The 102414-nt window shown below is 37.8% G+C and overlaps 11 protein-coding genes and 2 long non-coding RNA genes across 24 annotated transcripts; 7 read left to right on the forward strand and 6 right to left on the reverse strand.

The window, feature by feature from the left end:
* The first annotated feature begins 13686 nt into the window (after window positions 1-13686).
* Window positions 13687-20479, forward strand: LOC130991361 (pentatricopeptide repeat-containing protein At1g25360-like). Of its 3 annotated transcripts, XM_057915531.1 has the most exons (5): window positions 13687-16299; window positions 17193-17534; window positions 17623-19115; window positions 19193-19344; window positions 19424-20214. In XM_057915531.1, the coding sequence occupies exon 1, from the start codon at window positions 13862-13864 to the stop codon at window positions 16280-16282; it is 2421 nt and encodes an 806-aa protein (XP_057771514.1). In that variant the 5' UTR covers window positions 13687-13861; the 3' UTR covers window positions 16283-16299; window positions 17193-17534; window positions 17623-19115; window positions 19193-19344; window positions 19424-20214. The 3 variants fall into 3 exon arrangements, with proteins under 3 accessions (XP_057771514.1, XP_057771513.1, XP_057771512.1); XM_057915530.1 differs by having other exon boundaries at window positions 17623-19344; XM_057915529.1 differs by having other exon boundaries at window positions 17623-20479.
* LOC130991360 (putative calcium-transporting ATPase 13, plasma membrane-type) lies at window positions 17051-20161 on the reverse strand. 2 transcript variants are annotated; one of them, XM_057915528.1, is made up of 2 exons: window positions 17737-20161; window positions 17051-17347 (listed from the first exon to the last, which is right to left on the reverse strand). In XM_057915528.1, the coding sequence occupies exons 1-2, from the start codon at window positions 20159-20161 to the stop codon at window positions 17214-17216; spliced, it is 2559 nt and encodes an 852-aa protein (XP_057771511.1). In that variant the 3' UTR covers window positions 17051-17213. The 2 variants fall into 2 exon arrangements, with proteins under 2 accessions (XP_057771511.1, XP_057771510.1); XM_057915527.1 differs by having other exon boundaries at window positions 17429-20161.
* Window positions 20480-25475: 4996 nt separating the features above from the next.
* LOC130991363 (putative calcium-transporting ATPase 13, plasma membrane-type) lies at window positions 25476-28970 on the forward strand. The gene has a single exon (XM_057915532.1). The coding sequence runs from the start codon at window positions 25576-25578 to the stop codon at window positions 28621-28623; it is 3048 nt and encodes a 1015-aa protein (XP_057771515.1). The 5' UTR covers window positions 25476-25575; the 3' UTR covers window positions 28624-28970.
* Window positions 28971-31045: 2075 nt separating this feature from the next.
* Window positions 31046-33996, reverse strand: LOC130991364 (uncharacterized). 2 transcript variants are annotated; one of them, XM_057915533.1, is made up of 2 exons: window positions 33863-33996; window positions 31046-32608 (listed from the first exon to the last, which is right to left on the reverse strand). In XM_057915533.1, the coding sequence occupies exon 2, from the start codon at window positions 32604-32606 to the stop codon at window positions 31167-31169; it is 1440 nt and encodes a 479-aa protein (XP_057771516.1). In that variant the 5' UTR covers window positions 32607-32608; window positions 33863-33996; the 3' UTR covers window positions 31046-31166. The 2 variants fall into 2 exon arrangements, with proteins under 2 accessions (XP_057771516.1, XP_057771518.1); XM_057915535.1 differs by having other exon boundaries at window positions 31046-32611; window positions 33863-33968.
* A 2321-nt stretch (window positions 33997-36317) lies between these two features.
* LOC130991365 (ATP sulfurylase 1, chloroplastic-like) lies at window positions 36318-40752 on the reverse strand. Its single transcript, XM_057915536.1, has 5 exons — window positions 40158-40752; window positions 37618-38023; window positions 37231-37491; window positions 36849-36935; window positions 36318-36658 (listed from the first exon to the last, which is right to left on the reverse strand). The coding sequence occupies exons 1-5, from the start codon at window positions 40634-40636 to the stop codon at window positions 36518-36520; spliced, it is 1374 nt and encodes a 457-aa protein (XP_057771519.1). The 5' UTR covers window positions 40637-40752; the 3' UTR covers window positions 36318-36517.
* A 1932-nt stretch (window positions 40753-42684) lies between these two features.
* Window positions 42685-45548, reverse strand: LOC130991366 (pentatricopeptide repeat-containing protein At5g43790). The gene is made up of 2 exons (XM_057915537.1): window positions 45187-45548; window positions 42685-44645 (listed from the first exon to the last, which is right to left on the reverse strand). The coding sequence occupies exon 2, from the start codon at window positions 44551-44553 to the stop codon at window positions 42754-42756; it is 1800 nt and encodes a 599-aa protein (XP_057771520.1). The 5' UTR covers window positions 44554-44645; window positions 45187-45548; the 3' UTR covers window positions 42685-42753.
* Window positions 45549-57638: 12090 nt separating this feature from the next.
* On the forward strand, window positions 57639-62078 carry LOC130993014 (uncharacterized). Its single transcript, XM_057917735.1, has 6 exons — window positions 57639-57997; window positions 58698-59534; window positions 59615-61144; window positions 61216-61311; window positions 61394-61558; window positions 61642-62078. Exons 1-6 carry the CDS (start codon window positions 57911-57913, stop codon window positions 62065-62067), a joined length of 3141 nt encoding a protein of 1046 aa, XP_057773718.1. The 5' UTR covers window positions 57639-57910; the 3' UTR covers window positions 62068-62078.
* Window positions 62079-63433: 1355 nt separating this feature from the next.
* On the reverse strand, window positions 63434-64368 carry LOC130991367 (uncharacterized). The gene is made up of 2 exons (XM_057915538.1): window positions 63630-64368; window positions 63434-63552 (listed from the first exon to the last, which is right to left on the reverse strand). Exons 1-2 carry the CDS (start codon window positions 63993-63995, stop codon window positions 63463-63465), a joined length of 456 nt encoding a protein of 151 aa, XP_057771521.1. The 5' UTR covers window positions 63996-64368; the 3' UTR covers window positions 63434-63462.
* A 1347-nt stretch (window positions 64369-65715) lies between these two features.
* LOC130991368 (uncharacterized) lies at window positions 65716-66736 on the reverse strand. Its single transcript, XM_057915539.1, has 2 exons — window positions 66311-66736; window positions 65716-66238 (listed from the first exon to the last, which is right to left on the reverse strand). The coding sequence occupies exons 1-2, from the start codon at window positions 66655-66657 to the stop codon at window positions 65731-65733; spliced, it is 855 nt and encodes a 284-aa protein (XP_057771522.1). The 5' UTR covers window positions 66658-66736; the 3' UTR covers window positions 65716-65730.
* Window positions 66737-73307: 6571 nt separating this feature from the next.
* Window positions 73308-81302, forward strand: LOC130991369 (protein argonaute 10-like). Of its 8 annotated transcripts, none has more exons than XM_057915540.1 (22): window positions 73308-74350; window positions 75613-76245; window positions 76552-76760; window positions 76936-77085; window positions 77238-77371; window positions 77471-77580; window positions 77650-77756; window positions 77840-77978; window positions 78058-78174; window positions 78440-78547; window positions 78633-78704; window positions 78797-78919; window positions 79006-79165; window positions 79232-79353; window positions 79432-79569; window positions 79658-79800; window positions 79927-79989; window positions 80111-80174; window positions 80259-80394; window positions 80464-80537; window positions 80634-80760; window positions 80976-81302. In XM_057915540.1, the coding sequence occupies exons 2-22, from the start codon at window positions 75772-75774 to the stop codon at window positions 81128-81130; spliced, it is 2925 nt and encodes a 974-aa protein (XP_057771523.1). In that variant the 5' UTR covers window positions 73308-74350; window positions 75613-75771; the 3' UTR covers window positions 81131-81302. The 8 variants fall into 8 exon arrangements, with proteins under 8 accessions (XP_057771523.1, XP_057771530.1, XP_057771527.1 ...); XM_057915547.1 differs by having other exon boundaries at window positions 73308-73723; XM_057915544.1 differs by having other exon boundaries at window positions 73746-74335.
* A 5455-nt stretch (window positions 81303-86757) lies between these two features.
* LOC130991370 (uncharacterized) lies at window positions 86758-90852 on the forward strand. Its single transcript, XR_009091136.1, has 3 exons — window positions 86758-87572; window positions 90051-90110; window positions 90616-90852. It is a non-coding gene; the product is annotated as an uncharacterized LOC130991370 (long non-coding RNA).
* Window positions 90853-92636: 1784 nt separating this feature from the next.
* Window positions 92637-95457, forward strand: LOC130991371 (uncharacterized; the record flags this gene model as incomplete). The annotated part of the gene is made up of 1 exon (XM_057915549.1): window positions 92637-95457. A coding segment is annotated over exon 1 (2400 nt), but the record flags the coding sequence as incomplete, so codon positions are not given.
* A 2268-nt stretch (window positions 95458-97725) lies between these two features.
* LOC130991372 (uncharacterized) lies at window positions 97726-101828 on the forward strand. Its single transcript, XR_009091137.1, has 3 exons — window positions 97726-98548; window positions 101027-101086; window positions 101592-101828. It is a non-coding gene; the product is annotated as an uncharacterized LOC130991372 (long non-coding RNA).
* Window positions 101829-102414: the final 586 nt, after the last annotated feature.

Here is a 102414-nt window from a genome sequence, read left to right on the forward strand (position 1 = left end):
TTAATTATGCTGTGATTTTTTTTTAATATATAGATTATATATATATCTATATATAATAGTTTAATATATTATATATGATATATATATATATATATATAGTGGAAATTACAAGAATATTTCATTTTTTTTTTTTCAAATTGTGTGTAGGTGATGAATTTATTGTTTTCTTAATTTATTCATGTCGTTATTCAGATCCAAGGGGCTGGCTTTGTACATTCAAATGCCACTTGCATATTTTATACATTTATTGCTTCGATAATAACTACGATGTTTGTTAGAACCGGGTACACGATCGAGATATTACAAAATAAATATTTTGAGATATTACAACTCAAAATAATTGAAAATATTACAAAGAAAATAATTTCGAGAAATTACAACTCAAATAAATGTATACAACTGAAATATACTGTATAAATAAATTATACGTATAAACTAAGTCGAGTCGAGATGAATTCTCTTCCCGCAAGAAGATTATCGCCCCGGTAGTGCTCTTCGGTTTAGGCGTATCTTCCCCAAAGGTAAAACGACTTCGTCTCGTCGGATGTAGCACCACAATCCGGCGAGCTCCGGCGAACTGAATAAGGATCGAGAACTAAGCTAGACTTATGTTGTGAGTTGTGAATTATGATTCGTAAGTTGTAATGTTATGAAGCTCACAACACACCCATATTTATAGGTGTTAAACCAAGTGTGAACGGCCGGTGTGAACGGACGACAGTCAACTCCGGCGGCTGCGGTAGGTGGCCGCAATCGTTGAACGCAGAAGTTGAAACTGATTTTCCCTCTTCAACATCCAAACTTTGACATACAATATCTCACTCACCGGAAATCGGTTTTGAGACTTCAAGTATATCACGTTGATCTACTCGAGATGTAGATTAACATCCAATTATTATTTTAATTAAATAATAAATATTTAATTAAATAATAATTTTCAGATATGGCATAAAACCATATTTCCAACAATCCCCCACATGAGTGAGAAATCAGTATGCGAATGTATGCAGACACTTAGCTCAGTTCTCTTAAGTAACAACATTGCATTTGGAAAGGTAGCTTGTGGCTTTGAACCTGCCATAGTCAATATTATCGAGTATACTGGCGGCCTAGTGGATATGGTTCCTTGAACTAGTCCTCCTCGGTGTATACTGAGTCAACAATATTGACACAATATTGTTTCAATCCTTATTCGTTCTCACGTTTGTGTCCATTACAGGCCGTGGAACACCTCTTGGATTCATAAGTGTTTCAATCGAAGCGGCCCCACTTCACACTTACATAGGTGACTCTTAACTCAAGTATCCTGCTATACTTGTCCCCTTCGAGGAGTTCTAGAGTCATTAAAAGTCAAAGACTTAACCTCACCACGTGCAGGTTTCTGAACACTCACTGTTCTACAAGGAATAGGCAATTCGAGTGTTCAACACACGGATTTTCATAGCTTAGTTGTCCCATTGAACCAAGTTCTTGGGATCCTCCAGTCATCATGGTTGGGTTGCCACTATGATTATCCTTAATTTGTGGACTTCAAACCCATTCCCCCTAACAGTTTATACATCTGATCTCGATGGATACTTTTTGTCAAAGGATCCGCTATGTTATCAATTGATCTTGTATAATCAATTGTGATAACTCCACTAGTGATCAGATGTCTCACGGTATTATGACGTCGACGAATATGTCTCGACTTACCGTTATACAAATGGTTTTGTGCTCGTCCGATAGCAGCTTGACTATCACAATGAATTATTACGGACGACACAGGTTTCGACCAACATGGAATATCCTCGAGGAAATTTTTAAGCCACTCGGCTTCTTCACCAGCTTTATCCAAAGCTATGAATTCTGATTCCATGGTCGATCTAGCAATACATGTTTGCTTCTTGGATTTCCAAGACACAGCACCACCCCCACAGTGAATACATAACCGCTCGTTGAAAACGAGTCTTTGGCATCAGATATCCAATTTGCATCACAGTACCCTTCAAGTACAGAGGGCTCCCTAGTATAATGAATCGCATAGTTTTGAGTATATTTCAAATATCTCAAAACCCTTTCAAGAGCTTTCCAATGTTCATTACTAGGGTTAGCTGTAAAGCTGCTCAACTTGTTGACCGAGCATGCTATATCGGGACGAGTGCAATTTGTTAGATACATCAGGCTCCCAATAATCTTCGCATATTCTAACGCGTCAACAGGTTCTCCCTTGTGTACACTCAAATGCACATTAGGTTCCCATGGTGTCTTAGCTATTGGTTTGTCAAAAGCGTTGAATTTCTTTAACACTTTCTCAACGTAGTGAGATTGTGTTATAACAATACCATCAGGTCTTCTTAGAATTTTAATTCCAAGGATAACATCAGCTAAGCCCATATCTTTCATGCTAAAATTTTTACTTAGCATGCCTTTGGTTTCTTGAATCACTCGGGAATTACTTCCATGATGAGCATGTCATCTACATAAAGACAAACAATAACATATCCGTTATTAGAATTCTTAATGTAGACACATTTATCGCACTCATTGATTCTGAATCCATTTGACAACATTACACTGTCAAATTTTAAATGCCATTGAAGCGGTGCTTGCTTCAACCCATATAAAGACCTTTGAAGTTTGCATACTTTGTGCTCTTGCCCAGGTACTACAAACCCTTCAGGTTGCTTCATATATATTTCATCTTCCAACTCGCCATACAAGAACGCAGTTTTCACATCCATTTGGTGAATCTCGAGATTGTGCAAGGCAGCAATAGTGAGAAGCATCCGAATAGATGTTAGTCTGGTCACAGGTGAATAGGTATCGAAGAAATCGTACCCTTCTTTCTGCCTGAAACCTTGAACGACAAGTCGGGCTTTGTACTTATCTATAGTACCATCAGATTTGTACTTCTTCTTTAGGATCCATTTGCATCCTAAAGCTTTACTTCCAGGTGGTAGATCCACTAACACCCAAGTATGATTCTGCATAATGGAATCAATCTCAATATCGATGGCTTCTTTCCAGAGAGCTGCATCTGAGCCAGACATAGCTTCTTTAATCGTCACCGGTTCGCCATCTAGCATCAAGATAACATAATCCGGTCCATAGACATTAGCTTTTCTAACTCGTTCCCCACGTCTCGGTTCTACATCCATAGGTTTAGACCTTGGTCTTTTCCTATTAGGTGGTACATGATTAGAACCCGTGGCATCATCTACTTGAGTAGAATTACTAGCTACTTCCATAGGTTTAGAACCTGTAGCATCACCATCAACTCCATCATTAGAGTTCGATGTACCTTTATTCTTGTTAGGATAGATATTTTCAAAGAATATAGCATTCCTTGATTCTATCATTGTCCCAACATGTATATCAGGTATCTCCGATCTGTGCACTATAAAACGATAGGCACTGCTATTAAGTGCATGACCAATGAAGATACAATCCACCGTTTTAGGTCCTATTGTAACTTGCTTTGGTAAAGGCACTTCTACCTTGGCTAAACACCCCCACACTTTGAGGTATTTATACGAAGGTTTCCTTCCTTTCCATAGCTCATAGGGAGTTACATCTTTCCCTTTGAGTGGAATCTTGTTCAAGATATAGTTGGCCGTTAAGACAGCTTCCCCCCACATGTTCTGGGGTAATCCTGAACTAATCAACAAGGCATTCATCATCTCCTTAAGAGTTCGATTCTTGCGTTCAGCAACGCCGTTAGATTGTGGTGAATAAGGAGCCGTCGTTTGATGTATTATACCACTTTCGTTGCATAATTCAGCAAACGGAGCTACGTATTCTCCACCTCTATCACTTCGAACCATCTTAATTCGACATCCAAGTTGATTCTTGGCTTCATTTTTGAAGTTTCTAAAAGCTTCAATAGCCTCATCTTTACTTTTCAATAAGTAAAGGTAACAATACTTTGTGCAATCGTCTATAAAGGTGATAAAGTACTTCTTGCCACCTCTAGTTTGCACGAACTTTAAATCACAAACATCGGTGTGAATAAGTTCCAAAGGTTGAGTGCTCCTTTTTACCGATTTAAACGGTAACTTAGCCATCTTGGCTTCAACACAAACTTCACATTTTTCTTGTGAGTTGTATTCATCAACTTTTAGTAAATTCATTTTTACTAATCTCTTTATAGCATTTAGATTAACATGTCCAAGTCTACAATGCCATAAATCAGAATACTCAATCAAGTAAGCAGAAGAGGTTGATGCATCTTTATTGATCTTAGCCTTGGCAGGCTTACAAGCTCTTACTCCAAGTTTGAAAAGTCCTTCGGAGGCATAGCCTTTCCCTAGGAACTTTCCCCACTTGCGTATTACCACATAATCAGATTTGAAAAATAATTCAAAATCCTTATTCGTAAGCCTAAAGCCCGAAATTAAATTCTTTCGGACAGTTGGAACGTGTAATACGTCTTTTAATGTGATCTCCACGCCCGACGTGAGTTGAAGAATCACATCTCCCATGCCAAGGACTTGGGATGTCCGCTCGCTAGCCTCCATTATCGTTTTGTTTTCCACTTCTTTGTAGTTGTGGAACAACTCACGATTTATGCATATATGGACGGTAGCGCCGGTATCCACGAACCAAGCGTTCGGGTTGTCCACATGATTCACCTCGGAGATCATGGCAGCAAAGTCATCGTGGTTCCAATCGTCGAAGTCCTTCTCGACGTTGTTCACGTTGCCATTTGCTTTCTTCCGCTTTGGCTTGCGGCAATCCTTAGCCATGTGACCTTTTTGTCACAATTATAACATACACCATCAAACTTTGATGGTTGACTACCGCTTTGCTTCCCTTTACCCTTATTATTAGGGTTAGGGCGACCACGTTTATTGGAGGGACCGCCTTTCTCGGTGAGATTGGCCTTTGCCTCCATCGGAGCTTTTCCCTTTTGATCACGACTTCTCACGTGATCCTCCATTTGAAGCTTGGATATTAATATCGGCACGGACATCTCCGAGCGCTCATGCTTCAAAAGGTTTTGAAATTTCCTCCAACTAGGAGGTAATTTCTCTATGATGATTGCAACGAGCAATGCATCCGCCAAGGGCATCCCTTCGGCTTGAACCTCATGTGAAAGATTTTGAAATTCTTCCACTTGGTCCATCAATGGCCGGGAGTCGACCATTTTGTATTCCAACCATTTGGCGACAATATACTTGGTAGTATTTGCCTTGTCCACTTGATATTTCAAATCAAGGGCCTCCCACAATTGTTTCGCGGTTTCATGAACCTTGAAAACACGGTAGAGCCGTTCGTCCAGAGACATGAGAACGGTGTTACGGCACAAGTAGTCGCCGCGGCACCAGTTCAAATATCCGGCACGAATTTCTTGGCTCGTCTCCCCTTCACTCGGGGTTGGAGGTTTATCCTCCATCAAGAATCCGGCAAACCCCACGGTTGTGAGGTAGAATAGCATCTTTTCTTGCCAATATTTAAAATTCTTGCCCGAGAACGTTGATGGTTTCTCGGCAAGACCAATAGTTCTGGATGTTTGCAATGGGGCTATGGTTGACGTTGAAGCGCCCATTGATGCAAACGAGGAAAACATTGACGACGTGGTTGAACCGATGGTTGCAGAGGTGGTGGCGCCGTCCATATTGACGTCGGTGTGAGCCATTTCTCGAACGTGTATCAACGGCAGAGAAATAATCTTCTTGCGATTGTTAGAACCGGGTACACGATCGAGATATTACAAAATAAATATTTTGAGATATTACAACTCAAAATAATTGAAAATTATTACAAAGAAAATAATTTGAGAAATTACAACTCAAATAAATGTATACAACTGAAATATACTGTATAAATAAATTATACGTATAAACTAAGTCGAGTCGAGATGAATCTCTTCCCGCAAGAAGATTATCGCCCCGGTAGTGCTCTTCGGTTTAGGCGTATCTTCCCCAAAGGTAAAACGACTTCGTCTCGTCGGATGTAGCACCACAATCCGGCGAGCTCCGGCGAACTGAATAAGGATCGAGAACTAAGCTAGACTTATGTTGTGAGTTGTGAATTATGATTCGTAAGTTGTATGTTATGAAGCTCACAACACACCCATATTTATAGGTGTTAAACCAAGTGTGAACGGCCGGTGTGAACGGACGACAGTCAACTCCGGCGGCTGCGGTAGGTGGCCGCAATCGTTGAACGCAGAAGTTGAAACTGATTTTCCCTCTTCAACATCCAAACTTTGACATACAATATCTCACTCACCGGAAATCGGTTTTGAGACTTCAAGTATATCACGTTGATCTACTCGAGATGTAGATTAACATCCAATTATTATTTTAATTAAATAATAAATATTTAATTAAATAATAATTTTCAGATATGGCATAAAACCATATTTCCAACATTGTTCATTATCCGTAACAACATTGTACTTGATAAGTACAAGAATTAATTACAGTTTATGTTTATTTTCATCAGCTTCATTTATTGTATCTTGCAAAATTACAAGGGGCAAAAGAGGCCTTTACAAAATCTATACAAGTCAAGATTTCAATTTGAAATTAATTTCAAATTTGTAATTATAATATAGTGATGATTTATTTGTATTTTTTTTCTTTTTCCTTATCTTCTTATTTTTTATTTTATTTTTTTTATAAATTTATGAAATTCGACTAATCAAAAAATATTTAATGTGCGTATCAAATTAAAGATCATGATAAGAACTTTAATTTGATATGTTTTATGCAAATATTTGATTTAAAATGCAAAAGTTATACTTATTTAAAGATTAAAATTTTGAGAAAATATCTCTCATCTCTCACCTTTTTTTGAATAAATTTATTTTTCAACTCATTTTTAATTTATTTTTTCGTTTTTTCATAATATCAATTTTTATTTTTCTTTATTTTTATATTATAGACGTTTTCCGTGTATTGCATGGGGTGCAAATGCTAGTTTTAATTTATTTAAATCCTTTGAAAAAGAAAAAACAAAAATACACTTTTAATATATTCTCTGATTTTTTTATACATTCCAAAGGAATATTCAAGAGACTTAATTTAATTGATGTGACACAGACACACAGTTGTTCACATGAATTTGTCAACTCGGTTTTTCTATAGGGTTTTAATTTGTGCACAAATTAATCCCCAATACAATGAACTTTACCAAGTTTAAATTAAGCAAATGCACTTAGCTCTATTTTTGAACTTCACTTTCACTTTTTTAATTAACATTTCCTTAATCTCTGGAACTCCAGCTAGCTTTAATTAATTTTAAATTTTAAATTAATTAATCCGATTTCACGCAGCTTCGACACGTGATGATCAACTTAGGGGAAAAATTAACAGATGAAGAGGTGGAGCAGATGATTAGGGAGGCTGATTTGGATGGAGATGGACAAGTTAATTACGATGAATTTGTGAAGATGATGATGGCTATTGGATAAAAGATTAGTTGATAAATTATTTGTTAATCTCATGTTTAATTAGTCTTTAATCTGCTCCAATTGTCTAATTAAGGTTAAGTAGTTAAGCTTTTGTGTGTAGAGAGGAAAAAAAATGTATGTCAGTTGCAAGTAAGGGTGCGATTGCTATCTGAATTAGATTAGTTTGTAATTGTATTCTTTAATTTTTAGATCAAATGGTAAAGTTAATTTGAATTGGTCTTCTTTTTTTTTTCCTCGCACGAGAACTACATTTTTTTTAATTTATTGATTCATTTAAAGATTATATGAATTTATGGTTTAAACAAATAAAAAAATGGAATACCAAAATGTATCAATAATCAAACTAATCTTTATTATAAGAACAAATCCTTACACGCAACATTAATTTGACATTTACCTATAATCATTACAAAAGAAATTGCCGAATTACGATGGAATTAACGACATAATTAATTCCCTCATAAAATGACAAAATTTGCATTAGATTTTCCGTCAAAAGTTGAAAATAAAGAATATTCATATTCCTTGAAACAATTCAAATTTATTAAAATGAATATAAAGAAGATTAAGTAAAACAACAAACAATAACATATTTTTTTTTTCAAATTTGTTACAACCAAAGAAAGGAAAAAACTCACTCACACTCTAGCTCATAAGGTGACTCGAACCCCCGACCTATTGGTTGGAGGGGAAGCGTCTTACCAACAGACTGCGCTTTATCGTTACAAACAATAACATATACTAGTAATTAGTAGAATTTTTCAAAAAAATAAAAAAAATAAAAAAATTGGGCTTGGTTTTATGGTCTGGCCTTATTTCTATATCACTTTATTTAAAAGCCCAAAAACCTTATTGGGCTAAAGTATTTTGAGCCCACAAGATTTGCCACTTGGCCCAAAACTAAAATCAATACAAAAAAGTTGTTTCAAAGAAAACAGAGACAGAGAGACTCCATATGAATAAGAATTCAAGCGCCAGATTCTAGAGAAGATGAAGATTGCTGTTTAATCTTTGCAGAAAAGAGTGATTGTGATAAGATAAATCAATATAGACTGCTTCGAGTGAGCCAAAACTCCAAGAAAAGAGAGAGAGAAGGAATTAAGCAGCAGACTTGTTCATTCATTAATTGCAACGTACATCTGCATTCAGCTATTTAATGACTACTTGCCCAAAATGGCACTACACAAACATGCAGAAAACACAACGGAAAGATGCTCCTAACAGAAAGGTGGTCCCCAAGGCCAGGTGCTCCTTTGTCTGCTACATAACAAAGTCTTGAAAGCGCCCAGGGATCTTCTTGTTGCGATCGGGCCGTCGATCAGTAATTGGGCCTTCTCCCGATTGGGCTGCTCCTTCGTTTGAGATGTTGGGCTCCCCCGGTACAGATCCAGTAGTTGTATCATTCTCCCCACCTTCAAAAATAACCTTGTCCTCAAGGTTAAAGTTTGGGAATGAACGTTGCACCCTCTCCTTTGATTCCCAAGTTGAGCATTCTGGTGGTTCTCCAGCCCATTGAACCAACACCTGTTGTTGTGGTCCGGCGGAAGTAATAACTTCTCTTTCGCCGCAGATGGCGAGTGGAATCGGCATTGGTGCTGAGTCGAGTGTTATCTCGGGCAGAGTACACAGCGGGGTAGAGCTACTTTCCTTGAACTGCTTCAACTTCGAGACGTGGAAGACGGGATGAATGCGGCTCTCCGGTGGAAGGGCCAAGCGATACGCAACACGACCAAGTCGCTCAGTAACACGAAAGGGCCCATAGTAGCGTTGAGCAATCTTTGGGGGTTGGCGGCCTCGAACTGAAGTTTGGCGATAAGGTTGCAACCGAACCAATACCATATCGCCTATCTGAAACTCAACATCGCGTCGGTGACGGTCCGCTTGCTGCTTCATGCGGAACTGAGACTGTCGGAGGATTTCCTTCAACTGATTGAGTAAGATATCCCTCTGCTGCAAAAGATCATCCAAAGCTTGAATGGAGGTCGCGCCCGGGGAGTAAGGAGGAATCATCTGCGGTTTACGACCATAAAGAGCTTCGAAGGGTGACATGCGGATACTGCTGCAATAGGAGGTATTATGCGAGTATTCTGCCCATCCTAAGTAAGATGCCCATGACGTCGGTCGTGCGAGGGTGAAAGCTCGCAGATACTGTTCAAGGGTCCGATTGACCACCTCGGTCTGACCGTCTGTTTGGGGATGGTAGGCGGTACTATGCCGGAGCGTGGTGCCACTAAGCTTAAAGAGATGCTGCCAGAAGTTGCTGATGAAGACCGGATCGCGATCGGAGATAATGATAGTCGGAAATCCATGCAAACGCACCACCATGTCTGCAAATAAGGATGCTGTATTCGTTGCTGTGAAATTCGACGGAAGGCACCCAAAATGAGCACTTTTGGTTAAACGGTCCACCACAACTAAAATTACAGTATACCCGCGACTCAAGGGTAATCCGGTAATGAAGTCCATTGTGATGGTGTCCCAAACACGACCCGGCACTGGTAAGGGCTGTAGAAGACCAGCGGGCGGCTGCGTTGAATATTTGATCTGTTGGCACACTAAGCAAGTAGCCACAAACTCCTTAACTGACTTATGCATATTCGGCCAATAAAATGTGGTCGCGAGGCGAATGAGAGTACGCTTAACTCCACCGTGACCTGCCATAGGGGTGGCGTGAGCTTCATGCAATAATCGGGGCTTGAGGGAGGAGGATTCACTGATGTAATAGCGCTGCCGGAAGGTGAGGATTCCATCAACCACATCATAATCTGAACTCAACTGATGCTCAGCAAATTTCTGGTGGAGTTCTTTGAGGTCAGGGCACCTAGTGTTCTCTTGTCGGAGCTGACTCAAGAGCTCTGTCGTTGGGATGCTTACAGCAATATAAACTTGCGCTAGAACACTCTCAAGCTCTGCTCCGTCAATCTGCTTGTCATGGCGCCGCGAGAGGGCATCTGCGGCCAAGTTCGAGGACCCCGAACGATAGTCAATGCGGAAATGGAAGCCAAGTAACTTTCGGACATATTTCTGTTGCTCTGGTGTCTGAATTGTCTGTTGAAGGAGTTCACGAATACTCTTTTGGTCTGTTCGTATGATGAAAAACCTTCCCAACAAATATTGCCGCCATTTGTGTACCGATTCCACAATGGCATGTAGTTCTTTAGTGTAGGTAGACGCCGCTTGCATTCGCGCGCTAAGCTTGCGACTAAAATAGGCGATAGGCTGCTCTTGCTGCATCAAGACAGCGCCAATTCCCACATCGGAGGCATCCGACTCCACCACAAACTCAATGTTGAAGTCCGGCAACCGCAATACCGGAGTGGTTGTCAAGGCCAATTTAAGTTTTTCAAAAGCAACCTCTGCTTCAGAATTCCAGCAAAACGAATCAATTTTTAGCAATTCAGTAAGTGGTGCGGCGATACCTGCATAGTGCCGGACAAACCTCCGGTAGTAGCCTGTAAGTCCCAAGAACCCACGGAGTTGCTTCACCGTGCGCGGAGTAGGCCATGACTTCATGGCATCGATCTTCTCTGGGTCAGCAAGGACACTACCTTCCGACACGATGTGGCCCAAATATGCCACTGATGGCTGCCCGAAAACGCATTTCGACGCTTTGAGCACGAACTCCTGGTGGCTCAGACAAGTAAAGACACGGTGGAGATGGTCGAAGTGTTCCTCCATGGTGGGACTGTAGACGAGGATATCGTCGAAGAAAACCACCACAAAATTGTGAAGGAACGGCGCGAACAACTGATTCATGGTGGCTTGAAATGTAGACGGGGCATTGCAAAGCCCGAAGGGCATCACCAAGAACTCAAAATGGCCGTCAGATGTTCGAAATGCCGTCTTTGCGATGTCCTTATGATGGACACGGATTTGATGGTATCCAGCATGTAGATCGAGTTTAGTAAACACTCTCGCCTTGCCGAGGTCATCGAGGAGCTCATCAATGGTGGGGATAGGGAAATTATCCCTTACCGTGACAGCATTGAGTGCTCTGTAATCCACGCAGAAGCGGAACGTCCCGTCTTTCTTCCGAACCAGCAACACCGGAGATGAAAACGGGGATTGGCTGGGACGAATGATGCCTTGAGCTAACATCTCAGAAACTAGCTTCTCCATTTCTTGTTTCTGAAATTGGGGATACCGATACGGACGAACATTGACTGGGTCCGTGTTTTGCTTAAGGTGAATCCGGTGATCTATGGTCCGGTGGGGAGGAAGACCAGTGGGCGGCGAGAATAGATGGTGGAATTGGTGTAGGAGCTGGTGTAGGGCAGAAGGTGCCGAATCTGGAATAGTGAATTGATTGAAAGAGGCCGGCCCACTTAGAGGGGAATCCAGCCCAATAAAGACAGCCCACATTGAGTCAACTGCTCGTTTGTGGACTAGGGCCTGCAAACGTGAAAAGGTAATCGGCTGCACATCAATCGTTGAGTCACCAACCAACGTCGTCGTGATGCCGGCAACGGTGAACATCATGGATTGCGTCGCATAGTTGTGGGTGACGGGGCCTAGTGTTTGTAACCACTGGATTCCGAGCACTACCGAAGGTCCGGCGATTTGAAGGAGGTGGAGATCCACCGTGGCCACATACCCCTGCATTTCAATAGGCACCGTCGGGCAAATCCGATTACAGACAATGTAATCTCCATTACCCACATACACACGAAATGGTGGAACCGGTTGTGTGTCTAATTTCAGCTGTTGTGCAATAATGGGGTGCAAGAAATTATGGGTGCTTCCACTATCGACGAGCACGCGGACTGCCTGCCGGTGTATTGCCCCTGATAGATGCAAAGAGCGGGGACGGCCTAACCCCGATAGAGTGTTAAGCGTCGAGATATCCCCACAAACGGCGGGATCTGGGGTCTCCTCCGGTGATGGATTTTCTCCAGAAGATGGATCGTCAGGATCTGCGTCGTCATCGGTGCCTAGCAGGCCATAGAAACGGCTCCGACAACGATGATTGGGCGTCCATTTCTGGTCGCAGTTATAGCAGAGACCCTTCTCGCGTTTCTCCCGAAGTTCTTGAGGAGAAAAACGGCGGACGGGCAGGGGTGGGGCTGGCAGCAATGGTGTTGATGTGGATTTGACCGGTGGCATCGATGGCGGTACAGAGGGGCCGCTCGGGTAGACGGGCGAAGGAGAAGGAGGGGGAATGAAGGAAACCGGAGTGGCCTTCACCGGAGAGCGCGATGGCCAGCGGTGTTCCACACGAGACTCATCCAAGCGCGCCTCATAAGCACGAGCTAAAGCAAAAGCTTCCATGAGTGTAGCTGGCTTCGAAATGGACAACTCCCTCCTGATATCAGCCTTCAAACCAGTGACAAAGAAACTAATAAGCAAGGGCTCGGAGATGCCAACAACCTGATTCATAAGGACTTCGAACTCTGCTTGAAATTCAGCGACGGTGGATTTTTGGGTGAGTTTAGAAAGGCGGCCCTGTGGATCATCATAGATAGAAGCGCCAAATCGGTGACGGACACTGTGAATAAAAACCGGCCAAGTGGACAGAAGGCGATTGGATTTCATCCACTGGAACCACGCAGCGGCGGGGCCTTCCATATGGAAGGAAACAATGCGCAGTCGCTGCTCTTCCGGGGTTTGGTGAAAATCGAAGAACTCCTCCACACGGAAAATCCAGCCGGAGGGATCAGAGCCATCGAAGCTAGGGACGTCCATCTTCATAGATCTAAAAGGGATGGGATCTTTAGGAGGCAGAGGAGGTGGCGGTACAGGAGGGGATATGGTGAGATCGGCAAAGCGGGACTCAACAGCCGACATGAATTTAGTAAGGGTGTTGTTGGTGGCAGCGATTTGATTTTCCAGGTGAGCTTGAAGGGTTTGGATGGCAGAGAGGATGTCGGAGCCTGCCATGGGAGGAGGTGAGAACAATGAAAGCACCAATGATAAGATAAATCAATATAGACTGCTTCGAGTGAGCCAAAACTCCAAGAAAAGAGAGAGAGAAGGAATTAAGCAGCAGACTTGTTCATTCATTAATTGCAACGTACTTTGCATTCAGCTATTTAATGACTACTTGCCCAAAATGGCACTACACAAACATGCAGAAAACACAACGGAAAGATGCTCCTAACAGAAAGGTGGTCCCCAAGGCCAGGTGCTCCTTTGTCTGCTACATAACAAAGTCTTGAAAGCGCCCAGGGATCTTCTTGTTGCGACCGGGCCGTCGATCAGTAATTGGGCCTTCTCCCGATTGGGCTGCTCCTTCGTTTGAGATGTTGGGCTCCCCCGGTACAGATCCAGTAGTTGTATCAGATTGATTGTGATTCTTTGAGAAACCATATAATAGGACTTGCTGAAAGCTAGCAAAGATGCAATTGATACACACAACACTCAGTATGCATAACTCTCTTCTTGCTCATAAATTCATAATCCAAATGCTCCAACAAATGCTTTCTTGAGCGTTTGAATCTCCCAGAAAAATCGGATATTCCGATGAGCGGTGGTCGCCAATATGAAATACTCCGGCAAACGGTGGATGTCGGCGCCTTGGCCAATCACTACGCCGCCAAGCTTCAGCTCTGCCACCAACGCGGCCCTTCCGGCCACCGTATCGCCGCCGGGGTCCATGCCCAGATGATTGCTTCTGGATTCATCCCAGCCAGCCACATTCGTAACCGTTTGATTGATATTTACAGCAAATCCTCCAATTTGAACTACGCGGAGAAGCTGTTCGACGAAATTCCCAAACCAGATATCGTTGCAAGAACCACCATGATCGCCGCGTATTCTGCTTCCCGGAGCCCCAAATTGGCCAGAGATATATTTGAAAAGACGCCTCTGAGAATCCGTGACACGGTCTGCTACAATGCCATGATCACTTGCTATTCCCATAGCAACGATGGCCATGCCGCCATTCAGCTCTTCAATGAAATGAGGCGGCAGAGTTTTGGACCTGATAACTTCACTTACTGTAGCACGCTCGCAGCGTTGGCGCTTATCGCCACTCGCGAGGAGCAATGCCAGCAGCTGCACTGTGTTGTGCTCAAGTCGGGCTGCGCTTTGGTTACTTCTGTTCAGAATGCTCTGTTATCGGTTTATGTGAAGTGTGCAGCTTCGCCACTGGTGTCTTCTTCGTCGCTGTTTGCTTCCGCCAGGAAACTGTTTGATGAGATGCCGGTGAAGGATGAATTGTCGTGGACAACGATGATCACAGGGTATGTGAAAAATAAAGACCTTGATGCTGCAAGAGAAGTTTTTGATGGGATGGATCAAGATTTGGTGGTGGCTTGGAATGCTATGATTTCTGGATATGTGCAGGAGGGCATGGTTATGAAAGTGTTTGAAATGTTCAGAAATATGCACTCTTTGGGGATTAAATACGATGATTTTACCTACACCAATATCTTGAGTGCTTGTGCCGATGCCAGCTTGTTTCTTCATGGCAAGCAGATTCATGCATACATTCTGCGGACAGAGGTGAAGCCCCCGAGGGATCTCATGGTTTCGGTGACTAACGCGTTGATCACATTATATTGGAAGTGTGGTCAAATTTACCAAGCAAGAACCATATTTGATGCAGCTTGTACCAAGGATCTTGTTTCTTGGAATGCTATGTTATCAGCTTATGTGAGTGTGGGGAAAATTTATGAGGCTAAGGCCATTTTCAATGAGATGCACGAGAAAAATATTTTATCCTGGACAGTTATGATTTCAGGGTTGGCTCAGCATGGTTTAGGTGAAGAAGCTCTGAAACTTTTCAATGGGATGAAGTCTTACGGGATTGAACCGTGCGACTATGCCTTTTCAGGCGCCATCACCTCTTGTGCTGTACTTGCAGCATTGGAACAAGGGCGCCAGCTTCACGGTCAGCTCATTCGTGTTGGCTTTGACTCGAGCCTTTCAGCAGGAAATGCTCTTATAACAATGTATGGAAGATGTGGTGCTCTTGATGCAGCATATGTTGTGTTTCTTACCATGCCTTGTCTGGATCAGGTGTCGTGGAATGCAATGATAGCAGCCCTTGGACAACATGGGCACGGGGAGAAAGCAACAGAGTTATATGAAGAGATGTTGGAGGAACACATTTTGCCTGATAGGATCACATTTCTCACAGTCCTCTCTGCGTGTAGTCATGCAGGTTTAGTTGATCAAGGCAAGAAATACTTTGAGTCCATGACTAAAGTATATGGAATCACTCCCGGTGAGGATCATTATGCACGACTGATTGATTTATTGGGACGATCTGGAAAATTAAATGAAGCTCAGAATGTGATCCGGGCCATGCCTTTTGAGCCCGGAGCACAAATTTGGGAGTCGTTACTTTCTGGCTGCCGGCTTCATGGAAACATGGATTTAGGGGTCCATGCTGCGGAAAAACTCTTTGACATGATTCCGCAGCATGATGGCACCTATATCCTTTTGGCAAATATGTTTGCTGCTGCAGGGCAATGGCATAATGTTGCTGCAGTCCGTAAGTTTATGAGGGATAGAGGAGTGAAGAAAGAGCCCGGGTGTAGTTGGCTTGAGGTCGAAAAGAAGGTTCATGTGTTCTTAGTTGACGACGCTGTACACCCTGAGGTTCATGAGGTTTACAATTATCTGAAGGGGTTGGTGGTAAGGTTAAGGGAATTGGGATATGTTCCAGATACCAAATATGTATTGCATGATATGGAGTCGGAACAAAAAGAACATTCGTTGTCAACACATAGTGAGAAGTTGGCAGTTGTTTATGGGTTCCTAAAACTTCCTCGTCATGCCACCATTAGAATCTTCAAGAACCTCCGTATTTGTGGGGACTGCCACAGTGCAATCAAGTTCATGTCGAAAGCTGAGGATAGAGAGATTATTGTAAGAGATGGGAAGAGGTTTCATCATTTTAGGGATGGTGAATGCTCTTGTGGTGATTACTGGTGAAGACTTGGTTGCTGAAGGTAGTTAAGTTTTGTTGTGTTTGTGTTCTCATATCCTCTGAAATGAAGAAACCGGAAACAACAATAGTAGCTGTTGTGGTTTATGTTACTTGGTGAAGAAAGTTGCTTCCCAACTCCCAATTAACAGTCCTATCAGTTCACCTTAGAATTGAATTGCTCTTCAAATTAGTTCTGTTATACCTTTTCCCAGTATTCCATGGAACTAGGTATAGCTCCTAATAACTCCGTGATAGGAGAATATTATGATTCTTTGATATAGTGAGCAGAATTTGGACTTGCAAATAGTGACTTTAGTTTCTTAGGCCTTGTATAACTCCACATTTGCAAGACAATGGTGTTTGAGTACATGTTGGCTTGCTTAGCCTTATTGACCAATTAATTGATCATGGCAGGTAAACCTTGCTAATATCCCATCATCAACCTTGTGTCTTTGTTAATATTTCTGTTTATTGTGATGCTGTTGATGAATCATAAAACAATAGCTGTTTATTGTTGAAGATCTTGATGTGTGTTTAGGGTTTAGTGGGTTCCATTAGTTGTCGTGTTAAAGTTGCAAGATTTGATTCTATTTAGACCGGAATGAAACTTATAAGTAGACTTGATTTATGTGGAGCAAACATAATAGATCTGTTCATCTCTTATCTAAGGAATTAGTGATATGCATCATATTAAGTAATGCATTAGAATATATAATTCACGATTGAACTACGTCAATGGATCATGTTAGTGAAAGACTTTCATAGGAGCAAGGTACTAACAATACACTTCTCTATATTTCAAATTAATTGAACTATCAATGACTGGAAAAATGCTAAAGGTCTTCAACAAAAAGATTAAATGATCTCATCTAAACATAACTAATGAAGCATCATTGGTGTTATTTTTGGCTACAGAGAAAGCTGAAGTAAGGCTTCTCAGGAACAGGTATCCTTCTCAATAACCAACCTACCAGCCAAGATATCATGGCAATTTCGATGCATGCGCGCCATTGCTTCCAGTTGAGCCTCTCTGTATCTGCAAACCTTTTCAACAACTCCACAATAACAACCTGCAGAAGAACTATCATGCTTAGTAACATCCAGAATAGCCTTTTCTTTTTCAGTCTCTCAAAGATGTTCCTCCCCTTTACCGTGTTGAATATGGTGAAGATTTGGCAGAGGACAAAGATGTTGAAAATCAAAGTATCCTTTTCTGTGCCACTTAGTTTGAAAGTTGCTTCACCCTCGAACTGTATGGTAAGTATGATAATGATTTGGCATAGAGCTTGTCCTATGATGTCCCTCCATAATATGTTGGTTATAAATGGTTCCCTTTTTTCTACAGGCATCTCTTGCATAAGGCTTTCAGCAGGATTATCGACTGAAAGAGCTAAAACAACTAATGTGCCTACTACCAACTTTACCCACAGTAGTTGGAGAGCTGCAAATGGAATCTTACCAGATGAAATGGATGTAACTATGTTGATTGCTGGGGGTTCTCCTGAAAAAATTGTAGTCACAGAGTCCGTCACCAGAGAGGCCGTTGTAGCTGTGAGCTGGAATTGTGCATATATCTGGATGTTGTTGTATACGCCTCTTCCCCACTTCATAGCTTTTTCTATGGGATCAAAACTATCACCCAAGATGATAATATCTGACTTTTCCTTCACGGAATAAGATTCTTGGATTCCAAGATAGAAACCCACACCAGCTTCCTCGAAAAGTTCTTCATCGCCTCCAATAACTCCTACTATATGGCCGAAATCTTTCAGGCATTGTAACAGCAGAAGCTTGTCTGAAGTAGAGGCTCCAGCAATCACACTATACTTTTCTGCCTTCTCCAATCTCTCTTGATCAGTAAAGCTTCTAAATTCTTCGCCTTCAATGATGGCATCTGTGACTGCTGTTTGATTAGGACTGAGTATGCCACATTCTAGAGCCGATATCTTTGCCTTCTGGACATCTTCTGTTGTGATCAGTTTGACGTGCACTCTGGCTTCTTGGCATTCTCTCACAACTTTGCTTATGTTGTGCCGAAACACATCCTTTAGACCTAAAAACCCTATCAATGTGAAATTTTCTTGGTTGAGCCCTGAAACAGTTGCGTGTGCATACGCTATGCAGTTGAGGCCATTATTCTTCATCTCCTGGACAATTCTCTTGAATGTTGCCCTCGCATTTTCACTGATATCTTTGATTACCCCATCTTCTTCATAATATTGAGTGCAAAGAGCCAGAATCTCATCCACTGATCCTTTCATGTGAATGTGTACTCTGTTATCACCGTTTCTCTGTATCCAAATGCAGCCATCTTTCTTCTGTTGGTCGAGGCTTTCAATATCGAGCATGCTACAGTTTTCCTTGAGTTGTTCTAGATTCATCCCCAGTTCTTGACTTGCCCAAGTGCAAATCGCCTTTTGAGTTTGGTGCTCGCCAAGAACAGATGAAGCTTCAGAGGTTGTATTCAGACCGATTCCCTCATGCATTAGTTGAAGAACTATCAGTGGGGGTTTCTGCTTAAACTTCACCTGCCCCAGCCAAAACTCTTCCACCTTGGGTGATTTGTCTGAAATGGCACCGCTCCTGTCGATGCAGATCACTGTAATGGATCCAATTGCCTCACAAGCTGCAAGATTTCTGACTAGTGCCTTCTCATCTGCCATTCTCTTGGTTGAATAAGCAAGAGTTATTGTGGCCGCGAGTAGTAAACCTTCTGGAATGGCAGTTGTTGCAATAACTATCGGCATGACCAGAATCCCAACGATGTCCTGCCCGACTTGATTGATGCTCTTGCTTGCACTATAATAAGCTGCTCCATTGCCATCCTTCATCTTCCCGGTAAAGTATTTAATCAGCTGTATCACGAGGACAATTGACGCAACACCTAATCCAATCTTGGCTATATTCTGTGTCAGTTCATGAAGCTTCACTTGTAATGGTGTCTTATCTTCAGCAGGGCTCATCATCTCCGCCCATTTCGTGTCCGTGCCCACTGCAGTGACAAGCATCCGAGCATCACCGTTTGTGACTCTGCTTCCAGCCAGCAAGAAGGGGTTATCATAATCAGGTCTAATTTCTGCATTTACTTGAAATGAATTCCCTTTTATGTACAATCCATCTGCTGGAACTTGATCCCCAATCTGCAGGTGAATGAGATCTCCCACCACAGCTTCGTTTGCTGGAATCTGTTGCTCTGTTTCGTCTCTTATGACAAGAGTGGTGGTATCAGTAAGGATGTTGGATTTGGAGAGTGTGTGGAGTTGTCTTGTTGGCCAGATATTGCTGAAAGAAATGGCAGCCACTACAAGGAGTATAGAGACATATATGGATAGCCCATCAATGACTCCATTGAGCCCTTTTCTGATTCCAAAACCCATGGATAGTGAAGCAGCCAGGAATAACACAACAAGGATTGGGTCTTTGAAGCTTTCCAGCACAATCCTTAACATCTTCGGAGATGGCATCTGAATTGTGTTGGGACCAAAAGTTCGGCGGCGGAGGGAAACAGCTTCAGCTTCAGACTCAATCCCCTTGTCGACATCAGTTTTGAGCTCAGAGGCCAACCCTCGAACCCCTCCAAACCGAGCCAGTTGCTCATGGTTTCTCTCTCTCACGAGCTTAGAGAGCCTCGCTACGTCGATCCTCGAGAAGCTTTCTTGCTCTTCTTCCACATCAATTGTTGTGTAAGAAGGGGAGCGTGAAAACGTCGTGAAGAATGCATCTTGGTACTTTCTTGCTTGATAGAAGGCCCTGCTGCTGCGTAGAACTATAGAAAGCTTTTGCCACCGCACGTGGCGCTTCCTCAGCATCGGCGCGAGCTCCACGCCGCCGCTGCTGTCTTCCTCCGGCGCGGATTCGGGTAAGGAAACGGGCCTTTGGTGCATGATGGCTTGATAACTGAATGCTAGATTCTTGAGGAATTTGTAAATGGGATTCTGTAGAAAAGTGAGTAGCTCACTATCCTACTAAAAGGAAGTATCCCATATATGGGGGGCTGAACTTGTACGGGATTTGGGGGCGGTAGTCCCCGAGCCAATTTTTATTTGGGCATTCCGTATAATTGCTTTATATACATTATTTTATTTTTTAAAATACGAAGGAGCTTTAGCCCCCCTAGACCCCTGGCTCCGCCACTGTATATAATTGGAAAATGACATCAATTCTTTACAGCTGCTAATATAATGGTATATCCGTATTGTGTCACATTGCTGATACCTTTTGGAGACTAGTCTTTGTTTTGTTGTTGCTCTCTTTATCATATACTTGTATGATTAATTTGCTTTTCTGGCTTCCCATTGATTTCAATATTTGAATTGACGTCGAGAATTCCCATTGGTTTGGCTTCCCATTGATTTCAATATTTGAATTGACGTCGAGAATTCCCATTGGTTTTGTGATTATGTTTCATATTCAAATCTAAATCCATAGTTGTTAGATTTGTTAGATACTATTTGGTAGACTTTTTGGTAGTAATTGGATGAGGTAAATTTCATGGAATTTTCATACGCAAGAGATGCCTGTGGTAATTGTTGAAACAGGCACTGGTAAATTTCATGGAATTTTCTTTATTTGGAGTCAAGTCTTGGTCTCTTTATCAGATAATTTTGATCTGCTGGCTTCCACTCGTTTCGATATTTGGATTATGTGTATAATAATTGAAGAGCTTTTTGAGATGGAGACAAGGTCAATGATCATCCACCTAAACCAGTCTAAAATACATGTATTTACGTCTCAATTCCAAATACAATTAAAAAATAATTTACTCATTTTTATCTCAAACACGTATAAAAATTGAACTCGTTTGAATTTTTAAGTATTGTTTGTTACAAAAATTGGATATTCGTTGCAATAATGACCTAAAGTAAAATATTAATGATACATAGAATAAATAACAAAAAACAAAAAATTAAAGAAAAATTCGCATAAACATATCAATTAACATTATGCTCATTTTGAAATTTGATTTTACTGCTTATTTCCGTCTTAGCCCCGTATAATAATATTATTAATTACTCAAATCTTTTTAAATTTGGGCCTAGTGGCCCAATGAAAAAACCGTGTTGTAAAGGTCTACAATATATTTTCTATGGTGGGCCGGACCAGCCCATTAGGTTGTTTCATGAAATCATTTGGGTTTGATTTAAATGAGACGTTTATTTTGCATGATTGGGTATTTTTATTTTCAGGAGTATGATTTCTTCAATTGTATCCTTTTAATGAGATAGACTTAAAATATCTCAAAATTTCAATTCATCTAAATAAATAAGCGATAAAACTTCTAAATTGTTTTGGGCCAAGAAATTCGGCACAGTCTGGTCCATGTAGCATAGTAGGTAGGCTTTATTTCTTGCAGGCTTTGGGCCTAAGGTCGGCTGAGTTTTATAGTAAGCCCAATATATGGCCCATATTTAGGCCCATTATTCATTGACCGCCTATACTAAGCCCAATATATGGCCTAACGATTATTTTAACTAAAAATAATAATTATATTAAAGAAATGTGATCATCTTAGATCCCTCTGCATTATGCAAAGTTCATCACAGAAATTCATCTCTTTTTTCCTTTTGTATCAATTGTGGAATTTATGTTACTCTTCAATCATCCTTCGAAGTAACGCAAATTATTTGCGCGTGCATATGATTGAAGCTTTGCTTCCACGGCAAGTAGTAACAATAATTAATGAAAAAAAAAATTGAAAATATAATTATACAAAAACGTAATTGAAAATTTAAAGAAGTTACCTTGCTCTAAACTTGAGAAATTATTGAAGAAAACTTAGAAAATAAAATATGAGAGTGGGAATTTTTAGAAAAGAGGTGATTAGAATTTTGAAGAGCTTTACCACTGAGTTACTAATCACTTTAACAACTAGTACTTATAAGGGTTTCAATGTACGTGTATTGGCCTAGTGGTAGGAGGTTAATGCTCAAGACCAGATGTATTGTAACATCCATCGTGCGGTTTTTAAAATTTTTTATTTACTTATGTAATTAAAAAAAAAAAACTAAAGGGTTTCAGTGGTATATACTTTAATACTTGCATAGATCCAAATGTCTTGGGATTAATATTTTTTCAGGGCACTGTACAGTCGATCACCCCTCGAGTGCTTTAACAATATGGAAGCTCTTAATTTCCAAAATACCAAGAAAATTGTCCCCAACATGAATATAGATTATACTCCCTCCGTCCCAACTTTTTGTATCCACTTTTAGTTGTATTCAGGGACGGAGCCAGGAATTAATTTCGGGGGGGCCTGAAACTGTACGGGGGTTCGGGGGCGGCAGGCCCCGAGAAATTTTTTTTGGGCATTCTGTATATTTAAGGTATTTTTTTTATTAAAATACGAGCATAATACTAATAATAATTAATAAATAACAATATTTTCATAGATTATATAGTTTCAATATATCACAAAACTTTTTTTGGACATTCCGTATATTTAAGACATTTTTTATTAAAAGACAAGCATAATAATAATAATAACAAACAGCATGCTCATAGATTATATATTTTCTATATATTACAAATTAGTTTCAATACATTATAATTTTTTTTAGCATTTCATACATATTATAAAACAAAATTATTTTATAATAGGTATAAACATATATCTATATATATTTAAAAAAAAAAAAAACTCAAAATTTGGGAGGGGGCTCTAGCCCCCCCGGCTCCGTCCCTGGTTGTATTTACAACTAAAAGTGGATACAAAAAGCTGGGACGGAAGGAGTAATAAGTATTGGAAAAAAAAATTAGAAGAGACATCACAAGCATATTCGTCCACAACTAAGAAACACTATATTCAATATAATCTATTGGAGTGATGAGAATGGAATCAACGAGCAGAAGAAAATGAATGATAGAATAAATAGAAAATTGCGAGAACACGGCAGAATATATATGCAGTTTTTCAAAAGTGGCATCATATCTTCCATAGTGTTGATCATAATTAATATTTATCTAAACTGTGTATTCTTTATTTTTAATTTTGATTATATATCTTTAATATCCTTATTTGTTTTAATTTTCAATGATAATTTGGTAATTTAATATAAATAAATTTGATACATAAGATTTATCTACTGTTTACATATATATTTAGTATTTAAATTTAGGGTTCATTGCATATCAATTACTAAACTTCTAACGAATTCTCATTCTACATGCAAATTTTATATAACTCAACTATTAATTTTTTCTCATTTCGCATATCCGTCCAATTACGGATACACATCGTCACATAGAGATATTTAGGGCACTCCACACCCGCCTCATAAGTTGTTAAAAGTGACGATCATTTTATTTTTTTTAATTGGTTTGAGTTGACAGACTTTACCAGCACGTAGTCACTATTTCTATTGAGAGAACATTTTCTACAATAAAGATTGTTTAGTCGTGTACATATAGAGAATGATAATTTTTCAATAATTGGTAACGAGAAGATTTTGTAACGTTTTCAATCGATCGATAAATACACGTCAAAATCAATTGCCATTATTTTCTCAAATATAAACAATTAATTCGTTAAATATCTATTTATAAATTATTTGTAATGTATTAAAATTTCTAGCTCCGCCGCTTCCTAGCTACCTGCATGCAATTTGCATGTCGATTCCCGTGGAACACACACGCACGCAAAATGAGTCGGTAAGAATGGGAAACAAATCAACAATGCTGGATGTTGTTGTGGGCCAATCAAAACATCCTTTTACAAAGTAATAAATTAATTCACATTTACACTACTTCAGTTCAAATTGAAGAATGGCCTACAGTTGGTTTCATAACGGCGCAGATTCACAAAATTTGACAAATAATTAATAAAAATAAATGAATTAATCTTGACATATATGATCATTTCTTAGTTCACAAGAAATTATTGATATACATGAAAGATGCAAAAGCTAATTAAATGTGTTGTATCAATATTTTATGAACACCTATAACACACTACGAATAAAAAATAAAACTGCAGAAAAAGAAATTGAAACTTAATCAAGTCATCAACAGTGTAAATACATTTATTTTATTTTAATCAGTAGGAAATTTATCTAAAGATAAGTAAATGACCACTGAATTCAGCGCGTTGACTCTGTGATCTCGGTCAACCGGCAATGACCTGGAACAGGAAATGGACACGCATACGTTAATAATACTCTACATTCCTAATATAGTTTTAATTAGTAATAAATGTTATGTTTTGATTTAATTATGTTACAAATAATACACATGATGACTTACATAATTACTATTACAAATACTGTTAAAGTAGAGATTGAGACCGACTTAAAAAATGCTACAATGAAACAAAACTTACTCTTTGGTCAAATTTTAGAAAGTTATCATTTTTATTTAAATATTTTAAAATAAACTTTTATTTTATCCAATCTCTCAAGATATATACTCCTATACATTTGACTAAGAAAACATATATAAAAAACTGAATTGTTTGAAGGTAATTTACCCAGCTCCTTCACGCAAAACCACTTTATATTAAACTATTAACGTTTCATACCCATTTAATTTGAGTTAATGATTATATATTTAATATTTCAAATCTATTTCACATTTTCTTGCTCCAAATCATAATGGGGACACAGTTTTAAGGGCCATTGGTGTTCAAATGCACCAACCCTAAAGATAGTTTGATTTTGCATACAATTTAATTTGAAATGAAATAAATATATATATATATATATATATATATATATATATATAAATTTAAATGCGGTAGCAATTTTTTTTTAATCATAAATTAAACTTTTAAATATTCAAATTCTACAGAAATCCTACAATTTTCAAATTTAGTGTTTTAAATTCTCTCAAAATGATATCGTTTAAAAATGTCTTATACGACGTTATTTTTTAAAATGATCGTTCCAACTTGCCACATCAGCTTTCATTTGAACAAAAATTAAATTTATGGTAAAATTGCTATAATAATAAAATTCATGTATTTTTTAAATAATTTCAAAGTCTATGTGCAAAATCAAATTACCTACAAAATTGGTATATTTAGACAATAATAATTTAACTTTTAATTTTCCCTAAGTTTATCAAAATTTCCATTAATTGCTATTTTTGGCATCTTCACCGCCACCACCACCACCTTCGCAGAAGTGAGAATTTAACCATTCTTATCTCTTTTGCTTAACTATGTCATACATATATGACTATATAATAGTATGTCGAAATCCTCAACCATACTTCACTTCCAATTCACAGCTTGAATCTCTTCAAGTCTTAATACATATATCTCTCTCTCTCATCAACAAGCATTAATTTTTCGGAAAAACTAAGAATGTCTGCAATCATTCACACAACCCCACCATGCATGGAGCTGCTGCTGCTGTCCGATCATCTCCATGCATCCGTCAATCTCAACAGAAAGCGGTGGCGCAAGGCCTTCGCCGCCGTCTACTGCTCCCGAGCCTTCCTCAAACACTTCCCATTATCAACAATCGCCATTGATGTCGTCGATCACGCTCACAATCATGATCATCATTTCCCCGGCCTCAATCGCTCAGCCCTCAACCACCTCGTCAAGAACAAAAACCGCCGCCATCTCTCAGAGCTCGGCGGCTCTCGAGGCGTCGCCGCCTCGCTCGAAACAGACCCCCACCTCGGAATAACCGGCGATCAGCGCGACCTCGCCGCGAGACACGAAGCCTTCGGTAAAAACACATATCCCTCGCCGCCGGCGAAAACCCTCCTCCATTTCACACTCGAAGCTCTCAAGGATCCAACCATCTTAATCCTCCTCGCCTGCGCCGCCCTCTCCCTCGGCTTCGGCATCAAGGAGAACGGCCCCAAGGAAGGCTGGTACGACGGCGGGAGCATATTCGTCGCCGTGTTCCTCGTCGTCGCCGTCTCCGCCGCCAGCAACTTCAAGCAGAGCCGGCAGTTCGACAAGCTCTCCGAAGTCAGCAGCAACATTTTAGTACAAGTGGTGAGGAATGGGAGACGACAAGAAGTCTCAATCCACGACGTCGTCGTGGGCGACGTCGTGGTCTTGAACATCGGGGATCAAGTCCCCGCCGACGGCCTCTTCCTAGAAGGGCATTCTTTACAGGTAGACGAGTCGCAGATGACTGGGGAGAGCGACGGCGTGGAGGTCGACAGCGAGGTTAACCCCTTCATCTTCTCCGGCACTAAGGTGGCCGACGGCTACGGCAAGATGGTGGTGACGGCCGTCGGGATGGACACGCTGTGGGGGGAGATGATGAGCACGATAAGCCGGGATGCAGACGAGCAGACGCCGTTGCAGAGCCGCCTCAACGGGCTCACCTCCTCGATAGGGAAGCTCGGGTTGGCCGTGGCGTTTCTAGTTCTTTCTGTGTTGCTGATTCGATACTTCACCGGAAATACAGAGGATGAGAATGGGGAGAGAGAGTTCAGAAAAGGAGAGACTAAAGCAGACGATGTGATCAACTCTGTTTTAGGGATTATTGCAGCTGCGGTCACCATTGTAGTTGTTGCTATACCGGAAGGTTTGCCTTTGGCTGTGACACTAACTCTTGCATTTTCCATGAAGAGGATGATGGCTGATCAGGCTATGGTGAGGAAGCTCTCTGCTTGCGAGACGATGGGCTCTGCTACGACGATTTGCACGGACAAAACGGGGACTCTCACGCTCAATAAGATGAAGGTGACAAAGTTCTGGTTAGGGAAGGAGTTGTTTGAAGGTGGTGGTTTGATGGGTAGGTATGTCGTTGAGCTGCTCCATCACGGCGTCGGCCTCAACACGACGGGTGGGGTTTACGGGGCAGGGGAGGGCCTCGAGTTCTCTGGCAGCCCGACTGAGAAGGCGATCCTGTCGTGGGCCGTGGTGGAGCTGAGCATGGACATGGAGGAGGTGAGGAGAGGGTGTGAAGTTCTTCATGTTGAAGCATTCAATTCGGAGAAGAAGAGAAGTGGTGTTTTGTTGAAGAAGTTTGGAGATGGTGAGATTGAGATTCATGTGCATTGGAAAGGAGCTGCAGAGATGATCCTTGCAATGTGCTCACACTACTATGATTTCGAAGGTAACATCAAAGATTTGAACGATGAAGAAAGGAATGAATTGAATCACATCATTCAAGGCATGGCTGCTTCTAGCCTTAGGTGTATTGCATTTGCACATAAACAGATCTCCGAGTGTGATCAGGCCAATCTAGAAAAGAAGAAAATCCAAGAAAATGGATTGATTCTACTAGGCTTAGTAGGGTTGAAAGATCCGTGCCGGCCGGGGGTGAGGAAGGCGGTGCAGGACTGCCGTGGCGCGGGCGTGGCCGTGAAGATGATCACGGGCGACAACGTGTTCACGGCCACGGCCATCGCCACGGAGTGCGGGATCCTCGAGGCGGATCAAGAAAATATTAATGAATGTGTGGTGGACGGAGCCGAGTTCCGGGGCTACACAGACGAGGAGCGAATGGAGAGGGTCGAGGCCATCCGCGTGATGGCCAGGGCCTCTCCGTTCGACAAGCTCCTCGTCGTGCAGTGCCTGAGGAGGAAGGGCCACGTGGTGGCCGTGACGGGCGACGGCACGAACGACGCGCCGGCGCTGAAGGAGGCGGACATAGGGCTGTCCATGGGGATTCAAGGAACAGAGGTGGCGAAACAGAGCTCTGATATAGTGATCATGGATGACAACTTTGCTTCTGTTGTGACAGTTTTGAGATGGGGGAGATGTGTGTATAATAACATACAGAAGTTTATTCAGTTCCAGCTCACGGTGAATGTGGCGGCGCTGACGATCAACTTCGTGGCGGCGGTCTCGGCAGGGGAGGTGCCGCTGACGGCGGTGCAGCTGCTGTGGGTGAACCTGATCATGGACACGCTCGGGGCGCTGGCCCTCGCCACGGAGAAGCCGACGAGGGAGCTCATGGAGAGGCGGCCGGTGGGGCGGTCGGAGGCGTTGATCACCAACGTGATGTGGAGGAATCTGACGGCTCAGGCGGCGTACCAGATAGCCGTGCTGCTGGTGCTGCAGTTCCGGGGGGTGGCGCTGCTCCGGGTGAGCCGGGGGGCGAACGAGACGATGATCTTCAACGCGTTCGTGCTGTGCCAGGTGTTCAACGAGTTCAATGCGAGGAAGATGGAGAGGAGGAATGTGTTTGAAGGGTTGCATAGGAATAAGGTGTTTGTGGGGATTGTGGGAGTCACATTGGTTTTGCAAGTGGTGATGGTGGAGTTCTTGAACAAGTTTGCTGATACAGAGAGGTTGGATTTGGGGCAGTGGGGGATCTGTGTGGGGATTGCAGCTGCTGCTTGGCCTATTGCTTGGGTTGTGAAGCTCGTGCCGGTGCCGGAGAGGCCGTTTTTCAATTATTTCGGTTTCAAGAAGTGGACGAAACGCGCCTTCTAGGTCGATCCCGTTTTACGGTTACTTCGGATTTGAGAAGCGGACGAAACGACTTCTGAGTCGACCCAGGAGGTTTTTTCGGTTTCGAGAAGCGGACGAGAACGACTTCTAAGTTGACCTAGAAGGCGTTTTTCGGTTATTTCGATTTCATTGACCTAGAACGCGTTTTTTAGTTATTTCGATTTCAAGAAGTGGATGAAACGACTTCTAGGTCGACCTAGAAGGTGTTTTCCAATTATTTCGATTTCAAGAAGTGGACAACATGCCTCTAAGTCGATCTAGACCTAGAAGATGTTTTGTCCACTTCTTGTGTAATTACTAGCTTAAGCTTGATATTATTCATTTATTTAATTATTTTCATAGATAATTTAATTGGCAGTATTTCTTTTCTTTGTCAAATTTTACATCGAAGCCCATAGTTGAACAAAAAACATAAGGAAGAATAAGAGGAAAATGAAAAAGGGAATGGAAATATGATTGATATAATAAAGAAGAGTATAAATTTTATCATGTTCAAAATTATACAATCATCCATTTTTTTTTCGTATTTTTATTGTCCTGATTCGCGTTGATATAGTATTCATCTAAAGTAAATAAACTTATTTTTCTTAATGAATAAAAATTATTCATTAAAAGTTCTAGATTTTTTTTTTTTTTTGCTAATATTCATAAAAACAAAGTTCTAGAAAAAATTTATTGCTTAATAGAAACCTAAAATAAAAAATATATGGATATTTTGGTAGACATTTTAACTAGTTAATAATAATCGTTGATAAAAATATTGCTAATTGAGATGTTGGTCATTGATTGACTCAAATATAACTATAAAAAGTCACATTTATTAGAACAATTATAATATTAGTGAGATCTTATCTTATATAAGTTTAAAAAATTATGAATGTTTTAAGTTATGAAAATATTACTAATTTTATTATAAGTGTACACATAAAATGATAAAAACATAGCAAATGTAACAAACACATGAAAACATATATAGCCATAATCAAACATAGCTTTCTTTTTACACAAATGAAAGAGCGGACAAGAAAGCAAAAAAAATAAAAATGAGTCACTTAATTTTCTCACTCAGTTTTTTAAAGCAATAGCAGACTTCTATGAAGTAGTTCCCAATTTTCTTGATTCAACAACGAAATGCGAGTTCTTCTATACCATTCCACGTCCCAAAAAACAGTTTGCCGTTAAGTACACCCAGCAAGTTAAACCCCGCACATTTAGGTGATGTGCAACATTTACAACATGTTCAGAAACCGGTGTTGCCAAATTGCTACCAAAACCGTCAGTGGTCGTATCAAAGCAACAGATCCATATATCAGCAATATCTGAAACAAAATATCTCGTGAATAAAATACAATTGACGTGAAAAATATAATATTAAAACATTACATTTGTTCATATCAATAGTTCATTTTTCATACGACAACAATCACCTAACCAAATTACTAAAAGTAAAAGTTATTGTGAATAAAATAACAATTGTGTGAAAAAAAAGGTAATAATTTGAAAATATTATATTTTTTTCATACCAATAATTAATTGATCAAATAACTTAAAATACTGATGGCTTGTTTCTTTTGGACACAACTATTTTGGAGACTAAAATTAAGAGAAAAAATGTGTGACCCGCGTATTTAATATTATTTTTAATTATTTTTTATAATTGTTAATAAAAAAACGATAAACCTTTTCTTCATCAAACATTTCGCCGCCGGCGATACAGGCTTCTTGCCAGTGGGCGGCACGAGCCACACACATCCCTTCTGCCACACACATCTCTTCTCTCTCCTTGCAGAGCGCGCACACACGCCTCAGCCACATCAACTAACTCAAAAGAAAATTCACCCCTAAATTGCTGAAAATAAATGCAGAGAAAAGATCAAATCAAATCTAAGACACTTAGTGCTCGTTTGGTTCAAGTAGAAGAATGGAAAAGGAATGTAATCAAATAAAGGAGTGGAATGGTAACAATAACCATTACTTTTATTGAATGTTTGGTTTAACAATAGAAAATGAATCATTAGTAAGAGATTCTCTTTCTTTTGTTTCCCCTCTATTTTGAGGGGTAACAAATTGGGTGATTGGATTACCCCTCAAGTAAGAGTAATGATTATCTCATTATCCAAACCAAACAACAAGTAATGGATTCAATTACTTAATTCCCTTTCCAACCTCTAAAAACACCCAACCAAACGTGGGCTTAATGGAAACATATGCAAGAATGTTGATCTGGCCTATTTTTCAGCTCAAGGCAAAACTATAAGCCTCATCAGTAGCGTATAAACAAAAACAATAAAAGTGAAAAAATCACAAAGTCTTCTACAAAGAAATTCTTCTCTTAATACTAGATATGGAAAAGAAATTTGTTAACAAGGGAAAAGAAATTTGTTAACAAGGTAAAAAAAACATGTACCAAAGCATGCATTAGGACAAATAGATTATCAAATATGGTAGAAGAGTTCAACAGGGCAGTTGCATGAAGGCAATAATAACAAGAAGAACTTCTTAATGTTGGGAGATGAGAACTAAAATTACTCTTCCATATCATCACGAGATTCGTGATGAGCTAGGTCGAGATCCGCTAGCATCTCCTCCAAAGCAACTTCCTCGCCATCGTCGTCGTAGAGCGAGAGATTGAATCTCAAATCAGGATTTTCCTCGATATCTCTCAAGAAGTGTTCATACTCCGAGTTCATCTTCTCCTCGGCACCATCGTCGACCTCCATGTCGAGAGACTTGAGCTTCCACGAACGCGACCTCTTTTCCCCATAGCTCTTCTTAATCAGTATCACATCTGGAATGTCAACACTTTTGTATGATCTCTCTAATTCAATATCATTAACATTGGCACCATAAAGGTCATAACCAAGAGCATAGTCCCCGGGGCTCAAGCGATTCCCCAGATGCGTTCTCACGATGAAACACCTATCGTTCTTCCCAAAATCCGATACACGAGCCACATGAGCATCAGCCAAGGCGTACCACCTTGAGCCGCCTTCAGAAGAAACCGGCTCAACGTCTAGAACTATGTACTCCGTTAGCTGCCTGCTCGACAGTAAGGGCTGCAACGATGATCTCCCATACTGCTTAGCATCTAGGAAGCATTGCTTAAGGGTGAATGGATCCAACAGAGCTATACTGCTGCTTACTTTATGGCAGATCATCAGCGGCCCGAGATTCCCCAAACGAGCAGAAACTTCAGGCGGGAGGCAGATCAGATCCTCGCGACAAACAGGGCTGATCACAACAGAGAAAGCATACTTGGAATTGCTGCGATTGCTCTTCGTATCGTGAGACACGAGCCGGTGGTTTTCCCTTTTCACTTCATCAATCGGAGCTACTTTACCGACGAAGTCTACAAACTTGACAGCATGATTCTCCTTACGAAAGAAGAAATCAATCCCCTGTTCCATCTGCTTGATTCTGACGGCATCTTTGGCAGCGTCGTGTTTGAGGATAAGCTGCTCCAAGTAGAAGAACGTGCGCCTGTGAGGAACGTGCTGGCGCAGCTGCACCACGGCCTCCCACTGATCCGGATTAGCCCGAGCCCTAACGCAGAGTTCACAGAGGTGATCCTGCACGGTGTATTCAACCGTGTAAGCTTGCTCGAGCACGGCTCCAACGAGAACCTCTTTCTGGACCCTCAACTTGATCCTGATCCTCTTGGAGTGAGGCTCGGTCCAAATGAATCCTACATCAACCACACGGACAGTGTTGAGTTTCTTGAGGCTCTTCAAGCAGAGCGCGAGAAGCTCATTCGACTCGAGCTCTGCTTTGATCCAAGTGCCGGGAGGCTGCTGGTAGCGTTCGCATTGGGGGCAATGGTGGATGTTTGTGTGCCTCTGAAGGCCCTCCGTTATGTCGACTTCGGAGCGGAGGCAGTTGGCACACATGTTTGCAGCGTTTGGTGGCATTTCGATGCCGCACTTGCAGCATAACGCACTGCCCATCGTCTGTGCCACACTAAACATACCTGCTACAATATCACAACTTTGTCAAATGACTCAAAATCCAAATCTCAAAGTTCCTAGCTAGATCACAGCACACGGGAAACTTAGGGCTGTAAACAAACCAAGCCGCTCGCGAAGTATTCAGAGCTCGGCTCGAAAAAAGCTCAATATATAAACGAACCAAACTAACAACTTTGTCAAATGACTCAAAATCCAAATCTCAAAGTTCCTAGCTAGATCATAGCATACGGGAAACTTAGGGCTGTAAACAAACCAAGCGCTCGCGAAGTATTCAGAGCTCGGCTCGGAAAAAGCTCGATAAATAAACGAACCAAACTAACAACTTTGTCAAATGACTCAAAATCCAAATCTCAAAGTTCCTAGCTAGATCATAGCATACGGGAAACTTAGGGCTGTAAACAAACCAAGCCGCTCGCGAAGTATTCAGAGCTCGGCTCGGAAAAAGCTCGATATATAAACGAACCAAACTAACAACTTTGTCAAATGACTCAAAATCCAAATCTCAAAGTTCCTAGCTAGATCATAGCATGCGGGAAACTTAGGGCTGTAAACAAACCAAGCCACTCGCGAAGTATATTCAGAACTCGGCTCGAAAAAAGCTCGATAAATAAACGAACCAAACTTGAGCTTAGTAGTACTCGGCTCGTTAGCTCGTGAACGAGTTCGTTAAGTGATTCAGCTTGAAAAAATTAATAAATTATCAGTAGATAAAACTTATGTTTATCCATTAAAATTAATAATGATTTCATTAAATCTTTAATTAACTTTGTTATAAGAAAAATATTAATATATTTATTATTTTGAATGAAATAATTTGTTTTCAAAAGAAAAGAATCAATATTTTGAATAAAAATATAAATATAAATTTAGATAATTCGTATAGCCTCGATTAAACTAGAGAGCCTCGGTAAACAAAATTAGGGATTCAATTCGATACTACACAAATCAAACTTGAGCACATCACTATTCGATTCGGTTTGGTTCAATTACACGCCTAGGGAAACTCAACAAAAAAAATATACAATCACTCTTCGCATTTTGTGTTTTTTTGTCAGGTTTTCAACAGCACATTCGCATTGAAACGCAAACACCTTTTTATGTATTTCAGAAAGAAAAAAAATATAGCCAGGAGAAGATAAATACCGATGAAGAAGAAGCCTCTGAAATATTGCATTCAAATCCCAATTTTTGTGTATTTCAGAAAAAAAAAAAAAAAAAAAAAAGAGAGAGAGAGAGAAGAGAGAGAAGAAAAATACCGATGAAGAGAAGCCGAAAAATCTGTGAGGAAGAAGATCGGCGTTTCTGATTTTCTGAGAAAGGGCGTGAAGAAGAAGAGCTGAGCGACGCCGATTCTAACTTAGATTAGGGATTCTTTGTTTATTGTTTGTATAAATTAATTATTGTGTTTTTATTTTTATTGTTGTATTTCTTAGCATGGAATATGGGCTATTATAATTTTATTTTATGCGGGCTTATGTATTTTTGGACTATTGATTTTATCTATTGTCTTGGTTATTTATTTTATTTCATTAGACTCTTTTTTTTTTGCGTATTAATATTAATACAAATAATAACAATGATTTTTGTAGAATAATAAATTGCATGCAGCATCGTTCCCATTCTTGCCGACTCTTATGAATCGACATGCAAACTGCATGGATAAGTATGATTAATAGTAGCCGCTAGATCTTGCAAATCGGACGACTATGATTAAGGTTGATTAAGGCGTTTAATTAAGAGTTAATTGCCTATAAATACATAAACTATACCCAAATTTTGGTTTTTAACCAAATATATCTTTTTAGTCAAAAAAATACATAAACTTTTAATTTTTTGGAATTTGACATGACTCCAAAAGTTCGTTGGCCAATAACTTGATTGTCTGAATTCTGATGGTCAATCTGAAGGTACAATTGGAAAGCTACTGACGTTGTCTTTCTAATGATACTTATATTGTTTGCTCTTAGTAACTAGAAGTGGTTGAAAAAAGAAAAAAATATAGAGTTTCGTGACCTCGACATTCGTGCCATTTTTTTTACTACTTCCGATTATCAAAACCCAACAATATAAGTATCATTAGAAAGATAACATTAAGAGCTTTCCAACGGTATCTTCGGATTGCCCATCAGAATTCAGACAATCAATTTATTAGCCGACGAACTTTCGGCTCCGGTCAAATTCCAAAAATATAAAAATTTATGTATTTTTTGACCAAAAAAAAAAAAGATTTGGTCAAAAACCAAAATTTGAGTATAGTTCGTGTATTTATAGGCAATTAACTCTTTAATTAATTGCTGGAAATTCATTAAGTTTAATTAAGTAATTTTTAAATTTTGATAACCGTTTTTAGTTTTTAAAGTGTTGACCGAATCTTTTCTAATTTTGGTAGAAGTTAATGTTTGTGTATTTTCTATATTTTAAGATTGTTATTTAATTGTAACGAATCAATCTCTTTATGAACAATAATTACCATATCTTCATTGTAATCATGTATTTTCAATTTATTTCAACTTTTTTATTTGCTCAATTTATTTCACTTATCTGCGTTAACTATGCAGATATTAAATTAATAATATTTGTTTTTGTGTTATTTATCATCACAATTGATTTATTCAACAAAAGAAAATGAATTATGAATTTTGGCATTTATATTTCAACAAACGTTAGAAAGTAAATATTGTAAATCAATATTTGTTTTCATTTATTCGCAATATATTTTTTCATTATTTAGTAAATTATTCAATTAATTTGTTATTTTTAGTGAATAGTTTACTATGTATAATATTATGTTCATAATTTTGTTACGCTTGTTCAAATAATTCTATATTAGATATTTTATGCTAAAAAAAATTCAAAAATTTTGTTTAGATGTTCATAATTATTTTACGTTTGTTCGAAATGTTTTATGTTAAATATTTTATATCAATAAAAAAAATTGAATATCTTATTTAGATGTTCGTAACTCTTTTTCACTTGTTCTAAATATCTTGTGTTAAATATTTTTATAATTCTCAGTTAGATATCAATAATATTATTCAAAATATATTAATTATAAATGTGAACAAAAATAATTGAATACCTATTTTAACATTACGAATATCCATTCAATTTAGGGTTATTGGCTCTTAAATACACCAACTTTGGGGGTAGTTTGGTTTTGCACATGAACTTTGAAAGGTGTAAAAAAATACATGAACTTTAATGTTGTTGCAATTTTATCACAAATTCAAATATTAGATATTCAAACTCTATAAAAATCTTACGATTTACGGATTTAGAGATGTCTTATACGATATCTTTTACAGATGTCCTATATGATGTATTTTTTAAAAAACATCCGTTGAATACACGTCGATATTTCGACTTGCCACGTCATCTTTAATTTGAGAAAAAAATGAATTTATGACATCGTAGAAGACATTTGTAAAAGATATCGTATAAGACATCTCTAAACTTGTAAATCGTAAGATTTTTATGGAGTTCAAATATCTAATATTTGAATTTGTGATAAAATTGTTACAACATTAAAGTTCATGTATTTTTTTACACCTTTTAAAGTTCATGTGCAAAACCAAACTAACCCCAAAGTTGGTGTATTTAGGCGCTAATAACCCTTCAATTTAAACAAACTTCCAAGCCAAATTTGCTACAATTATTTAATATGGTGCATATCACTAATTTCTTATTAAGCAGATAATAGATTCTAAGAAGTGCTCCACAATGATCACATAGCTATGATTTCCCAGTTTGCATAAAATCAAACCAACAATCCATACATCCCAAATTATGATACAAAGTGATGATGATTCGCTATCATCTGTCACATTATTTTACATTACACATTTACACATTTAGAGGAAGAAAATCACACACACACAACACACATAACATAATAATACAGAGTGATCTGATCAAGCAGCAACTGGCTGAGGCAGCTTGCCGTTGCTGGCCGCCGGAGCCAAACTGTCGTAGTATTCCACCAACACCTCCCAACCACCGGGGCACATAAATCCGTCGGGAGGGTTCTCCCGATTCTTCGCCAGGTTCCTCATCTGCCAAATCAACGAGACGAAGATTTTAGGGGGTGTTTTGCAGAGTCTATAAGCTCCTTAAAACAACTTATAAACTCTTTAAAATAAGTTTAACTGAACATCGTCTTAAACCTTTATAATGGTAAAAATCAACACTCGCGATGATCAACACGTGCTTAATTATTTTTGTAATGAATGAATGAATGAATACCTTGGTGCCGGATATGAAGACAAAGTCTTGAGCCCTTGATGGATCAAAGAATGCCATTTTACTTTGAGTCTTGTCATAGGCAGCTACCTACATATATGCACTCAACAACACTAGTTAGTTAGTGTTAATTTAAGAATATTATTTCACATTTCCTACTTCCTCTGTCCACGAAAAATGAGACACATTTTTTGGGCACAGATTTTATAAAATGAATGGTGATTTTGATGAAGTAGAGAAATAGTCTCACTAAAGTATTTTTTTTTTTTTTAAATAAGAGATATTTGTAAGGATAAAAGGTAAGAAAAAGATGTAGGTCCGTGTACTAAAAAGGAAAGTGTCTCATTTTTCATGGATAGAAAATGTATTGTTCATGTTAATTTACCTTGAAAGGCAATATGTTGAGGCGCTCCAATCCCGGGGCCATGCTGAGCACCTTCTTGCCGTGATCGGCGTCGTAGAGGTCTCGTTTCTCGAGGGGGTGCGCCATGCCGGCAGGGTCGCGCCCGACGATGTAGAAGTTCGCGCCCGCATTGATCCTAGCCTTGGCATGCCATTGCACCTCGGTGGGGCCGGCGTAGTGCATCGGAGATGGGAATATCGACACCACCGTCGTTTCCGGATCAAGGACTCCATCTTCAAGCACCTAAAACAACCCAAAAAACATGAACTATTCGAAGCTCGACTCGATAAATGCACCTTAACTAAAGGAGTGAAGCTCGAACTTGACACTCCAGATAACTTCGTGAGCCTCAAAATGTTCGATAAATACCTTCTCGTGTTGCTTCATACGCCAACGAAGTGGAACATCATCCTCTTTAGTGTAACCTCCCAAAGGGTGCAGCAAGAGCACCGGATTCTTGAATCCCATCTCAAGCAGGCGGCGACGGGTGTCGGTCATGAGCAGCGCGTGGCCGTTGTGCACCGGATTCCGCAGCTGGAAGGCAAACACCGCGTCTGCGTTACGCCTCTCAAACTCCTGCCGGAGCTGGGCGGGGGAGAGCCGGAACCGGTCCAATCCGTCGTCGTACTTGATCGGCTTTACGACCTCTAGATCACCGCCGATCAGCCAGTTTCCGGCACCACTGATAGCCTTCTCAACATAGGGCAGACCACGTGCTGTGGTGCCCCAACTCCTTGCTATTCTTTCTTCTTTGTTGTGTTTGTATATCTCAATGCTGCACTTACAAAAACAGCATCACATTTTACTGTTTAGCCCAAACTCAAACACCAAAACAAACACCAAAACCAATAGTGAAAAAGTGTTCATCTTAAAAAAAAAAAAAAAAAAACTTGCTAGAATTCAATATCAATACACACATAAATCAAATAAACAGATGAGAAAATTAGTAAGTTCATATCACCATTCTCACATTATTTTTAAGAGTGTAAATGCAAGAACATTATATGTTACTTCCTTCGTCCCAATTAAATAGGTCATATTTTTTTTTATCTGGACGTTATATTTTAATACTTGTTCACTATCTAGAAAATCAATATATTACAAACATTCTAACATAATTTATTATTTACACTAAATGTAATTGTGGTCCATAAATAATTATCTCATTTTTCATTTAAAAAACTATCTTCATTTCCTTCTCCTACTTTTTTCTTATAAATATACGACTAAAAAAAATACTCCATCCATCAACAAAAAAAATTGTCACATTGTGGATGCCATGGTCTCCCCCGTCCACCAATTCATGACCCAATTTTTTCATTATGACTTGTCTACAAAAACTTGACTCATTTCATTTCTGGTAAATCTATCCACACAATCTTCTAATTTTTGTCTTAATATTGTCCATTTATTTACCAGTATTCACATTCTGAACTCACCAATTAACTATAAATTAATCAATTTAAAAACTACAATAAAAGTGAGACTCTTAATTCACTCAAAATACATTCAATAAATTTTTAGAACTCGTGCCATTATGAAATGAATCAAAAATTAATGGAGGATGGAGTACTAATTATTCTTTAATATTCGTACCCAAAATATATGTCTTATTTTTTTTGACTTGGGGAAGTTGGGGAGGGGAAGCAGTGGGGTTTGAACCCGGGACCTCACTGTTTACACACAGGAGGTCACACGGTGTCCCCTTGGGGACCAACCCTATGTTTTATTAAATTACAATGAAGGGAGTAATATTTTAGCACAAGAATTAGCTCTTCATTATATGTAGCAATAGAAATATACATCCATAATAAAACACCTAAACCCAAACAATATCATTCTCATTGCTTATAAGAATTCACATAATCACTCCAATCCAATATTATTCAAATTATTAATCTCTGAGGATATTTAGTAAAGTTCATATCAGCATTCTCACATTATCTTTTAATAGTGTAAATCACATTATAGTAATATGTAAACAGTGGATTACTTTATAAAATGATTGCCACGTATATCCGCACCTGAACCAAGATAGTTGCAGAGAAATCTCCACTAAACCTCATTATTAATTTAAAAATAAGATAAAATCTATGTTATATTATATATGTGTCATATTCTAATTTTATAACGGCTTATCGGAACAAGTAAGGCCATGTAAACAGAAATCCTAAATCGTGTGGATTAAACTTCTCATATATATAGTCGACTAAAATTTTCTTATTCTATTCAAATTAATATATGAGAAACATCACGTGTTTATAAACATCTTCCACAACTTGATCGCTATAATGAGATTACTGTAGAAAAAATAGTAAAAAAAATGGTGGAAGAAGAGAGAGAAAAAATGAAGGGGAAAACTCCTCTTTTTATATTATATATAGATTATATAGATTATAAATGTTTCAATAATAATAATAATAGTTTGCAAATAAAAATAATATTTACTCAATTTGAAATATTTTAACAATATATAAATTGTGGACATTCACTTTTTGAATATTTTATATATACATCGTGAAAATTATATTCTTGAGTATATAGTGAATAGAAGTGATGTTTTGATTAATAATTGAGATCAATTAGATACTAAAATTGTAGAAGAAAATAGATGTAGAAACTAAAACATTTATAAGAGGAAAAAAGGAGATATATACACAATATTTGAAAAATAGGCAACACCCTAATGACTAATGTAGCCAAAAGCATATAATAATAGAAAATTATAGTTATATAAATAAAAAAATATATATGAAAATACTAAACATTTTGGACTATTATGTCTTTACAAACTTATACTACGTTTTATACGAATTTTGTGTGTAACAAAAATTATGTGTAATAGTATTATTACACGAATTTTGATCACATGAATTCGTGTAACAATGTAAATAACAAAAATTCCTTACTCGTTCAAAGTGGCGACGAGGTCGCCGGCGTGGTCGACGAGGGCGACGCGGGTGGAGGAGCCGACCCGGTTCCTCTGGGCGTCGTCGACGGGGAGCACGATGGGCACCGACATGTTGACCCGCGACCCGTTTTCGAGTCGGAGCGAGTTGTAATGAAGCGTTTGGAGGAACTCGGACTCTCTCATGAAGCCGCGCAGGGGGCTGGCCCACCCCTCGCTCAGCACGTGCACCCATTGGAGGTCGATCGCCGACAGCCTGATCGGCGGCAGCTGCGACGCCTCTTTCAGCTTCGACGCCTTCTCGGAGTCTTTCACCAGCAGCTCCACCAGCCTCCCGCCGTCGGGCTCGATGAGCGACGCGCGGATGCGGGCGGCGGGGCGGCGGAGGGGCGGGATGAATCGGATTTTGGGAAGCTTCGAGAAATTGGGTGGAGGGATTGGGGTTTTGAGGTGAAGAGATGCAGATGCCATGGCTGCCATTTTCGCGCGCTCTCTCTCTCTCTTCCTTCTCAGTGCTTTCTGCTGAATGGCAGTTATAATATTTGGAGGGAGAGAGAAAAGGGTGTTTTTGGTAAAGAAATGTTCATAAGTGGAAAGTTTTTTAATTTAAATTTGAGAATCAATTCGGATACGGGTTAATTGAATTCAAAAATTGGTTAGTCGTACTCGAAATTAGCTTATTTTATTACATTTTGGTTATTTTAATAAAAATAATATAAAAACAAATTTTAATAAGTGTAATGATCTGAAAGTCTGATTTTCCTTTGTCCATTCAGATTTTAATATATTATAAATTTAATTAATTCTTAACTAGTAATTTTGTAAACGTTAATTATGGGCAAGTGTTTGTGCACGAGTGGATGTTGCAAAATTTGAAGTTCTTGAGTCTTGACTATCTTTTGATTCAAAGTTCAAACTAGCTTAAAAATTTATCCAAAACATTTTTTACTATAGTTATGATAGTTGTGAAATATTTCATCAGATTTTTTTTTTTTTTTTGAGGTATATTTCATCAGATCTTTGTTGTAAACAGTTAATATTGATAATTACTACAACAAAGATTCTACTTTTTAAGAGGTCATTGGTTCATCTTCTATATGCCGCTCGGCACTCACCTTCTGTGTGCAACGCTCACGTTAATATTTCTTTTATATATATTTATTTTTATTTATAGTACTTTATTAATTTCTAGTGTATTAAAATAAAATAAATAGTATATTATACCAATATTCGACAAAAATCTTCTAAACCACTTTTGTCTGATTCTCATCCTGTTTTGGTTTCCACGAATGCTCCCCTTTTTTTTAATTAAAATTAAGGGAGTAGAGAAAGATAAAGATGTACTAAAACAATATTGAATCTAGCTTATGATACGGGTCCGATTCATGTTAGCATAAAAGTGGTGTTTAAAGACAAAATCTCCCACTATAATAATATTACTTTTGTAAAATTAATAAATTATGAGAGCAACAAACAAGACAAAGCGGTCCAAATGATAGATCATAACACGTACGACCTTTATTGTTAGGTTAAATTAATTTAATTATGACAAAAAAAATAATGGTGTTAGAACCCTATCAAGATATAGACAAAATATATCCCATGAGGTAAAGTGACTATAGACATCCAGTCATAGTTACAATTTTCAATTTTTATATATTTTCATTGATGCAAGTAATAATAATATAAATATACATACTTGTATTGTATTGATCTAGTGATAAAGTGATTAATATTTAAGGTTAAAAATTTTAGGTTTGAATTCACTGTGACATGATCTTTAAATTTATTTGTTCATTAACAAAAAAAAAAAGTAGATTTACACTCACAAATAAAAAAATACTCCATCCGTCCCACTTCAATTGACACTTTTGAGTTGAGCACGAAGATTAAGAATAAATGAGTAAGAGTGTAAAGTATGTAGGGTTCATTTATTTTATGTGAGTAGAGAAAGTAGAGACCACATACTATTTTAAGAAAGTGTCAATTGAAGTGGGACGGAGGGAGTAGCTAATAACATACCATCACACGATCTTTTAACATTAAGGGCTCGCTCGGTACGCGATACGGGATAAGGTGTGATATATTTTATTGAGATGTCTTAGACTATATGCTATATTAATATTGTCATGTTTCATATTTGGTAAAATATTTGTAAAATATAATATGGTGTTTGACAATCCCTCCGTCCACAAAAATTAGTCCCTTTCTATTTTTGAAAACTTTTTATCACATGGTGGACCATTTTCTCCACTCACAATACATTTAATTATTATTGTTAACACTACCTTTCATGTGAGACCCTTTTTCCACTCATAATAAACCTAACTACATTCATTGTAACTTGTGTCGTCCTCTTCTAGGACTATTTTTGGTGGACGGATGAAGTATTATATATTAAGATTATATAAACCGGTACGCGGTATGGAAAAACTGTGATATGTTTGATTGTGACGTCTTTTATTATATGTGTTTGTGTGTGTGTTTGAGAGAGAGATGGTTGCCAAACTAAATTCAAGATTATGTTCTTGGTCAAAATATTTTTAAGTATCTCCCATAAGATCAAGATTTATCCAAAATAAGCAAAAGATTAATGTCTACCAGTAGTCCAAACAAGAGCAGCTACCATTGTGGAAGTGATGGAACCTAGTTCTATCTCTAACTATAATCTCTCTCCCATATATGAGAGACAAAAGCTTAGTACTAGAATGGCAATCCACACATACCCGGAGGTTCTTTATAATCCTCACCGGCGTGCAAGAATCCGTTGCAACGAGCGCGAACGCAATGGCTAGCCTCTCGCTGTGGTACGAGAGAGCGCCCTCCTTCTCTTCCTCCTCGATGTCAAACAACACTTCTCTAGTTCTTGCACGATGGCCGTGCTCCTGCAGCTTCGCATTCATCTCCTCGAGTTTCAAATACACGTCCCTAGCACGAGGATGGCTCCTGTCGCCAGCGAGAAACTCGTGCATCGCACCATCAACTTCAACCAAACTGCTCCCGGGCGCTTTCTCCAAACCCTGCTCTTTCATCAACTGCCTTACCCTCTTGGCGTCGTCCCATTTCTCCACGAACGAATACATATTCGACAAGAGCACGTAACTCCCACTAGTCTCCGGTTCCAGCTCCACCAAGTTCTTTAGTGCAACTTCACCTGTCTCGAGATTTCCATGAACTCGAGCTGCCCCAAGTAAAGACCGCCACAGAACTGCATTAGGCTTCATTGGCATGGTCAGAATCCTTTCCTCGGCTTCCTTAACCAGCCCGGCTCGACCCAAAAGATCCACCAGGCAACCATAGTGCTCGATTTTAGGCTCAAGCCCGTAGAAACTGGTCATCAACTCAAAATATCTGCGCCCTTCATCCACCAATCCCACATGTGAGCAAGCACACATTACAGCCAGCATTGTCACATCATCCGGGGCGAGACCCTCTTGGTTCATTGTCTCAAATAAATCAAGAGCCTCGCGTCCACGGCCATGGACTGCAAGACCTCTAATCATGGCATTGAAACAGAATATGTCTGTATGAGGCAGCTGGTAGAACAATTGCCTAGCAAATCCAAGACAACCAGAATTTGTATAGAGGGTAATTAATGCTGTTCCGATATAGTGATTAAGGCTAAGCGTGTTCTTGATTATGTAAACATGCGCCCAGATGCCTAGGCTGAGGGCACCTAATTCAGCACAGGCAGTAATTAGAGTGACTAATGTCACTTCACTTGGCTCTACCAAAGACCTCTGCATCCGGCCGAACAGATTCAAAACCTCCAGAGACGAACTAGTGTTCTCATCTAAAAGGTGAGGGTCGGCTGAGAAGCTAACACCAGAGCTGCGAGCATAAGCAGATAATATAGAGTTCCATGTTGCTAAGTCCGGTTCCATTATCTGATCAAAAAAATACCTAGCAATATCCACTCTTCCACATCTTGAATAAAAGTTAAGCAATGAGGCTTGAACAAAATTGTCGTGCAGGGGGTAAATGAATTTTAGGACGTGGGCATGTAGGGCTTGGCCATGTTTGAACCATTGGTGAGCCGCGAATGCCTTGAAGAGAGACGGGTAAGTATGGTTATTGGGTCTGAGGTCGGGGTCAGCTAGAATCTCGTCATAAAGAGAAAGGGCGGCTTTCACTAGATTGCTTTGAGCGAGGCGTGAGATGAGGGTGTTGTGGAGAAATATGCTTGGGTTTGGGGCACGGCTGAGAATGGCTAACGTGTAGGATAATGGAGACAGTGAAGAGGATACGAGGAGAATACGGCTGATAGGGTAAGTGTGGAGAATGAGGCCAGTTGTGATCATTTGTGCATGGACTTGTTTCAACATAGTAAAACTCTTGCATTTTTGCAAGAGTTGGAGGATTGGATAGTCGAGTGTCGGGTTTACTGCTCTCATCATGTTGATCTTGAGACGTCCAGAAGCTCATCTTGTATCCCTTATCCCTTTAGCATTCAGTAGGTGGACAACGAGACGAATCTTTTACTTCGTTGCTGACATAAATGAAGTAGTTATAAACAAATAGCTCAAACAAGGTGTTGTCACAAGATAGAGTCCATGCCCCAAACCACAAATTCTTATGCAAATTTAGTATGAATATTAGCAATCAAGTCTCTCAACTACATGCTATGAATTCATTTATCATAACAAGCAACATATGCAACAGTAGAGTTATAATTGAATGAAATTTTATGCTTAAGTAATTCAAGTGTTGGCTTGATTAAAATTTCTTTAGAATTTGTTTACAAGAACGCCCTTTTAGGATATACAAACCTTATATCACATCAACACTTGAATTACTTGAGCATCAAATCCAATCGAGATTCTCAATTACACATCAAAAAAAGATGCAAGAAAGAAATGAAGCAACAGATTGACCAATACTACACAACAGCAAATTGGAATAAAATTTTTACAAGAACTAATTGTTGCAAAAACTCGTTGAGGAATATTATCAAACAGATAGAGTGCATTGCACACAAGCTTCAGCAATAAAAATTTCAACCAAAAGTAGAGAAAAAAGTTCCAAATTACCTGTATCTTTTACTGCTATAATCCACTTCTAAGCTGAAATTGCTAACTAACAACATAAACACTCATGAAACTGTACGATTATTAGACTTTTCTGGTTCAAAAATGGGATTACGAATTCACCAAGCTAATAAACCGATGCAAAATATATTGGGCCTAACTAATAAGGTGTAGTTGAAGTTTATGGGCTTCATTCAATTAGCTCTTTTGAGGTATTCTTACTAGGGATGTTAATCGGGCTAATTCATCGGATTTTTGGTAGTCTTATCAGATTTTCGGGTTATTCATGTGCGGTTAACTGAGTTGAAATTTTTTCGAGTTAGAAATTTCCAATCTTATAATTTTATAATTTTAATTCTATTTTTAAAACGTTACAAAAGAATATCCATTTTATCGCAAGTAAAATTCTCTCAAAAAATTTGGCAATCAAAATTTTCAACTACTTGAGCAAAAGAGCTCATATTTGAAGAGTGTTGATTGCTAAAAAAATTGAAAGATTGAGTAATCTAAACAGCCAGAATGTAGCTGCCCACAAACTAGTTAAATAAAACAAATGAGTTAATCTAATTTATGTTTTCAAATAATTTTTTTTAGTTATTTTATTGTATTGTTCACATTGCAGTTATTATTATTATTTTTAATTTTTTATTTAAAGTAAAAATAAAAAATTACCAAAAAATAAAAAATAGCTACAATATAGATAATACAATAAAATAATTAAATATTGTTTTGTTTTAAAAAATAAATTGATTTTTTTATTTATTTCACTAATTTGTGGGCAGCCACATTGTGGCTTGCTGCATAGATTTATTGAATTATTTGACTGATGTATATATTCTTACTATTTTGTCTAATCAATGTGGTCATGATAATATTAAATGGCAATTTTAGCATTTTAAGTGACAAGCAAAACTTAAAGAAGTACAAACATCATTAACAAAATCATGATGAGTACATGATTTGCTGATTAAAGGATCATACTAATATATAGTGATTTCGGATGTCCCACGAGCATGTGTGTGTCTCTTTTCTTTTCTTTCTTCTCCTAATTGTTATGTCTTTTTAATTAGGGGTTATTGCCAGAAAATACATATACTTTGTCAATTTTCTAGTTTATATCACGACTTTATAATTTGGCCAGAAAATACATCAATTTTCAATTTAATTGCAATTATAACATGACTTTATAGTCTGGCCAGAAAATACACCAAATTTCAATTTATTCTCAATTATAACATGACCTTATTTAGATTATTTTTCATCATAGATGTATTAATATTTATTGTATTTATATTAAATTTTTATGTATAAAATATTTTTAATTGATTGATTAATTTTTAAAAAAATTAAGTTAGATGATTAATTATTTCATAATAATTATTTCATAATATATATACATATATATATATGTATGTATTTTTAAGCCATCAATATAATATCTTGTCTTTATATATATATATATATATATATATATATATATATATATATATATATATATATATATATATATATATATATAGGGAGAGGTTCAAATAAGAACCACTAAAGAACGGAGAACCATTTTAAGCCATTCGATCATCAAGATCTACGGTGGATGCATCATCTTGGTGGATGGATGCAGGTGCTGGGTTCGAATCCTGAAGGGAGCAAAAAAATTAATTTTTTCGGATGCATTAAATTTAATAGCGGATGCATTAATTTGTATAGCAGATGCAGTAATTTTATTGGTTCTTATGTTCTCACGATAATTGTGGTTCTCACTATAACCGCACCCTATATATATATTTGATTTTAATATTCTATTAATATATTATATATATAATAAGTATTTATTTATTTAAATTGTGAAATTATAAAATATTAGGACCAATTAAAAAAATTACGTACATATATAATAGAAACTATGTTAAAAAGTAAATAATATTATATATTATTTACATATAGATGTATATTTATCAAATATATATGTATTTATATAGATGAAAAGAAAATTAAAAATATTTAATGTATTAAACTTGATATTATTATACTAAATTAATTACAAGGTCATGTTATAATTGAGAATAAATTGAAACTTGGTGTATTTTTTGGCCAAACTATAAAGTCATGTTATAATTGCAATTAAATTGAAAATTGATGTATTTTCTGGCCAAATTATAAGGTCATGATATAAACCAGAAAATTGACAAAGTATATGTATTTTCTGGCAATAACCCCTTTTAATTATTATTGACCATGTTTGAATATATATGAGAATTATAGGATGAATATATATATATATATATATATATATATATATATATATATATAGGGAGAGGTTCAAATAAGAACCACTAATAAAATAAGAAAAGAGAACCATTTTAAGCCATTCGATCATCAAGATCGACGGTGGATGCATCATCTTGGTGGATGGATGCAGGTGCTGGGTTCGAATCCTGAAGGGAGCAAAAAAATTATTTTTTTCGGATGCATTAAATTTAATAGCGGATGCATTAATTTGTATAGCAGATGCAGTAATTTTATTGGTTCTTATGTTCTCACGATAATTGTGGTTCTCACTATAACCGCACCCTATATATATATATATATATATATATATATGAAGCAAGCAAGGACCCATACACCTGCCTTTGAATTTATGATATGTCTCGTAGTAGGTATATATTCAAGTCGTAGCTGTTGAGTTTGAATCATTTAGTATTATTTTTTTAGAATAGCTATGATTAATCATTTCTAGCTGAGAAATATGGTCTGGCCAGAAACATAGGGAATTAGGATTGAGCTGGAAAAATATTAAAAGATTTATTGTTGTTGCATTTTCAGTTTACTAATTAATCCAAACTTCTTGGACTCTTGGGTTTGTAACCATTGAACTTTAATTTCAGATTAATTTGCATGTAAATACACAAATTATTAACGTTCATGATTTTCTCATATAATATTTTTTGGCATAACAATAGGTAATTAATGCTCAAGTACTAGGTTCTAGGTTCGAGTCTATCATCGTACGATCTTTGAATTTTTTTATTTATTTGTGTAATTTATCTAAAAAAAATCACTCATCACTAGCTTCAATAATTCAATTAGAGAAATTCCACATGGATTTTTACAATATCTTTTTTTTTTAAAGACTAGAATACCCAACCTATTATTTGAGGAAGAAGCCTCTAACCAATTAAATGGCTCTCGTTCTCATTATTACAAGAAATCAATAAAAACATTATTCTCATGTTAATTTTGGACTCATTCAAGAATTATTGGCCAACCAGTCCACAATATTTGGGGAAGAGGGATGAGCTTGAAAAAGAAAGGTTTTTTTTAGCAATTAGCAGTCAAAAAAAATAAAAAGAGAAAAGTATTGGTCATATCAAATCAAATCTCTACTCTCCCCCAAGGGACCCAAATATTAACAAGGTTTATTTTGGCTTTTAAAGGGCTTATCTATCACTTTATACTTTTATTTCTCCCCCTTCAAATAAAAGTATAAAGTGATGGATAAGCCCACTTCAAAATGAAAGTGATGTTACAATTTTTTTCACTTGCATGATTGCTCAATTTGTTGCAAAAGGAAAGCATTTTCACGACATTAAAGATACAACACAAGATGCATGCATCAATCATATGTCACATATATATTGTGCATGATAATAAATAAAAAGGATAAATTCATATATCCGGCTATAAACTCGATTTAAAATATAAATTACAAATCATAAAAATTGTGATGAATTTTATATAAGTATATGATTAAATCGATGTGAAAAGTGATAATTCAAAAAAAAAACACTTTCCTATGAAATTCGAACTCTGAACCATAAATTAATTCAACAAAGTGATGAATTCATCGTAAAATTTTCATCATATCAAGGCTGAAAATGATACTATATATAGGGAGTGGTTCAAATCAATCTAAGTGTGTATATCGTATAAAATATGAGTCATTTTCAACCCATAGACCGTGATAATCTACCATGAATTTATTATTTTGATAGATAAATTCATGATTCAGAGTTCAAATCCTGTTAGTGCAAAAATTAAATTTGTTTAAATTCATAATTTTTTTGCAACGAAATCAGAATTTCTTTTATAACAAATTCATAGTGTCGTTTGGTACGCAATATGTGATAAGGCGTGATATGTTTGACTGTAATATTTTTTTTATTACATGTCATATTAATATCATGTTTGATAGAATGTATTAAAATATTTGTAAAATATAATATGTTCTTTGGTATAATGTATTATGATTATATAAAGCTAGTTATAGTTATGATTTGTATCACGCTTACTACCTCCGTAGGTGATATACATAATCACTCAAATCAGTATAATACCCAAATCAGTATAATATTTTTAAACTTTTGATTAAAAGAGAATCGTATATTTTGTATTACTTCTTTCAAACGGAATATTATGGTGTTATAAATATATTGTTGTGCCCAAAAAAATCAGCTATGACATAAAATAACAAGAACATGAAAGAGATGCTAGAAAGTTGGACTTTGTATTGCTCTTTAGTGAAAGGCTTTGAAAGTAAGCGTACAATGGTTATCGATGATGCTTATTCTAGGGTTTTACATGTACTTATAAATGAACAGTTGCATATTCTAATAGAAAAAAGACTCTTGCTAGAATTACAATGGGACTCGGCTTCTTCATGTTTATCGCGTTCTTTCCATAGCAATCTTGATCTGGAGCCTGAGTTGATCTAAAAATGTTAGGTTTAAAATGGGTCTCTTGAATTTGGGCTTTATACATCAATGTTTTTGGATTGAGCAGTGTTGTTCTAGGCTGGGCAGCGCTGGTTCTCATGAGTCTCCCCTTCATTCCCTTTCATTCAGTTACTTTCCTCTGATACTTCAGGACTAGGAGTGCATATTTTTGTCCTCATTAATCATAATCAGTCGCATAGATTATAGTAGTAATAACACCTAAACAACAAGTTATATTTCGTTTGAAGAATTTAATCTTTTGGGACCAAAATACCCCCACTAGGTGAAGCCGGCGAGGCTGCCCATGAACAAAGGAAGAAGGGCATTTCAGTCATTTCAACCATGACAGTTTCCTGCAACTATTGAAGATCGGAAAAGGATGTGTCAAAAGACCAAAAAACCAGACATTAGGAATGATGATGGATGATGGCACCAAAATCAGGTTTCTGTGTGTAGAAATAATTGGGACAGGATCTTCTCAAGATACTCCAAAAGCAGCAGAAAATAATAATTAATCATTTTTAGATTCTTGTAGTATATCGTACTAATTCAACATTTAAATATTTTTTACTGCTTTCTATGACTTTTATTTTCTTACATTTTACTTTTTTTTAGCACCTTAAAAGGCTGTAACAAAGTTAAAAAAGCCATCATTTGGTTTTGCTCATACCATCACGAGCGCAGGAAGCTTGGATAGAGTGATGATGCAGGGTTTGTAGTAATTGAGCCTTTTTCTGAGACTTTTTGCAAAATTTAATGCATAGGTAATTAATACATTTAATTATAGAATGCTAGCTTTCAATAAAGAGTGATGCTAAAAAATTGTGGCAATCCACAGAAAATAATGTTAAATAAAAAAATATTTAATTTACTTTTAAAATAAAAATAAATTTTAGTAATTTTATTGAGTCTACGTACATTGTATTTATTTTTAAAAATTTTATTTTATTTTAATAAAAATACAAAAATTACAAAAACTTATGCTCCCTCTGTCCATTAAAGTTGGCAACATTTCTATTTTGGTGCCACTCTCTAAAAATGGCAAAAAAATTACCATTTATTCACCTTTTCAGCTATCACACTTACACACAAAATACTAATTTCTTAATCTATGTGCCAAAAAGAATGTAGCCAACAATATTGGGACGGAGGGAGTAAAAAATAACTACAATAAAGTACAGTAAAATAATTAAATTTTTTTTATTTAAAAAATAAATTAAATAAATCAAAAGTTTTCTATTGAACTAGTTTGTGGTGATCACAATGTGGTTGTATAGATTTAGTTGAGAATTTTTTAATTTATTAGTCTATACAGTAACATTGTGGTCACCCACAAACTAGTTCAATTGAGAAAATTTTGATTTATTTAATTTATTTTTTGAATAAGACATGATTTAATTATTTTACTGTATTACCTTTAGCCTTAGTAATTAACATCTTACCATCTTTTTGCAAAATTTAATGCATCGGTAATTAATACATTTAATTATAGAATGCTAGCTTTCAATAAGGAGCGATGCTAAAAAATTGTGGCAATCCACAGAAAATAATGTTAAATAAAAAAAATATTTAATTTACTTTTAAAATAAAAATAAATTTTAGTTATTTTATTGGAGTCTATGTACATTGTACTTATTTTTAAAATTTTTATTTTATGTTAATAAAAATATAAAAAAAATTATAAAAATAACTGCAATAAAGTATAGTAAAATAATTAATTTTTATTTTTATTTAAAAAATAAATTAAATAAATCAAAATTTTTTCCTATTGAACTAGTTTGTGGATGACCACAATGTGGTTGTATAGATTTAGTTGAGAAATTTTTAATTTGTTAGTCTATACAGTAATATTGTTGTCACCCACAAACTAGTTCAATTGAGAAAATTTTGATTTATTAATTTATTTTTAAAATAAAATAGGATTTAATTATTTTATTGTATTACCTTTGGCCTTAGTAATTAACATCTTACGTTTGGCCAACACACGCACACTAACTCATAGAATATTGCTTAGGAAAGAAGATGAAGAAAAAGGAGATTCTTTATATTAACGGACTCTAAAATAATAAGTAATTCTATTATATTCCTAATATAAAATATAGTTTTTGATGAACTCTTTTAATTGTGATAATTTAATTGATTAAATTTTCCATTACTACTCATCAATGATATATATAACGAAATTTTAGTGATAACAAATTCCATTTTTATTATGATATAACAAGTGTTTTGTTTACAAAACAAGCCATTCTTTTGGGCAAGTGAAATAAGTAAAATTAGTAAATATATATATCTATATTGACTACGAAATATTCCTAGTTTTCTGAAAGGAAAAAAATTCGTAAAATTTTTTCCTCAATTGTTTTTGTAAATAAAAAGTGTAATTTGATTAAGTGGTGAATCGAAAATTAATTAAATGACGTTTGCACGCGTGCATTGTCACACCTTCTTCACAAACATAACCTAAACAACCTTTGTAAATCTCGAAAACCACTCAATTAATTACTCAAAGTTGAGGGCATCATACATAATTAATTGTAAATTCATGATGGGGAGAATTCCACAATCTTTATTTAAATTATATTACCATGCAATTTACTGTCCTTTTTCGTTTGGACCCTTCTGTTTTCAACATTTGGGCTTATTTTCTTTGCAATCAATCTCAATTACTTTGATGGTATATCTTTTTTTAATCACTTGATAATCTTATTAATTAGTACTCACTAACAAATCATGGGCGCATATATCGTAAAGCATTTGATAATCTTATTAAAATTCATTTTCCAAAATCATGACTAAAGGTACATATATAAAGGGATGGATAAAATAAAATAATTCATTTTAAAATACAAATCAGAACCATTTTTAGCCTTTAGACGGTAAAAAATTACGGTGAATTTACCACTTTGTTTGATTAATAAATTCATGTTTTTTGATATGTTCACAAAAATAGTCTTATTCTATTTTATGACATTATCCCAAAACACCCTCAATCTATTAACTTTATTTACTTATTCTACCATATGGTTAACCATCTTTTTCACTCAAAATACAATAAATTATTATTATGAACATTAATTTTAAGGTGTGACTCTTTTTCTACTCACAATATACTTAACCAATTTTATTAAAATCCCTCCTATGACTATTTTTCTAGGGTTGAGGCAGTATATATAACTTGCTAATTCATTGTTTTTCACGCTTTGTAATTTATAGTTTAAAATGTGTGTGTAATGTAACTATATATATGTGAACTCTTTGCTTTTAAACCTTAATAAATATGTCAATGAGGCCTAGGTCAAGTTGCAAAATTAAGATACCCAAAGACTCTTCTTTGTAAGAGGTTTTAGGTTCAATCTCGTCTGTTGCGGGTATTTTTCTCACCTGTATAGTGGTTCTACTTGCATGCGATTATTTTCTCATCTTTGTGTAGTATAAAGGTCTCGCCATGATTGGTATATAGCTTGAGGAAATATATGATTGGGAGGGTGAGAAGAATCCAAGTAATATTGGTATGTATGTAGTGCTACTTTTACTTGTAAGAGATGAACATGGGGTGATGATGCAAAGTATTTGGTAGTGGACACAACATGCACTTAGTGTCATCCATTTTTCTCTGCAACTCTATATATATATAAACATATAGTTGTCAATATTATGACACCTACTACACCTCCACCACACATACTATTTTTCTCTCTAATTATTGCTACTTCTTCATTTCTTCTCTCTCTCTCAATAGCTAGGTACCATCAATACTCTTCCATACTAAATGTACAATGGTCATCATAGAGCTATAAGAATTTTGAGGGTTTCCTTTTAAATTTTGTTTATTAAATTTTATGCCTAGCTCGTGAAAGGGGTCGTTTGGTCTCGGAGTCAAAATAAATAAATACTACTCCCTCCGTCCCAATAAAAGTGATCACTTTTTTTTGGACACGGAAATTAATAAATTGAGTGTTATATGTTTTAATAGAGTGTGGCCTACAATTGTTGACCAAATTAGTGAGTAATTGTTGACTTAATGAAAGTAATTTTGGCATTTTTAGAAAGTGGCCTACAATTGTTGACCAAATTAGTGAGTAATTGTTGACTTAATTAAAGTAAACTTTTGCCATTTTTAGAAAGTAGCCACTTTTAATGGGACACCCAAAAAGGAAATGTGGCCACTTTTATTGGGACGGAGGGAGTAATAACATTTTGTACTCAAATACTTATGAATATTTGGACAAATTATTTAAAGTCGCGTATGTCGCATTCATTTCATTAAAGAAATCTAGCCACCAAAATTGGATGCTTACAAATGAGCGTAGCCACCAAAAAGTGTGACATGCTTTGACCAAGTTGAATGCAAATTATGGTTGATATCTAATTATCTATAGTTTTAGTTATTATAGTATTTTAGTTTGTTAGAAAGTTTTAACGGTTCAAAATCTACATCAGACAATCAATATATAAAATGGAATTCTACCTTTAATTAATAGAAAAAACTGTTTAATTAGGTGCGTTCTTTTTGATGAAAAATGATGGATGTTTTCACTATTTTTTTTTTTATCATTTTTATATATTCCGTAGAAAAGGGTAATTTTTTTCGGAAATGATGAAGAAAAATTCGAGCAGCCCTTTTTTCATCATTTCCACTCCAATTCATGATAATATTATCATGGGGGATTGAGGTGGTAATATTTCCCTGAGGGTATTAATTGAGGGTATTAATGTGATGAATTATGTTTTTGACCTTGAAAAGCATGAGATAAAAAAGATGGGAAGAATAAAAAATTTTCATCTTTTTTTTTTTTCTTACGATAAATTTACAATCAAGAACACAATCTTAAGCACAAACTAAATCCATAGGGAAAATTTTAATTTATTTTTTAAAATAAAATTAGAATTTGATTATTTTTTTTGTATTATCTATATTATACCTATTTTTTTTATTTTTTTTTATTTTTTATTTTTTAATAAAATATAAAAAATTATAAAAAAAATAACTACAATATAGAAAATATAATAAAATAATTAAAATTTATTTTTATTTTAAAAATAAATTAAACAAATTGAAATTTTATCTATTTAATTAATTTATGGGTGTCCATTGTTTAATTTTATCTATTTAATTAATTTAATTAACTTCTAGTATAGATATTTTTTTTTCATAATTTGGGCAAATGCGGGCATGCCCCCAGACCCAAACAAAACAAACCCATTTTTTGAGAAATGTTGGGTGCTGTATTTCATGTTGGGCCCCACCCCACGCACTACTTTGGGTTGCTAATTTTTTCATTAAATTAAATATATGTATATTTGGTCTTCATTTGGGGAAACGCAACTCCCAAAATGCCCCACTCACTACTATCAAATATCCTTTTCTTTTGTCCACTACCAATCTATATCCTCTCTTATCATTTTATTTTATTTTATTTTATGGGCATCTTAGCTAACCTAGAACAAAACAAATCGAACTCATAATAAAACAAATATTGTGACTACATCCACTTCCACTTCACCAAATGTCCACACTTGTATTTCTATAGTTTTTGCTTATTTTTTTTTTTTTTACATAAATGACTCGTTTGAACAATTCCAATGGTTTTGTGTTGTTGTGGTGTAATTTCTCCATTAAGTAGTGCAGGTTTTGCAAGTTTTTCTAATAATATAGGTATTTACAAAGAGTCGAAAAGTCTTAGTTTAAGCAGTAAAGTTGGAACATCAAAGTATCTCTTTTGTCGGAGGTCATTAATTTAAGTATCATCGATTTGAATTGTATTTTCAATTATTTGCTTATCTGGTTTGGTCTGGTTTGGTTTATTCCAGCTCGATTGTTGATTTTAGTAGCTTAATTATTTTATTGTAATTCATTTTTAAAAGATAACAAGTAAAAAGAATATATATATATATATATATATATATATATATACTATTTTATTGTTCTTTATAATTATGAGTGTACATATTTAATTCTCTCATCTCAATCATTGGATCAACTTAAATCGTGGGATCTGTATGCGTTACATTTAATGCAGCTGAATAGTTATGTACTATGCATAAACTTTAGTACACATAGTGACATAGGGGTAATTTTGGTGCATCTGAATAGTGTAACACTAAAATAATGCAGGATTTAGGCAATATTTGAAATTATTTAGTGTAAAATTAAAATTGCATGAAATTTAGTGAATAGTGTACACTTTATTGGGGCGTTTACTTTGATTGATAGGATAAATTTTAGAAAAAAATAAAATAATTTATCATTTATTAGTATAATGAATTGATTACTATTTTTTATCTGGTATGATCATATAATCCTTTAAATACTTCGTGCGTGACGCCCGCACAAGCTTATACATACATATCAAATATTTGCTTCATAAAAGGTCTTATTTTTTAAAACAAACGCAATATTAGAGCGTCATATATAGATATCTTATACATCTTTATCACACTGATTATCATTAGTAGTAAATTAGTTATGTGAAGTACAACCCTAGACTTAAAGAACTCCTAATCATATTAGGAAATACAAACTAAAATACTATAGTACTAAAACTTAATTTAATAGGACATATAGACAAACCATATTAGATTTATTGCAAGGATGGCAACAAAAATGTTTAAATGATTGTGGTCCATCTCTTCATACAAACTCTATGGAATGAACAATGGACCGATGGATTATTTTCATAAAATTCTTTTCTTCCCCATGTTGTAGTCACTATTCATGTAAATGCCAAAAAATTTGAATTGTCTAAACGAAAATGACTTGACCTTTATCTAGCTACATTCCATTTCCATTTTGTATAAAGGATAAAGGAGAGAGAAAGGATGAGAGAGTTGTTGTAATGCATGGGGCTGTTCGATTTGAAGGATTAGGTTAGATTAATTTTATGATATTTTGTTCGGTTGAGTGGATACGGTCTGATATTCAATTCCGAGACAATGCCGCGTAAGAATAATCTTGGATTAATTATGAATCTTAGACTATCCCCTATGACAAACCAACTCAATCTCGAGTAATTTTGGGTCAATTCAATATCGGCAACCGAACGCCCCTTATAGATTGTTTTTTAGTTGGCAATATTGTAATTTAGAGTAACTAGTCATGACATTCAAGATTTTAACAAAATATTGTTGCAATATTTAAAGTGATTATAACAATATTTCATTTCCTACATAGATTTGAATAAGAGATGGCGCCAAACGTGAAAAAGAACAAAAAGAAGCACGACAAAAGTTTTCAAAAGTTTAATGATAGCAAAACAATAAGCAATCACAACAAACCAAAATGTAATGAGTAGTGGTAAATGGTAATGAGCACAACTCTCATTGCCCTCTTTTATTGCTAAGTTTGCAATCCACCAAACATGAGCCCATCATTTAACTCCAACAAATCTATGTAGCCATTAAAAAAAAAAAAAAGAATTTGTTATTCAAAGAAAGGAAAAATGTCACACTGTAGCTCTCAAAATGACTCGAACCCCCGACCTATTAGTTGAAGAAGAATCGTCTTACCAATAAACTGCGCTTCATCGTCCTATGTAGCCACATTGTAACTGCGCACACATTAGCTATATATATATATATATATATATATATATATATATATATATATATATAAAATATTTAATATATTTTTAAATAAAAAAATAATTTCAATGTTTTGCTATATTGTTTATATTGAAACTATTTTTTTATATATATTTTTGTGATTTTTATATATTTTTTTGTAATTTTTATTTGGGGCCGGAGTTTTTAAATACCAAAAATTAAAAAAGATAACTCTTTTAGCCTCAACTTAAAAACAACTCTTTTGTATACCAAAATCAGTTAAAAGACTAAAATACCCTTACATTATATCATTAAAGAAAAGCAAAAAAAAAAAAAAAAAAAAGAGAAGTCATCGGCCCCTCCTCTCTCCTCCCTCCACCCCCAAATTCAAATTCTCTCTCTCTCTCCCAACTCACGACACGCTCACGACCGGCGCCACCTCACGATCGAATTCCAGTCACGACGTCGAGATGGGCGACCGCGACCGGAACGACGACGACTCGGTGTCGGCGACAAGCTCCGAAGAGGAGGAGCGTCTCGCACATCCTACTCCTCCGGTGAGTGAGCCCTAATTTTCGCCCAATTTTGCCTCCCTTGAAAAATTGGAGCCTAAATTCATTGTTAAATGCATGTATATGTGTTATAATGCTTTGAGAATCATGTTTAGTTGGTAAATAGCTAGAGTTTGTTGAGATTTGTTGAAAACAACTTGAGAATTTTGGTGTTTTTTGTGAATTTTTCGGCTGAAATTGGGGGAAAGATCGTGGATGGACACGACGGGGGTTGGGGCAGGGTGGGCACGACGACAGGGGCCTGAGGCGGGGTGGGCACGAAGGGGGCTTGTGGCGGGGTAGGCACGACATGGGTCTCGTCGTCGGATTCACGATGGCAGGCTCCCCATCGTGGGCACGATGGCGCCGTCGAGGTCACGACGATGGCCCACGATGGCGTCCATCGTGGTCACGACGGGGGCTTGGGGCGGGGTGGGCACGACGGGGGTTTGGGGCGGGGTAGGCACGACGGGGGTCTCGTCGTCGGATTCACGATGGCAGGCTCCCCATCGTGGGCACGATGGCGCCGTCGAGGTCACGACGATGGCCCACGATGGCGTCCATCGTGGTCACGACGGGAGCCTCCCATCGTGATCTCGACAGTCCGCCTACCCCGCTTCGTTTTTTTTTTTTTTTTATTGTTGTATTATTTGTTTCAAATACATGATTATCTTTCTAATTTGTTTTTAATACATTGATTTTGTAGATTAATTGTGATTGGAAAAGGCCTACATTGATCTACGTGACCCGTGGAGTTAATCTTTATATGAGGACCGATATATTGAAGGAGGTCAAGAATGTTTTACTTGATAAAGGCGGTCCGTTGGCTCTAGAGAGATTTAAAGAAGGCGTAGTAGGACGGTTGATTGATATCAAGAGAAACCATAGTGCAAGTAATGCTCTACATCACTTGCTAGCTCGTCAATTGAAAGGTAGCGATATACCATGTGACGAGTCTTGGTTTCAAGTTGGTGGACAGACCATTCGATTTAGGCCGACGGAGTATGCCCTTGTCACGGGACTTCACTTTGGCAACAGTGATTTTGATCCATATGCAAAACACAAGCCTCCACGGAATGGTATATTCAATCGATTCTTCAATGGTGTATCCACGAAGGTGCATGTGTTGCGCAAGAGATTCAATGAGAAGAGCCTTGGCAAGGATGTGGAAGACTATTTGAAGGCTGCCAATCTTTTGGTGTACTATCTATTCCTCCTATGTCGGGATAATCCAGTGATCGAGGATTGGGCATGGACATTAGTTGAGGATTTTGAGCGTTGGGATGCCTTTCCATGGGGCTCATACACGTATGGCGCATTGTCTTACTACATAGACACTGTTGGGATTGCCCCGGACCAAGCTGAAAAAGATTACCACTTTTATGGTCCGGTTTGGGCCTTACAAATTTGGTCGTACGAGGCCGTTCCAGATTTGGGAAGCCAATGTGGCTTTCGAGAGCGCGAGGAGATATTGCCTCGTTGTTTGAGATGGAGCACTCGACAGATGAGGAAGATTGATTTTGCAACTTTTTTAGAGAAGCGGGTACGTTTTATCTTTTTATTATATAATTTTTTATATTAAAATTCGAATTCTAATATTGTGCATGTTATATTGTTTTGTAGCGGCCGGTATATCCTGTGTTGGAAGCTACATCTAGTGAGTTAGATGAGTACTATATGATGAGCTTCGACAATGGGGATATGTTTGATGTTCGTTTCGAGGCTCCTGTACGCGTTGCCTCAAGATATGAGACAACATTGAAGGCGCCTGTACAGAAAGCACGACGCGGGACGAAGCGCCCCCGACAGAGCACTCCACTTCTCACTCCAACAGAGGGGGGAGAGAGAGCTAGAGTGTGTTGTGTGCACGGACGGCCTTGCCCAGACAACGAAGGGGGCACTGACAGGGGGCATGATATCGAGGACAGATTGAGGGCAGTTATCGATGATAGAATGAGGGCAGTTTTGACTGATGATTCTGATACAGGCTTTCTTGCTGTATTGAGAGCAGTTATCGATGACAGATTGAGGGCAGTTTCCGGCCGGAGGCGTTCTAGGAGTCCTCCACTCTTCCGGGAAGAGGATGTTATCTCCCACCACTCTCAGAGTCGCTCCCGCCAGCCACAGCCTCAGCATGTCGCTGCCGATGAGGCCTTTTCTTTGCAGCCTCAGCACGTCCCCACCGAGGTCGGTACTTCTTTGCAGCCTCAGCATGCCCCCACCGAGGAGGCTATTGTTTTTCAGCCTCAGGACATACCCATCGAGGAGGTTACTGCTTTTCAGCCTCAGCACATACCCACCGAGACCAGTGCTTCTTGGGAGCCTCAGCACGTCCCCAACGAGGCCGGTACTCCTTTGCAGCCCCAGCATGCCCCCGCCGATGAGGCTATTGTTTTTCAGCCTCAGGACATACCCATCGAGGAGGTTACTGCTTTTCAGCCTCAGCACATACCCACCGAGACCAGTGCTTCTTGGGAGCCTCAGCACGTCCCCAACGAGGCCGGTACTCCTTTGCAGCCCCAGCATGCCCCCGCCGATGAGGCTATTGTTTTTCAGCCTCAGGACATACCCACCGAGGAGGTTACTGCTTTTCAGCCTCAGGACATACCCACCGAGACCAGTGCTTCTTGGGAGCCTCAGCACGTCCCCAACGAGGCCGGTACTCCTTTGCAGCCCCAGCATGCCCCCGCCGATGAGGCTACTGCTTTGCAACAGTTTACCAACCTCTTCAAGTCTGTGGTACCTGTGTCGCACTCTCCTATCAAGGGAGCCTCTTACCAGACCTATATCCCATATGATAAGGTTTGTACCTTACATTCTCCTGACAAGGCCAAGAAAGCGTCTAAGCCACATGATAAGGTACAAACATCTGAGCCTAGTGTTGATTTGGATGATCTCGAGGAGTTTGGGGAGGATGAGGATGAGGACACGGGCGATAAGAGTTTGGGGCCTCGAGAGCGTAGACCGTCTGCTGCTATTCGGACTCCTTTTAAGGGTCAAAGTCCGTCTACTGCTGAGGTATTGAGGACTCAGTACAGAAAATTCAGAATTAGTGGACCTAATTCCATTGCAGTTGTGACTGCGACAGAAGCTCCTTTAAATCAAGAGTTCTTCGATGATCTTGAGAATACTGACATGGACTTCACCCAAGATGTAAGTTTTAATTCATAATTTGTATTGTGTTATGTACATCCTTAACTAACCTCAAAGTTTATGCTTCACAGGTCATAGACCAATACGTGCTTTTTATTCGCACACGTCTTGGGATAGCCAAAGAAAAAAGCATGTCTACTACTTTAGTCATCGGCACTGATTTTTATGTAAGTTTTACTATGATCCTTCATTTGTGATTCTTGTTTTCCTATCATTATTATTGAACTTGTATCTTGCAACTTTTTGTAGGTTGTATTGCATGCCGAGCTTACCCGACTGCATCCAAAGGATCCCAATTTTAAGAAGGTGAAGGGAAAGCCAACATATCCCAAATGGACTTTACCTGAAGGACTCGAACGCTTGGTTAAAGGGCTAGATACGACAAATTCAACTCCGTGGTGGAATGTAGATTTTGTAAGTATAGTATACTAGTGTAATTTGCATTTGGTATTCTTATTGGTTTATTAAACTATAAGTTATATTTTTTTTTTCAACAGATTGTTGCAATTTGTCTTGTGGGCAAAAATCACTGGGTCACTGTGCGAATTCGACTTGTTGATTGGAAGGTCGAGTTGTATGACTCATTGTCACACCTGTTTGATGAAGGCAAGGCTTCTGTGCGCGACGATGAGATGAAGCCCATTACTCGTCTCATGCCTCGTCTATTAGAGCTCTCCGATTATTGGGAGAACACAACTCGGATAAAGAGAGAAGACGAGATGGAGCTTCGTAAGATGCCGAGTAGTGCCCAGTTCGCCCAGGTCGACAACCACAGTTGCGGCCCTTTCGCTTGCATGTATCTTGATCGTTTAGTTGCCACTCCTGACAAAAAGCTGAGACATTCGGAACAAATCAACGAAAAATATATCAAGAAGTATAGGTGGATTGTAGGATCTAGAATATTTTGTCTCACTCAAATTTGAAACATATTGAGACTTATTTTGAGATTTATTGAGACATATTTCATGTTATTTGCTTTTAATTTGGTATGTTGTTCACTTTTTGATGTTGATTTTTGTATATTGCCATCGTATGTTGTTGGTAATGGTGGCTACCGTGAAGGTGAGATGGGCTGCCGTGATCACGATGGGGGCTTCCCATCGTGAGCACGATGGGAAGCTCCCATCGTGTCCTGCAATCCCGTCGTCACCGTCCCGTCGTGTCCTTCCCGTCGTGTCCTTCCCTCCCGTCGTGACCCTCCCGTCGTGTCCTTACCATCGTGTTCTTCCCTCCCGTCGTGACCCTCCCGTCGTGTCCTTCCCATCGTGTCCTGCCCTCCCGTCGTATTCCACTTCCCCTGCCCAAACGACCGTGCCCACGACGGCCACCTTCGTGTCCAACCATCGTGCCCACGATCGTGCAGACACGATGGCCATCGTGGGCAACCATCGTGATCACGATGGTTGGACACGAAGGTTGCCACGATCGTGCCCACGATGTCTTACTCACGACTATGGCCACGATGGCTTGTGGTAGTCATCGTGTGGTTATTAAAATCATTCAATTTCGAATTTAAATACGATTACTGACTTGTTTAGTGTATTATATTATGTTTAAAATCATATTTTATCACTCAACCTTTGTTTCTAATCAAAATTAAACTATCTGAGGTTATATACATTGAGATCTACAAATATCTAGTTTGAAAATACTTATAAGATTTCATAGAATGTATTATTTGATAACACATTTTACACAAACAATAGAATTATGTGTTTTACGATAAAATTTTCAATAAACTATGTATTAAAATGTTTTTTAGAAGATATATATCATGTTGAATGTTAAATAATCGAATATAACATCATAAATTTCAAGAAATAAACATCACACGATAAAAAAAATGTCGTGGCCACGTTCGTGGCCGACCTTCGTGCCCACGATGGTTGGACACGATGGCTATCGTGTCCAACCGTCGTGGGCACGATGGTCGGCCACGAACGCGCCCACGATCGTGCACACGATGTATTACTCACGACCATGGACACGATGGTTGTGGTAGTCATCGTGTGGTTATTAAAATCATTCAATTTCGAATTTAAATACGATTATTGACTTGTTAGTGTATTATATTATGTTTAAAATCATATTTTATCACTCAACCTTTGTTTCTAATCAAAATTAAACTATTTGAGGTTATATACATTGAGATCTACAAAATATCTAGTTTGAAAATACTTATAAGATTTCATAGAATGTATTATAGTTTGATAACACATTTTACACAAACAATAGAATTATGCTAACACGATCGGCATTCATTATGCTAACACACCATACATTCTTTATTCCAATCCTACCAACAATTCTAAAATAATTTAATCATCCTCTTCAATATAAAAAATTCCACGGAGCAAGAAAAACATCGGTTCTCCGTGCCACTGGTACGCAAGATAGCCTCTATCAGCCTACAACAAAAAAGGTTTACTTAACATTATGTGAAATTATAGAAATTAGTATATGTAATACAATGTTTGTATCATACCGCACTATACGCCTGCAACTGTTCGACGCTGATTTCCATTGTGTTATGCATGGGATCCCATTTCACACTGGGATCCTCAAGGAGGTTTCCAAATTTGAAAAATCGGTCCCTCAACTGGTTTATCTTAGCCTGGTAAAAATTAAGCTGGTGATGTATATCAAATTCACAGTTCATACCTTCACAAAGTCTGCGTTGTCGACCATCTTGCAGATGTTCGGGATTGCCATCCCACTGTCCGCAATCGACCATCTTCAATAGCCTTGTGAGAAATTTGTACTCTATTTGAGCCGTCCACTTGTAATCACCCCTATCGGCGGGGTACCACATCTCACGTTGAAGGAAATCTATGGTATTGAGATAATTCATTTTGTAACAAAACGAAGTTATGAAATTAACTCAAAATGCTTTGTGATATGAGACCTCCTCATCCCCTCATCCCTTAAATAGAGTACGAGAATGAGTTATATACAATTGCACCCGTGACTTTCGAGTTGTCATTCCAAAAAATTATACACTATTGCACTCGTGAGTGGCATGGGTCCCTTGCCATCGTGGACCACGATCGTGCCCACGATCGTGTCCATCGTGCTCACGATGGCACGATCGTGGGGTCATGCCGTGAACACGATGGTGCTCCACGATGGCAGCGACCGTGTCCACGATCTTTGACGTCGTGAAATCGTACACTTTATTCGAAAAACATGTGGGACATAATTGATTCGTCTCATTAATTATGCTTTCCCCTGAGTTTGAACACATTTTCCAAAAAATGCACCCGTGACTAGTTGTCATTCAAAATAGTTAAACACTATTGCGCCCGTGACCACCATGGGCACACATGGATTGCCATCGTGGGCCACGATCGTGCCCACGATCGTGTCCATCGTGTCCCACGATGGTACGATCGTGGCCCACGATCGTGTACACGATGGTACGATCGTGCCCACGATCGTGTCCCTCGTGCCCACGATGGCTACCATCGTGCCTACAATGATCACGGTTGCATAGTATTACTCTCTATTTAATGGGATCAAACCCCCACTCCTCATATCACTAAACCTTTTAAGTTATTTTCATAACTTTTTTTTTCCGCACAAAATGAATTATCTAAACACTCTAGATTGGCTTCAACGTGAAATGTGGTTCACCGATGATCCAAGGAACGAATGGACCCAGGATATGGAGTATTACTTCTTACTAAAGCTGATGAGGATGTTTGACAATGAGGTTTGGGATGGTAGTCCACAGCATTTGGAAATCGACCGCGCTCGTCGCCTTACTGAAAAAATGAATACCTACTTTGATGTGAATCATAGTAGACATTTTTACGCCGTTAAGATTCACACGCTGAGGTCCCGATATCTTTTATTTCGGCAACTCATTAAGGATGAAAATGTGAAATGGGATCCTTTGCATAACGACATTCGAATAAGCGACGAGGACTTTACCTACTTATGTTCGGTATGATTTCTCTATTATTGTATTACATATCGTTATTTCTAATAAGTTTACATAATTTTAAGTAAAACGTTTTTGCTTTTTGTTGTTGTAGGTTGATCAAAGGTATGCTGCGTACCGATTCCACGGAGACCCGTTTTTTTTCTTACTCCGTGGAGTTTTTTATCGTCAGGACGATTAAATCTTTTTAGTTGTAGATTGATGTTTGTTTGTGTTGTTTTTGTTGTTGTAAATTGATGTTTTCGTTGTTGTAAATTGTAATGATAATAAATGTCGTTTTAATATGCCTTACTCACGGAGACCCAATGAATGTCACGATGACAGATTCGTGACAAAACCGTGATCAGGATGGCAGCCTCCCATCGTGATCACGATGGCAGCTCCCATCGTGATCACGATGGCAGCCTCCCATCGTGATCACGGTGGGAGGCTCCTATCGTGATCACGATGGCAGCCTCCCATCGTGATCACGATGGGAGGCTGCCATCGTGATCACGGCAGACTGTGTTAAAAACACCAACATCCACTATCAAAAACTCAATTGATACAAAAAACGGATTAAATTCAAACTAAATGAACATTAAAATAGATATTGGACACAAAGTTCCTTCTAAGAAGTGACAAAAAGTTTAACAACTTACATTTATTCACGGAGGGGCATTGGACATGCTCTAATATCATGACCCTCTTCTCCACAATTGCTACATCTTTTTTTCTTCCGACGTCTCTGGGTCGGTTGTGCTTCCTCCGTATCATGAGATGGTTCATCTGTGGCATGAGAAGGATCCTGAGAAGTTTCCTCAAACTCTGCTTCTTGAAATGGAACATTCAAATCCACCCCACCCACAGGGATAGATATTGTGCATTTTTTTCTATTGTGTCCCGTTCCATTACACCTAGAGCACACTTGACGCCGTCGTGAGGGTAGTCCTTCAACTGTTGACCGAGTACGACTCATCTTTGGACGCCCAGACTGACGTAGAGTCTCCGGATCGGGTGGACTACAATAGATTGATAAGACATCTCCTGGCACATTCCATTCACTCGGATGTGGTATTGGACTAACATGTTCGGCATAAGTTTGTGTCAACTCATATTGTTTGAAATATTTGTGTACGAAATCGTACACATTCAAACCATTGCCCGCCCACCTAATAAAACAATATAATTTCGGCTTAAAAACAAATTAAAATGTAATTAAAAAGTAAATAAATTTTACATACCTTATAGCGGCAACCGCATGCTTGCATGGAATTTTATCCTCATCAAACTCTCGACACTCACAAGTCCAATTCTGAAGATCGACTTGATATTGTTGATCATCCTCTTCAACTTTATACACAAGTCCGGTGGTGGCTCGAACAGTAAGAGAGAGACTTGCTTGCACAGAATTAGATAGCTTGTTGAACGTAGACACCGTTAACACATGATCTCTCGATTCAGACGATGTACGTCGCTCGTCAAACCAATCCTCCAAAAGTGTGCGAAACGATTCAAGTAAAGAGCACACTGGTAAACGCCTAGCCCACCACAACCGAGAGTTAAACGATTCCGCTGCATTAGACGTCATAAATCCATAGCGTTGCACCGGACACTTTGACCTAGCCCACCTCTCCGGTCCAATTTGAGAAAGTCGTCGGTGAGCTCCATCCGGACTAGCGTCGTGCAGCAATGAAAAATTTTTTTCGAACACTTCGTGACGATAAGAATATGCTGCTTCATAGAAGACCGTGGCCACTGTCTTCCCATAGGGCGTTAGATTCTTCAACAGATGGTGATAACACAGTCCATGGAATGCATTTGGATACACGGCTTGAACTGCATTCCGAATGCTTTTATGTTGGTCACTCACAATTAATAAATCTTCTGGAGGATTGTAACACCGCCGTAGATTGTAGAGAAAATAAGTCCACGACTCATCGTTCTCTATTGGTCCGAGGCCAATTGCTAGAGGAAACACTTGATCGTTCCCATCCTTTGTCACAGCAACAAATAACACTCCTCTGTTCTTTCCCTTCAAGTGGGTTCCGTCTATTACAATCACCGGTCGAAGATACTGCTCAAAAGCCCGAATACTTTGCCCGAGGGCAACAAACATGTGGCAGAACACTCCCTCACGAGTCGTCTGCAAATCATAAACAGTCCCTGGATTACGTTGTTTCAATAGAAAAAGATACGATGGAAGCCTCACATATGACATATTGAAGTCACCATACGTTCTCTCTATCGCCTGCTGCCTAGTTCTGACTGCGAAGCAATATAGCATTTGAACGCCATACTTACTACGCATCTCAGCAATCATCTCCTTTGGCCTCAAAACAACCTTCTCATCGATTAATTTTTTGGCAAAATAATATGCAGCCACCTCGCCACTCACAGACCGTGCTGTAGTAACACGATTCAAATCCGCCTGACATGTGTGATCCAATGTCAACTTAGTAATTCTCCAAAGAGTTGCAGCCTCTACTGCACATAATCTAAAAGTGCAGTTCTTCCTACCACTCTTGCATATGTACACTGCACGAGAATTTGTAGAACGATCGGTTGCAAACTCTAGATAGTGCTCCAAATGATAAATTCCTATAGCTATCCTCAACTCTACTTTGGATCGAAATATGGCCCCTACCTCGAGCAGTCCGTAGGCTATTGGATGATACTCTTCCCACCCCAACTGTAATATACTTTCAATGTGCGGAAATGGAATATCCCAATCGCGCGAGCCATGTTCATGCTCAACATAGCTTGCAGTCTGATAATCCGATGAAAAATGTCGCAACTCATTGCGACGATCTTCCACATCGTCTTCAGATGTAGACTCTGCTTCATCTTCCTCATAATCCTCATCGAATACCTCTTCATCATCTTCCTCATGATACGGCATTCTTTGATCATGATGTACAGCCGAGGTACATCCTCTCATAGTGTTGCGGCTCACATTACTATCGGGGCCGGAAGAACCGCCTTTCTCAATCACATAAACTTCTGGATCCTCTCTAGGATCTGCTAACCATCGAAGCAACTCCATATCTCCACTCAATAGAACTTTTGCTTTAATACCATTGATGTTTGTGACGTACCATAACGTATATTCGGTCTCATTTCGATATCCCAAACCCTCTCTAATAAGATCCACGAGGTTAGCACGATTAATTGTACCGGAATCGATATACGCAACAAAGAATTCCCCATCTATATATGTTGATCGCTCCCAACGACCGCCATGATGTATCATAATACGTCGCCCCGACATCTGAAATTAACAAAATGTAATATAAACAGTCAGAAAACCATTAAAAGTACCTTAAAACATGGACTGTCAACCCCACGATCGCAGCACACCATCATGATCACGATGGCACTCACGATCGTGGACACGATCGTGGCCACGATCGTGGCCACGATCGTGAGTGCCATCGTGATGACGATGGTGTGCTTCGAATATGTGGGCTAAACCCTAAACCCTAATAACATGACGTCGAAACATAAACTCTAATGTGTGACCTATTTGAAACAAAATAAACAATATTCATGATCAACATATATACTTCCATGAGATCAAAACGTTCAAACAACGAAACAATCATAAAAGCCGTTTTTAGAATGTTTTTTCACGTTTTTTTTTTCATATTTCATGCTTGTGAGTAGTAGACGGAGGAACAAAACATACATACCTTTATATGAAGCGAGATGAACGAAGGAACGTCGCCTCTTGTTGTTTTCTTCTTCCTTTATGGTTGATCTTTGGATTTCTTTGATTAGGGTTTAGGTTTTAATTCGTGGTTCTTTTTGTTTCGTTCTTTGGTTTTAATTCGTGGTTTTGGATTTCTTTCGTTCTTACAACAACTACAAGCTTCCACAATTATTATCACCAACAACCTCTTCATCACAAAAGTTATTCCTAGTCTCAACCGAAAAGATTCACCAAATCTGCACTTCATTAATGACATTCCGGAGTTCACGGCGTCGTGACCACGTTCGAGCCATTTATCGTGAGCTTCCATCGTCCCCTCGGCCCGTCGTGGCCATCGTCCCCTCGGCCCGTCGTGGCCATCGTGCCCACGGGCAATTGGCCTCGACCGTCGTGGGCACGACTGCGCGCTCGCGGGGTGGGCACGTCGGGGGCCTCGTCGTTCGGCGTGGGCACGATGGGGGCGTCGTCCGAGGTGAACACGATGGACGGGGTGGGCACGATGGCTCGCGTGCCCACGATGGGCACGATGGTCGTGTCCACCATCGTGCCCACGTTGGACACGACGGCTCGCGTGTACACGATGGTCGGCGACACCATCGTGATCACGATGGACGACGGTCGTGTCCACGATCGTCGCCATCGTGTCCGCCATCGTGGACACGGGTTTGACTTTGGCTTCAAGTGGTGGGCACCGTAAGGGGTATTTTAGTCCTTTCACAGATTTTGGTATACAAAAGAGTTAGTTTTAAAGAGGAGCTAAAAAAGTTATCTTTTTTATTTTTTGGCATTTGTTTATTAGTTTCCTCTTTTTATTTTTACTTTATTTTAAAAAAACTAAAAATTTATAAAAAATAAAAAAATAACTATAATGTAAATAATATAATAAAATAACTAAAATCTTTTTTATTAAAAAATAAATGAAATAAATCAAAAAAATTCCATATTTAACTAGTATGTATGGACAGCCACAATGTAGCTGTTTAGCATCATTCTTTTAAGTCAAAGCTGATTCTCATCCTAATTATTTTTCTACTTGGATGCACGATAACCTAATACAGGGGCCATCTCTATTAATTTATATAAGTATACAAATATTTTTTTTTTTGGTAATAATCATAAATCATACAAAGATGGATTAATTATAAAGATTGGCTTTTAGTTGCTAGCTAGAATATGAAACGTTTTTCAGTGTATGAAGTCATGAGTTGATGAATATTGAGTTGATGTATAAAGTGAGTTGGACCAATTATTAATAGCATTTTAAATTGTTTATTTTTTTTACTAAAAAAGAAATAAGACATTAGTACTAATGGGACAAAGAGAGTATTAATCAAGGGAATAATTTATTTATATATTTGTTTTCATGTAGTTATGAAGTGTTGGGACATGTTTCTGTCACAACTAACCATTTTCAGGCAACCAGACTTCATCAAGTACCTGTTCATTTTACCTTAAAATCTGTTTGTTTCACTCTTTAACTTGTTACTAAAATTGAATAAACATTCATGTGGTAAAATGTTTTTGGTTTGTTTTCTGGTTAATATCAGGAGACAATGGGAAATTCCCAAAATATTAAAATAGTACTAGGAATAACTTTTTTCCCTTTTACTATCTTATCTGTTACATTAGGTGCATGTTGTGAATTTGTGATGCAATTGCAAACCCACTTACATGGAACTAGCTAATATTTGTTACATAATTCATCTTTGAGATCACTATATAAAAAGGGGTTAATTACTTATAAATAATTACACATAATTTTATTTAATTTTAAATTTTAAACTAAATTTATTTTTTGGGTCAAAATTATATAAATTATAGTATATTTTTTTTTGAAATTCAACCTGAGCCCAAAGTTCGTTGGCTAATAACTTGATTGTCTGAATTCCGATGGGTTACCGTTTGAAAACTCTTGACCTTATCTTTCTAATGATGCTTATATAATTGAATTTTGGTCACCGAAAAATGGTAAAAAAATGACGTGAAAATTAATGTCACGAAACTCTATATTTTTTTTTTCTTTTTTTCGATCACTTCAGGTGACCAAAAGGTGTTATTAAAGAGCTATCATCAAGATGTTTCTCCATCGAATTTCAGACAATTAAGTTATTAGGCAACAAAATTTATGTATGTTTTGATTAAAAACATATATTTAATTAAAAATTAAAAATTGAATAGTATAATTTTGTGTATTTATAGATCACTAAAAATGCCAATTCCGAGAAAATTAACAAATTCAACCCCTTAAAGTCGGCATTACATTTTAAATTATATTTCGCGTCCACAATGTTCTGCAAATTTCAATTCGAAAATTCAAACTTTTAGCATTTTTTTGGTCATCTGTATAAATAAATATATTGTTTAGCTGTAACCTATAAAGGCGACATCTTACTTATATTAGACTGCAAGATTCAATATATAATATACTATAGTATATTGTTTTAACCAACTCTATTACTCTAGTACACGAATGGGAATTTTTCTGTGTTTGTCTGCATAAAAAAGAATTATTATTATAAGTATATGTTTAATCATCTATTATTTTCCTCTCTTTTGGAATGGAAATGCATTCGTTTTTTAAGAAAAAAAATGGGGGCATTAAACACAAGAGTACCTATACTATCATTAAGTATGTCGTTATAAACATATAATATTTCTCGGTTGTAATTTTGTATTTCTCCGTCCATAAAAAATAGTTTTGAAAGAAAGGACACGAGTTTTAATAAAAATAATTGAGTGTATTGTGAGTGGATAAGAATTTCACTTAAAAAACAATATTGATAATGATAATTAATTGTACGTGAATGAAGAAATAAGCCTACTATTTAGTACTAAAACATTTCCAAAAAGGAAAAATGACTGATTTTTGTGAATATCTTAAAATAACAAAAATGACTATTTTTTATGGATAAAAGAACGAAGTACTACAGAATACAAGTAATTAATTCATTAATTAGACACATTAAAATCTTCTGAACTACTCCCTCCATCCATGAAAGGGAGTGGCACGGGTTTTAAAAAAAAATATTGTTGAGTGCAATAATTAATATTGAGAGTTGCAAAAAGTGAAAAGTAAGAGTAATTATAAGTGGTGGGGTATAGTCCAAAAATAGGTAGGAAGTTTTTTGTGGACGCGCATCCAAAAAAAAAAAGGAAATTCTTTCGTGGACGGAGAGGGTATATCCTAAATTTTAACGACCCAACCCAATACAATCCTGAAACTCAATGGGTCGGGCTGAGCTGACCCGACACGATCCGTTTGGCACCTCTACATGATATTATATATGTACCATACAATCTACGTGTAGGACATAATTAATGAAATATAGTACAAAATAAATAAATAAAAAACCGCTTGGATTGGTGAGAAAATCCGATGGAATACCAACTATCATGCACATAGCAAAATATTAGGTGATTGTGTTTGGACCAATCTTTGTATATATCTAATTTACTGTATATATATTGCACATGACGTGGTGCAACAACATTAAAAACCAACGACAAAACACTGTAAGGTTTCTATATACATATATAGGCATATTAATATACATCACCTAAAACTTTACTATATAATAGGGAATATTCTAAAATCTAATTAAGATTTCTAGCAAAAAAACATGATTAACTCTTAATAAAAACATGCAGGACAAAGTGAGTGATACGAGTTTAAAGAAATATTATCTGAGTATTGTGATTGAGAAAGGATCCAACTTTATAAAATGTTAAGTTAGATGAGAGTGTATTGTGCCGGGCCATGATAATTTTTTTGTTTAAAGAAAGTACGAAAAGAAGGAATTGTGGTGGTGTAGCGTTCAAAAATGAAAAGTGCATATTTTATGAGATGATCTCGGTGTCGAGGTGGACAGTAGGAAATGATCTCCACCTCGAGAAGGACTGATTAAGGTCGATGTTGATGCCTTGTTTGATGTCGAAGCTGGGGTGTTTTGGCGTGGATGCTATTACGAGAGATCACGAGGCGAACGTCTATGTGGCTATGGCTAAGACGATGACAACATTGTCTAATACTACGATGACTGAGATTATGACAGTTGTGCACGAGATCATCGTGTGTATCGAGTTTAGTTTGAAGCCGATCAAAATATTTACAAATTCGATGGTTGCGACTAGAGCTATAGCTAAACCAGAGTATGATAGCCGATATCTTTCCGAGGACTTGCGCGACATTATCAGTGTGACGAGAGAGAATTGTTTATATCGTGTGTCCCGTATGTATCGTTAGGCTAATAGAGTCGTCCATTATTTGGCGTTGCGTGTTCGAAACCTTTCGAGTCCTATGCTTTGGACGGAAGATTTACCTAATTGATTAGGGAGTACTAATGTGGACGATCTTTCTTGATTTGTATAATATTTTTCTATTAAAAAAAAATCAAATTTCAAAAGTCAATAATAATAATGGGCGAATAATGAGTAAAATTCAAAATATTTTTATGAAAATTATAAAAAAAATGGTACTTAATTTTTCACAGTAAATAACACACACATGATATATACCGTGGCCGTGGTGATGTACACATATGTGCTTAGAGAAGGATGAAAATTCTGAGTGGAAAATTGGAATCAGCTTTTTAGTTAAATAGGCTGCGAATGGAGGCAGAAGAGGCAGGCATGGCAGCACATTTATTACACTCCCAAATTTAATCCAAGCAAAAAGATATAATCATCCAAAACCCACACACTCAACACGCACTCAAGGTGTGGCTGTGGCCCCCATTCCCTCCACCTTTCCCTTGAGCTTCAACCGACCGTTACAGCTTACCAAAGCTTGACTGCTTTAGTACACAAAAGATTTTGGGACATTTCATAACAGCAGCAGCTGCCCTAGCTAGTGAGAGAGAGAGAGTGAAAATCTTGGTTCTTGTAGTATTAAAAAAAGCCCACCTTGAAGAGAGAGAGAGAAGCATGTATTGAAATCTCTGCAGTGGTGAGGACTACAAGTTCGAATTATTCTTCTTCTGTGTTTTATAATGCCCTCTTCCTCCATTGGCCTCATTGAAATTCACACTCATCCCACCCCTACCCCACCCACCCCACCCCCTTGTATGTATAGTGTATCTATTGCTTTAGCTTTTAAAGATTGAATTTTGAATATATGGGATATGCTTGGGAGGCAATTGTTGTACAAAACCGAGGCTGCACTAAAGTGGGATTGCATACATATATGTGTATGTATAGTTCGAATTCGTAGAAAAATGTATGTAACGGAGAAAAAGCAAAAGGGAAGGGCCTTCACATAAGCCTTTTACACGTGATAAAGAAAACATCAAAAGCACTTGCATGCGTGTATAAAAGATTCATTGTAATCATCATCATCTCCCTCTCTCTCTCTTGAAAAAAAGGAAACACAGTCTTGAGTGTTTGAGTCTTTCTTTTTCTGAGTTTCTCTCTCATTATTTATACAATCTGCCCATCTTTTTTATCCCCACTTTTCTCACAACCCTTTTTTCCGAGTTGCCATCTTTTAGAATCTCCCTTTAGGTTCATGATTAAAGCCCACTTCCGCTTCAAAGCTCAGATTCAAGAAAAGGATATAAAGGTGCAGTTTTGAATGGTGGGTTTTAGTTTCTGAGTTCAAAGATTGAATCTTTGAGCTCCATGTACATTTGTAGAATGGATTTTGTTCGTGTTTCGTGTTACTGAGGTGTCGTTTTCACACGCAGCAGTGAAATTTTTTTTGGGGGTTGAGATGTTGATTTTCGCAGTGAGTTGTTCAATGTTTATTCCTTTTAATCCTATGGTTTTGTGTTATGTGCGTTGCTAGTTGTTGCTTTTTGTTGCTCTTTTGTAGCTTTCTAGGCGTTTTATTCTCTTTCTTGAGCAGTCATATTTTCTGTCCTCACATTTATTTATGCTTGTGTTGGACCAAGGATTTGCATAGTTTCTTCACACACACACACACACACTAGGCATATATGTGTATGCATGTGTGTGTATATATGTATATGGTAATGTGTCTTTATTATCTTGGATTTATTCAAACTTTTCTGTTTTCGCTGCTGCTACTCTTGGTTTTGGTTAGGGGACAAGATGAAGTATGGCTTTGTCTACTGGGTATTTCTACTATTTGATTAGATTTTTTCATTTGTGTTACTAATATTTATTCCCATATTTGTGCACATGTGCATCATTGTTTAAGGATTTTTATGTCTCATTTTCATGATGTTGGATTCCTAACAGAAGATTTGAAGAGGGTTTAATTTATGAGTTTCTTGGTAATATTTGTGTTTTGTCTCAACATATATGTATTCTTGCTCAGTCCAAAAATGGCTTCTCTTCTTTTCCCTCTCTCTCTCTCTATTATTTTCAAGAAAAGGAAGAATTGGGACTCTTTTTTGTCTGAAAAATTTTGGATCTTTGTAAAAATAAAAGATTTTTTGATTTGCGTCTTTGGGATAATTCGGCACCAACTAAATACTTTAATATTTAAATGTCAGTGTTTTTCTTTAAATATACTTTTTTTACCATCTTCATTTATAGCTGTACAATTGAGAAGAGTCAAATAAACTTATCTCGATCTTCATCTTTTTGGTACGGTTGGAAATATATTTTTCCTGCTCATTTTTGGCTTGATTATGGAAACATATGTGACATATTTCTAGATTTTAAGATTGGAAGTTAAAAAAAAAAACTGGAATTAAATGTCTGTGGCTGCCTGCATTAAAGGATCTTCTTCTTTAATGCTCTCCCTATTGCGTGTGTTTTTCTTTTTCCTGCATTGCCATCATAAAATTTCTATACTTGTGTATAATTCACAATTTGGGTGTTGTTGCTGACATCAAAATATTTTTCTCTGTTTTTGGATTGTTTTTTCAGTGCATGGAATCATTGATCTTTCAAGGGGTTTAACCAAGAACTACAAGGAAAGAACTAATCAGGAATTATTTGCTGTCACCAAAATTGCTCTGCCTATTTCTTTTGAGCACATTACATTGAGTTTGCAAAATTGTAAGTTTGTTTGTTTCATCATAAACCATGCCTATAAGGCAGATGAAAGAAAATTCAGAGCAACACTTTATCATCAAACCCCAGCTGCAAAACTCCATGAATTCTGCTCCAAAGAGCTCAAAGTCTGCTCAGAATGGCAAAGGCCCACCAGTTCAGGAATCCCAGAACAAACAGACCTCACCTCCATCAAGAAACAGAGGAAGGAGAAGGGGTCGGGGCGGCCGGAAATCGGACCAAGGCGACGCCTTTATGCGGCCGAGCTCGCGGCCATGCACTGCAGCTGATAAACCAATTGTCAAAGAGAATGTTAGAGCCATTGTGCCAGCTTTGTCTAACAATGGAGGCAGCAGCTTATGTGAATCAGACATGGGGTTTCCGAGCTCGAGCAAGTCCTTGACTTTCCCGTTGAGGCCGGGGTTCGGGCAGGCCGGGACGAAGTGCATTGTCAAGGCCAACCATTTCTTTGCAGAGTTGCCAGACAAGGATTTGAACCAGTATGATGTAAGATGCTTCTCAATCATGTTTCTTGAATAATGTTTTCTATTGAATAATGTTTTCTATAGTAGTACAAGTTGAGTATTAGTAATAAATTTGATAGCTATGTGACATGAACATTCGGGGCCCTTAAGCTGACATTAGTTATGATCTTCGTTGTTTCTTGCTCTATCCACTGGTTTCTGTTGGAGGTATAATTGAGTGAATCTGTGTTTCTTTTGTTTCTTAGCTTGGACAGCATTAATGAGTGTTGACAAATTAGAATTATTGATATTTTCGTATTGCTCAGTCGTTTCATCGCTTACGTGTCAGGTAACGATCACCCCGGAGGTGACTTCTAGAGCGGTGAATCGAGCCATCATGGCGGAGCTCGTGAAGCTGTACAAAGAATCTGAGTTGGGGACGAGATTGCCGGCCTACGATGGAAGAAAGAGTTTGTATACAGCTGGTGAACTTCCTTTTGCTTGGAAGGAGTTTACCATTAAGCTTATTGATGATGAGGATACTATCAATGGTCCCAAGTAATTTATTCCTTCTCTGACACTGCTGCTTCTTGACATCATCAAATTCCTTTTGCTTTTTGCTTGACTAATGAAACATTTTTTTTTTTTGTGAGGATTGTAATCTTGAAAGAAAATTAAGATTAATTCAAGTTGTATACTTTGTAACACTAAGTTTACTTTGTGAAAATTGCAGAAGAGAAAGGGAGTATAAAGTAGTGATTAAGTTTGTTGCAAAGGCAAGCTTGCATCATTTAGGCCAATTTCTTGCTGGTAAACGGGCAGATGGTCCGAGGGAAGCTCTGCAAATTCTCGACATTGTACTGAGAGAGCTCTCGATGAAAAGGTATAATGAACTGCTCTAATGTTGAAATGAAGCTTTGTTAGATATGCACAAGTTGTATGAAGGTTCTAGGCGTAATGATCACTAAATTATAAGTATCATCATTATCATTCGAGTCGAGTGCTGAAAAGTTTCCGTATTTGTGCATGTACAAGGTTCTGCCCTGTCGGGAGGTCATTCTTTTCTCCTAATATTCGGAAACCACAAAAGCTTGGGGATGGTTTAGAGGCATGGTGTGGGTTTTATCAGAGTATAAGACCTACTCAGATGGGCCTGTCACTCAACATAGGTATTTTTGTGTCAAATTTTATATTGGCCTGCTAATCTACATGGCGTCGTTGCAGCTGACAACTTGTTCCATTTAACGTCCTTTCTTTCCGAATGATAGATATGGCTTCAGCTGCATTTATTGAGGCACTTCCAGTTATTGAATTTGTTGCCCAACTGTTGGGGAAAGACGTTTTGTCGAGGCCATTGTCTGATTCAGACCGAGTTAAGGTAGGTGTTCACTTGATCTTAGATTATTCTTCAGCCTTTCAGGCAAATAAACCCTTCGTTTGGCTTCAGGTCAAGAAGGGCCTCAGAGGAGTGAAAGTTGAAGTGACCCACAGAGGGGATGTTCGAAGAAAATATCGAGTTTCTGGCATTACAACTCAACCAACAAGAGAGCTAGTGTAAGCTTGACACTACATTCTTTCAAGTAGATTTGTGTCAAGTTGCCTGCAGTGTTGGTTATATGCCCTTTCCGCCCTTTCAGATTTCCCGTTGATGATAACTCGACTATGAAGTCGGTTGTTGAATATTTCCAAGAGATGTACGGATTCACGATCCAGTATACTCATCTGCCTTGCCTTCAAGTAGGAAACCAGAAGAAAGCAAACTATTTGCCGATGGAGGTCAGAAGTTGGCACTTGGGATTCTAAGATTTCGTCTTACTTTTATTGCCCGGTCGTGGTCTAATACTCTTCATTTCAGGCGTGTAAAATCGTTGAGGGCCAAAGGTATACTAAAAGGTTGAGCGAGAAACAGATCACCTCCCTTTTAAAGGTCACATGCCAAAGACCAAGGGATCGAGAAAACGACATTTTGCAGGTACAAGATGCCTGTTATTTTCACTTCATCTCTCAAATATTGAACGGATAATCTTGTATTTACGCGAAAGACGTTCAGATAGGAGTTTTGTTCTGATGAGAGAAATTAAAAATTGAATGATTTGATATTGCAACTGTATATATATATTTACAGTTGCCATAAATTTCTAGTTATGAGTTATATTCAAATCATTGGAGATAACATTGGAATTAGGGATGCATCACTACTATTCAAATGATCATTTGCTCGACTTCTTGCAACGCAGACTGTCCAACACAACGGCTATGATCAAGATCCGTATGCAAAGGAGTTTGGAATTAGGATCAGTGAGAAACTGGCATCAGTGGAGGCGAGAGTTCTCCCTGCCCCGTGGGTGAGACACTGCCTCTGAAATCATGCTTTTCTGTTCATAATGTTTATAAATTCATCGTTTAACTCGTGTTACCTATTATTTGCAGTTGAAATATCACGAGACTGGCAAGGAAAAGGATTGCCTGCCGCAAGTTGGCCAGTGGAATATGATGAATAAGGTGTCACTTTTCGTTGCTTTTGTCGCTATACTATTATATATGTCACATGTAATGCCGTTTTATGTTTCATCGTGGTGATTTTATCTCTGCAGAAAATGATAAACGGCATGACAGTAAGCCGGTGGGCATGCATTAACTTCTCACGAAGTGTTCAAGATATCGTTGCTCGAGGATTCTGTAACGAGCTGGCCCAAATGTGCCAAGTATCCGGCATGGTAGAGCACACCCTTTTCTTGATACTAACTCTGTCCTCGTATATGTTTTCTCTGCATAATCTGATTAAAGCCGACACATCCTACAGGAATTCAGTCCAGAGCCGGTTATTCCTTTCTACAATGCTCGGCCCGATCAAGTCGAGAAAGCTTTGAAGCATGTTTATCATGCATGCATGAACAAATTAAAAGGAAAAGAATTGGAGCTTCTGTTGGCCATTTTGCCCGACAACAACGGGTCCCTATACGGTATGATCTTGAGAAAGTGAGTCTCTTATCGATAAATTTATGTGACATCGGTTTCTATGGTGATAGGTGACCTGAAGCGAATATGTGAAACGGACCTCGGTCTGATATCCCAATGCTGTCTAACTAAACATGTTTTCAAGATGAACAAGCAATATTTGGCGAACGTATCCTTGAAAATCAATGTTAAGGTGTGACATATAGTCCTCAAGATCTGCAATACATCCATTTCGTCTCAAATCCTATCTAAACTTGTATCCCGTTAACAGATGGGCGGCAGGAACACGGTTCTCTTGGACGCTATCAGCTGCAGAATACCTCTCGTCAGTGACATACCGACAATTATATTTGGAGCAGATGTTACACATCCTGAAAATGGAGAGGAGACCAGTCCTTCGATTGCTGCAGTAAAGTTTCTAAACGAAGCCCTCATCTTTGGATATAATCGGGACATTATATTCCTCCTCGTTGCTAAAGTATGTAACCGGAATGTAGGTTGTAGCATCTCAAGACTGGCCTGAGGTCACAAAGTATGCGGGATTAGTTTGTGCTCAAGCTCATCGACAAGAATTGATACAAGATTTGTACAAGACGTGGCAAGATCCTCTTCGTGGTACAGTTAGCGGAGGCATGGTCAGGTATACATTATTCCACTCTCCCTTGCCCCTGATTCTGCCTACTTAAATTGTCGTTTTTGCTCCTCTCGTGCTCCTGTGATCTTCTTTTCGACTCTTGACAATCACACGCTATTTTGCTCTCTGCAGGGATCTTTTGGTTTCTTTTCGAAAAGCAACTGGTCAAAAGCCACAGAGGATAATATTTTACAGGTCAGTGTAGAATGTAGATTCTGATCTCAATCCAAAGATAGGTTTTAGGCATTTTTAAAAATTCCTCTTTGTTTAAATGAATGTAACATATTTTTCTGATTTTTGGCTTTAACATAAGCAGGGATGGTGTGAGTGAAGGCCAATTTTACCAAGTGCTACTTTTTGAGTTGGATGCTATACGAAAGGTTCGTAACAATATATTTTCCCGGATTTTTTTGGTTCGTTATTACCCTTAACGACCCGAGATGTCACTGTAACTTTATGTGCAGGCTTGTGCTTCGTTGGAGCCAAACTACCAGCCACCGGTGACATTTATCATAGTTCAGAAGCGACACCATACGAGACTGTTTGCGAATAATCATAGAGACAAGAGCAGCATTGACAGGAGTGGAAATATTTTGCCAGGTAACTAACATAGGTTTGCTTTACATCTCTTGATTTTGGTCGAATACGAACTTTCTTGTTTTTGTGCAGGCACAGTTGTTGATTCCAAAATCTGCCATCCAACAGAATTCGACTTCTATTTGTGTAGTCACGCAGGAATTCAGGTAAACTTGACCATCGAAGTAGCTGATCTGCCTCAAAGGCTTGCCTGTGAATTCTATACGCTAACTTTGAACGTGCATTTATCGTGTAACTTGCAGGGAACAAGTCGGCCTGCTCATTATCACGTACTCTGGGACGAGAACAATTTCACTGCAGACGGAATTCAGATGTTGACGAACAACCTCTGTTACACGTACGCGAGGTGCACGCGTTCAGTATCAGTGGGTAAGTCATGATATATTGATATTCATTTCCACTTTGGCTAAAATTTTAATTAGTGAAATAAACATTGATATGAACAAATATATGTATCTAGATTCTAGAATCCTTACAATCAGATTTCTATGTTGCTGATTATGAATGGAAGTTGCATGTCATGTTTGTTACACGATTTAGCTTCGACACTAGTAATGTGAGATACTCTTATTGGTTTGACACAGTTCCTCCGGCTTATTACGCGCATTTGGCTGCTTTCCGGGCAAGATTCTACATGGAACCGGACGTGCAGGAAGGCACACGAGTAGCCGGAGAGTTGGGTGTTCGTCCCCTACCGGCGCTGAAAGAGAATGTAAAGAGAGTCATGTTTTATTGTTGAAGAGAGGCTAGGGTTTAGTGATTAGGGTTTTGAAGCATGCATAGCAGAGGCCTTTCTTTGTAAATGTTTGATTGTAAAAATGCTTGCAGCTTTGTCTCCATCTCTAATCACTGATGTAAAAAATGGCTTAGCAGTAGTTTCTGCTGATAATGGTAGTAACTCCTTTTGTTTCTTTGCACTTTTTACTTAATAGTTAATTCCTAGATATATATAATAATGGAATCTTGTTTTTTTCTCTATTTCTCTTTTTTATTTATTCAAAATGCACACATGCACTAATCTCTTTGATGACTTGAACTCTCGATTTATCTTGTTAGAGGAAAAGTGCCTTACCAATTGAGTTCAATTTAGTAGTAGTAAAAAAATTCAAGTTTAATAACCGCATGAGTAGATTATAAAATAAAATAGAAACTTTGTGTATTTGTTATTCTTTTTGGCATAATATTCAGCAGGAATAATGGGAATTGGAATGGTATTTGATGTTGAAATAATATCATTTTAATATAAAATTGAGTTATAGGAGCATGCCATGATCCCAAAGTTGGCCTAAATTAAAATATTTATTAATTCATTTTCTGAAAATAACATGATAAAATTAATAATGATCTTTTGCCCTACCCATTTAAATTGAAATCTAGATTCTAAAACTATTTCTTTATAGTGGTACAAATGTCTCATTTCATTTCTGTTGTCTCGTCATAGCATTATTTTTGTCAGGATCGTCCTTGAGGGCGCGCAAGCATGGGCGATGAGTCGATGACCAATGGCCCAACATATTAAGTGCCCAAAAATACCCAATTAGTTCAAATTTTTTTTATACATAAGAGACCCCAATCCAAACCAATCTATTATGTATAAGGGTCATTTTTTATGACTAACCAAAATTCCTCTTTGTTATTATATGAATATGAAATTATTATTGTTATTAAATAAAGATTATATTGAAAAAGAAATATATGAATATGAAATATCATACTATGTCTTTATAATGACAGAAAAAAAAATCATTTTTTTTATTTTTTTGCATAATTCCTTACTTAGGGGGGAAGGCATTGCCATGTTCTCAAATGACTAATGGCGTATTGATTATTAGCAAAGAGGTGAAGATTTCTTGTCGCATTTCCCGACCACAAATCTCATTTCGATTCCATCAATTATTTGTTTTTTAAAAAAGATCAACCTAAATAAATTATAAAAAGAAAACAAAAATAGAGAACCATAACAAAATAATAAGCAAATGTATGAAATAAGTAATCTAGCTAATCTAGTTCTTGTAATTTTATGCAATTGGAATTTTAGAACATATGAATAGTTTTACACCAATGTATATATAGCTGGATGTCACTTCAATTCGTCAAATCAGTTTGATTCCAGAAATGTAAAGCAACAAAACCCTAGGAAGGTGAGGGTGACAAACAAGAATCCAGATATAGTTAGAGAATCATTGACATTTCACATAAGTTCCTCACTTGGGATTGCAAAAGATTTATGGAATATTTCCCAAAAATGTACCTTTCTAACATAAACATAGCTAGCCCACATTATATATGTAAAGAGAGAAATGATCCGCTTAAAATGGTCAAATGTGATGAGAAATGAGAAAGAATTTGAAACGTCGAATTGTTGATATTAGTTTATTCAAATTTATCACGGTGCGTTTACTTTGATGAAAAATAAGATAAAATATATATTTCCACATTTTTTCCCACTATTTTCACATGTAACTATGATATAAAATTTTCTCCGAAAATAGTAGAATATTTTTCTGGACCAGCTCATTTTTACTCATTTTGTCGTCTTTAATGTTAGATAATCTCATTCCATCCCTAAAAATTATGGACCAAAAGAGATGACACAAGTAGTGATGTGAAAATATTTTGCAATCTTTTTTCATCTTTTTATCTCTAGTAAACATATGATAACAAATGAGATAAAGATAATATTTTCTCATATTTTCTTATCCATTTTTTCCAGTGAAAATTTCACAACCAAAGTAAACACACCCTAACTAAAAAACAACAAATAAATCAATACGAATAAACTGCTTGTAATGCATGAATAATCATTCAAACTTGGATTCGAATCTTGAAGGTAGACTTATAATTAACTTATTCATCATTTTCATTTCACACGAAAATAGCCATTCAGTATATATGATAATCTAACCCTATATATACACCATGTATTTTAATGGAAAATCAATATGGTTAGGCTCATCGCATCAAGTTCTACACATACATATGCATGTAAAACAAGAAATTCGATAGTAGTTGAACAAATCTACATAATTAATGTGCATTGAGTAGATGGAAGCAATTTAATTAATCTATCAATAATTATATAAAACAAGAAATTAATTAATTAGATATAGGTCACGAGGATCGATGGATTATTTGGGGGCTCATGTGAGGGGTGGGGACAGTAGGCAGAGTGATAAAAGAAGCCAAGAGAAAATACAGATGAAGATGCTAAGAGCAACTCCAACAATTGCTGTATTGTAGCGGCCAACGTTAATTTGGCGTGAATGCTTCCTCCAACAATCTCCGCTTCGCTACTGTAAATTAGAGTTGGTGAACAGTGCACCGCTTCATTTGGCGGGCACTGTTCACCCGCTAAATGTATTTTTTTTTTGTTTTTCATTTTCTTTTTTTGTTGTTGTTTTATACTTATTTTTTCTTTTATCTTTAGAAAATGCTTGTCTTTGCTTGATTTAATCTGTAAAATATAATTTAAAAATCTCTATATTATTTATATTTTTAAATTAACATAAATAAGTATAATATTTAAAATATATTATATAAAATTTATAAATACAATAACATGAAATATAATATAAAAGCATATTAACATAAAATTACGAAAACATAAATTAAACATAAATTACAACATAAAAACACAATAGCATAAAATTACACACGACAAAGATGTTTATCTTCATCAATTGTGTAATTAGGCTGTCGAGAAGAAGCCATGGAAAATGAAATAACAGCTAAAGAAAGACAAGTTGGTAAAAGAAGGAAGAGGGTTATTGTGTGCTAAAATAGAAAAAATAGCTCATATATATAGAGGACGATGGTGATTGAATTGAAGCTGCATTATTTGATATGTAGGACACCAGCTGCATTATTTTTCTGCATTATTTGACCAAATGCTTTATCTTTTACTGCATGTGATTGATTAATGCTTTATCTTTTTCTGCATGATACAGCTGTAGATTGATATGTAGGATACAAGCTGCATTATTTGATATCATGTAGGACCAAATGGTATTGTCAAATCAATCCTTTCGTATAGTAGGGGAGTGATAAGGTGGATGATTCAGATTTAATGAAATCTGAATGGATGTATAGTTAGTTTTATCATGTAATTGATGCTTTGTTAAGTATTGTGTAATGTTTAATTCTAAGAGTATTATGTAATTTCAGTTTTTATGTTGTTGAAATAAATTAATCGTTCTATAATATTTAAATATAGCACTTTATTAATTAATTTTTCTTAAAAAAATTTAAATTATTTTATATTTCAATTTTAATTTTAATTACATTTAATTGAATATAAATATATTTATTTATAAATATATATGATATATAATAATTGAATTGATAAAATAATTTAATAATAAAGAGCATAAAAAAGGAATATTCTATTGTAGAGGGAAATGTAGAGTTGATTGTTGGAGATGAAAATTCAAAAACTGTATATTTCAACTCTATAATAGAGTGAAGGGCCCTCTAAAATAGAGGAACCCTTGGAGATGCTCTAAGCTAGCATTAATATCTAAAGATGAGACAATATCTCAAGCTTGCATTATTCAGTCAGATTCTGTGCAGAAAAAATGAATTAAATGCCAGTTTCAGTGTTTCTGCATAATATGCAAATTCAGATAAAAAAATTGGAACCCAAATTCCTAGTATATATAATTAAAATAAATGCCTAGCTAGGTATCGTACACTTCAAGGTTTATGAATTTTACTGAACATTGCCAGATTTTGCTCAGGAAAAAAAAATTGTTTTAATCACTTCAAAAACTTTATATCGTATTGGAATCATAAATGGAAAAGTCAAAGCATATTTATACATTAATATTTAAATATTAATGCATAATACATCCAGTTTGAACTTCATTGTTCTTAAATTTTATAGATTAATCTTGTATGTATATATATATACTATAAAATCCCTAAATTTGTTAATGTCAGCTTCAAGAAACCCTACTAATAATGGAGGGAGCCAGTTGTGATTTGTGAAAAAGCAATAAAAACAATAAATATTCCCAAATTTCGTCGGCAAAATGAAAATGGAATCAAATAATTAATGGGACAAAATAATTCTAGAGAAACACATATGTAACGATTATTTGCAGGTGCACAAAAATCCACACCAGATAAAAGAGAGGAGAATATAAATTAGGTATATAATTAAACTTTTTTCACAGAAATTGAATGGAATTAATAAAAGTAGAAAACGAACACACTACATTAGTGAAACATGAAAAATTAAAAAAAAGAATAAATCTACATACCTTTTCACAGAAGCCCTAGCTATGATATATAGGGGAAAAACCAGAAAAAAAATAGGGTTGTTGAAAAACTAGGGTTTATATATATATTGTTGTATATATTCGCGCAAGCAATATCAGATGAAGCTACCACATGATCTGATCATTCCTCAACTAGGAGGGAGGTTTAGATCATGCTGGCAGCTTCAGCAGATACTAGAGCACGATCAACATTAGAAACACCATGAGAGAGAGAGAGAGAGAGAGGTGTTTAATTTGATTTATATTTGTTTGGTGATGTTGTGCAGAGAGGTTTGGTTTGGTGATGTGTGGTATAAATAGAGGAGGAAAGATAAGAGAAGAGGAAGGGAAATTAAAGCCATATATTAATAACATCAAATAAATAATATAGGAGTATTAATATAGAGGTGGACGTGGTCCCTATTAAACTGAGATATGCAATTTGAATAATGTCACGCCACCATGAATACACACCTTAGTCTCACTGAGAGTTTCTATATTTTGTAACACCAAAATTTTCACTTTAGGGTTGGCATCATAGGGACCCTCTCTCAGTGGCGGATCCAGGGGGGGCTTCAGCCCCCTCCCAATTTTTGAGTTTTTTTTTTTTTTTTTTTTTTTTTTTTTTTTTTTTTTTTAATTATAGATATATATATTTATTATTTTGTTTTATATCTATATATATGTGTATATAAATAAAAAAATACAAGAAAAAATATAGTAATACATTATTTATAGTATCCAACTATCCATATTAATTGCTCAACACATTGAGTTGTTACATTTATAGTATTATTTTTATCATTTTTTCTTTCTTAGTTAATTTTTAATGTTAAATTTGAGTCAATTCTAAAGGTAAAAGTAAAATTACTAATTACTAACAATGAAAATTAGTTTATTTGTTTAGAAGATGAAACAATTTTTTTTTTAAGAAAAATGAATAAAAGTACGTTTTTATATGCTTTCAATCTACTTGATGTTGAATTAATTCAATTGCGAACAATTATCTTATTATATTAAGTGATTGTTGAAAAAATGTATGAAATGAAGTGTACGGAATGCTCAAAAAAAATTTGCTTCGGGGGCTCCCGTGTAGTGACCCGCTCTTTTATATATTTTAAATCCAGTAATGAGTGTGTATTTTTGTTCATCAGTGAATGAAAATGGATATTATTCTGATATGAATTCAGCTTATGATCCTGAATTTATATTGTTAAAGCAGTCAATGATATTATTTCAGAGTTATAACTGACTTAGCAAAGTCACGTTATTTATTTAAGCGAGATGGAATTAGATTTTATTCTTACTCAAGTTGTGGATTATTTCAGACTCGTGAGTTAATTAAATCTGCGGATTTAATTTAGATATCAGATCAATGAACGAATTAAATCTACGGATTTAATTTAGATTCATTTTATAACTTATCGTTTTTAGTAAGATATCACATGTCGAAATCGGGATTTATTTAAATAAACAGTACAAGCAAATATGAGCACGTGATTCACTTTACAGTTACAGAATCACCGAGTCAGAGAAAATACATCAATAATTCTCCTCTACATTTTTTTTTTCCTTTCTTTTTCTTCTCTTTTTCTTTCCATTAAACTTTGTTCCCCAACTTCTATACACCACTATCATTATGTTTTTCTTTCTTTTTCCCCACCATTACACTCAAGTCTTCACCAATGAATTATTAGTATCAACCCCAGCCAACAAACTCCCTACTTCATTCACTGTCCGTCAAGTTTCAAGGGGAGTAAAGTACTCTTCTTCTTGCCAAACTTCAAGGAGGTAAGCCTTCTTTGAATTCTCTTTAATGCACTCAGGATTCCACCTACATTTATGAACAGCAACTTGGTTATTTCAGTTCATTTTGCTGCATATAATCCAACAACGAAACAGCCATTCAACAAGACATTCAAGGTATTTACACTATTCCATTCCTTCAATGCACCCACATCCATACCAGCATCATATCAGTTTCAAATGATAGATGACCATAAGCTTGAAAAACTTAGCAAAGTTACATACTCTATATGAAATAGCATCAGTTACTTTCCTGTTGTATTCATATCTATAGAGCTCATAGCAAACCACATATGCGAACCCATGAATTATGGCATTTCACGGAAGTAGTATGATTCATACATTGAAATATTACCACTGTACAACCAAAGCCATGAGAGCTCCCATCATGTAGCAACATGAATCAAAATACAATAGCAGGGGATAGAACAAAGACATCTCACACTCTATAAGGCAGAACACCAATCACTATACTTGTATGTAAGAACTTAAGGGACTCAACATACTAAGCACAACAAGGAAAATCAAGCTTTACAATAGAGTAGATGGAGACTTAGCTTTTAGAGATGAGGGGCGCTGCTCTACTTAGTCAAGCCGAGAGACGATATCTGGGCGGCGACTCGCGAGAACAGCAGCGTCGACGGCGTCGAACGGTGAAAGGCAGACGACTCCCGACCTCGGTGATGGCCCTCGCCGATTGGATTGCAGCAGCGGCGGAGTACCCTTCGCCCAAATCCAGCAGCAGCGGCGTACTCTTCTCGCCGGTTGCTCAGTGACAGCACGGCGGCGATGGAAGGCTTAAGCAGCGGGCGGCGGCAACGCTCCTCCAGCAGGCGCTGACCACCGGACGAGCAGCTGCAACTCCAGCCGGTGGCGACTCCAGGCGAAGCAGCAGCCACTCCCAGACGACGACCAGCGCCGTTTGAGTCGCCGGATTCAGACGAGGATGTGACCGCGGCGCTGATTCCAGAGATAGGGCTCGACTGAGTTCTACGCGGAGAGAGATAGAGGACGTCGCCGGGGTTGGACGCGTCGCCAGTCGAAGCTGACCGGAGCAGTGACGGCTGGATGGCCGGAAAAGATGGAACCGACTGGATTTTGAGGAGCGTCGTGCGTCTGCTTTGAGAGAGAGAAAGGACCGAGTGTGTTGAGAGATGACTCGAGATGAGAGGAGTCAGGCGGCCTCGCCGGAGCCGCGACGGCCGACACCTCGGCTGGAGGCGGATCGAGAGAGAGAGAGAGAGAAAACCGAAGGGAGCGGCTCCAACAGAGAGAAAGAAAGAGAACAGAGATGGGGAGGAATTGAGGTAGAGAGAGAAGAGCTCTCAGCCGAATTTGGAAGGAAAAGGGGGAAGAGAATTGGGTGTTGGGCCATTACTTTGGGCTCGATTTTTTTTAATATTTGGGCTTTCCATTTATTTAGATTGGGCTTCCTCTTTTAATTGACTTTGGGCTTGTCCACTTTTAACTGTTGTGGACCGAATTATTTTAAGTTGGGCTCGATTTTTTTTAATATTTGGGCTTTCCATTTATTTAGATTGGGCTTCCTCTTTTAATTGAGTTGGGCTGGCTTATTTATTAATATTGGGCTTCTGATCTTATTTAAATGGCCGATTTTAATTACTGATTGGGCCTCCGATTTTATTTATATGGGCTTTGATTTAATTGTTGTTTTGATTTGTATGGGCTTCATTTAATTGAGTTGGACTTTATTTATTTTAATAATTGGGCCATTACATTGGGCCATTTCATTGGGCCGGAGTTTATTTAATTATGTTGGACTCCTTATTTGGGCTTCGTTTCAGTGGGCCGATTTTATTACAGTGGGCTTGAGTTGGGCTGAAAATTTGGGCCTTTATTTTATTTTCTTTGGGCTTGATAATTATTTATTTTTGGGCCTTGTTGTATTTATTATAATTGGGCCTAATTCAATTATTTTGCTTGGGCTTTAGTTTAATTCATTGGGCCTAATTTAATTAATTCATTGGGCCTAATTTAATTAATTCATTGGGCCTAATTTAATTAAATTCATGGGGCTTTGTTATTTTATTCCGATTGGGCCTCCTAATTATTTTCTTTAGGCCTTGGTTATTTATTCAACTGGGCCCTAAATTTTTTTTTAATTACTTGAGTCCATGAATTACTCCAACTAAACTTTTCAATTTAATTATTGGAATGTCACGATTTATTTAAATCAAGCCCATATTTGTTTAATTAATTATTAGGCTGCCTTATGTTGAGCCTTTTAATTATTTAATCTTATAACATTACTATTCCTATTTATTTAAGCCGAGAGATTTTATGAGATTATTCAGCGAATAAGCCGAATTAGTTATATCTTAGTAACGACCACGAAGGATGGATTTATTTAATTGGCGAATTAGAACACCCTAAGAGAACGGATTAATTTTTATCCGGCTTCATGAGACGAGACTTAGCTTTTGTTTAAATCCAATAGCTTGGATTAACAATAGAAATTCCCTGATTATTATTTCATAATAATAATTCATGCATAAGGATCATGCATAGTTAAATACACATTCTCATTTGATGATTTTATTCGAGCAATATCTTATTTATATTCTCGTAATAAAGGTCAAGCACGAGATTAATAATCAGTCAAGGAGCTACTGTACCACAAAAAGTTTCTAACAGGTGGGCATTACTTTCATATATAACAAATGAGTTTAAATGTTACGTTCAAGCAAGTTATTTCATGACTAAATTAATTGAAGTTATTTCAAATATTGTCTTGCCATAAAATATTTAAATTTCGGTATGATATCTATCTGATGTGACTTTTATCATGTAATCGAATTCGTGTCTTGAGCAGTTGATAGCTATCCTGCCAGGGCTAGTGTACACCAGTGACCGTGAGTCATCTAGCGGGTTGGCCGGTCAAGTGACCGTGAGAGGTGGCCACCTCTCCGGCACAAAGTTCCAGATATGATAGATTACAAGAGAACTTAGACTGCAGTCGAACTTTAAGAATCACAAATGAATTTAGTAAGCTTGGGCCTTTTAGCGAAAAACTCCCTTGCTGTACTGTTTAATTATGGCATGACAATTTACAGTTTTGAAGCATGTATTTTATACTTAGGCATACGTGCCCACTGAGTACTTTTGTACTCAAGCCCTGCATATATTTCTAAATGTGCAGGTTGAGCAGCTGCCGATGGTGATGAAGTGACGAGCGGGATTCTTTTGTCTTATTATGTATTAATGAACTCTAGGGTTACATGTCTTCATACATGTAATCAGAATCATATTCCGCTGCGTACTCAGAAGTTTTATGTTTATTTGGCTAAGTCAGAGATATCTGAACTTACTAGTTATTTGAGTCTATACGACTAAACTTCTGTTATATTATAAATATTCCTTTTGTTAAATTATGAAATGTGATTCTTCTTTGTTTAATTATTCCCTTTCTACCCCGTTTCTAATCTCCCTCCATTAGTCACGGTTTCCCCGGCTTAATTATCCTTAATTAGGACCGGTCGTGACAGAGTGGTATCAGAGCAGTTCATTTGCTCTGAACCCTAGAGTTAATAAATTTTTCTAGTATGATCACTAGTATGAAAGAGTCAGTCGGCAAAAGCTCAGCACTTCATCACATCGCTATGCTCAACAGAAAGGAATGCAACAGAAAGTTTTGAATGTTGAAGTTTATATTTCGCCTTGATGCAGATGTTGATTTTACTTATGCCTTTTTATGGAGATGTTACTCAATGAACTTAGATGCGCTAAGGATGCATGATCACTGTTATGAACACAACAATAGAAGGAATTTAGCAAGAACATTTTTGCTTTTCTCTGTAAATTGAGGCGATGAGTAAGTTACAAAGTTAGTGAACCAGACGAGAAATCAACAAACAAAATACAATGGGGAGTAAAGAAAAGTGTCACACACGAGATAGTGACACGGGCATAGATCTTCGTTCGGATTATTCACGCGAGGCGGATACCGAATCAACTATTGCCTTAATCAGAGTATGGTGGGAACACTTTTCATAGTAATAAGAATACCCTACATAGTTTGGAAACTGCAACATAGCGGAGTTATCTCTTTTCAAAAACCTAGTTAGTACTAGTTGCAGCATATTTAAGACTTCACGAATTATATTCGAGTCTAGTGTTAGGCTATTATGATTATAATACCGTGGTTTGAATTTCGAGACCTCAAGTAGAATTATTACCTTACTATTATAGATATGTTTGAACCCTATTGTTTTTGCCACCTATTTTGATATTCGTGAGTTTGATTATGCGACCTTCATGTATAGATGGCAAGGATGCGCTTTACCAGACGACGGCCGTTGCGTCGAGATGCTAGTCCGGATGCTATCAGGAACTCATATTTTACTTATCGCCAATGCCACGGTGATGACTTAGGCCAATTCTTGGCCGGCTTCCATCGACACTGGGTCGCTGCAAGAGACCATGGGATATCGGACTATGACGGAATGGAGCGGCTAATGGATTTGCTGCCATCAGAATGGCAGGGATGGGCGAGGATGATTTCCGCTCACTACATCACTCGTTCTGGCAGGTCCTATGATTTGCATTATGACTTCTCTGGATTTACTGCTGAGATCCAGGCACAATTCACTCGTTGGGGAAATGCTCCTCGAGGGCCGTATACACGTCCGGGAGACCTTGCTCGAGTCGGAGTACCTTCGCCCGACGAACTACTGGACCCAATTCCGGAGCCGACTCCACCAGCAGCCCCTATCTTAGGGCAACCCAGGAGGCACGACGCTGAGGCAGGCCCCTCTAGGCCTCAAGCCTACAGAGATTTTCCACCTGGCACGGGTTCAATGCCATTAGTCTGTGAGCCACCATTGTCATCGAGGCAGTTGAGCAAGGCAGAGATAGCAGCCGCTATGGTCGACGTTGACAGAGTCTTAGCCGATACCATGGATTTCCTCAATAGGGGAAAAGCCCCGGCCATGGACGACCGCCCAACTCTTCGAGTCACCTTGAAGATGATTCGCTCAGCCATCATTGGCCAAGCAGCAGGTGAAGGAGGGGGTGAGTCGCACCCATCTGGCGGAGAAACAGATGAAGACCCAGAGGAAGATCCGGAAGAGGATCCAGAGGAAGACAGCCATGCCCCGACCCAGGGATCTTGTACCCGATCTTCTTAGACCGGTTTATATATATATATATATATATATCTAATAGGATGATATTTAAATATTCCAGAAACATAGATTGTTTTAATGCTCTTTGTATGCCATATGCCGGCATAGTCTTTTGACTAGTATTAGTACGGATACGCGAAACCTTGGGGCGTTCTGTGATTGAGTACTTTTTGTAATGGCTTCGCTGGATAGCCAGTTCATCATGTGTGGTACTTACATAGATCTTTGAACCTAGATTTTTATGATGATGTAAAGTCCTCATTGAGGCAATTTTCCCTATGTTATATATGGTGACCTTATTGGTCTTTCGTGGCAAGTCATTCCGCTATGTTTTATTTATATGTTCGCTTAAGTTTTAACAGGAGCAGAACTCGATGAGTTAAAGAGTAACTATAGAAATGATAGTATGTCCTTATTACATTTTAATGCGTTGACAACTTATGTTTTGACCTAATAGAATGCCGCCAAAACGAGGACGACCAAGAGGAGGGGGCAGGATTCCCCGAAATGAAAGAAGAGACCCAGAAACAGTGCCAGAACCAGAACCCGAAATAGTTCAACCACCTGTTCAGCCAGAACGACGGATTGAAGAATTATTTTTGCGACAGAACCCACCTACTTTCAACGGGACAGGAGACCCGGCAGAAGCTGAAACTTGGGTTCGCGCTATTGAACGCATTTTCAACTTCCTGCGTTGCACCGACCAAGAACGCCTGACTTGTATGTCCTTTCAGTTGACTGGGTCAGCTGATTTCTGGTGGGAAGCAAGGATGAAAACAATGACAGCAGAGCAGTTAGAAAATCTGACCTGGGAACAATTCAAAGCCGGTATATATGACAAGTATATACCCAAGAGCTACCGCAAGAAAAAGGAAGCTGAATTTTACAATCTGAAACAAGGGAAGATGTCGGTAACTCAATACGACAGGATGTTCTGCGATATGTCTAGATATGCACCGGAACAAGTTGACACAGATGAGAAGATGGCTGAAAAGTTTTGTGCCGGTCTGAGGCACGAAATTAGGATGGCTTTGGCAAGCCACGGAGGATTGTCTTACACTGAGTCGCTCAGCCGAGCATTAGACATTGAAGCAGCCATGCCAGGAGAAAGACCTGCAACTGTACCTACGCCAGCACCTTCACATGATCAGAATCATAATCAAAATTTTAGAGGAAAGAGGAGATGGGACAACAGTAACCCGAACCAAGGTGAGAAGAGGCCATGGCAGGGACGGGTTTTCCAGTCACAGGGCTATGGAGGCCAGAGTGCACCGAAACAGATGGGAAATGACCAACAGAGGGCCCCACATTGTCCCAAATGTAACAAAAATCATGTGGGAATCTGTAAGGCCGGCAGTGATAGTTGCTATATCTGTAACCAGAAGGGGCACTATGCAAACCGGTGCCCGAATAAGCAACATGGAACGGGTTCAAGGCCAAACCCACCTATCCAGGCTCCACCTCTGCGAGCAATTCAAGCTTTGCCCCAATCATACCCAAGGCAGCAACCACAGTATCAGCAGCCACAACAGCACCAACAGCTACAGTACCAACCCCAACCTCAACAACCATATCAGCAACAGGCCCGCCAACAACAGCAGCGACAACAGAAACAACATGAAAAACCTCGTCATGCTAGAGCCTATGCTATGAGGCAGAAGCAGCCCGAGAACAACCAGGGAAACCTGGCAGGTATGGGCATGCTACTCAATACTCCTGTTGTACTTCTATTTGATACGGGCGCATCACATACTTTCATTTCAAGTACATGTGTTGACACATTAAAACTTAAAATGGAAAGAGCTGACCAAGAGTTGAGTATATCATCACCTATAGGAGGGATGACGACAGTAGATCATGTGTGCTTGAACCTAGAACTGAACATAGGGTCACACAAGATTGTAGTGAACAACTCGTATGTTATTCCAATGGGAGATGTGGACATAATCCTAGGAATGGACTGGCTAGCCGAGAACTATGCCACCATCCTTTGTAACGAAAGACGGATATCGTTTCGACCCCCAGGAAGGGAGCCGTCACATTTCCACGGAATTAGTATGGGAAGAAGAAAGATGATCATCTCCGCCCTACAAGCAACGAAAATGATGAAGAAGGGATACCCAGCTTACCTCGTATATTTGCACGGAGAACTGGGTACTGAAAAGAGTATAGAAGATGTAGCAATTGTACGGGACTTTTCAGATGTATTTCCAGAGATTCTGCCAGGGCCACCACCGGACAGACCAATTGAGTTTACCATTGATTTGGAGCCCGGGGCAGCTCCCATTTCGAAGGCACCATACCGGATGGCTCCTAAAGAGTTGGAAGAACTCAAGATACAACTGCAAGAACTTTTGGAACTTGGATTCATTAGGCCAAGTGTATCACCTTGGGGTGCACCTGTACTTTTTGTGAAGAAAAAGGATGGCACATTGAGAATGTGCATAGACTATAGGGAACTGAACAAAGTGACACTGAAGAACAAATATCCTTTACCAAGGATAGATGACCTCTTCGACCAGCTCAAGGGAGCAAGCGTGTTCTCGAAGATTGATTTGCGGTCTGGTTATCACCAGCTGAAAATTCGACCAGAAGACGTACCTAAGACGGCATTTCGAACTAGGTATGGCCACTACGAATTTGTAGTTGTGCCATTCGGGCTAACTAATGCGCCAGCCGTGTTCATGGACCTCATGAATCGAGTGTTCCATCCGTATTTAGACAAATTTGTCTTGGTATTCATAGATGACATCCTGATCTACTCGAAGAACGATAAAGACCATGAGGAACATCTGAGAATTGTTCTAGAAACGTTGAGGACAGAGCGCCTTTATGCCAAATTCAGCAAGTGTGAGTTTTGGCTCAGCGAAGTCACGTTTTTAGGACATATTGTATCATCAGAAGGGATTAAAGTGGACCCTGAAAAAGTGCAAGCAGTGCGCGAATGGAAATCGCCTACTAACCCTAATGAGATAAGAAGTTTCTTAGGATTGGCAGGTTACTATAGGAGGTTTATGGAAGGATTTTCCAAAATTGCAAGGCCAATGACGCAACTACTCAGGAAGGGAATAAAATTTTCTTGGACAGAGGAGTGCGAGAAGAGCTTCCAAGAACTTAAGGAGAAGTTAACTACGGCACCAGTGTTAGCCGTCCCAACAGCTGATAAGGAATACATGATCTACACAGACGCGTCCAAAAATGGACTTGGTTGCGTGCTGATGCAAGAAGGAAGAGTGATAGCATATGCGTCACGACAGCTTAGGCCACATGAACTGAATTACCCGACTCATGATCTGGAGTTAGCTGCAGTGGTGCATGCGCTGAAGATTTGGAGGCACCACCTATATGGAGTTAGGTGTGAAATATTCACAGATCATAAAAGCCTGAAATACTTTTTCGAGCAAAAGGACCTCAACATGAGACAGAGGAGATGGCTCGAACTAGTGAAAGACTATGACTGCGGTATTAACTACCACCCAGGCAAGGCCAACGTAGTGGCTGATGCATTGAGTCGTAAGACCCAATCTAAATTGGGAGCTCTCATCACTCGAGAGACGGTGCTCATAAGGGAATTTAGCAAAATGAGCATAGAAGTGGTTAAACCACCAGGGACGATAGCAAGCGTTGTGGCAACAGTACCTAACTTGAGGAAGATGATCGTAGAAGCACAAAGAAAAGACGGGAAGATGGAAAAACTACGGGAAGCAGTAAGAAAAGGAGGCGTCAAGAATTATCAAGAAGCATCAGATAATGTTATCCTCTTTGAAGGAAGAATATGCATCCCCCACGATGATGAGCTTAAGGATAAAATCATGAGTGAGGCTCACGATACCCCTTATACTGCCCACCCAGGCAGTACTAAGATGTATCAGGACCTAAAGAAACACTTTTGGTGGGAAGGAATGAAGAGAGACATAGCGTCATTTGTGGAAAAATGCCTAGCATGCCAACAGGTGAAGGCCTTACATCAAAGGCCATATGGAAAATTACAACCGTTGGAAATTCCAGAATGGAAGTGGGAGCACATAGCAATGGATTTTGTGACCAGTTTGCCCAAAACAAAGAAAGGAAACACTGCCATTTGGGTAATAGTGGATCGACTCACAAAATGTGCTCATTTTATACCAATACCGATCACACATGGATCAGACAAGCTAGCTCAGTTGTATGTTCGAGAGATTGTACGCTTACACGGTGTACCAGTGTCGATCACTTCAGACCGAGACTCAAAATTTACTTCTAGATTTTGGATGAGCTTACAAAAGGAGTTAGGCACGAGGTTAAATTTCAGCACCGCCTTCCACCCGCAGACAGATGGGCAGTCTGAAAGGACAATTCAGACCCTCGAAGATATGTTGAGAACAGTGGTGTTAGATAGAGGTGGAAGTTGGGAAGTAGTGCTGCCGTTGATTGAATTTGCCTATAATAACAGTTACCAGGCGACTATCGATATGGCACCATATGAGGCATTGTATGGAAGAAAATGTAGATCACCACTTTATTGGGATGAAGTGGGTGAGAGAAAAGTTTTAGGACCAGACATGGTAAATGAGATGGTTGAGATAGTCCGCCAAATCAGAGGGCGAATAAAGGAGGCGCAAGATAGACAGAAATCTTACGCTGATGCACGCCGAACCGAATTACAGTTTGAAATAGGAGACAAGGTCTTCCTAAAGGTATCTCCTACCAAGGGGATAACTAGGTTTGGTGTCAAGGGAAAACTTAGGCCCCGATTCGTAGGACCTTATGAGATTTTGGAAAGAATAGGCCCAGTAGCCTATAGGTTGGCATTACCGCCAAGTTTTGGAAACGTTCACAATGTTTTCCACGTATCACAACTCAGAAAATACGTTTTCGATCCAAAGCACATAATCCACCAAGAAGAGATGATCCTTTGCCCAGACTTGAGTTATGAAGAGAGACCAGAGGCCATTCTAGATCGAAAAGTACAACAACTCAGGAATAAGGCAATCACATCAGTGAAAGTCTTATGGAGACACCACGGACAAGAGGAAGCCACGTGGGAGCTTGAAGACAAAATGAAGGATAAATACCCCGAACTATTTTAGAAGAATTATGCAAATTTCGGGACGAAATTTTTGTTAAGAGGGGTAGTATGTAGTGACCCGCTCTTTTATATATTTTAAATCCAGTAATGAGTGTGTATTTTTGTTCATCAGTGAATGAAAATGGATATTATTCTGATATGAATTCAGCTTATGATCCTGAATTTATATTGTTAAAGCAGTCAATGATATTATTTCAGAGTTATAACTGACTTAGCAAAGTCACGTTATTTATTTAAGCGAGATGGAATTAGATTTTATTCTTACTCAAGTTGTGGATTATTTCAGACTCGTGAGTTAATTAAATCTGCGGATTTAATTTAGATATCAGATCAATGAACGAATTAAATCTACGGATTTAATTTAGATTCATTTTATAACTTATCGTTTTTAGTAAGATATCACATGTCGAAATCGGGATTTATTTAAATAAACAGTACAAGCAAATATGAGCACGTGATTCACTTTACAGTTACAGAATCACCGAGTCAGAGAAAATACATCAATAATTCTCCTCTACATTTTTTTTTTCCTTTCTTTTTCTTCTCTTTTTCTTTCCATTAAACTTTGTTCCCCAACTTCTATACACCACTATCATTATGTTTTTCTTTCTTTTTCCCCACCATTACACTCAAGTCTTCACCAATGAATTATTAGTATCAACCCCAGCCAACAAACTCCCTACTTCATTCACTGTCCGTCAAGTTTCAAGGGGAGTAAAGTACTCTTCTTCTTGCCAAACTTCAAGGAGGTAAGCCTTCTTTGAATTCTCTTTAATGCACTCAGGATTCCACCTACATTTATGAACAGCAACTTGGTTATTTCAGTTCATTTTGCTGCATATAATCCAACAACGAAACAGCCATTCAACAAGACATTCAAGGTATTTACACTATTCCATTCCTTCAATGCACCCACATCCATACCAGCATCATATCAGTTTCAAATGATAGATGACCATAAGCTTGAAAAACTTAGCAAAGTTACATACTCTATATGAAATAGCATCAGTTACTTTCCTGTTGTATTCATATCTATAGAGCTCATAGCAAACCACATATGCGAACCCATGAATTATGGCATTTCACGGAAGTAGTATGATTCATACATTGAAATATTACCACTGTACAACCAAAGCCATGAGAGCTCCCATCATGTAGCAACATGAATCAAAATACAATAGCAGGGGATAGAACAAAGACATCTCACACTCTATAAGGCAGAACACCAATCACTATACTTGTATGTAAGAACTTAAGGGACTCAACATACTAAGCACAACAAGGAAAATCAAGCTTTGCAATAGAGTAGATGGAGACTTAGCTTTTAGAGATGAGGGGCGCTGCTCTACTTAGTCAAGCCGAGAGACGATATCTGGGTGGCGACTCGCGAGAACAGCAGCGTCGACGGCGTCGAACGGTGAAAGGCAGACGACTCCCGACCTCGGTGATGGCCCTCGCCGATTGGATTGCAGCAGCGGCGGAGTACCCTTCGCCCAAATCCAGCAGCAGCGGCGTACTCTTCTCGCCGGTTGCTCAGTGACAGCACGGCGGCGATGGAAGGCTTAAGCAGCGGGCGGCGGCAACGCTCCTCCAGCAGGCGCTGACCACCGGACGAGCAGCTGCAACTCCAGCCGGTGGCGACTCCAGGCGAAGCAGCAGCCACTCCCAGACGACGACCAGCGCCGTTTGAGTCGCCGGATTCAGACGAGGATGTGACCGCGGCGCTGATTCCAGAGATAGGGCTCGACTGAGTTCTACGCGGAGAGAGATAGAGGACGTCGCCGGGGTTGGACGCGTCGCCAGTCGAAGCTGACCGGAGCAGTGACGGCTGGATGGCCGGAAAAGATGGAACCGACTGGATTTTGAGGAGCGTCGTGCGTCTGCTTTGAGAGAGAGAAAGGACCGAGTGTGTTGAGAGATGACTCGAGATGAGAGGAGTCAGGCGGCCTCGCCGGAGCCGCGACGGCCGACACCTCGGCTGGAGGCGGATCGAGAGAGAGAGAGAGAGAAAACCGAAGGGAGCGGCTCCAACAGAGAGAAAGAAAGAGAACAGAGATGGGGAGGAATTGAGGTAGAGAGAGAAGAGCTCTCAGCCGAATTTGGAAGGAAAAGGGGGAAGAGAATTGGGTGTTGGGCCATTACTTTGGGCTCGATTTTTTTTAATATTTGGGCTTTCCATTTATTTAGATTGGGCTTCCTCTTTTAATTGACTTTGGGCTTGTCCACTTTTAACTGTTGTGGACCGAATTATTTTAAGTTGGGCTCGATTTTTTTTAATATTTGGGCTTTCCATTTATTTAGATTGGGCTTCCTCTTTTAATTGAGTTGGGCTGGCTTATTTATTAATATTGGGCTTCTGATCTTATTTAAATGGCCGATTTTAATTACTGATTGGGCCTCCGATTTTATTTATATGGGCTTTGATTTAATTGTTGTTTTGATTTGTATGGGCTTCATTTAATTGAGTTGGACTTTATTTATTTTAATAATTGGGCCATTACATTGGGCCATTTCATTGGGCCGGAGTTTATTTAATTATGTTGGACTCCTTATTTGGGCTTCGTTTCAGTGGGCCGATTTTATTACAGTGGGCTTGAGTTGGGCTGAAAATTTGGGCCTTTATTTTATTTTCTTTGGGCTTCATAATTATTTATTTTTGGGCCTTGTTGTATTTATTATAATTGGGCCTAATTCAATTATTTTGCTTGGGCTTTAGTTTAATTCATTGGGCCTAATTTAATTAATTCATTGGGCCTAATTTAATTAATTCATTGGGCCTAATTTAATTAAATTCATGGGGCTTTGTTATTTTATTCCGATTGGGCCTCCTAATTATTTTCTTTAGGCCTTGGTTATTTATTCAACTGGGCCCTAAATTTTTTTTTAATTACTTGAGTCCATGAATTACTCCAACTAAACTTTTCAATTTAATTATTGGAATGTCACGATTTATTTAAATCAAGCCCATATTTGTTTAATTAATTATTAGGCTGCCTTATGTTGAGCCTTTTAATTATTTAATCTTATAACATTACTATTCCTATTTATTTAAGCCGATAGATTTTATGAGATTATTCAGCGAATAAGCCGAATTAGTTATATCTTAGTAACGACCACGAAGGATGGATTTATTTAATTGGCGAATTAGAACACCCTAAGAGAACGGATTAATTTTTATCCGGCTTCATGAGACGAGACTTAGCTTTTGTTTAAATCCAATAGCTTGGATTAACAATAGAAATTCCCTGATTATTATTTCATAATAATAATTCATGCATAAGGATCATGCATAGTTAAATACACATTCTCATTTGATGATTTTATTCGAGCAATATCTTATTTATATTCTCGTAATAAAGGTCAAGCACGAGATTAATAATCAGTCAAGGAGCTACTGTACCACAAAAAGTTTCTAACAGGTGGGCATTACTTTCATATATAACAAATGAGTTTAAATGTTACGTTCAAGCAAGTTATTTCATGACTAAATTAATTGAAGTTATTTCAAATATTGTCTTGCCATAAAATATTTAAATTTCGGTATGATATCTATCTGATGTGACTTTTATCATGTAATCGAATTCGTGTCTTGAGCAGTTGATAGCTATCCTGCCAGGGCTAGTGTACACCAGTGACCGTGAGTCATCTAGCGGGTTGGCCGGTCAAGTGACCGTGAGAGGTGGCCACCTCTCCGGCACAAAGTTCCAGATATGATAGATTACAAGAGAACTTAGACTGCAGTCGAACTTTAAGAATCACAAATGAATTTAGTAAGCTTGGGCCTTTTAGCGAAAAACTCCCTTGCTGTACTGTTTAATTATGGCATGACAATTTACAGTTTTGAAGCATGTATTTTATACTTAGGCATACGTGCCCACTGAGTACTTTTGTACTCAAGCCCTGCATATATTTCTAAATGTGCAGGTTGAGCAGCTGCCGATGGTGATGAAGTGACGAGCGGGATTCTTTTGTCTTATTATGTATTAATGAACTCTAGGGTTACATGTCTTCATACATGTAATCAGAATCATATTCCGCTGCGTACTCAGAAGTTTTATGTTTATTTGGCTAAGTCAGAGATATCTGAACTTACTAGTTATTTGAGTCTATACGACTAAACTTCTGTTATATTATAAATATTCCTTTTGTTAAATTATGAAATGTGATTCTTCTTTGTTTAATTATTCCCTTTCTACCCCGTTTCTAATCTCCCTCCATTAGTCACGGTTTCCCCGGCTTAATTATCCTTAATTAGGACCGGTCGTGACATCCCGCCCCCGAACCCCCGTGTAAATATTTTCAAGCACTGTAGTCCAATAGATTCAGCCCCCCCTAACATTGAATCCTGGATCCGCCCCTGCCCTCTCTCTTCACCATTTTCAATTTAGGGTAGGGTTGGAACCATGGGAACCCCCCCCCTCACTTTACAAATCAATTGTGGTTAATTGTATTTTATGTTCTGAACTTTCGACGTTTTCTGTAAAGTGTTATGGAGTTTCATTTTCTCTTTAAAAAATCCTGAATTTTCATCGTTTTTCATAAAATGTCATGTTACACAGAATTCGGTGAAGAAAAGATGACAAAAAACTCCGAACTTTCAGCGTTTCAAACAATTGTGCGGTTTCTAATATGGTTTTCCAATAATGGCGGTCCAAAATATTCCGTATGTCTAGCGAGATAAGTCATTTTTCTGTCGGTGAATTTCGTATAGCTGGACATTTTATGAAAAGTACTGGAAGTTCAATAT

This window comes from Salvia miltiorrhiza, chromosome 7, assembly GCF_028751815.1.
Source record: "Salvia miltiorrhiza cultivar Shanhuang (shh) chromosome 7, IMPLAD_Smil_shh, whole genome shotgun sequence".
Taxonomy (NCBI): domain Eukaryota; kingdom Viridiplantae; phylum Streptophyta; class Magnoliopsida; order Lamiales; family Lamiaceae; genus Salvia; species Salvia miltiorrhiza.

Bases quoted from the DNA above. Each gene is read 5' to 3' on its own strand.
- LOC130991363 (XM_057915532.1), top strand. From the start codon at position 25,576: ATGTCTGCAATCATTCACACAACCCCACCATGCATGGAGCTGCTGCTG.
- LOC130991364 (XM_057915533.1), bottom strand. From the start codon at position 32,606: ATGTTTAGTGTGGCACAGACGATGGGCAGTGCGTTATGCTGCAAGTGC.
- LOC130991365 (XM_057915536.1), bottom strand. From the start codon at position 40,636: ATGGCAGCCATGGCATCTGCATCTCTTCACCTCAAAACCCCAATCCCT. The intron at 37,492-37,617 runs GTATTTATCGAA...GGGTTGTTTTAG, and splicing joins GTATGAAGCAACACGAGAAG to GTGCTTGAAGATGGAGTCCT. The intron at 36,936-37,230 runs GTAAATTAACAT...GCATATATGTAG, and splicing joins TCAACATATTGCCTTTCAAG to GTAGCTGCCTATGACAAGAC.
- LOC130993014 (XM_057917735.1), top strand. From the start codon at position 57,911: ATGGGCGACCGCGACCGGAACGACGACGACTCGGTGTCGGCGACAAGC. The intron at 61,145-61,215 runs GTAAGTTTTAAT...TATGCTTCACAG, and splicing joins ACATGGACTTCACCCAAGAT to GTCATAGACCAATACGTGCT. The intron at 61,312-61,393 runs GTAAGTTTTACT...AACTTTTTGTAG, and splicing joins TCATCGGCACTGATTTTTAT to GTTGTATTGCATGCCGAGCT.
- LOC130991367 (XM_057915538.1), bottom strand. From the start codon at position 63,995: ATGAATTATCTCAATACCATAGATTTCCTTCAACGTGAGATGTGGTAC. The intron at 63,553-63,629 runs GTATGATACAAA...TTTTTGTTGTAG, and splicing joins AGTTGCAGGCGTATAGTGCG to GCTGATAGAGGCTATCTTGC.
- LOC130991368 (XM_057915539.1), bottom strand. From the start codon at position 66,657: ATGACGTCTAATGCAGCGGAATCGTTTAACTCTCGGTTGTGGTGGGCT. The intron at 66,239-66,310 runs GTATGTAAAATT...TTGTTTTATTAG, and splicing joins CATGCGGTTGCCGCTATAAG to GTGGGCGGGCAATGGTTTGA.
- LOC130991369 (XM_057915540.1), top strand. From the start codon at position 75,772: ATGCCTATAAGGCAGATGAAAGAAAATTCAGAGCAACACTTTATCATC. The intron at 79,354-79,431 runs GTGTGACATATA...TCCCGTTAACAG, and splicing joins CCTTGAAAATCAATGTTAAG to ATGGGCGGCAGGAACACGGT. The intron at 80,761-80,975 runs GTAAGTCATGAT...GGTTTGACACAG, and splicing joins CACGCGTTCAGTATCAGTGG to TTCCTCCGGCTTATTACGCG.
- LOC130991360 (XM_057915527.1), bottom strand. From the start codon at position 20,161: ATGCACCAAAGGCCCGTTTCCTTACCCGAATCCGCGCCGGAGGAAGAC. The intron at 17,348-17,428 runs GTAAAGGGGAGG...GTTCTTCTGCAG, and splicing joins TCTTCACCATATTCAACACG to GTTGTTATTGTGGAGTTGTT.
- LOC130991361 (XM_057915529.1), top strand. From the start codon at position 13,862: ATGAGCGGTGGTCGCCAATATGAAATACTCCGGCAAACGGTGGATGTC.
- LOC130991366 (XM_057915537.1), bottom strand. From the start codon at position 44,553: ATGATGAGAGCAGTAAACCCGACACTCGACTATCCAATCCTCCAACTC.